Genomic DNA, 143,282 nt, shown 5'->3' with positions numbered 1-143,282 from the left:
AGTTTTCTGATCAACCAGATATAGATGGGAGATTGAATGTTTTCATATACCATGTGGATGGCGTGCAAAGTTGAAAAATGTTAAAAGATTGTGAGTATTTCAACTTCAACGTATAGATACTCACCACACATCTCTTAAAGATCAAATCATATCACATTGTAGATAAGTAGAGTATGTGCACTAGGACAACTATTGAAAACTATGTTTGTGATGGTGGATCAAATATATAAGTCAAATGAAATCATAGTCAATTTACAAAGAGATACAAAATTGATATATCTGATGCATAAGTGTGACAAGCCAAAAACTAGACACTAAAGGGTTATTTGGTTCCAGAGATTTAAAGATTCCTTTGATAATTTATATTTTATTATTTATATTACCTTATTTGATTTATCAGTAATAAAAAATTACGGTAATCTTCTATTGCTAATATTGATGTGACAGGTAATATATATGGTAATCTGATTATTATCTTCATCTTAAGTATTAAAATATTATCAAGATAATCTTGATTTTATTATAATTATATTATTATTTATTAATTTTTTGAGACAAAAATAAATTTATTTTTAATTAATATAACAATTAATATAAAAAATATTTAAAAAAATTATATTTAAAGACATTTAAGTAAAATAATTTATTAGTATTCTTTTATTACTTTTAACTAAATACAATAATTATTTATACCTATCAAATTTTATCAAATATAGTAATCACTTATATCTAATAATTTTATAAGTAATCTATCTTTAAAGTAATTTTTCTATTTTGATAATAAAATATTACCCAAATCAAACACCCTCTAAGTGCATTAAGAGAAGCATTTGATGAGTTATTCATGAACTCAAATATTGATTTATAAAAAACAAAAGCATTTCATGATTTATATTGATAGTGTATTCTTAAAGAGTGAATATATTCAAACATTGTCTGTCATTATAGTTAAATATGATAATACTTAAATTTATAATAAAAATATATGTATCTATTTTAGATACATAAATATATATTCATTTATATGTATCATCATATAATTAGTATTTTTAATTATAGATAAAATAATATTCAATCATATGACAGACATAAATAAGTGTATGTATAATTATATATTAAAAATAGATACATATGGAATTGCTCTTAAATTTATACATTGGCTTTTGACTTTAGAGGCAGGGTTCTATGGATATACCATTCACATAACTCAACAATAAAACAATCAATTCAGTATGTATATTAAATAAACCCTAAAATTGAAAAGCTTTAAGCCCATAATCATACCTGACATCTATATTATTAGTGCAAACATGAGTAAATCTTTACACCCTAAACAATGAAAGGATAAATATAAATTATTTACTAACTTTTTTCTCATTTTGTGTGTAAAAATCTCTTTAAATCGTCAAGATTTATAACAAGTTGAATGATATTTGCAATGCCGACAACGTATGCGCGATGCATGCGAGTTTTAAAAAATGTCAAAATTAGTTTATATATAAAAATAATTTTGTCTAACCTAATTTGCCGACTACAATTTCCTTTAAAAAGTTATTATTTAATTAATTATTATTTTCATATTCAATAAAATAATATGAACACTTTGATACGTGTTATTATGTGCTATTATATGATTGAGTGATTTTAAATTAAAGATAAAATAATATCTAATCAAAATAATAACATATATAAGTATGTAATTATTTATATACTCAAAATAAATAAACTTACATAAAAATAAATTCAATTTGAATTTCAGCCAAACGATTGAAGAAACCTCCAAAACTTATCCGGACTATATAACTGAATGGTGTATTATCCATCTGAAGATTCAATAGTGAGAAAGCAAACATGGAGACCGTTGTTGTATTTTGAATGGGTGGTGGCACGTCTTGATCAAAGTGGGTCGCCTTCAATTAAAAAAACACGCTTTAGCAGCCAGTACGGTAGGCTGGCCCGAACCCTCCAACGCATCATTTAACAGTTGGGCTACTTCCAATTAATGACGTAACCCACCTAATGAGTTAATGGCCCAAATACATTTTCCCACCCAAAGTTTCGTGAAATGCTATTGATATCCACTAATTTAAAAAAAACATAAATATTCATCATTCTATTAAAATATAAAAATATCATTTAACTAAAAACATTAAAATAAACTAAAAATTTATTGCATTTTCCCTCAAAGTTTATAATTTTAACAATTCTCTCTCTCCCCCCTTCCTAAAGTTTAAAAAGTGATTAATTCTCTCTTAATATTTTATTTTTTTCTTTTCTTTTTCCAACAACTATTCTTTGATTAACCTTTCATACCGATATGCCCTCCAATCTATTAGAAGAAGACAAATTATTGACCAACTGAAGGTTGATTGACAAAGTTTATACGACGCACAAATTTATGCATCACACATATCAATGTGTCAACGGATTTATGCGGATCGATCGATCTGTACATCAGTCGATCCACACAAACATATTTTCACAAAGGTTTAGTGAAAACTCAAACTCATATTTGCTCACTTTTAACAATCTAAATACATATAAAATGATAAATATTTAAAATTTTGAACATTAACAAATTTGAGTTTGATTTTTCACCAAACCTTGGGTGGGAATATGTCTTTTGGCCTAAATCAATTAATCTAATGCTTAATTACAGTTGTCCCATATTAGATGAATTGGTCTTTGAATTATCCTTAGTGTTGGTTTTGATGGCATGAATTAACCTCTGAATTAAAAAAAAACTCAGTAAAAGACTCTGGAAGCAGATAGTTTTAGTTAGGCAAGCAGCCTTAAAGTATAAAATGGTTGTTGAGATTACAATTTTCAATGCATTAATTAATTACCTAATTATTTGAAGAGTTCATACAGTTAATTGTCTTAGATCAGCTACGATTACAAATTTATTTTCAAAATTAAATGTCAAACCATAATAACTAAATGATTTCTAGTTCAGCTTTCACTTTTAATGCTTATTTTATAAATAATATAATTTCCCATATTTTACCCAATTATTTATGAGAAAAGTCCTTGGGTTGGTGAGAAAACAAAGATTACAAAAAGAAGTAAAAGTGGGCTTAAATGGCCTGGGCAAGTGAAGTGGCCAAATTGAAATTTTGTTTATTTTCTGTCTAACAATTTGTGACCAAACATATTAGTTGACTCTATCCTTAAATTGGACATTAATATATGAATGAAATAAACTTCAATGATTTTAGGAAAATTATTACAAATTATAAAAATCTATTTTATGTTTATGTTTTCTATCCAAATCGGATTTATGCTGAATCATTTTTTATCTAAACAGAACTCGAGTTAAAGGGTGTTTGAGCTTAACCCAGTCCGAATCCACCCCTACATGAAAACACCTACTTTTTTAAAGAAAAGTCAGCTTTAGAATAGCAAAAACACAAAAACATTCTTTCAATTGAATTGAATCTTGTATTAGGATAGAAGGGTTAAGAATATAAGACTTTTTTAGTTTTTTCATGCAAAATTTACCATAGATTATTCATAAATATAAGTAAAAGTTTACTAATAATATTAAAATATTCTTTAATATATTAATAAAAATTTAAAATACACCATATTTACGCTTTGTATGAGATAGGGGAGATTAGAGACGTTGGGTGTCATATTTCCTTTCTTTGGGATGTCACCTCAGGATTCTCTTAGGAATGTGCAAAATGCAACAAATGAAGATGCCAAGCATCACACGAATGGAGGATGTGTTACGTATTTGTAATATTTGACTTCCGGATTCTCTACCATGTCAGATCAGCCAATTTACAAATTTATTATCACTATTTTAGGGAGCCGTCCAGGCAGTGGCAGTCATGACTGGGGGTGAATGAATAAATAAGAGGACAAAAGACTTGTTCTCACCCACCGTCTATCCATCCTTCAATTTTTTAAAATCTAAATATTTATTTTTAAATTAAATTTTATTAAAATTTTTAATTAAAATTTTATTAAAATTTTTAATTAAAATTAAAGATAAAATTATTATTTAATAAAAATATATAAAAATTAAAATTTTATCATATTTTTTTAATTTAAAAATCTCCCTAAGGTTTTCTTTAATTCTCCCCGATGACTAATTTCTTCTCAATTAATAGCAAAAGATGACAAATCATCGCTAGAGAATAGAAAAGAAAACTCTAAAAAAGAAATTATCACTTTTAAAATTTAAATAGAAAAAAAATTGAGATTTTTAAATTAAAAAAAGATAAAATTTTATTTTTCCTAATAAATAAAAATTTTATCTTTGATACTAACTAAAATTTTTAATAAAACTTTATTTGTAAATAAGTATTTACATTTTTTAAAATTAAAAGAAAATTACTTTAAACAGGGGTAAGTCTTTGGCCTAAATAAGATTGCACACGGCTTCTTATTTCTTCTTTCAGAACTGTTGGTGTCGGTGGAGAAAAAGAGGAAAAAAGGTTAACAGAAGAGTTAATAAAAAATAAAATAATTATAATATATATTTAAAATTAGTTTAAGTAGTTTTTATAATTTTAATAAAAAATAAAAATAGATTAACAATTAATATTTATATTAAATAGTAAAATCAGTTTTATAATTTTATTAAAAACAATAAAATATTAATTTACAATAAAACCAACCAATTTATATTAACAAACACTATTTTGTCAAAATTTGAGTAGAGAATGATTTTGTCCTAATAAATTCGGTGTCTCATATACGGATATTATTAAGGTTGACTTAAAAATATTAAAAAAGTTAAAAATATATTATATTATATTATAATATACATCTAAAAATATCAAATTTTAAAGAAAATTTGGTGTCCAAAAATTAAGTGCCATTTTTAACGCATTATAAAACCTTTAAGAGGGTCAATTATATACACAAAAATACATCGAGGCAAAAACCCAAAAGAATAATATAAAAAAAAATACAAGATACAAAATATTAATCATAGCTTTTCATTTAAAAAAATCTCGAAAAAATATACTATATTATTCACGTCTCATATTAGTAAAGGTAAAAATGTTATATAAGAGTAAAAATACAAATATCAGACATATTATGATTACTCTTTATTAGTTACTAAAAATTGCGGTAGAAATAATTTTATTGAAACATACCTTAGGGGAAATTTTAAACCCTAAATCTAAGAATAATCTTAAATATGAAACATGTTTCTTCATAAAATATGAAATTTTCAAATAAGTATATACAGTACTTTCAAACTCATTGACAATAAGATGGTTATTTGCTGAGAACGAAATTTCCGTTCATCCTTTGTCTACTTGTTCACATTCTAAACAATCTTTATGTCACCAAATCTTATTTTGTTTTCAAAGTCAAATTTCTTTTATGGTTATAAAATTATAATAAAATAAAATTATAATTTTATATGTATTTATTTTAAATATTTATATTTATATTTATTGTTATATAATTAAAAATTATTTTATTTTTATTTAAAATTATTTAATTATATAATAATATATATAAATTTATATATTTAAAATAATTTTATTAAAATAAAATATGTACCTAATTAGAGTAGGAAAGTGCCGCCGCCAAGTTATAATTTGGTGTCAGAATTAAGTGATGTGATGACTATAAAGTCAGAAGCCAATTCAGAGCATTAGAGTTGGAGCCTTATTAACCCATGTAGATTTGGTTTTGACTCAAAATGATCTTCGCGCAAATACAATGTATTTAGTCATCAGTGGAAAAACAATGTTTACTCTTCAACATATAAATAAATATATAAATAATATATTATTTATATATTTAAAATATATATACATAATTTTATTATGGTTAGTAAAAAAATATTATTATATATATATATATATATATATATATATATATATATAAATTATATAAATATTTTTATACAATTTAATATGGTACAACCTTATTAGTGACTTAAAATAAGAGAAAAATTAAAGAGTAATGTTATAAATATAATTTTTGTATATAAATAATAACATGTGATCATGTGATTCGATAATTAAAAATTAAAGATAAAACAATCTTTACTCATATAATAATATATCGTTATTTATATATAAAATTATATATATAATTGTATTAAAAATTAAATAATTATATTACCTAATTGTAAATTATCATCTCAACTTATACAAAAAAATTTATATAATTTATTTGTATAAGTAGTTTTATTTTAGCGAAAAATCTTAAAGTTTCAAAATCTAAAAATTAAAGTATTTTAGTTAATTAATTTTATTTAATTACATTTTTATGGGTTGATCGATGTTCCCATCACACCGTTTTTTATCTTCTGTTCGCTCACTATTTTCTCTACACCAATTATTTATCTTTAAATACTATATTATTTTTACTCTAATTTTGTATTGGACGCAGCTAGGCCGAGCCCGACCCAAGCCCAGTTCAAAATCTAGTAAGCCCACCATGTACACAAAGTCTGGCCCAAGTAAGAAGCCAGTAAGAAATTTGCTGTCAAATAATGAAAAAAATAATTGGTTATTTTTTAAGAAAATTTGATTGGATGAATAGAAATAACAATCAAACACTTACGTAATACAACATTAATCAGATGTCTCACACACACTTACATATATATATATATAAATAATTGGCAAAATACAAGTTTAATAATTGAGAGCAAAAAAGCAACACAAAATTTCTATCTCTTCTGGAAATTTAATATCTTAATCCCCAGAGCAAAGATAAATGCAAAGAGCACAGTGAATAGAACAACAACAACTGCAACTGCGCCCAGAAAATCATGCTTGTAACCAAAATAATCATCCAAAAATTGCTTCACTGTTTGACCATTGTCAAGAATATCCTCTATTTGTCCGAATTGTGATGCCACCAACCCGTATATTGTCCAGGAAATCGGGCATCCCCAAAAGTACCATCGCCACCATATAGGAATTCTCTGTAATTGCCCAAATCAAAGGAAGTTAATTTATGATTGGATATGTAACATTTGAACGAAGGTGGGAATCTGGAACTTACAGGTCTTGGGACGATGAATCCAGAAAAGAGGTTCCACAACTCATAAAAGGAGAAGGCGACCACAGCAGCTATGTGGTGGTTTGGTGTCATGGCCACAGCCATCATGCCATAGAAGGTGAAGTACATTAAAGATACAAACATGAGGAAAAAATACCAGAAGAATTTGCCGGCATCCCAGTCGAATGCTATCATTGCATACACCAGAATGCCATAGACTACAGATTGAGCAAATATGTAAGGAATCTCAACTACAACCTGGATGAATACACAACAAAAATGTTAAATTCCAATGTGATATATATATATATATATATATATATATATATATATATATATAAATGTCAAGAATGCTACATGGGAAAAATATTTACTTGTGCAAAGGCAAATGCCATTGGTGAATACAGTCCAGCTGCTTTTTCTCTGTAAAACACTGTCCTTTCAACAGCCACTACCGGCTGCACGGCTGTGGCATTCTGGACACCAAGAAAAAGAACAGCCGCATATATGGAACCCATTGCATTGAAAAGATCTTGTCGTTTGTCCCTAAATGTCGAAACATGAGATTAATAGGCAGAAGAAACTATATTACTATGAATTATTAAGTTCGAATGTCATATAGTTATATTCCAGTTGTTACTTGTAACTCACGTTTTGGTGCCCAAGTCCCAGAACATTGTCCCAAATGTCACAGCTATGAAGAAGGTGAACAAAAATCTGACGGCTGTGTATGACGTATTCCGCCAGTATGACCACCGTTGTTTCCATAAGCATGCCATACATTGGGTTATGAAAGATCGGGAGTATTGAGTAGCGAAATATAAGTCCTTTGAACCTGGAACAGGCTTGCTTAAATCCCTGATGAGTGCTTTGTTTCTCCTGAGAAATAATGACTCCAATCATATATAGATTTAAGCTGACAATGATAGAAAAGCAGTAATAGTGGTGCCGATGAACTCACTGATACAGTTCTGAGTTTTTGAAAATTTCAGCAAAATCAACCCCCAAAGATATTTCTTGTGATTCACTGGTGACTTCCAACATCCAAGTTGCTGGATTGTAACCATCTTTAATCTTAGGAACTCCTTGAATTCCCTACAGAATAGGAATGCACTTGCCTTAGCAAGTTTTATGATGTAATTTGAACTTAAATATCCATTCTTTGTAATTTGTGAATGTCATTCGCCATATCATACCTCGAAATACTTTATAAGAAGACTAGAGTAGCGACCCAACGGCCCAGCATATATGGCTTGTCCCCCACGCTTCAGTAGAAATAGCTGCAGTGCAGTGTGTAAATTAGTATCATGCTTGCAGAAACAAAATCTGAACCTTCTATATTAAGACTTCTTACCTCATCAAAGGCTTCGAATATGTCAATGCTTGGCTGATGAATGGTGCACACCACCGTTCTTCCTGTGTCCACTGTGTTCCTAACTGTTCTCATAACAATGGCAGCAGCTCGTGCGTCTAGACCTGAAGTTGGTTCATCCATAAATATGATTGAAGGGTTTGCCACAAGCTCTACTGCAATGGTGAGCCTCTTGCGCTGCTCAGTTGACAAACCGTCTATACCAGGCAAACCAACTAGTCCTTGTCTCAATGTATTTAATTCCACAAGCTCCATGACTTCCTCAATGAACATCTACAACCCACAGGTAAATGTGCATCAATAACTAAGAGAAATGTGAAAATAAACCTTGGAACAAAGAGGATTTATTTACCAACCTTTCTAGTTTCATAGTCAACTTCCGGGGGTAATCGAAGCCAAGCTGAATAGATCAGTGATTCATGTACTGTTACAAAAGGAGAGTGGATATCATTTTGCTCACAGTATCCTGAAATACGAGCAAATGTCTCTTGCTTCTTCGGGTACCCAGAAATTGTGATTGTCCCCTCAATGTATCCACCAGTTTTCCTTCCAGCCAATACATCCATCAGAGTGGTTTTACCAGCGCCACTAACACCCATCAAAGCTGTAAGTACACCAGGCCTGAAAGCACCACTCAATCCATTCAGAAGCCGCAATTTGTCTTCAACAACCCCTTGCAGTTTCATTTCCTGCATAGTTTCATAAAGAACAAATAGGCATCATTCCAGGACTAAATAGCATAGTAACCATATACCCTCATAAGGGAAATTTGTAAAACTTAATCCCACCTTTGGCATGTCAACTGAGTACTTAATTTCATCGAAGGTGATTGAATGTGGTTCAAATGGAAGAATCATTCCTCTTTTCTTTTGATGGTTTGACTGTGAAGCTGTGCCTGCAATTGATGTATCAATTATAATTTATATATCATCAAAAGTGTTAGTAAGAAATTTGACACACAAAACACACACATTACCAATGAGTTTAATCACCTGATTGAGGTCTGTCACTAGAACTACTTGTATGGTTTCTGTTTTTATGTTCATTACTCTGAGACTCCTCTGGCAAAACAGCCTGGGGCTTACCGAATGCTGCACAGTTTTTGCACCAATTAGAACATGGTCTGTCTTCTCAGAAGGAATCAAAGTGACCATAGTCAAGATACTCACGGTTGAGAAAAGTGAGAGCCAAGGTGTAGCCAAAATTGAACAGCAGGGTAAAACCAACCATAGCTCCTACTCCAATCCAGTACCAATATGAATATGGGAAGAACCCTCGAGACTTCATAACTCCAACTCCCAGTGGTTCCATTGAAAAACTTGGCACAATCTTCAGTATACAAAAATTTCAGCAATCAGAAGATTATCAGATGACAAAACACAAATGCCAACAAGTTAGTTTTAACATTACCTTTTTCCAACCATGTCCAAGGAACTCATTAACAACGAGAGCATTCTGTGCATACATCAAAGGTGAACACCAATAAGCCCATATCCACCAGTCCTTAACATCCTCTGTGTTATCAAACAAGAGAAAGGAAATGTTCCATTAAGGTTTGAGAATGATTAAGCTTCTTTTAAGAATATATGTGTACTTACTTCGTGAAATGATGAAGCCACCCAATGCAAAAAGCAGCAGCAATACATATGAACCATATGTATTAGCGATGACCATTGTTCTGCCTGCTGCTGCAATCAGTCTGAACAATCCAGAAGCCATTTGGTTGACAATGAAAAGCAATAAGAATTGCTTTGCAAACCTGCAACAAGTACATCGCCTTTCAAGACAGTTGAATTTCTAGAACAAATGTGTAAAATATAACCTTTATTTTCTTACCTTCCAACATTAGACTCAAATCCTATTACATAATAGGTTAAGAATACCCAAACACCAGCCTCTACAAAAGCGACAGGTATCTTGAGGATCCATGATGGAAGAGCATACGCCCATGAAGGATAGAATCGCAGATCCCTTTGCTTGTAGAAAACAGGAAGCTTCACTATGGTCATAGAAATCTCCGACATTCCATTGAACATAATCATCATAGCCGTGAAGAAACAGGCACCAGTGTAGATCATTCCATCTGTATATGAATCTCTGTGCATCTTGGTTCGGAAGAACAGTGTCATAGCAACAAATGCCATTACCACAAGCTAGGTGCAGGGGAAAAAATCTGTGTTAATGATTGTCAATTGAATAAATGACTAAAATGGAAAATCAAATAGTAACACCCACTTGGCCAAGCTTGAAGTAGTAAACAAATGAGTTCCTCTTCATCAACAAATATTCTCTAGAGATGCAAGCTTTCAACAATTCCTTCTTGTTGACACCATATGTCTTGGTTGTCAAAGCTGCAGGGTGGCTTTTCGTCTTATCAAATGGTGTTCCAAGCTCATCACCAAGTTTTCGACCCACATGGAAAGATTGATATGCATCAGAAAATTCCTTCACTGTTATGAACCTGTATGGCTCTTCTTTGTTAAACCAATACTGCTGCTGATCTTTCCTTGATGTCACCTGAAACATTTTAAATATTAATGAAAAATTCAACATGACACTAAGCCCTTAAAGAGCCTCCGTTAGCACATACTTCTTGCAAGAAGTCAGCCACGCCTTTCCTTTCTGGACATTTGAACCCCGTGGATTCGAAAAACTCCAGAACATGTTCACGAGGACCCTGGTAGACAATTTGCCCTTCAGATAGAAGGATAATGTCATCGAAGAGATCATATGTCTCTGGTGCTGGCTGAAGGAGAGAGATCAGAGCGGTTCCATCCATGATGTGAATGGTTTGCCTTATACAATTCACAATTTGGAAAGTTGTTGAACTGTCCAAGCCAGTAGATATCTCATCCATGAACAGTGCATTCGCCGGCCCAACAAGCATTTCACCTGAAGTAATCCGCTTTAGAAAATGTTAATGTGCTTCTGTGTGTACAACTTAAATGAATTAAGGAAGTTTAGTAATTAACCAGTTGTAACTCTCTTCTTTTGTCCTCCCGAGATACCTCTAAACATTTCATCCCCTACCAAGGTATCAGCACAGACTTCCAGTCCTAAAATCTGTAAATTTAAGAGGGAAATAAATTATCATCTCTGATTGATAATGGTTCCATAGGTTAAATTGCTTTGATCATGATGTTAATTACCTTCAGAATATAATCAGTGACCACGCTGGCTTCTTCCCCAGCGGTTGCTGCTGCCTGTGACAGTAGAATTGACCGAGAAATATAAGAAACTCAATCGCCTTGAGTGCAACAAACTGAGCACAATATATATAGACTAATCCAGAGAATGATTTGATCATTATATTTCATCACTGTTTCATTGTAATGCAATACGATAAATGCTACACATCTGGCAAAAATATCAGCTTCTGTCACCTTCATGTAGACATCAATATCAGGGTCAGGCTTAATATTGGCTGCTTTTTCTCTTCTTGACAACTCGGACAACATCTCTTCATTTTCACAAAAAGGGCAATCAGTTAAGCTAAAATTAATTAAAAGCCACCAAAATTGGGAAGAAGACATCAATCCATCAACTAACCGTAACGGGTTCCCACCCCCTGGCATCTTGCAGAGAAGGCCAAGGTTTCCCTCACAGTCATTTCTCCTATATGCACATCATTTTGACCAATGTAAGCAGCAGTTCTCTGGGGTACAAACTCATGCATCTCGTGCCCATTATAAGTCACCCTACCAGAACTCTGAAGAAGATAATTCACCTCTCAAATTAAAAATATTAACCAAAATAATCAACATCTGCTAAAGAATGCAAGCTTTAATTACTATAATTATTCACCTGTAGACTGGAATCAAGCTTCCCAGCCAAAGCTAACAGTAGGGTTGTCTTTCCAGAGGCTGGAGGGCCCAAAAGCAATGTCATTCTGCAACAATTGAGAAATGAATAATCCCCATATATTCAAAATCTGCATTCGAGAAAGATAATTTAACTGTAATTTAGTTCTCAGAACTCACCTTCCTGGCCTGATGATCCCACTGACATCTTGAAGAATTTGCAAATGTTTCTTTCCATTTTTGAGAATTTTTGCAAAAGTCAAGAAACCCTTTAAACCAAATTCACAAACAGAAGTAACATGTTGGTTAAAACTTAAACCAGAAATTAAAAAACAACATAATTAAATTCAATATTAATAATACCTCAATTATGTTATGAAAGAAGTTAATGAATGAAGGCAAAGCTCTACTTCCCACATATGTTTGTCCCTCCACGTTCACATGCTCAAATCTTACCTCAATTTTCGGAAGCTCAATTCCAACTCTGATTACGAAAGTCATAACAACCAGAATTAATAGAGCTATTGACAGGACCGTCCCGAACTCCCTTATCCTATAACATCTGAGCACTCTTATGGTCCTCAAGAGACCAAGATGCATCCTATAAAATTTTTTAGAAACTTCTATAACAATACTTAGTTTTACAACAAAACAGTTTTGTAGGAGGAATTTCGGTTCTGAGTCCGGTAAGAATGCTCAGATGTTATAGAATAAGGGAGGTTGGGATGGATCGTAAAGGAAACTCACAAAGAAATGGAACTACGAAAGAAGAAGAAAATTTTACTTATCGATGCGGTTCTTGAGCTTCAAGAGGAACTGCTCATTATCAGTTTCAGCAATCTTCACCAACCGTTCAATCAACTGCTGCTTGTCATGAAATCCAAGACTGTGTATATCAATTTCACTAGGAACACCTCCTGCGGTTCTCAATATCCCTTTTCTCAGGCGATCAAAAGTTGGCAATTTCTCTAATGCAGCCCATTTTAAGGCCTCTTCATCGTCTTCTCCTCTTGAAGACCTCGAGAAAACGTCCATGGTGTTGCCGCCTCTCCAGAAGGAATTACTTCCTCCCGCACGTAAACTACTACCCGCTCCGTAAATATCTCCTCTATCCATTGCTGAAGCTCCAAACCCACCAAAATGTTCAACTTCAAGAAGAAAAGTTATCAAAGAACCGAAGAGGGGAGCTGTTTGAAAAATCTCCCAACCCACCAGGATGTTCAACTTCAAGAAGAAAAGTTATCGAACAACCGAAGAGGGGAGCTGCTTGAAAAACATTACAGTGCAAAAATCTTTATAGCGCATGCAACGTTTTTGTGACGATCTCTTTATAAAGTACCATTATTTATTGTTCATCGTTTAAAGTGAGATTTTAATTAATAAATTAAAGATGTAAATGAACAGTGGAGCGCAGTGATAATAATTACGAACCTCCATGGCCTGCATGGCTGGCTGACAAAAAGTTTTGTTTTTGTTAAAAATTTTAAATTTTACAAGTATTAAAAAAACTTAAAAACTCTCTTTGGCCCATAATATTCGACTTTTCTTTTGCTTCCCTAAGTTTGTGATTCAAGATTTAGATCATCGAATCCCCTTCCCTTGTAAAACATTTTATTATTAAACCTTTTACTTAAGTGGTATAATTGGTTATGCAATCACTCATTAAATTTGAAGTTTCACTTTTTTAATGTGATTGATTTAACATTAATATGACAGTTTAATTTAAATAATTTTTTTTTTTATTTTTTAGAAAAAATAAAAATCTCTCCCTTCGTTTAAACATATGGAAATATGTTTAGCACTTTGTAGATTTTATTCCAAGTTTATGTGGTTGTGAAAATGGAGATTTCGAGAGATGTGGTATGACATTCACCAAATTGTATTATATCTAATTTGAGTAAGAAGCTGATTTAATACAAAGATGGAATTAAAATAATGTTAAATGTAATCAAAAAATTAGGGACAAAAAGATTCTCCTATAATTACAGATGGTATCAGAGAAAAGATCTTGCTTTATATTTTCATTCCAGCAGGGGATATCAATTCTCATTCCCATTATAGGGATGACAGTGATTCTTTATCGTCTCTTCGTAAAGAAAAATCTTCTTCTCGTACCCCTAAATACAATATAAATATCTCAGATATTAAAATTAACTAAAATTAGAATGAACCCACTATTTTAAATGTCACAAATATCATATATTAACTATCTTGATATGCATAATAAAAATATTAATAAATTTAAAAAATATAAATAATCTAAAACTATAATGATATGTTAGTATTTTAAGTAAAAATATTAATATAAATAGACGGGAAAGAAGATGGGGATGGAGATAGGGACAAGGATAGGGGTTGAGCGGGGTGAGGAGGTGATACATGTATATTTATCCCCGATTACTGAGATATTTTTCATCTTTGTCTTCGTTTCTATCGAAGAATTCTTTTCTCATTACGATCGAAAATTCTAAATTCGAACCAAAATTGTCATCTCTAATAATAATCCCTTATCAATACTTTGGATCTCAAGTATTGTGATATTACCTGCAAATGAAAAGTAATTAAAATTAAAATCTCTTCTCCATTAGTTCTTGAACCCGAGAGTGTTGAATTCAAATAGGTAATTCTAGTCTCATTTAATTATTTAATTTGTTCATTATCCTTTATACGTAAATGAATTCTTTCCCCAGGTGCTCAAAGTTATACTTGCTAGAATAATTTTCCACGTTTAAAATGTATTACAGCAAGATACATTTGTCATTATTTCTAGAAAAATACCATATATATACATAGTAATATTGTATGTATATATTTTGAGTATTCAAAATAAATACACAGATGATATATCATTATATAATTGAGTATTATTTTATTTTTAATTTAATATTATCAAATTTTATAATAATATATCATTTATATATCTATTTTATGCATTTAAAATGTGTTATAGAGTATATTCAAATTCAGTGGCTTTTGTAATATTGAAATCGTTTGTGTCCCTCAATTGCAAAGTCGTAAAAGAAAAGGCTGCCACAACACAATTGGTGCAATAAATGCGTCCTTATCACTTACTAAAGCTGAGTAATTTAATTATCGTATATAACATAATAATATTTACATTGTCAATTAAATAATTAATAAACCTTTTTAATTTTTTCATTAATAATGTTAACATCTCTTCAATCCATTCTATTCATTTTTACAATAGACCTTGTTGATAATATCAAACTTTTTCTTATGAAATTATGGAAAACCTTAGATTAGTAGTTTTTGGTCAAAATGTGAGTTACTATTAAGAGATCTCACATGGGAGAAATTAAACCCTATAAATGTATTCACATTAACTCCTTTTTTTAACCTTAAAAATTAAAAAAACCGATAAAATATTAGAATTTTTACAAAAAAAATCTGATTCGAATCTTTACCACATTTTTCGAAATCTTAATTTACGTAATATAGTATTTATAGATTCGATCATTGTGCTATAGATTTTTTGTCCAACTAATATGAACAAATCTCTTATTACAAAGAAAAGAAGAAACTCTTTCTTTGAATTGAAATCTAGAAGAACTTTAAAAAAGAAAAAATACAGATGTATTCACATTAACCTTGTGAAACTCTTTCTTAAAATTTTTTTATTTTTTAAGAGATCTCACATGGGAGAAATTAAACCTTGCAGATGTATTCACACTAACTCTTTTTTTGGTCTTTAAGGGTTAATAAAACTGATGAAATATTATAATTTTTAGAGAAAAAATGTGGATTTGAAATTCTATTACGTTTGTGAAATATTAACTTACTTGATATAATGGTTATAAATTCAATCACTGTATTACAGATTTACTTATTTAATTAATATGAATGAATTTCTGATTACAAAAATTAAAAAAAAAAACTCTTTCTTTGAACTGAATACTGATATGAAAATTTTCATATTGAAGTGAAACTTATATAGGGTTTATATCATGATATTAGTAAATATAATGTCGTATTAATGGCATTCAACGTGATCTAACATACAGTTAATCTAGATTCTAGATGCATGCACAAAGTCAATCTCTTTGACTTCGACGTGATGTTCTAGAATGTCAAATCTGAGTGGTAATCCTGACAGTAAGTATATGCTTTGAAATGTCAATTTTTGCATCAGAAAGAGAGAAAAAGGAAACCTTGTGTGCTGGCAATTCTTTCATCAATGAAGAAAAAGAGCAACAGTTTGTGGATACAGTTGGAAAATAATGCAACCTTTTGATAACCACGTACAAACCCTAAATCACTTCTCCCACAACAAATTCTGCCCCTTATATGCTTTCAAGAACATACATGTATATTATTAGATTTGAGTTATGAAAGTTATTTAAGTATAAAATTTTTGATATCTCATATGTAAGGTATGAGATTTGGATTTTCTTAACATCCGAAAGAATGATTTTTGAAAAGTTTGAGTTTCTAATGTGACATTTATATGATATTGAACTCTTTAATCTCAATAATTAATTTTTAAGGTGTGATTTTCTCAAAATTCATATCATTGATATTAAAGTCACCATAATATTTTTCAGTTACAATCGTGTGATAAAAGCGGTGATATCCGTATTATATTATTTGCCTGTCCTATGTTTTATAGCGATGTATTTGTAAATATATCGTAATCAAGATATGCTTTCTTATTAACTGATGAGATAGGCCACGGCACATGATTATTGGCGAAGCAAATGGGGAAAAAACTAGGGCTACCAGACGTTGTTTTGAAGCTACAGAAAGTTGCACATGAATGAGGGATATACATAAAAAATAGACAAGAAGAAAATTAAGGTGAAGGTTCTCTATTTCTGGTTTTTCGGGCCGTGTCACTCCATTGATTATTAATAAAACCAAAAAGATAGACAGGAAGAAAATTAGGGCGAAGGTTCTCTATTTCTGGTTTTTCTGGCCGTATCACTCCATTGATTATTAATAAAACCTTCTAACTTTTTAGTAGATGCAGATTATACCTTATTAGTAATTCAATCAGTATAAATCTCGGTGTCATTTTTAAGAAGTAATTTAAGTGATAAAAAAATAAAATTTTAAATATAATTATAAATTGATTATGTCAATTCAACTTAAAAAAGACGATTTGATTTAAGTGAGATTTTTTTTTGTTATAAAAAAGAAAATTGGTGTTCAGCTTTAGTTTTTTTATTCATTCAAGACAATTCATTGGTTTGACTTGTGAGACCGAAACTTTTTTTTTTTCAAATACAACTCAATTATCTTTTTCGCTTTAGGGTTTGTCACGTTGTGTGCAAAATAGATGCTTACTATCTTTTTTCAAATACAACTCAATTATCTTTTTTCAAATCATAATTTATTTATTTAATCAATATTTTACAAATTTATTAAATATGTTGATGATTTGTCACATAACATAGAACGTAAAGTGAGTAACTTTATTATATATAAACATTTAAATATTCCTGGTCTTCATATTTATATGCTTATCACATATGCAAGCATCCAAACAAATTATTTATACGCTTATACAGACTCTAATGTCGGTCTTCATATCTTTTATAAGGCCAAATCACTATTTCCCACCTAAAGTTTGGTGCAAATTTAATTTTTTATCCGATAACTATAAAAAATCTAAATACTCACCCGTTTATTAAATTTTATTGTTACTATTAAGGATAAAACTATTATTTAACAAAAATATTTAAAAAAACTAAATATCTATCATATTTCTACCCTAGGCTTAAAAACTAATGAATTCTCCCTACTTAAAGTTTGAAAAACTTCATTTCCTTTAGGGTTTTTCCAGCACATTGTAGGTGGTCGGAGACGATAGCCTTCTTTGCCCCTCCTGGCTTCTCTCTAGGCTGCTTTTCATTTTCAACCATTATTGGTCGACAAAGACAAATCGTTTGTCTTCCAATGAAGACATGATTCGACATAAATGACATGTCATCATTGTCTCTCAGACAAAGATGAATAGTGTCTTCATATGAAGACAAAGACATGCCTGTATCGATTGCTTTCATGAGTCGGTGATGGCTAAGAATAGAACAGGAGGGAAAGAGAACGCAGTCGACGTTGCCATCAGACGTCGACAATGATGGTTGGAAAAACTCTAGGAGGAAAAGTTTATTTTTCAAACTTTGGGTGGGGGTATTTGTTAACTTTTTAAACCCAGGAAGGAAATACAATAAATTTTTAGTTTTTAAAATATTTTTATTAAATAACAATTTTACCTCTAACAGTAACAATGAAATTTAACAGATGGGTGGATATTTAAATTTTCAATAATTAAAGGGTGAGAAGTGAGTTTTCACCAAACCTTGGGTGGGCAGAGTCATTTGGCCCTTTTATAAAAGAAAAAAAAAAATTGAACTATTTTTTATTATGTGGTCAACACTAAAAGATTAAATAAAAAAATATTATTTTACGGTAATTGATGATGGTAAAGAAAATATAAATCCATCTAGAATGTCGTTAAAAAAAAAATTTGTGCAAAGTGTTGATTTTACAGTTTCATACATAATTGAAATGCTTTCCACTTTCACTCAACTTCTAGAAGTAGGGTTGGCTCCATCCTTTTCCTTTCATTAGGAAAGGAACTCATTTGTAAGCAAGAAATTCATTTATGTGCAAGAAATGGTTTCAACTATGGAAAACGTTTCTGCAAAACATTTTTTAACAGTCATTTCAGCTAGGCAATAGTGGACCAAATTATGTTGAGTTTTTAATATAAAGTTGTGGACTGTAAATTAAAATAAAAAAGGTATTACTTTTGAAGTTTTGATACATCCCAAAGATTAAAACGCAACTTGCTTTGATTCAGCCTTATCTTTTTTCTTCTGTCGTATTGATTATGTTTCAACCAGGGTCCTGCTTTGCAAGTAAGAGATTTCATGTGATTCGGAGATCAATATTTTTATATATTTTTGTGAGCTTTGAAGGGTCTCATGGCTACTAAAGGCTAGTTTATTTTGATTGATTATAATATTGTCAAATAATTTTAAAAATATTTTTAGAGTTCACTCTTATAATAATTAATATAGAAAAATGAGATATAATCGCATTTCATTTCTTCATGATATGATCGTATGAATGGCAGTCCCCAATTGATCCGATTCCCAAAAAAAAAAGTTACATAAACTAAAATTGCTGGACCCAACTTAGACTATTTCATTTCACGTGCTTTCACTATCGTATGAATATAAAACAATATTATATATACATATTATATATATTATTATATAATTAAATATTAATTTATTTTTAATTTAAATTATTCAATCATATGATAATATATTATCTACATACTTAAATTATATATAAAAAAAATATATATATAATTTTATTATTGTACAAACTATTATCCCATAGTTCTTCGAAGATGTGTGGTGATATTCCTTTTCGGATAAATCACATTACAAAGACTATTAATTATTATATGACACCAGTCAGTATAGATCAATCCAAATATAAGATTTTTTATATATAAATAGTGGGAAGAGCCATGACATGACATTTCAATTCTATCTTATACCTTTAGGATGACTATCATTTCTTACTATTTTGAAAAACAAAATTTATTTAGATTCATTGGATTAGAACTTTATTATATTCAATATATAAACATACATATAATTTTATCACTTGTTATATAAATTGAAGATCATATAAAGACTTACAAATGGTAATTTTGGTGTACATATTGTACCTTGGCCAAAATTTATTCAGAAATATTAATAATGTAACGATTGATATAAACTTTCAAATAACATATCAAATCACTTTGATAACGTAATTTTATTCACAACATCTACGATACCTGATTGCTTGCGGTGAATAGAACCCCAATTAGGTTTACTTATCAATCAATGGAGTTAAAAAAGGTATATGAATATAATTTTATTTGGTTGTAATGAGAATGAGAATGATGGAAAATATAATATGATTTTATTCAAGGTAGGATTTAGAATAAATTAAGATAGTTTATGTTATAGAATAGAAGGATCATCAGAATAATGGTACCGTACAAATGATCACCGTTGTTGTTTCTTTTAGGGGTTTAAAAAGGTATTAATCTAAATGGGTAAAAAATTTGTGAACTAGAAAATAGAAAGGTGATGGGTCAAAATGATCACATCTCTTGAAGAATTTTTCAAAGTTAATCATATAAAAATTTCTTACGTAATATTCTTCTTTTGACTAACCAACTTCATCATGATCACAAAAAAAAAAAAAAATCATAAATATATCACTATAGAAAAGCGAATTGCTTTAAAATCCCTATAGTGGAAGTGTGGTACAATCAAGCTTATACTCTCGGAGGACGTTGATGGAAAGCAACAGAATGTAGAGAATGGACAAAAGTTGAGGTTCATGAAAGGACTTAAGAAGTATAGACAAACTGTGGCTCAAAGAAAACCGGAAAACGACCTATGTGGCTCAATGATTTTGTTAGATAAAAAATATTTATTTCGTTAGGGATGAGAGTAAATATAATTTATGAGTTTTATCTCATTTTGTTTGAAATTATCATCTTTAGTTGTTACGGTGGGTTATCATGTTAGTAGAGTTATATATAACTTGTTTTCGTATTTTGTTTGACATGTAAGAAGAATACAGAATACTCTTGCTCTCTATATTCTCTCTTTTCTCTATGTTTCAATTCCTTTCTCTACTCCAATTTTCTTCTTAGTTTTTCTTTTTTAAGAGCTGGCACTCGCTCAAAGAGTGGATTCCTTTTGGTCATGCTGCATTCCTTGAAACCTCAAAATGATTGTATTAACGTGATATTCAACATACTAATCCTCTTATGTATAACAAAAATTAGAGTATGTTTGAGGATTAAATTATGGTAATATGATACATAAATAACATGTAAATTTAACTTAAAATTCAGATCGAAGAAGTTTGATAAAATTGAAAAAGAGCTGAAAACTCTAACTGTAAAAGTGTGTTTAGTTTAAGTAACATTTTATTACTATAAATGAAATATTATCAGCAATATTGATTACCTAGAAAATTACTTATATAAATTATTTCTATATTTGATAAATATTGATACGTATAAATAATTATTATCTTTAGTTAAATATAATAAAATAATACCAAAATTTATTTTTATTAAATGTTATTGGATATAATTATTTTAAAGTATTTTTCATATTATTTATTATATTAATTCAAAAGGTATTTTTTTCTTTAAAAAATAATAAATAATGATAGAATTATAATAAATTCAATCTGTAATCAGATTATTTTTTATATTTCTTGCTACATTATTATTGATAATAGAATATTATCGTATTACTAACAAACAAAACAAAATAATCTAAGTATTAAAAGATAGATTATGAAAATAATTTTTCATTTTCCTCCAACCAATCAGCCTCTAAGTGAGAAATAGACACAAGGGCCTCCCTTCACTTATCTAAATGTAAAAACCCCTCCATGTATAGATGAAATTATAATTATAAAAAAAAAAGTCTATTTTACACTTACAATTAAAGGGGCAATTTTCAAATCCTTTCTTTGCAATCAGATGCTTGAGGCTTATGAGAATCTTAAAATACAGATTACCTAAAGTGTTGATTTCTGATATTAAACAAAGGAAGACGAATAATTAATGACCTTAACTTAACTCTTCGTTTTTTAAGACCACCCAAAAAGTGTTCGAAATGTAAGAACTAGTCAACTGGGTATGTTTCTTTATTAACAAATTGTTAATTGAGAGCGATAAAGATGATGATTGTTTATATAAAATAGGCTTTTCATTTTCCTACTTTTTTGTTACAATTTTATCATTGAAAAATTTACTCTCGTTCATGAAATTTTAACTTATTTAATATAATAATTATGAATTTAATTATTGATTATGAATTTATCCGTTTAATCAACACAAATAGATCTTTGTTAAAAAAAAAATCACCTCCTCCCTAAATTTAATTTTTGACCCAATTTTAGTCATCATCCTATCTCTCACGGGTTAGACAAATGTATCAGTATTTTTATGTAATGAATATTTTATATAACTCATAATTTAATTTTCTAAGATCTTAACATATTCATTGTTCAAATTGGCTCCATTTAATCTTAACTCATTCATTTTCTAAGATTTATACAATAAACTTAGAGTAATACTATGTATATCTACTTTGAATATATAAATTGATATATACTTTTATATATCATCATGTGATTAAGTATCACTGTATCATTAATTTAAAATAATCTAATTGTATAATGACATATATAGAATATATATCTATTTGTGTATTTAAAATTAGTGCGTATAATTTTATTGATAAACGTATGACGTATTCATTTTCTAATTTGAAGTTCAATATATAGAGTTTAGCAGAGGATAATAATTTTTTCACTGCGTTTGCTCATATCAAAGCCGATAAATTTAAATTTTGCATGATACAACTAAGTTTATACCTTCAATCTTTGAGACAACAATCTCACACATGGAAAAGACAGCCAAATTTATACAAATACAAACATATTCTCAATTTGATGAATCTAATAATCAAATACTTTGCCAAATTCACTATCCAAGTCCTTCAAAATTTCTGAACACTTTTTGAAGGAGTCTTATTAATGGAAATGATGCCATTACAAGGAGCAAGTTTGTAGCTGAGAGCTTAAGAGGCCTAGAATGAAAGGGGACATGAATGGAACAGAATCCAAATTATGCTTGATGTAAAACAACTGACTAAAAATACAAGAGATTGAGATTAGAGTGTTAAAATCCGGAGAAGAGAGAATGCGCTGCTCTTATTGCTAGAAAAACTGCCAGTGATTATGCTTTGTCTCCTAATGGAAAACGACATAGGAACATACAAACAGATTCAAGCATCACAGCTAGTCCCATCTGCATCAACTAGTCCAAGGCAACCAACCATGTAGAGTTTGTCCACTGGAACACTTCCAAAGTCCCTCAGCAGAAAAGGTCTTGTTGCTTATCCATGCAGCATTATGTCGATTTTCCAAAGGCTGGACAGCTCGATACACTGCAGCAACCGTTGATGAGCAGGCATTCACCTTTCTGGACAAATTTTTTAATCTCTTCTGGAAATTTAATATCATAATCTCTTGAGCAATGATTAATGCATAGAGCACACTGAAGAGGATAATAAGGCAGAATATCTATCTCTTCTGGAAATTTAACATCTTAATTCCTAGAGCAAAGGCAAATGCAAAAAGCACAGTGAAGACGATAACACCAACAACAACAACTCCCAGAAAATCATGCTTATAACCAAAATAATCATCCAAAAATTGCTTCACTGTTTCACCGGTGTCAAGTTTATCCTCTATATCTCCAAACTGTGATGCAACCAAACCGTATAACGTCCAAGAAATTGGGCACCCCCAGAAGTACCACCTCCACCATACTGGAATTCTCTGTGATCACACAATTTCCAAAATAAAACTCAATTAATTGATCATTAGATATGCAATATTGTATGAGTTTAAGAATGTAACATTTGAATGAAGGCAGGAATTTGGCTTACAGTTCTTGGCACGATAAATCCGGAAAAGAGGCTCCATATTGAGTAAAGGGAGAAGGCGACCACAGCAGCGATGTGCTGGTTTGGTGTCATGGCGACAGCCATCATGCCATAGAAGGTGAAGTACATTAAACAAAGGAACATGTGGAAAAAATACCAAAAGAATTTGCCTGCATCCCAGTCAAATTGGATCATTGCATAGACTATAATGCCATAGACTACACACTGAGCAAATATATAAGGAATCTCAACCACAACCTGGATGAAGAGACAAAAAAAATTTTAAACTCCAATGTGAAATTGACAAAGAGTTCTATATGTAAATATCAAGGATGTAACATGGGAAAAATACTTACTTGTGCAAAGGCATAAGACATTGCCGAATACATTCCAGCTGCTTTTTCTCTGTAAAATACTGTCCTTTCAACAGACACTATTGGCTGCACAGCTGTGGCATTTTGTACACCAAGGAAGAGAACAGCCGCATAGATGGAACCCATTGCATTAAACAGATCTTGTCGTTTGCTCCTAGATATCATTTAAAATGTTTAGATTAAAAGGCAGAGGAAACCATATTTCTCAAAATTGTGTTTGAATGTAATGTGTTGATATTCTAGTGGCAACTTGTAACTCACGTTTTGGTGCCCATGTCCCAAAACATTGTCCCAAATGTCAAAGCTATGAAGAAAGTGAATAGAAATCGGACGGCAGTGTAAGATGTGTTCCGCCAGTATGACCAACGTTGTTTCCATAAGCAAGCCAAACATTGGGTGAAAAAAGATTGGGAGTATCGAGTAGGGAAATACAGGTCCTTTGAACCTGGAGCAGGCCTGCTTAAATCCCTAATGAGTGATTTGTTTCTCCTGAAACACAATGACAAAAAAATCAGCTATGAAATTAAGCCAATAACAGTAGAAAACAGTTATGTTTTGGGAGAATGGTGATGTATGGTGGTTTATTAACATGAACTTACTGATATAGTTCTGAGATTTTGAAAATTTCAGCAAAATCAACCCCCAAAGCTATTTCTTGTGATTCAGTGGTGACTTCTAGCATCCAAGCAGCTGGATTGTGACCATCTTTAATCTTAGGAACTCCTTGAATTCCCTACAGAATAGGAATGCACTTGCCTTAAGTTTCATAATGTATTCTGAAGTTAAATTTCATTCTCTGTAATTTGTTAATGTTCAAACCTCGAAATACTTTATAAGAAGACTAGAGTGGCGACCCAACGGCCCAGCATATATGGCTTGTCCTCCCCGCTTCAGTAGAAATAGCTGCAGTGCAGTGTTTAAATTAGTATCATGCTTGCAGAAACAAAATCTGAGCCTCCTATATTGAGATTTCTCACCTCATCAAAGGCTTCGAATATGTCAATGCTTGGCTGATGAATGGTGCACACCACCGTTCTTCCTGTGTCCACTGTGTTCCTGACTGTTCTCATAACAATGGCAGCAGCTCGTGCGTCTAGACCTGAAGTTGGTTCATCCATAAATATGATTGAAGGGTTTGCCACAAGCTCAACTGCTATGGTAAGCCTCTTGCGCTGCTCAGTTGACAGACCGTTGATACCAGGCAAACCAACTAGTCCTTGTCTCAATGTATTTAATTCCACAAGCTCCATGACTTCCTCAATGAACATCTGCAAACCACAGGTAAACGTAAATTTATACAATGTATACAACATTAACTGCTTCAATCAGACTCAGTTTGTTTGAACTTAACTAGAACAAAGAGAAAAAATGAAATGCACCTGAAACACTGAGGTTTTCCTTACCCACCTTTCTAGTTTCGGAGTCGACTTCAGGGGGCAATCGGAGCCAGGCTGAGTAGACCAAAGATTCATGAACTGTTACATAAGGAGAGTGGATATCATTTTGCTCACAGTATCCTGAAATACGAGCAAATGTCTCTTGCTTCTTTGGGTACCCAGAAATTGTGATTGTCCCCTCAATGTATCCGCCAGTTTTCCTACCAGCCAATACATCCATCAGAGTGGTTTTACCAGCACCACTAACACCCATCAAAGCTGTTAGAACACCAGGTCTGAAAGCACCACTCAAACCATTCAGAAGCAGTAATTTGTCTTCTACAAGCCCTTGAAATGTCATTTCCTGCATAGTTTCATTAAAATCAATAGCCATCTAGTCTGGACTAAATTGTATTGCAACCATATACCATCTCAACATTTGGATATATGGAAAATTTGAAAAACTAAAGATTACCTTCGGCATGTCAACCGAGTATGAGATTTCATCAAATGTTATGGAATGCGGTTGAAATGGAAGAACCATTCCTTTTTTCTTCTGATGATCTGACTGTTCAGTTGTCTCTGTGATTGATACATAATTATAATTAAAATCTAAGTAAGAAAAATGATTTATGTACTAAATAACAGCAACATTACAAATGAAATTAATCACCTGAGTGAGGGCTATGACTAAAGCTACTTGCATTGGTCGTTAACTGAATGGCTCCTCCACTTCTGTTATCATGTTCATTACTTTCAGATTCCACTGGCAAAACAGCCTGAGGCTTACCGAATGCTGTGCATATTTTGCCCAAATTAGAACACTGTCTCTATCTTTTCAAAAGGAATCAAAGTGAAAATAGCAAAGATACTCACGGTTGAGAAAAGTGAGAGCCAAAGTGTAGCCGAAATTGAACAGCAGCGTAAAACCAAGCAAAGCCCCTGCTCCTATCCAATACCAATATGAATATGGGAAGAACCCTCGAGACTTCATAACTGCAACTCCAAGTGGCTCCGTTGAATATGTTGGCACAATCTTCAGAATACAAAAAAATTTCAGGAATCATAAGATTATCAGATGACAAATGCTGAAACGCCCACAGGTCATTCTTGACATTACCTTTTTCCAGCCATGTCCAAGAAACTCATTCACGACCAGTGCGTTTTGCGCATACATCAAAGGCGAACACCAATAAGCCCATATCCACCAGTCCTTAACATCCTCTGTTTTATCAAACAAGAAAACAGAAAAAAGGGAAATTTTACATAAAGATTCGAGAAAGATTTGGCATCTTTCAAATATATATGTGTTCTTCTCTTACTTCGTGAAATAATGAAGCCACCCAATGCAACAAGCAACAGCAATGAATATGAACCGTATGTATTAGCAATGACCATGGTCCTGCCTGCTGCTGCAATGAGTCGGAACAATCCAGAAGCCATTTGGTTTAGAAATACAAGCAAGATGAATTGCTTTGCAAACCTGCAACAAGTAGAACACCTTAAAACAGTTGAATTTATAGAGCAAATGTGTAGGGCCCAATTTTTTCTTCCAAGCCAAATTTTTTAATTTCTTTATTTTGTTACCTTCCAACATTGGGTTCAAATCCTATTACATAATAGGTTATGAATGCCCAAACAGCCGCCTCTACAAATGCGACTGGTATCTTGAGAATCCATGTTGGAAGTGCATACGCCCATGAAGGATAGAATCGGAGATCTCTTTGCTTGTAAAAAACAGGAAGCTTTACTATAGTCATGGAAATCTCTGACATTCCATTAAACATAATCATCATAGCCGCGAAGAAAAGGGCACCAGTGTAAATTATTCCATCTACATCTGTATCTCTGTGCATCTTGGTTCGGAAGAACAATGTCATAGCAACACATGCCATTACCGAAAGCTAGTTGCAGGGAAAAAAATCAGTATTAATTTTTATCACATAAATGAAAGACTACAATAAAAAATCAAATAGTAATGCCCACTTGACCAAGCTTGAAGTAGTAAACAAATGAGTTCCTCTTCATCAGCAAAAATTCTCTAGAGAAGCAAGCTTTAAACAATTCCATCTTGTTGACACCATATGCTTTGGTAGTCAAAGCTGCAGGGTGGCTCTTCCTCTTATCAAATGGAGTTCCAAGGTCATCACCAAGTTTCCGACCCACATGGAATGATTGAAATGCATCAGAGAATTCCTTTACTGTTATAAACCTGTAAGGCTCATCTTTACTTGTCCAATACTGCTGCTGATCTTTCCTTGATGTCACCTGAAATCCTTTAATATTAATGAAGATCCAATATGACACTTTACATGTCCAGTTGTATATAAATAAAGGAAACAAACACTTAAAAAGACCCCCGTTAGCACATACTTCTTGTAAGAAGTCAGCTACGCCTTTCCTTTCTGGACATTTGAACCCTATGGATTCGAAAAACTCCAGAACATGTTCACGAGGACCCTGGTAGACAATTTGACCTTCAGATAGAACGATAATGTCATCGAAGAGATCATATGTCTCTGGTGCTGGCTGGAGGAGAGAGATCAAAGCTGTTCCATCAATGATGTGAATGATTTGCCTTATACAATTCACAATTTGGAAAGTTGTTGAACTGTCCAAACCAGTAGATATCTCATCCATGAACAGAGCATTAGCTGGTCCGACAAGCATTTCACCTACGATTAAAGAACCAAAAATTTTTATATGCTTTAATTGAAATGGACAGAAAATTGTTATGTGTGTATTCAATTTAAATGAATTAAGAAATTGTAGGGATCACCAGTTGTAACCCGTTTCTTTTGTCCTCCTGAGATGCCTCTAACCATTTCATCACCCACCAAGGTATCAGCACAGACTTCCAGTCCTAAAATCTGTAAATTTAAGAGGGAAAGCAATTATACTCTTGAAATTCACTTGTTCTTGAGTGATCATAATCCAAATTGTAATTACCTTTAGAATATAATCAGTAACCACACTAGCTTCTTCGCCAGGAGTTACTGCAGCCTGTGACATTAAAATTGACCAAGAAAAATATTTACTCAATCACCTTGAGTGCAACTAACTAAGCACAAAATATCAAGACTTATTCAGGTAATTAGTCTACATAGAAGGATTGAATTGATCCCCAATTTTAATGAACACCTGAATCAGGAATAACTTCGAACCAAAAACCCACATATATTATCTGAAACAAATTTCAGATTCTCTCACCTTCATGAAGACATCAATATCAGGGTCAGGCTTAATATTTGCTGCTTTTTCTCTTCTGGACAACTCGGACAACATATCTTTCATATTCACAGAAGCAGTAATCAGTTATGCTAAAACTAATTAAAAACCATCAAAGTTGGAAAGAAGAAATTAATCCATCAACTAACCGTAACGGGTTCCGACCCCCTGGAATCTTGCAGAGAAGGCCAAGGTTTCCCTCACAGTCATTTCTCCGATATGCACATCATGTTGACCAATATAAGCAGCAGTTCTCTGGGGGACAAACTCATCCATCTCGTGCCCATTATATGTCACTCTACCAGAACTCTTCAGGGGACAATTCACTTCTCAAATTAGAAATATTAACCATATAGTCAACATATGAAAAAAAATCTTTGATTACCATAAAAATTCACCTGTAGACTGGAATCAAGCTTCCCAGCCAAAGCTAACAGTAGGGTTGTCTTTCCGGAGGCTGGAGGGCCCAAAAGCAATGTCATTCTGCAACAAAGAAGTTTACAAAATGAGAAATGGGTTCGCAAATATTCCAAAATAGTATAATTCTGCTCTGTGTACTCACCTTCCTGGCCTAATAATTCCACTGACATCCTTAAGAATTTGCAAATGTTTCTTTCTGCTTTTAAGAATATTTGCTGAAGTCAAGAAATCCTTCAAACCAATTCACAAAGAAAGTGAAATTTCAGTGAAAACTTAACTAGAAAAAAGATAGATAAATAATTCTATAATATTAATGATTCATATAATATCTCTAGCCTTTTACCTCAATTACGTTGTAAAAGAAGTTAATGAATGAAGGCAAAGCTCTACTTCCCACATATGTTTCTCCCTCCACGTTCACATGCTCAAATCGAACCTCAATTTTCGGAAGCTCAATTCCAACTCTGAATAAAACAAAGAAAATCAATACTAAATTCTTTATAAAGAAAAATCACAAAGATTTAATGAACAAGGAGAAAATTCTTGCCTATCGATGCGGTCCTTAAGCTTCAGGAGGAACTTCTCGTTATCAGTTTCAGCAACTTTCACCAACCTTTCAATCAACTGCTGCTTTTCACGAAATCCAAGATTGTGAATATCGATTTCACTAGGACCAACTCCTGGAGTTGTCAGTATGCCTTTTCTCAAACGATCAAAAGTTGGCAATTTCTCTAGTGCAGCCCACTTTAAGGCCTCTTCATCATCTTCTCCCCTTGAAGACCTCGAAAACACGTCCAGGGTGTTGCCGTTTCTCCAGAACGAATTACTTCCTCCTCCACGTAAACTACTTCCCGCTCTGTAAATATCCCCCATGTCCATTGTTGAACCTCTCAGCCCTCAACAATTTTGAACCTCGTCTCTTCTTCTTCTCCTTCTTTTTAATCCAATAAGAAAATCAACCGAAGAACCGAAGTGGGTTGCTCTTTGCAAAACATCACAATGCAAAAATCTTATTGCATGCAAAGTTTTTGTGACGATCTCTTTATAAAGTAGCATCACCGTTCACAGTGTGAACTGAGATGTGAATAAACAACGGGCGCGGTAATATAAAGAACCGAATCTCTATGGCCTGATTGGCCAGCTGACTGTTTTTATTTCAAATTCTCTTCGCTCTCGGTAAAATCCAACCTATTTTCTAGGCATCTCATCAAAGTAGGGTCTTCCAGAAGATAATCACTTTCGTAAACACTATTTATATTTTTTCAGAACAAATTCTTAAAGTTACCAATAAATAACTACAGGGAGTAGAGCAAACCATCTTGAAAAAACCCTTTTATGTTCGATCCACACACACTCTCGTAAATATTTACTGTTAAAGGTAACAAAATTTTATTACTAATTTTAGGAGAGAAAACTATTTTTCACCCATACTACATTAAATTACCAAGTTTTCATGCTTGACGTTGAAATGACAGTTTTCCCACATGTTGTCAAACAATGTTAGTGAAATTACTTAAATTTTAGGATAAACAAATTAAAAAGACAAAAACACCCCTCATAACTTTCAATATATATTAAATATATTTTTATCCCTATTTTATAAAAAAAAAAATTATTTTATAACCTAAAACATTCGCCGACCACAATTGGAATTGCATTGGATTAGTGTAATCCCAATTGGAAGTGCAATATCAAAATGGTATGACTCTAGTCAAACTCACACATGAATAGTATGATTCAATCGAAATTGTATTAATATATTACAAATCAAATTGGAATCACACTTATATATTGCAATTTTGACGAAATCACACCATATTGGTGCAAATATGATGTGATTCTAATTTTAATTTCAATTATAATAGGCGAGATTTTAGATTTGAGATTGGTTGGAGTTAAGGTTAAAGTTTTAATTTTTTTCCAATTGAATATAAAAGTCTAAATAATAGAAGTTAGTGGAAGAAATAATTTGTTTGTAGTTAAGAGCTAAAGGTATGTTAATCCAATAATATTTATATATTTTACTAATTGATGTATATATCCTTTGATTATTAAAAATAATACGTGTCTGTTTTTTAACGGAATGTGAAAAAAATATTATTTTCCGATTTCAAAGATAAGAATTTATCATTTTGATATTGTTCGGACGGAAAATAGTTGTTCTCCCGTGATTTTAGTATTTTTGCAAATAAAACCAAAAGTTTACACTATTTATATCACATCTTTATCATATTTATAATGTCCCCACATAGATGCGGTGCATAAACTTACCTAAAATACAATTTTACTAAAGATTATCAAAAATAATAAATTATTATAAAGTTGTTAGAGTCATTTTCACGAATACAATATGATAAAGTAAGAATCCAAAACTACATTATTGTTTCATACTTTGTAGAAATCATAATGATAAATTAATATCCAAATCAAGTGTTTCTTAACAAAAGCATTGAATCCATTCCGATGGAGGCTTTTGTAAAGAAAAAGATGTCATTTGGTGCAATAATGCATCTTAATCACTTATTTAATTGAATAAAACGACATTTTAACCTCCATGTTTGGTTTAATCAAATCTAAAACAAATCATCCTTGTTTTTACCTAATTACTGCAGTAAAAATATATAAAGATAATTTTTCATTCTGTATATACTGATTTTTTCTTATTCTGTTGGACTAAGATGGTGACCTTATAAACTCAAATGTTATCAAGTAAATAGAACATGCTTTTTTCTTTTTTTCCCTGACAAGAACCCTTCTCGAAATAGATTGTTTATCAGAGTTGAATTAATCAGTATTAACAAATAAAATTTTGTGTTCAGTAATTGATCCTATAATTATTATTAAAAAAAAAAAACTTATTCATTGTATTAGAGATTTTACTACCTCTCTTTCTTGGACGAGAAACTAAAAAAAGATTAATGAAATATGTTAGATACACAAATAAATACATATTTCATATGTATTTATCATATGATTGAATTATTTTGAATTACAATAAAATTATACATACCCTACTTTGAATACAAAAATATGTATAAACTTATATGTGTTATTACATAATTAGATGATTTTAAATTAAAGACAAAATGATACTGAATTATGTGATAATGCATGGAAGTATATATACAATTATATATTTAAAGTTGATATATATAATATTACTGTTTGAATTAAAAATAAAGTAACACTTAATCATATGATAACATAAATAAATATATATTTATTTGTGTATCTAAATTGGATATAAATAGTACTACTCAGAATTTCAACATAATCTAGAATCGATGGATGCACCAATTGAACTCTTCCTTTGACGAGGACTTGAAAGGATTGATGAAAATGTCCACACTGGAAGCCCCGTTTTAAATGTTGAAATTTCCAAGTAGTCGTCGAGATCAGGTTCTAGAATGTCATGCTGAGATCCGAATGCAGACATTATTAGACTCAACAATTGAAGGGGAAGAGTCACAAAAAAAATATACGAAAACCATCAACAGTTAATGGATACAGACAGACCGGAGGACGGGGATGAGTCAAAAAAAGGAATTAAAAAACCATCAACAGTTGGAAAAGAATAGTCATTGGGAGCATAACTCATTTGTTTTGTGTGAAATAATTGGTTTTGATTAAAACATGGAAAACCTTGTTCAAAAACAATGTTAGCTCGTCCGCCATAAAATTGTGATTCATATTTTAAAACAAAAGCTATACTTTTGAAACTTGGATGAATCATAAATATTAAAATGCAACCCAATTTGATTCTGCCATATTTTCTTATAATGTTACATTAATTATGTTTTAAGTTTCAACAATGGTGGGTTCTTATGTAAGCTAGAGATTTCATGTGATTTGGATTCTGGGAAGAGCATGAAATTTGAGTTTAGAGGTCAAATATAATGGGATATTAAATTAAATGTCCTAACATATACAAAATTAAGCAAAAATGTCCCAATAACACAAAATGATTGGACTATCCCTATATATATTTACTTAAAAGCACGCGAGATTCAAAATGAAAGCATTGTTGCATTTCGTTTTGAATCTCGAGATACATGTGTTGTATTTTCTTTGTCACAAAGCATGATTTTTTTGGCAAGTTTTTCTAGGTTTTTGGCAACTGAAATGAGCATCGAGGTTAGTATATCATTCTTCATCAACTTTCAACCATTTTGATGTTGATAATTTATTGATTGGATGAAGATTTTTCACATTTTAGAGTTAGGGTTTTTGATATGAACAATGAATTTTTTGAGTCAATTCTTATGTGTTTTGAATTAATTTCTTCAGGGTTTTTATGTTAGAATAGACATAAATTTGTTTGATGTTGAAATGAGAGTCGGAAAATGCAATTTGGGTCAGAAAATTTGACCTTGTGTGTTGGTGAGGTTGTCTTGCGATGAATTTATCCACCTCGCATATTGTGAGTTGGATAAATCCATGACGAGGTTGTTGGGCAATTCACGATAAAGAGGAGAAAAGGATTTTTTAGATAGTATATACCCTTATGATAACTCATGATAGGAAGGAAATGTGATTTGTTAAATAGTGATTCCTTGTGATATTTCGCTATTGGGGGTGGGGGAGAATTGTTGTTTTTTTAAACAATATCATCTTGTGATAACTTGTGATAAGGGGCAAATTGTAATTTTTTATGTTTAGGCAGGCATATTGTAATTTTATAGGTTTAGGGGTGGCAAATTAAAATTTTTAGGGTTAGGGGGCATATTGAATTATGAGGTTTAGGGGGGCAAATGAAAATTATTATGGTTTAGAGGGTGCAAATTGAAATTTGTTAGGATTAAGGAGGCAAATAAAACCTTTTCTATCGTAGGGTTTTTCAAAGTGTAATTTTCAAATTTTCAATCTTTTTTTTTTCCAAATTATTGTGATACTTGATAAATTTTACATATTTAGGGAATATGTACATTTCATATTAAGGTTTTTCGACGTATAATTTTCAAATTTCTAGTCAATTTTTTTGAATTATTTCGATAATTAATAAATTTTACATATTTAGAGGATATGTACATTTCACACTAAAATTTTTTTATGTGCAGATTTCAAATTTCCAATCTTTTCTTTTGAATTATTGTGATATTATTATGAAAATTGTTGTGATAATAGTTTTTTTTTTATTGTTTGACAAAAAGACTAGAAAAAAAAAAGAAAACGTGAGAACCAAAAAGGGGAATTGAGATGGCCTGATGAGACTCTACACTTGTCGACAGAGATAACAATTCGAGTAAAATGAAAACCAATGGCCCTGATTGCGTCTATATTAACCAGGAGGTAGTGGAAAATTTTTGAGAAAACTTGTTTTGGATATTTTATATATTTTAGAGACATGAGATTCAACACAATTTTGGTTCACTCATTCATATTAAGAGATGTTATAAGACGTGACATGAGAAACCATTCTTCAATGTTAGAGACACCATTCTTTAAGAATAATAAACCTTTTCCAGGAGCACCTTTCAAGAATAGTTGGATTTGAAGTGAGCTTGTTCGGGCTCGAAATGAGTTTTGCTCGAACGAGCCCGAGTACCAACGTGAGTATGAATTTTAAGTAAAAAACGAATATGAGCCCGAATCCAAACACCAGTTAAGCGAGCTGAGCTCGGCTCGAGAGTCGCTCACTCAAATGAAAAAATATTTAACTTAGAACAAACAACACCATTTATTTCTTGAAAAACAAGCCTAAAACTGAGCTACCAACCCTAAAATGCGAGCCCAAAGTGAACCCGAGCCCGAACACTAAAATTATGAAACGAGCCGAATACGAACATGTGTTTAGCGAGCTCGATGAGCCTGAGCCCGAGCTTGGGTTCACTGAAAAAGAGTTAAAAACGAGTTGGGCCCTATTTGGGCTTGGCTCAACTCGTATCCAACCCTACTTTCAAGTATCTTAGGATTCAATATACAACATCCATTGTTTTTCACTTGGTGCATGCATGAATTGACTTACAATGCTTACAACATAGGTTATATCTGGCCTTGTACATGATAAATAAATTAACCTTCCAACCAACTGTTGATAGTGACCTTTGTCCGTCGGAACTTGATTTGGAAAATTTTCAAGTTTGCGATTCTATGGGCGTTACTGCAAGTTTACAAGCAAGCATTTCAATTTCAGTTAAAAGATCTAACACATATTTTCATTGTGAAAGAAATATCCCTCAATCTGATCTTGCTATTTCAATTCCTAAGAAATATTTAAGTTGTCCTAAATTCTTCATTTCGAACTCAGTAACTAAATATTCCTGTAACAACTTCATTTCCTCTAGATCATCTCTTGTCAAGACTATATCATCAACATACACAATTAAAGTTGTCACCTTCCCTTTGTGTTTTATGAACAAAGTATGATTTGAACTACTCTGCTTATAACCAGATGCTTTTATTGCAAAAGAGAACCTCCCAAAGCGGGCTCTAGGTGACTATTTAAGCCTATACAACGATTTCTTCAATTTACAAATTTTGTTTCTATTCAAAGAACTGCATTTCACATTCGATGGTAGCTCCATGTACACTTTCTCCTCTAACCCCCCATTGAGAAAAGTGTTCTTAACATCAACTTGTTGTAGAGGCAACTCTCAATTTGTTGTTACATATATAAGAATATGAATTATGTTAAGCTACTCTACCGATGCAAAAGTCTCTTGGTAATCCACCCAATACCTTTGTGTGTACCTTTTTACAACCAACCTCGCTTTATGTATATCAATGCTTCCATATGCTTTACAATGAACACCCATCTACATTTGATTGTTTTATTTCATTCAGGTAAAGAAACAAGTTCTCATGTAGAGTTCTTTTGCAAGGCCTCCATTTCTTCGTTCATTGCCTTAGTCCATTTTGGATCTGCCAAAGCATTTTGCACACCACTAGGAATAGACACATTAATTGGACAATTGATTAATCATTAGTGCATACGATTCAGACAATCTATGAGTAGAGACATAATTATTGATTGGATATTTAACATTGACTTTAGGGTCAGGTTTATATTGTTTCTTTGGGATACCCTTATTTGATCTTTGTGGATATCTTGGAGCTAAATTTTCAAGAAGAACGAGGGACTTATCAGACGTGGGATTCAAGATTACTTGAGGATCAACATTATTCAAGATTACCTAAGGATCAGCATTCTGAATTGATTCTTCAGTTGATGGTGTTAACATAGGCAACTCTATATTCATTGGTGACTTTGACTCAATTCTCAAAATGAACTAACTCCTCATGAATGCTATCAAAATTTTGTTGACCACTTCTCCCAAGCTTTTCATTCACTTCTTCTAGTTCAAAAAAACTCATCTCCTCTACTACCCTCTTGTAACATCTTCCTATGATACCCTTAGGCGAATCCCACATCGACAAAGCACGGGAGAGATGTTAAGTCTGTCTATGTATCCCACATTGGTTAGTGGTGGGAGAATTTGATTGGTTAAATAGCCTGTGAGCTCCTTAACTGTTAAGACGCGTTTTGGGTTGCAAAGCTCAAAAGCAAACCCATAATGGACTGTGTGTCCAAAGTGGACAATATCTTGACAGTGGGTCGGGTTATTGGACCAGGGATGTTACAAATGGTATCAGAGCAGCTCCACGTGTCCTCTTGAACGATGGTGGGGCAAACCTCAGCGAGGACGCTGAGTCCCGTAAGGGGGGGTGTATGTGATACCTTTAGGCGAATCCCACATCGACAAAGCACGGGAGAGATGTTGGGTCTGTCTATGTATCCCACATTGGTTAGTGGTGGGAGAATTTGATTGGTTAAATAGCCTGTGAGCTCCTTAACTGTTAAGACGTGTTTTGGGTTGCAAAGCCTAGAAGCAAACCCATGATGGACTGTGTGTCCAAAGTGGACAATATTTTGACAGTGGATTGGGTTATTGGACCAGGGATGTTACACTTCCCTTCACCAGAATTCTCCCTCTAAAGGGAAGGTGTTGAAACTTTCTCTAAATAATATAGTTCTGATTCACGAACAGAGACATCTAATGTCACATGTAATTTCTGGGTTTGAGGATCATAACACCTATATCCTTCCTAAAAATCTAAATAGCCAACAAAGACATATCGTTTTACACATGGATCAAGTTTAGTTCGCAGAACCTTGCAAATGTGAACATATATTGTACAATCGAAGACTCTAGGTTCAAGATTCAGGAGATGGGGAATTGAAAGTAAGGACTGCATTTTTTGTTGAGGGATTTGAAAATCTATCACTCGGGAGGGTGACCGATTGAATAGATATACAACAGATTTAACAGCTTCTCCCGATAGATACTAGGCATGTTCATGCCAAAGAGAGAGGCACGAACCACTTCCAGTATTTGTCTATTCCTCCTTTCTGCCAAGTCATTCTGTTGTTGTGTATAGGTGCAAGATGTCTGATGTCAAATCCCATGTAGGTTTAGAAACTTTCCAAGAGATGTAACTACAAACTCCATGGCATTATCATAATCGATAAATTTAAGATTATGCATGATGCAACAAAGTGTATACCTTCACTCCTTCAAACAACAATCTCATACATGGAAAACATTGCCAAATTTATACAAGTATTAACATATTCTCAATTCGATGAATCTAATCATTAAATACTTGGCCAAATTTATTATCGAAGTCCTTCAATTTTTCTGAAGGTGATTTTTTTCTTTTTTATCTCACCTAAAGCCATGAATTCCAAATCACTTTCATTCTGAAAACATATTATAATTTATGAACAAGAATTGCTGTATTCACAAAGGATATACATTTATTCCAATTCATTCATGTGATGGGCTTTGGTGTATTTCAAAATGCACAAGTATTTTGTCATAAATTCTTCATTTTAATGAGAGACTCTTAGAGTTAATTGAAATAATGCCATGGAACAGATCTAAATTATGCTTCAGTAATACAACTGACTAAAAAATACGAGTGATTGCAAATGCAAGATAACTGACTGAAAAAACAAGAGATTGAAATTAGAGTGTTAAAAATCCAGAGAAGAGAGAATGCACTACTCTTACTACTGGAAAAACTGCCACCGATTGTGCCTCGTCTCTTAAAGGAAATCGACATAGGAACCTACAAACAGATTCAAGTATCACAGCAAATCCCTTTTGCATCAACTAGTCCAAGGGAACCAACCATGTAGAGTTGTCCACTGGAAAACTTTCAGAGTCCCTAAGCAGAAAAGGTATTGTTGATTATCCATGCAGCATTATGCCGATTTTCCTAAGGTGGGACAGCCTGATACACTGCAGCAACCTTCGCTGAGCAGCCATTCACCTTTCTGGACAGATTTTTTTTAATCTCTTCTGGAAATTTAATATCACAATCCCTAGAGCAAAGATTAATGCAAAGAGCACCCTGGAGAGGATAACAAGACAAAATATCTATCTCTTCTGGAAGTTTAATATCTTAACTCCTAGAGCAAAGACAAATGCAAAAAGCACAGTGAAGACAATAACAACAACTGCAACAACTCCCAGAAAATCATGCTTATAACCAAAAAAATCATCCAAAAATTGCTTCACTGTTTCACCGGTGTCAAGTTTATCCTGTATATCTCCAAATTGTGATGCAACGAACCCGTATATCGTCCAAGAAATTGGGCACCCCCAGAAGTACCATCTCCACCATATTGGAATTCTCTGTGATTACACAATTTCAGAAATGAAACACAGTTAATTGATCATTAGATATGTAATATTGTATGCATTTAAGAATATTACATTTGAATGAAGGCAGGAATCTGGCTTACTGTTCTTGGGACTATAAATCCAGAAAAGAGGTTCCATATAGAGTAAAGGGAGTAGGCGAACACAGCACCGATGTGCTGGTTTGGCGTCATGGCTATAGCCATCATGCCATAGAAGGTGAAGTACATTAAACATATGAACACGTGGAAAAAATACCAAAAGAATTTGCCTGCATCCCAGTCAAATTGGATCATTGCATAGACTATAATGCCATAGGCTAAAGATTGAGCCAATAAATACGGAATCTCAACCACAACCTGGGATGAAGAGACAACAAAAATGTTAATTCCAATGTGAAATTGACAAAGATTATTATATATAAATAATCAAGGATGTAACATGGGAAAAATACTTGTGCAAAGGCATAAGACATTGCTGAATACATTCCAGCTGCTTTTTCTCTGTAAAATACTGTCCTTTCAACTGACACTATTGGCTGCACGGCTGTGGCATTTTGTACACCAAGGAAGAGAACAGCCGCATAGATGGAACCCATTGCATTAAACAGATCTTGTCGTTTGCTCCTAGATATCATTTAAAATGTTTAGATTAAGAGGCAGAGGAAACCATGTATCTCAGAATTGTGTTTGAATGTAATGTGTTGATATTCTAATGGTAACTTGTAACTCACGTTTTGGTGCCCATGTCCCAAAACATTGTCCCAAATGTCAAAGCTATGAAGAAGGTGAACAGAAATCTGACGGCAGTGTAAGATGTATTCCGCCAGTATGACCAACGTTGTTTCCATAAGCAAGCCAAACATTGGGTGACAAAAGATTGGGAGTATCGAGTAGGGAAATAGAGGTCCTTTGAATCTGGAGCAGGCCTGCTTAAATCCCTAATGAGTGATTTGTTTCTCCTGGAACACAATGACAAAAAAATCAGCTATGAATTTGAGCCAATAACAGTATAAAAACAGTATATGTTTTGGGAGAATGGTGATGTATAGTGGTTAATTATCATGAACTTACTGATATAGTTCTGAGTTCTTGAAAATTTCAGCAAAATCAACCCCCAAAGCTATTTCTTGTGATTCAGTGGTGACTTCTAGCATCCAAGTAGCTGGATTGTAACCATCTTTAATCTTAGGAACTCCTTGAATTCCCTACAGAATAGGAATGCACTTGCCTTAGCAAGTTTCATAATGTATTCTGAAGTTAAATTTCATTCTCCGTAATTTGTTAATGTTCAAACCTCGAAATACTTTATAAGAAGACTAGAGTGGCGACCCAATGGCCCAGCATATATGGCTTGTCCTCCCCGCTTCAGTAGAAATAGCTGCAGTGCAGTGTTTAAAATAGTATCATGCTTGCAGAAACAAAATCTGAGCCTCCAATATTGAGATTTCTCACCTCATCAAAGGCTTCGAATATGTCAATGCTTGGCTGATGAATGGTGCACACCACCGTTCTTCCTGTGTCCACTGTGTTCCTGACTGTTCTCATAACAATGGCAGCAGCTCGTGCGTCTAGACCTGAAGTTGGTTCATCCATAAATATGATTGAAGGGTTTGCCACAAGCTCAACTGCTATGGTAAGCCTCTTGCGCTGCTCAGTTGACAGACCGTTGATACCAGGCAAACCAACTAGTCCTTGTCTCAATGTATTTAATTCCACAAGCTCCATGACTTCCTCAATGAACATCTGCAAACCACAGGTAAATGTAAATTTATACAATATATGCAAGTTTTAGCCACTTCTATCGGACTTAATTTGTTTGAACTTAAGTGGAAGAATGAGAAAAAATGAAAATAAACCTGAAACATAGAGGTTCTCCTTACCCACCTTTCTAGTTTCAGAGTCAACTTCAGGGGGTAATCGGAGCCAGGCTGAGTAGACCAAAGATTCATATACTGTTACATAAGGAGAGTGGATATCATTTTGCTCACAGTATCCTGAAATACGAGCAAATGTCGCTTGCTTCTTTGGGTACCCAGAAATTGTGATGGTTCCCTCAATGTATCCGCCAGTTTTCCTACCAGCCAATACATCCATCAGTGTGGTTTTGCCAGCACCGCTGACACCCATCAAAGCTGTTAGAACACCAGGTCTGAAAGCACCACTCAAACCATTCAGAAGCAGCAATTTGTCTTCAACAACACCTTGAAGTTTCATTTCCTGCATGGTTTAACTAAAATAAATAGACATGAAGTCCGGACTAAATTTTATTGTAACCATACATCGTCATTACATATGGATACATGGAAAATTTGAATAACATAAGATTACTTTTGGCATGTCAACCGAGTATGAGATTTCATCGAATGTTATGGAATGCGGTTGAAATGGAAGAACCATTCCTTTTTTCTTTTGATGACTTGGCTGTACAGTTGTCGCTGTGATAAATATGTAAGTCCAAGTAAGAAATACGATTAGTAAACTTAAAGCAACATTACTAATGAACTTAATCACCTGAGTGAGAACAATGACTAGAACTACTTGCATGGTTCGATAACTGAATGGCTCCTCCACTTCTGTTTTCATGTTCATTACTTTTAGATTCCACAGGTAAAACAGCCTGAGGCTTACCAAGTGCTGTGAATATTTTGCACAAATTAGAACACAGTCTATCTTTTCAAAAGGAATGAAAAGTGAAAATAGCAAAGATACTCACGGTTGAGGTAAGTGAGCGCCAAAGTGTAGCCGAAATTGAACAGCAGTGTAAAACCAACCAAAGCCCCTGCACCTATCCAATACCAATATGAATATGGGAAGAACCCTCTAGACTTCATAACTGCAACTCCAATTGGTTCCGTTGAATATAATGGCAAAATCTTCAGTATACAAAAAAATTTAAGGAATTAGAAGATTATCGAATGACAAACACACAAATGCTTACAGGTCAATCTTGGCATTACCTTTTTCCAACCATGTCCAAGAAACTCATTCACAACCAGTGCGTTTTGCGTATACATCAAAGGTGAACACCAATATGCCCATATCCACCAGTCCTTGACATCCTCTGTGTTATCAAACAAGGAAAAAATAGGAAATTTCACATTAAGATTTGAGAAAGATTTGGCATCTTTCAAGTATATCGGTGTACTTTTCTTACTTCGTGAAGTAATAAAGCCACCCAATGTAACAAGCAACAGCAAGGCATATGAACCATATGTATTAGCAATGACCATGGTCCTGCCTGCTGCTGCAATGAGTCGGAACAATCCAGAAGCCATTTGGTTGAGAAATACAAGCAAGATGAATTGCTTTGCAAACCTACAACAAGAAGAACGCCTTTTAATTAACACCGTTGAATTTGTAGAGCCAATTTTTTCCTCCCAAGTGAAATTTTTTTATTTCTTTATTTTCTTACCTTCCAACATTAGGTTCAAATCCTATTACATAATATGTTATGAATACCCAAACAGCAGCCTCTACAAATGCGACTGGTATCTTGAGGATCCATGTTGGAAGTGCATACGCCCATGACGGATAGAATCGGAGATCTCTTTGCTTGTAAAAAACAGGAAGCTTTACTATAGTCATGGAAATCTCTGACATTCCATTAAACATAATCGACATAGCCACGAAGAATAGGGAACCTGTGTAAATTATTCCATCTACATCTGTATCTTTGTGCATCTTGGTTCGGAAGAACAATGTCATAGCAACACATGCCATTACCGAAAGCTAGTTGCAGGGAAAAAAATCAGTATCAATTATTATCAAATTAATGAAAGGCTATAATAAAAAATTAAATGGCAGTACCCACTTGGCCAAGCTTGAAGTAGTAAACAAATGAGTTCCTCTTCATCAACAAAAATTCTCTGGAGAAGCAAGCTTTGAACAATTCCTTCATGTTGACACCAAATGTTTTGGTAGTCAAAGCTGCAGGGTGGCTATTCCTCTTATCAAATGGAGTTGCAAGCTCATCACCAAGTTTCCGACCCGCAGGGAATGATTGAAATGCATCAGAGAATTCCTTTACTGTTATAAACCTGTAAGGCTCATCTTTACTTATCCAATACTGCTGCTGATCTTTCCTTGATGTCACCTGAAACATTTTAATATTAATGAAGATTCAATATGACATTTTACATGTCCAGTTGTATACAAATAAAAAAACTTAAAAAGACCTCCGTTAGCGCATACTTCTTGCAAGAAGTCAGCCACGCCTTTTCTTTCTGGACATTTGAACCCCATGGATTCAAAAAACTCCAGAACTTGTTCACGGGGACCCTGGTAGACAATTTGACCTTCAGATAGAAGGATAATGTCATCAAAGAGATCGTATGCCTCTGGTGCTGGCTGGAGGAGAGAGATCAGAGCGGTGCCATCCATGATGTGAATGGTTTGCCTTATACAATTCAGAATTTGGAAAGTTGTCGAGCTGTCCAAACCAGTAGATATCTCATCCATGAACAGAGCATTCGCTGGTCCAACAAGCATTTCACCTACAATTCAAGAACCAAAATTTTTATATGCTTTAATTGAAATGGACAGAAAATTGTTGTGTGTGTATTCAATTGAAATGAATTAAGAAATTTTAGTGATTACCTGTTGTAACCCGTTTCTTTTGTCCTCCTGAGATGCCTCTAACCATTTCATCACCCACCAAGGTATCAGCACAGACTTCCAGTCCTAAAATCTGTAAATTTAGGAGGGAGAGTAATTATACTAGTGAAATTCACTTGTTCTTGAGTGATCAAGATCCACTATGATAATTACCTTTAGAATATAATCAGTAACCACACTAGCTTCTTCACCAGCAGTTGCTGCCGCCTGTGACATTAAAATTGACCAAGAAAATTATAAACTCAATCACCTTGAGTGCAACTAAGTAAGCACAAAATATCAAGACTTATTCAGGTAATTAGTCTACATAGAAGGATTGAATTGATCCCCAATTTTCATCATCTGAATCAGGAATCACTTCCAACCAAAAACCCATATATATTATGTGAATCAAATTTCAGATTCTCTCACCTTCATGAAGACATCAATATCTGGGTCAGGCTTAATATTTGCAGCATTTTCTCTTCTAGATAACTCAGATAACATCTCTTCATAGTCACAGAAGTGGTAATCAGTTAAGCTAAAACTAATTAGAAACCATCAAAGTAGGAAAGAAGAATTAACCCATCAACTAACCATAACGGGTTCCGACCCCCTGGCATCTGGCAGAGAAGGCCAATGTTTCCCTCACAGTCATTTCTCCTATATGCACATCATGTTGACCAATATAAGCAGCAGTTCTCTGGGGGACAAACTCATGCATCTCATGGCCATTATATGTCACCTTCCCAGAACACTGCAAGAGAGCTTTCACCCCTCAAGTTAGAAATATTGACCAAAATGATCAACATCTGCTAAAAAAATGCAATATTTAATTACTATAATTAACCACCTGTAGACTGGAGTCAAGCTTCCCAGCCAAAGCTAACAATAGGGTTGTCTTTCCAGAGGCTGGAGGGCCCAAAAGCAATGTCATTCTGCAACAAAAAAGTTTACAAAATGAGAAATGAATTCCCGAATATTCCAAATCTGCATAATTCGGTTCTAAGTACTCACCTTCCTGGCCTAATAATTCCACTGACATCCTTAAGAATTTGCAAATGTTTCTTTCTGCTTTTAAGAAAATTTGCAGAAGTCAAGAAATCCTTCAAACCAAATTCATAAAAAAAAGTGAAATTTTAGTTAAAACTTAACTAGAAAAAAGATAGATAAATAATTCTGTAATATTAATGATTCATATGATATATCTCTAAGCTTTTACCTCAATTATGTTATGAAAGAAGTTAATGAATGAAGGCAAAGCTCTACTTCCCACGTATGTTTCTCCCTCCACATTCACATGCTCGAATCGAACCTCAATTTTCGGAAGCTCAATTCCAACTCTAAATGGAACAAACAAAATCAATACTTAATTCTTTATAAGGAAAAATCACAAAGAGGACAGCAAAGACTAGAACTTTCAGAGAGAAGGTCTGGGTTCGAGTTTTTGTCACATTTATGAAACTTTAACTTATCAAAAGCAGATTTAATGAATAAAGAGAAAATTCTTACCTATCTATGCGGTTCTTGAGCTTCAGGAGGAACTTCTCGTTATCAGTTTCAGCAACTTTCACCAGCCTTTCAATCAACTGATGCTTTTCATGAAATCCAAGATTGTGAATATCAATTTCACTAGGAAGACCTGCTGAAGTTGTCAGTATACCTTTTCTCAAACGATCAAAAGTGGGCAATTTCTCTAGTGCAGCCCACTTTAAGGCCTCTTCATCATCTTCTCCGCTTGAAGACCTCGAAAACACGTCCATGGTGTTGCCGTTTCTCCAGAACGAATTACTTCCTCCTCCACGTAAACTACTTCCTGCTCTGTAAATATCACCCATATCCATTCACAACAAGCTTGAACCTCTTCTCTTCTTCTTCTTCTCCTTGTTTTTTAATTCGATAAGAAATGCAACCGAAGAACCCAAGTGGGCAGCACTGTGCAAACGTTACAATGCAAAGATGTTATTGCATGCAAAGTTTTTGTGATGATCTCTTTTTAAAGTAGCATCACTGTTTACAATGTGTACCGAGGTGCGAATAAACATTGAACCGAACCTCTATGGCCTGAATGGCCAGCTGACAGTTTTTTCACCGGTGTTTAAAACTGGTTCATGGAACAGATGGGACAATTTTTCATATTGAATCGAATTTTTAATTTGGAAAAAAAATCATAAAATCATAAATAAAACTAGATCAATTTATAAATTAATTAATTTTGAATTTAACTGATAATAATAATCAATCAAACTAAATTTTTAATTAACTGATTTTAGAAACTAAATTTTAAAAATTAAATAATAAAACATAATTGTTTAATTTTAATAATTATATAAAATTAAATAAAAAATATTTTTTAATTATAAAAATCAAGAATAGTATTTCAAAAATTTTATTAATAATTTCTTACTTATAGCAAAAGAATATCGATGTTACATAATGGTTTGCCCAATAACTTTGCGGTGCAAAAGTCGTTCTACACCCACAAAATTAATTTCTAAATTAATTTTTTTTTTCTTTTTGCATGGTTTCTAACAATAGTAGGACATGTAAAATTAGTTTGCGAGCTTACTCTTCAATCTCGTGGCACGACTCACCCAATTCATGAGTCTGGTACAACTCACAATGGTAACGAGTCATACTCTCACGGATTGGGCTTAAAACAAAACTAGGTTGTGGGCTAGCTGGAGATGAAGAAATGCCTTCATTGATTGATGATGGTTGGAAATAAAACGAGACTGAGAGAGAAGCCAAGAGGGAGGGAGAATGTCACCATGGCAATCTCCCTCCATCAATATAGGTGGTTGAAAAACTTTAGAGGGAAATATTGATTTTTCAAACTTTAGGTGGAGAGAAATTTGTTAGATTTTTTAACTTAAAATGAAAATTATGAAATTTCATAAATTTTTAACTGTTTTAAATATTTTGATAAATGATAATTTTACTTTTTTACAATAACAACAAAATTTAACAAACGAGTGAGTATTCAAATTTTTAATAATTAGCAGATAAAAAATTAGATTTGCATCAGCCTTGGGTGTGACATAATGATTTGGCCTACTATAAATATATGAAGTTGCATGAAATTGATTCTAGATTTAAATGAGTGTGGAACTCTTTGAGTTTTATCAGAAAAATTGAATAATTAAATTCTCCACTTGTCTACTAAAGAAATATATTACGTAGAATATTATGTCATACATGAACACTTCAAAATCATATAAATACTTTTAAGTTTGAATTTAAACGAATTTCATTTTATAAATTATCTTTTAGTTCTCCTTTTTTTTTTAAATTTTTAAGTCACCTCGTATAATTCGTCATAACTCTTTATTTATAAAAGATTATGGCTCAAAATTTAAAGTGGGCTCGAATTTCCTCTAAAAATACTTATTACTTTGTACCAATAGACCGCGTGAATATGAAGAAATATAAAAAATGTTTCATATTTCTGAGTCAAAATATTCAGTCATTTTATGTTGAAATCAATAATTTTCATTATGAGTTCCGTTTTTCTTCTCTTTAATGTTTATATTACTTAATTTGTTAGTCTTACATGTGATAAGTAATTATAACATGTAAATTTAAGCAAGCATATGATTTACGATAAAATTATGTCTACCTATTTTAGATAGGCCAAATGACTATTTCCCACCCAAGGTATGCTAAATTCCTAAAGTTCCACCCTTTATCTATGGAAACATCAAATACCCACCCATGACCGGTTAAATTTAACGGAACCTTAACCCCTGAAAATTTAATCTCATTTTCCTCCCTAAAATTTTAAAAGCTAACATTTTTTCCCTAAGCTAAGTTTGAAAAGATCACATTTCCCCCCCTAGGGTTTAGTTTCCAAACCCCTTCACTTTCTCCGACGCCATCGCCAGCCGTCTCCCCCTCCCGACAGTTTCTTTTCCACTGACAGCCCCTCTCAACTTCACCTCAACCCATTCGGTGTCGAAAGACGTCGTTTGAGAAGAGAAATCGTCTTCCTAGAGGACGACGACTGGGAAGACGAAGAACTTCGTCCTCCACGGCTTCTTCAAAGCCGATTGGTGGTCTAAATGGGAAGAAAGAGATCGTCGGAAGGAGAGGATGCTTCGGGAGGGAGAGGTCGTCGGCAATGGAGCCAGAGATGTCACCGGAGATTTCAAAACGAAACCCTATGGTAAAACTGCCATTTTTTAAAACTTAGGTTGGGGGAAAATTTTAGTTTTTAAAGTTTAGGGGGCCAAATACATATTCTATTTTAGTTTATTTTTAATATTATAGAGAAAATGATAATTTTACCCTTATCACCGTTAATTTTAACCGACCATGGGTGGACATTTGGTATTTCCATAGATAAAGGGTGGAACTTTAAGAATCCGTATACCTTGGGTGGGAAATAGTTGTTTGGCCCTTTTAGATATATATATATATATTTATTTATTTATTTATATTTATATATTCCATCATATTATTTAGTATTTTTAAATTAATGATAATATAATATTCAATCATATAATAAAACATATGAATATATATATAATTATGTATTTTAAATAGGTACATATAATATTACTCAGATAAAACAATGTTATGTATAACACTTTTGATACACAATTTGAGTAATTATATAATTAATTATATCATTAATTTAAAATTATTTAATTATATAATAACAAATCATCCGTATATTTAAATTATGTATCAAATATATGTATAAATAATTTTATTATTAAAGATAAAATAATTTTTTATCATATAATAATATATTATTTACGTATTTAAATTATATACTAAAAATATTTATGTATAGTGTTACTTTACTATTGGTAGAGTTTCTTGAAGACAGAAGAAACTTCCATTTGCGTTTATCGAAGATATTGATGATAATTTATCTTCATATTTTCTCAAAAGTGTAATTTTGTTTCCTTTTTATAATTTTATCAGTTCAATTACTTTGTAGAAATTTTCTTTTTATGATGAAAGTTTCCAAGAGCAGAAAAATGAAGAAAATAATAACTTTAAAGGAAAAAATCTGCATTCTATAGTCGCTGATTTACATTTTTCACTTTTCTTAGAAGCAAATAACATTAATAAAGATGTCAAGATTAATAAAATTAATAAAATATTAAAAATTAAAAGTAATAGTTTAAATTTGAACATTTATTATATTTGTTAATCTTTTATTTTTTTGATATAATGATTATAAATTTAATTATTATATCTTGAATATATCTACCCAATAAATACAGATGCAATATTTAGTTACCCTAAATATAAAAAATTGGCACCAATAGACACTCCAATGGTACGGAGTTCTCTGAATTTTGTGATTTTCGTGGCAACCTCAGCTTCTTTAACAAGAGCCCAACTAAGGCTAGACTCGAATCAAGTCAGTTCGAACTACTCATCAGATTTTTTAATTAAAAATTTTAATACACAACGACATCGTTTTAATAACGAAAAATGAGTCAAATCGAATTTGAGCCGAATTCGAGCTTGTTTTTCATGAGCTCGAAATTAACTATATGTGAACTGAGCCAAACTCAAGCTCAAGCAAACTCAAATTTAATTCGACTCGAATCCAATCCTAAGCCCAACTGAAAAATGTGAGAAACAGGGTAACTTTACATTAACAATTACAATACATAAAATGATTAGTCATCATGATTTTATTCTAACCAATCCTTCCCCAACCCTCACCTTGAAATTAAAGCCAAACAATAAAACAACGAATTGATTTGAAATTTAAAAAAAAAGAAAAAAAGTGGACCAAAAGACTGGTTCCTACCCAACGTTTATTGTAACTCATTTCTTATATCCTTCAACTTTAAAAAATTTAAATGCCCACCAATAAATAAAATTATGTTAAAAAACTCAATTAATATTAAGAATAAAATTATTATTTAACAAAAATTTTATTATATTTTACCTCTCAGTTTAAAAATCTAATAATTTTCTTTTATTAAAAAATAACAATTTTCTCCTTAAAGTTTTGAAATCATCATTAACTCTCTCTCCTATCTTATCTTCTCTTACCAACTTATTTCCACCCATCAAAAACATTGATTTCCTCTGATGAAAACAAAATTGTCTTTATCAGAATATTTTTATTTCGGATGAAGATAATTTCATCTTCGTTTGAGGTCATCAAATAAGTTATCTTGTTTTATTATTATTTTTTTATAAGTGTTGTCTTGTTAAGTTTATCATACTCATTTCATAAGTTTCCTCTTGTAATTCCCCTCTATAAATTTAATTTCATTCATCTTTTTATATCATAAAATTTGCAACGAGTTCAAAATACGATAAGATGTCTTTATTTGTGAAAAATTATGGTTCAAAATTTGAAGTAGGAATTTTTCTTAAAAAAGTCAACTATCTTTTAGAAATGGATAGTATAGAAAATGTGATAGCACATTACAGGCTATTTTGATACGACAAATATAAAAAAATATTTTATATTTCTTCCTTAAGGAACTTTTCTTAAAAAAAGTCATTATCTTTTAGAAATAGATAATGTAGAAAAAATGATAGCACATTAGAGGCTATTTTGATTGGAGGAATACAAAAAAATATTTTATATTTCTTCCTTAAAAAGGTCCATATTCCTTCCTTTTTATCAATGTTTTTCTTTTAATTTATTTTATGTGGGTTTAATGATTACTAATGAATATTTTAATCTTCTAATCACCCATAAAAATTGGTTTCTTTAAAAAATTTTAGTAAAAAATTAATAATTATAATATTTTAATCTTCTACCACATGGGTTAGACTCATTAATTTTAATAAAAAATAATTTTTATATTATAACTATTAATTAATTAATTTTGTAATATTATGTAAACAGTAACAGATCAAATTAGGTTAGACCTGACATGCTATATTACCAAGTCGGATTCTTTCAAACCAGGCCGAAACAATTATATTTATAATGACCTATAGCACATAGTTTTGGGCTTTGTGAGTTAGGCCGAAATGAAGATGGGATCATTCTTGTTCTTACAAAATTGGCCAAAAAATATTTATTTCGGTTTATTTGGGTTCATTGAAGATATAAAAAAATAATATTTAGACAACAATTCCACCAATGAAAAAAAGCATTGGTGTATCCTTTACTCCGGTAGTTTTTTTTTTTTTTTAAGTTTTTGTAAAAAGATAAATATATATATGTAATAAATTAAAAACTTAAATATCAATTCAAAATTTACTCCGTTGCAACACATCCATGAATTTCTATTAGGGTTGAGCGGTAAAATCATTACTTCATCAGTAATATTAAAATAGTTAAAATTATATCTTATTTCTTTTTATTGATTTAAAAAAACTAATAATTTCTCCTAAAATTAAGCTATGAAAAATTTACTTTTCTCTCTAAGATATCAAATTTGAAATTCAACAACTCTCTTCAATAAACGACAAACAATAACAAAGACATCGTATGGACAATGTTTCGTTGTTCAAATTGGACGACGAAACATCATCCTTCGTTGGATGACACTTGTTATCCAAATTTGGATGATGGAGCGTTGTCCTACGAAAGACAATGCTCATCATCCTTCACTAGATGACGACAATGCTTTTGTTTGTTGTTCATTGGAGGAAGTGAAAAAAAGAGACTTTGAATATTATCAGTAGTTAATATTTATATTACTCATCATATAACTATTGAATATTATTATAAACCTAGGTAAAGGTGTCCATGGGTCAAGTTAAGCTAACTCTGCTATAGCAACAACTTTCGGGTCGAGCCTTAAATGGGTTGACCTATTAATTTTAATAAAAAAATAATTTTTTATATTATAATTATTAATTAATTTTTTAATTTTTTTAATATTATGTAAACAATAACGAACCGAATTGAACTAGGTTCAATATGTTACAGTGTGGTTCGGGCTCTTTTAGGCCAGATAACGGACCGAACTGAGCTAGGTTCAACATGTTACAGTGTGGTTCAGGCTCTTTTAGGCCGGGTAACGGACCGAACTGAGCTAGGTTCAATATGTTACAGTGTGGTTCGGGCTCTGTTAGGCCGGGCCAATCCAATTGACGCCTCTAAACCTATGTGCTGTTGAAATGTAATATTACAAAGTATTACATAATATAATTGCAATGAAAATATTAGAATATCACTCAAAATATTAAATATTATTCATAATTACTTGAAATCTGTATGATTAAATGCATATCCATAATGTTTTTCATTTCGGGGTTATTTCTATACCTTGAAGGTGAACGAACTTCTAATCATCTCTGCACCCACTGTGATGTTGTTGCAAATTTATGGTAAAGAAAACAAGATTTATAGAGAATTTTTCTCTTAATTTTAATATGAATAAAGACCTTTACTAAGATCTTAAAATATTCATTATTCAAATGATAGCCTCCCAATTTGGTTTTTTAAAAAGTTGATTTCACAATTCTTTGACATCTGAAACTCAATAGCATGCCTATTTTACTGCTGGAATTTTACAGGTTAACCATCAATCAACTGATAAGTGCAACAAGGAAAAGATCAACCCGCTATAATCTTCATATAACAAGAACTTTTAGCTCCAATTTAAAGAGTTTAGTGGGACCATTAAAAATGTCACAATGTTTTACACATCAAATCAGATAGATTAACATAATGAAGGATAAACAAAGTTTATACCTTCAGGCTTCAGTGCACAGAAGACAACAATCCCATACATGAAAAACCACCAAAATGAAGCCACTTTAATGTATGTTTACAACAACTCTATCCTGCACTAATGTTGAACAGAAAGGACCGCTATTCATCATCATCGTCATCATGTTCCTGCTCGTGTGAGGCATTCCTGTTGACGCCAGAGGCAAGCTCAGCCTCGACAGACTTGGAAGGTATCCTCTCATAAACTCTGGATCCAGAAGGGAGAAGCTTATATTGCCTGAAAGTAAGAATCTGGCTGAGCTTCTCATGATCCCACCTCTGCTGAATATAGACTATAACTGCAAGGAAAACTGCAGTTACAGGTATGGCGATATCCCCAAATTTGGAGTAAAAATCCAAACTAGGATTCACAAACTCATTTTTCTCAGCAAAGTAAGGGTTAGGAATAGGAGATCGTATGTAATCATATACATGAGGGAGAAGCCTGACCACTGTGATTCCGATGAAATATAGTTTCCTTAGTGGCTTACAATCAAGCCGCCACAAAAGATTACCAATAACTTGAGGGAGCAAGAAAAAATCTTGAACTAGACCCACATACTCCTCCAGCTCAGTTTCCCACTGTGGATGTGTGTGGGAACTACCTCTTGAATATCTAAACTTCTCAGATGTCTCACGATTTTTTACAGAATGAATAATAAGAATAAGTATATACCCAATCACATGTATTGTCAAGGTAGTAAGAAGCACTGGCTTGTCACTCGGAACACGGTGAGGTTCAAGAGGAGCCCGTGAAAGTAATCTGAAACGTGATCTCCACACCTTTTGAATGAGTCTGAGAGTTAGTAAAAATGATGCCATTACGAGGATCTTTACGATGTAATCCATCACAAGGAACCACTGACTCTTCTCAATGTTGTAAGACTCCATTTGATAAGAAGATTGAGAAGCCGGTCTATCAAAGAGAGCTTCTGCTCCTGTGATCAGAGGAAGACTATAGCCGAGAGCTTGAACACCAAGCATGACAAGGGACATGAGTGGAACAGAATCCAAATTATGCTTGATGTAAAACAACTGACTTAAAATGCAAGCAATTGCAAATGAGAGTGTCAAAATCCGGAGAATTCCCTCAACCCCCCTGTGAGAAAGAATGTCTTCCCTCTGCTTCCTGTATATTATAGGTAGAGTTTGTAGCTTAACTGTGCTAAAATGGAGGGGGTCATCATCATTCCTTTGGCTGGAAATGGAAATGGTAGCTGTTGGATTGACCAACCACCGAGATGTAGAAGGTGGGTATGACACCACCACTTCAATTAAACAATCTAAACCAGATTCAAGATCCATACTCTCAAATAGAATGTTCCAGGAGGCTCGGACATCCCTGCAACCAACAAGATACATCTTTCCAACATGTGGATCATAAAGGCCCTCCAAAAAGATCGCAGAGAAATTGCTATAAGATATTCCAATAATTGAGAGTTGAGCTGATACATTCAAAAGAAGCTGCTTTTCAGTATATTCTGCTTTAGCGTGGTAAGGAGTCTCTTCATCGTTGGTAAAATTACTTGAAGACCAGTAGCGCCCAAACAGGGGGCCAAGTGTGAGAATATCCATCTGGATTTCAATTCTCTGGAGACGTGTTTTGGGAAGTGGATCTGGAAATGCAGAAATGTGAAGAGTCAGATCTTCTGAAAGAAGAGAAAGACTAGATAAAAATGCCTCTGAGTCTTCCAATTTGGGGAAGCGAAGCAAGGATTTCTTGATGACTGTTCGAAAACTGAAAGGTTCGTTCTTTTCAAGGACAACAGCAGCTGCATCTATTTTTGAGTAACTGTACTGTGGAGTGACAGTTCTGAAATAACTCAACAACTCTGTCGGCTCAACAAGCTTTTCAAAAGATAAAGGAAAATATGATGTGCTGTTATTACTGCTGGAAAAACTGCCAACAATTATGCTTCGTTGCCTAATGGAAAATGACATAGGAATGTACAAACAGATTCGAGTATCACAGCTAGTCCCTTCTGCATCAACTAGTCCACGACAACCAAACATGCAGAGCTGCCCACTTGAAGACTTCCAAAGTCCCTCGGCAGCAATGGTCAAGTTGCTAACTCCATATCTCCATGCAGCATTATGCCTATTTTCCAATGGAGGGACAGCTCGAAATACTGCAGCAACCTTTGCTGAGCTGGCATTTCTCTTTCCATTTGTTTGTTGACACCTAAGATTCTGAATTAAAATTGTGACATCTTTAAAGCTTCCATCTGTTGCTTGAATTGCTTTGTCTGAACCAAATGGTCCCAGCTTACGACAAAAACTGTCTGTGCCATTGCATTTCCAGTTTGGCACAATGGTGAGAATTCCTGTGCTACCAAAAGCTCCTAAAACTTCACAAAACCCACCGCTCCCTTTATAGATATCAATGCCGCTCTTCAAGAAGCTATCTTGGAATGGATACGGGTTACATGCCTCTGAAACAATCTTCTCAGCACCAAACTCGTAGTGTGCTGACCTGCCAAAATGGGACAAAATGTGAATTTTGTCGAAGTACTTCTGATTTGACTTTGGGTTTAAACTGCTCATCTCTCCTCGTATTACCCTATTTGTAAGCGTGAAAGTCATAGGGGAATTAAGCACAAGCAAAATTTGATCATCTTGCAAAAGTGGTGGCTGGTAATAGTTCTGATCAGAGCCCTTCATCCATTCCCATGGATTATTTGAATCAGACTCCCTAGACGGTAACATTGCAGTTCCCAACAAACATAAAACCCTTTCACCACCATTTTTCTTCGTTTCAGTATATATCCCTTGAAATGACATCGAAATTTGAGTATGATTAGGCCATATCTGAAATTGAGGGCCTCCCCCATCATAAGGTTTATCAGAAAACGAATAATCTAGTGTTATACCAATAAGCATGTCCCCACTTACACTAACAAATTTCTTTGAACGATGCTTAAGATCAACATCTGTAACCCAGAAAGAAACCAGTTTCAAAGGGGTTCGTGACGAATTCTTTGGGATGTCTCTATCATCAAATGGCATGATTGGGGCATCACTCACCTCTTGCTCCCAATCACCACTCTCTACATTGAGATCATCTTTGATACTATAAAACCTGCTATCATCAAGCTTCAATTCACTAGCAGAGGATAGAACAAAACCACATTTCTTCTTCACTTCATCAATCCTATCATAGTTGTAGGTCAAACTTTCAGTTTTATACTCGGTGGCGACGGTGCTCACATCTTGGAAGTATTCACCACTGAACCCATAAACAAATGATCCATACACAACACAACCAAAAATAACCAACAATACACAATTCATAATTCCAAAATCTCTAACCTACCCACCACCTAAAAGCCACAAAACTCCAACACCCAAATACTCTTAGCACAATATAGAAAATCTAGGTTGCAGTTTTGACTCTCACCCACAAAACTTTACCGCGCAATTAAATCATCAAAATATCATAATGAAACTAAACCTTGCAGTTTGGCGGGTACAATACAAGTGAATACTAACCTGAAACTGGTTTGTACTTTGTATCTTGTTCCCAAGATTTCAGTTAAATTTTAATCCCGACAAGTTGAAAGTTTGGATCTTGCGAGATGAAGAGAGAGTTCCTTGAGTAGAGTTGACGAAAGTTTGGATCTTTAGTTGAGCGAGAGGGTTGAGTCAAGTTGAAGTCCCGATCAAATTTCAGTGATTTTGGTAAACTAGTCGTTAAATATTTTGACACTAATTTTTTATTGCTTTTCTTTAATACATTTTGATGTTTTATCAAGTGACGACCCATGGGCCAAGGCCCCCAAGTAAAATGGACTTTATCAGGCCCTCACAAGAAGGCCTGCTGACTAATACAATAGAATTCACAAAAATTTAAAATTTAAAAAATTATTCAACAAAATGCTCACAATGGTACTACTTGCAATGCTGAAGATTGTGTCAAGGGTCTTAAAGTTTGGTGGGTCAATACATACTACCAAAACTTGCATTTTTCAAGATCTTGATGCAGTATGACACATGACATGTTGGACCTTGCTAGGTCGAAGGATAGAGTGATGTGGTGCTATTGTGATGGTTAAGTTAAAAGGTGGTTTATTGGGCATGATAATGGTTCGGCAAATGAAGTTCATAAGGGAAATTGTAGTCTTCACGTTATTTTGATGGTTGGATCACATATTTCCAAATAGAATAATACATAAAAAGGTAAAATCTTATCGGATTGTGTTTGACATAGTGTAATTTCAATAATATAACTAGATTTAGTAAAATCTCATTTTGATATAATTTTATAGAATTTAAAACCAATATCGATAATTTTTTTTTTATATTTTGTTTTTCCAAAAGTTTGAAAATGTTAAATGATTATTACATTGTTTGACTTTTTTTTGCCCCAGAAGTTAAGGTTTTTACAAGAATATGTGATTTAAACATTTATGCCATGGGGACATAGTTTCCATAAACCTTGGGTGGGACAAGTATTCTACTCTAAAATATATATACTTAAAAGGAGAAATAATATTATCAGTTAGGGTACAAAGTTTTAAAACTTGACATGGAAGGATAAAAATTGCAAATCATTCAATTTAGGACATTTAACAATTTATCGCAAATTTTTTTTTTTAATAATTAGAAATATATATAAACAAAAGGCAATGAGCTCGTAAAAAAACAGTTTGAAAACAATCTAAGCTTATCCTTCCAACCAGGAAGGACAACATAACCAAACAGATCCGATAGGGCTAGAACTAAGCACAACAACCATAGGAAACACCTATGATTGTTGAAAATCTATCTAAGTTCTTTCAAAAATAGAGTTTAAGAGGAGCATACAAGCTATAGGAAACACTTAACTTTACAAGAGAAAGAGTAGGCCTTTCGTGGGGGACTAAATACCAAAAGTTACCCATTAGCTGGATAACCATTGCATTGTTTACATGGACCATTTCCTGAAAATCTGGACAGCGTGAACAATTTTCTGCAAGGAAACCTTGAGAGGGAGTTCCGGACTTCATCGCAGCAACTGGGCCAGAACCAACATGCTAGAGCTGAAACAATCCGAACACAGCAAACTCCAGGGATGTATTCCAAGAGCAAAGCAAGTGGAGCAGAAACTTGAAATCCTGGAAAAAACTCCAGCGACCTGGCAGTTTAACCTGGAGTTGTTTGCTCGAAAAATCTGCAGCAGAGAAGTGCAGAGAACAAACTGCATCCTGGAGCTGGCAGTGAACACGAAGGCACAGCATTCTGGAGTTGCTGAACAATAAATTCTCAGTATTAACCATGAATTTGTCCTGCATTAAAAAAAGTTTAACCAGTCAAACAATGTTGTGATGTGCTTCCAAATTCAACAACAATGTTAGATTAAAGTGAAGAAAAGAAACTTACACTTTAAGGGGTGCAAAAATGATGGATATTCTTTTCTATTTATGCCTGGTATAAATCTTCTGAAGATGAAGTCTGAAGCCTAGGTGAAAGAGAATCAAATTGCTTAGAATGAGAAATTTTTAATTTCAGATTAAAGGGAAAGCATAAAAGCATGATTTTGTATTACACTTCACCTTTCAGTTTGATTCTAAAAGAAAATCATGGCTTGCTAAACTTGCTCCACTACATCACCGGAAAAGGTGAAAAAACTGACCAGAAGATGGAAAACAAAGCATTAAACTTCCTTTCTCCACCTAATTCAAATTAAGGGTGCTAGTTTCCTGATGACAATTAAATTTTCCAAAGACTTATCTCAAAGAATGCATATAAATTAAAGCAGAGATCTCAAAGAATAATAAAAGGGAGAGCTTGCATGGAAAATTAAAGCAGAGATCTAAAAGAATAATAAAAGGGAGAGTTTACATGGAAAATTAAAAGCAGAGATCAAACAGGTTACTTTGTAACCATTTGAAGTGAATCTTCCCCTCCCCTGCAACATATAAAGTACAACATTTGAAATGAAGCATTAAAGAAGTATATAGAATATCAATTACCAATAACCTGTTTTCTTGTTTCATTGCATCCTTGGGATTACCAAATTAGCCTCAGTCTGAAAGCAGAACGGAAACTTCTTCAAAGGCCGTAAAAATTGAAACATGTGTATATGTATTCAACAACCGAGCCATTGAACTTCTATTTCGAAATTTGTAAGTAACTTTGTAGCAGAATTATTCATACCCAGCAAACTTTGAATAGTTGTAAGTAATTATAAATAAAGAAGTTGAAGTGATTAAATATTAAACTCGAAAATATAAAAAAGATACCAGCCAGTAACATAACAAATAATTTGACTTTAACGATATTTTTCTTAGATTATAATTAAAATATAATGAAAACAGAGTCTAATTACTTATTACCTGTGGCTTCCGGGGTGTTGGTTATTGTTCACTTTGCACAAGATGACAATTGATGAAAACAGAGCCTAATAACATGTTAAACATTGCAAGAAAATTTGTCAACAGTTTCCCAGACTGAGTCTTGAAGAGGGTAACAATGAAGTCTCAAGAAATCTCTCCAGTTGGCCACCTTTTCGGTCCTAACATTAAAACTAGTGGAGAGTCTAGTGGTTTTAGAAGGATCATCAGAGTAACTCTTCAACCTCTCACTCTCTGGCAGTTTGAAAAATTTTCTTGCAATGTTTAACATGTTATTGATCATTTCCCCTGAAATTCCGTGGTTCTTCACCTAGTGGGACAGGTGTATATATATACATAGATTAAGAATTAGTGAAGTTAAAAGATTATTGTAAATAATAAAGAATAAACCTGAAAGAAACCCTCGTGTTGGCATGCTAAAGCAATCTGTTCGATGATTTCAGAGTGGCAGGGGCCGTCAAGACCATCAAGGTCGATAAGAGGAACAGAAGAAGCATCTGATACTTGGACTTGTGTGAGATTTGGACGCTCATTGATGGGTCTGATATAATTAGAGGGAACATTTTGAACAGTGGATGCAAAGTCAGAGAGTAGGAGCTTGGTAGAAGTGGTAGGTGTGGCCATATGGATGATGAATTGAAGATGGTGGGTTAGAATAGGTAGTGTTGAATTTATAGGAATTAGGAAAACAAATTGCAGAATGAAAGAGGAGGGAGGACAAGGTAGCTGGAATTGCCGACTGAAAATTTGTGCTGGACGATAGATGTCAATGTCAGCTCCGACTGGGTGTGCCCTTAGAATTGACAAAATAATTGCTACTGTTGTATTCAAAAATCTTAATCTGGGAGTGGGAAACTGTGAATAGAGATTGCGTATGTACGCATATTCAACGAATTTAACAATTAAATAAAGCGTACATGATTGAACAGTTCATGCTCATTCTAGATGTAGAAATTAAATGATTGGTATAGTTTGAGCATTCGCCATCAACGCAGCATCTGCAAGTTACGTCACATGATAACGATGATGAAGAAGAATCAAGGAATAGTAGGTTAATTCTGATGCTTTCTTTCTGCAAAACTTGTTGTTGTGCAGTAATATAAAAAAAAAAATCCTTGGTATGGTATGGTATGTACGATTCTGTCAGTTCAAATGGACTAAGCTTTTGCGTACTATAAGTCACATGTTGATTTGTATGTACGTCGTTATTTTATATTCACCGTATTATTATATGAATAAGTGTTATTTTATCTTTAATTTTAAATTATCTAACTATATGATGACACATAATTATTTGTGTATATAACACTACTCTTTTATATTTATACTGAAATAACAACTCACAAGAATAAACAAAGTGATTGAAATTTCAATATTAATATATACTTCTCAAACTGAAATAAATGTTACAGTTCAACAGAATAAAAGAAGCTCATCAAAATCATCGAACAAGAATGTGAAATTTCTACTTCTTGCATACAAACAAGTGTCCACCATTGTTAATGAGAGAATTAGGTAAGTTTTAGCCCATGAACTATGGACATATCTCTGCCATTCAAAACACCTTTCAACATTTAAGCCTCGGAGTGTTCTAGTCGAAGAAACTTGGGGCAGTAGTCCTAATGGAGCATTCCTCCATTGATCAGTCACTCATCTATTTAGGCCAACCAAAGTTCAACAAATTAACTCCCATGAAAATTAAACTCTGCATTGTGGTAGACAGGAGCATAACCAGTCACTATCAATAAATGTTCAAAATCATAATTAGCAAACATAAACAACAGGATAATTACATGATGGCGTTAACAAAAGGCTTTCCAAAATCTTATTAGGCAACGAAATTAAACAGAAGATGGAAAGCAAGCCTCAATAGAATCTCATTGGAGAATATACATCACACAAAAGCTGCATAATTTATAAACTGTAAGAGACAAGAACTATCAGTATACAAATAAGTGTAACGTGTGGATTTTAAAAGTTTGCTTTTTGAATGATCTTTTTAAAAGCCATACCTGCCATTGATTGGGAAAGGCATCACGTGGCAGTATCCAATTCTATTTTTTCATCTCCTATCATTGTTGGGGAGAAACAATAACTAATGAACATAGAAACTGCAGATCTTCCCAAAGACCTCATCCCAGAAGAATAAAGTAAATTAGAAAGCCACAAAGCATTAAACTTCCTTTCTCCACCTAATTCAAATTAAGGGTGCTAGTTTGGGATGACAATTTAACTTTCCAAAGACTCTATTTTCTCAAGAAATACATATATATAATAACAGGGAGAGCTTACATGGAAAATCAAAGCAGAGATCAGAAAAGTTACATTGTAACCCTTCGCAGTGAATCCTGCCCCCCCACTGCCCTGTAAGAATAATCATTATTAATTACAACATTAGAAATGAACTATTAAAGAAGTATATAGAGTATCAATTACCAATAACCTGTTTCTTGTTTCATTGCATCATGGGGGTACCGAAAGAACCAAAATCTGAAACCAGAAACACACACACATCCGTCTTCAGAGGCAGTAAAAATAAAAACACACGCACATATATATTCAACAATTGATTGATTTTGTCCAAACTTTTATTGCCTCCAAACTCTTTGATGAGTTGATGTAGCTCCTAGCTGTATCCAAATTTAGCCCTTCATAGACCTGGAAACAATTGGAAAAATTAGGAATTTTATTGCTTTAGTAACACTATGGAAGGCTATAGTATCAAGCAAGAATTCTCTAGTACATTAAACATAAAAGTTTCTTGTGAAGTTGAAAAGCCTGGCAAAACTTTTCTGCATCAGCTGAACTTACCTATAAAACACAAGCAGCAGCAAAGTGAAAAATCGCAAAAGCAAAATTTGCTCAATTTACTAAAGGATCAGAGGGGTGTGGAAGCATGAAAAAGATAAACTTCCTGCAAAAATGAGGGACAAGAATCAATATGAAATCCATACAAACTCAATAATACCTAGTGCAGAATCAATAACCCTGAATTCAATCAATAGTACAAAAGCAATACAAAATCAATACAAAACAAACATTTAAGATTTCAATCAATAATTCAGAATAAATACTCCATGAATTTAATCAATAATAACAATTCAATACGACATCCCAAATCTGAGAACTATCCTAACACTGCATGGACAGAACAATTTGAACAGATTTCAGGCTGGAATATTTATCAAAATGACTAACCGTTGTCAGTACTCGTCAATCGTCGGCGGAAGTCATCACTGTTATCATCACGGTCGCGACAAATTTTGTCGTCAATAAATCGGCAGGAAGAGTCTAAGAACAGAAAAAGTTCTCTTTGGTGGAGTCGAACTTGAAGATGCGATCATGGGTGGAGGTGTGTTTGTGCATGGTCGGGGAAGGAAGAATCGAATGAAAGTTGAAGAACGGAAGAGAATAAACTTTCTGGCCGGTGTGTTGCAACGCAGTTAGGTAGGAAATTTTTTTTAAACTCAACCAGAATGTATAACCACAAACTGGCAAATAGCAGCCGGTCTAGTCGCGGCTGAGGTTTAGTCTTGGCCAGGGTTCATGAACCGATAGTTTCGGTTTAACACCATTAATTTATGGTTTTAAAAAAATAAAAACTCTAAACCAAACCCATAATAGGACGGTTTGTAACCAGTTTGAAATCGACAATTTCGGTTCATGATCTAGGTTTGAAACTGACATTAAACTATCAATTCTAATACATGACCCTGATTTATTTTTTAAATTAATAATTACAATAATTAAAAATTAAAAGAAAGACTTGGACTTAATTTTTCAATTAAGCTTCCTACGTATCTTCTTGAGGTCTAGAAGAATCAAAGTCTACGTAGTTCTTTTACCTTTGTGTATTCGATAGTTGACAATACCCCTTTACCTTATCATTCGCCTCCGCTATCTTGAGTATTATTTTCCGTCATCGAACTATTCGTAGTTTAATCAAGTGATTCTTCATTGAAGTCCACTTTTATATCTTGTTGGCGTAATTCGGCTCTTGTCCAATCGTTCACACATGTTTGGGTTTCAATAGATTCGGACGTCAAACTTGATCGTCTGTCATCCAATATATTACTCCATTGACTAAAAGCTTGTTCTACCGCAACAGTTGATACTGGTGCTGTCAGGACTTGTTTAGCAATAGCTGCTAATGGTGGAAAGATTGATGCATGTTGACTCTACCATTCTAGAACTGGAAAGTCTTTACCTATATTGCTATCACCAAACTCAAAAATAGTAGTTAAAAAAATATCAAGCGCCAAGGTGGAGTCTAATGTTCCTCTTGGTCTTTTGCCCTTTTGCGTCATAATACAATCATCATAACTCATATTTTGAGTTGATGATGGGACAATAGGTGGTAGAGAGGAAGAAGAACCACCTTGGTTACCATAAATTAATAAATATTCAACATAAATTTCTTTAATTAAATTCATAATGTTAGTTATAGTTAATGAAATATTAACTTCATCCTCACAATTTAATTGCAAACATTCATAATATAATGTCAAATAAACTATAACATCATCTAATTTAAACCCAGGATAAAAAAAACAAGCAATAAGAAAAATTTCTGGAATTGTTTTATAGTAAGTTACCCATTTTGTTTTCACTAAAACAATAATTTCTCCAAGAATAACATCTTGTTCGACTTCCTGTAAAATCTCAATAATATTAACAGCTTCATTTAAAAACAAATAAGAAGTGAGATAATAAACATCACTTAAAGTATAAGTTTCATTATTAAAATTTCTTAATACATTTAAAATTGTTTTACAAATATCCCAATGTTGGAGATATAATGTAACTTGCGACACATTTTGTGAAATAAATGAGCACAATAAATCGTTATAATCAAAAGACTCGTTGAATAATTCATATGTTGAATTCCAACGAGCCAACACATCTTTAAGAAATTTTTTTGGTCTTCCATTATGTTGTTTACAAAATTTACCCCATTCTTTCATAGTTTGGGGATGTGTCCATAAAAATGAAATTGTTATTTTTATTGAACTAATATAATTATTAAGACAATTTAAATCATCTTGTACACATAAATTTAATATATGACATACACATCTAATATGAAAAAATCTACCACCTAAATTGGGTTTACAAATTTTAATTAAATCAGTTATTGAGACCGTATTTGAACGTGCATAATCAAATGAAATTGAAAAAATTTTATAAACTAATTTATATTCTTCTAATATTCTTTTAATTATTCTATAAATATTATTGATTGTATGTCAGTTATCAAACACCCTAAATACTAAAATTCTTTTTTGTAATTGAAAATGATCATCTATTCAATGATAAGTTATACCCATATAAGAGTGAATTTGTCAATAGTCACTCCAAATATCACTACATATAGATACACGTTCATCAAAATTTATAAAAAATTGAATTAATTCTCTTTTTGTTTTTTATATAAACTAAATAATATTCTTTTTAATGTGTTTCTTGGAATAGTTTTATGTACAGGATTTAAAGTAGTTTTACAATAATTATTAAAACCTAAATTTTCATCAAAGCTAAATGTTAAATGTTCTATTGCTACCATTTTTGCAAACAATCAAAACTAAGTTCGATTTGAACACCCATTAACTCGAGTTTGGTTTAATTGAAAATTATTTAACTCAAACTTAGTTTAAATTTAGTTTGAATTTATTGTTTAAACCTATAATTTAGATGTATAGTTCAGATTTATAGTTTACTCATAATTTATTGATAAAATGATATCGTTTTATTTAATAATGGATAAAACGATATCATTTTAACAATTGTTCGAAATAGTTTGAATTGAATTATTAGCTAAGTTAAAACTAAATTTTGCCACTCACCTAGTTAGTAAGTCAAATTTTCTTTAACTCGAGTTTAATTTAGTTTAAAAAATAAGATGAAACTCTTGATTTAAAATCGAATTAACTTCAAACTAAACAAATTCAATCCAAATTGAACTAAAGTGACCTAGCTTTTGAGCCCAAGCTACCCCATAAGAATGATAACAATCAAGCTAAAAGAAATTGTGAGGAGAAAATCATGGCTTGCTAAACTTGCTCCACTACATCGCTAGAAAAGGCAAAAAAGCAATCCAGAAGATGGAAAACAAAGCATTAGCACTAAACTTCCTTTCTCCACCTAATTCAAAATTAAGGGTGCTAGTTTGGGATGACAATTAAACTTTCCAGACACACTATTTTCTCAAAAAATACACACACACACACACACATATATATATATAAATATAAAATAAAAGGGAGAGAATCAAAGCAGAGATCAAACAGGTTACTTTGTAACCATTTGAAGTGAATCTTCCCTTCCCCTCTAACATTAATCATTATCAAGTACAACATTTGAAATGAAGCATTAAAGAACTAAAAACAATATGAAATTACCAATAACCTGTTTTCTTGTTTCGTTAGATCCTTGGGAGTACCATATTAGCCTCAATCTGAAACCAGACTGGAAACTTCTTCAGGGCAGTAAAAATAGAAACACACATACCCAGAAAACTTAAGGAACTTATCCTTAATTGAAAAAAAATAATAATAAGTTGAAGTGATTAATTATTATACTTGAAATAATAAAAAAGACACCAGACAGTAACATAACTAATAATTTGACACAAACAATGTTTTTCTTAAGATTATAATTAAAATGCAATGAAAACAGAGTCTAATTACTTATTACCTGTGGTTCTGGGGTGATGGTCATTGCCCACTTCGTACAAACTGAAGATTGATGCTGATATAAGGGATGTGAGAGATCTTGGGCCAGTCCTCTCCTGTTTCCTTGTTGTATCGTTCACATAGAAAAGGACATCCACTAATAGACAATTCCTGGAGTGTTGTCCTCTGCAGAAGGCTGTCTGGCAGTGCCTTTAACTTGGGGCAATCCTTAAGTCTTAACTCCTTCAGTTTGGTTAAAGTCGGCCAAGCGGCAGGGAATGTGTTGCCTTTGTAGTAGTATATACTTAGAGTCTCTAAATTTGGTGGTGGTTGTGAGGTTTCAAGTATTAGTTCATCATCCTCATCTAGTCTCTCCACTTCTCCACGTTTATCAAACTTTAAATCCAACCACCGGAGTTTTTCCTTGTTCTTAAAAACTTCTGCCAGTTTCCCATTGCTGACATCTGTTACATTTCCCAATCCTCTTACTATAAGCCCCCCTTCAAGACGATTCAAATTTTTCAGTCCTTCAAAACTACATGCTTTGTTATCATGATCACCACCACCCCGTATGACAAATGAACTTAACCTTCGAAGACCTGTCAATTTCTCTACCCCTTTTGGCGTGTAAAGTAGTGTACCCCGAAAATCATTATATTCCAAACGCCTCAAATTTACTAATTTTCCAATCCCCTGAGGTAATGTTATGAGGGAATTCACGCTAACAGTGTGTAAATTAAATAATTCACACAAACTTTCAGGCAATTTTATTATTTTGAGAAAATTATAGCTAGACAATTCAAGATGTCTTAAATGTATCAATTTTCCTATCTCCTTTGGAATCTCTTCAATATCATCCAATATACCATCCAATCGTAATAATCGTAAACATATCAATTCATTAAATAATCTCACTAAAACATCACTATTCAAGCAGTTAGTGCCACAAGAAGAATATGTAAGTAAGAGACTACGTAGCCATTTTAATCTAAAAGTAGATTCAGGAAATGAAGCCCTATCTTTAATAAAATGTATTCTTAAATGACGAACTTTGTCCTTAGGAGAGTTCTTAAGTGGGTCTTCGTCGCCATACACTTCTATTGATAAGCACTCTTTATCACCCAAAAATTGTGCAAAGTCGTGTACTATATCATGCATGTACGAACCAGAAAATGATTTATGCTTTTGTAAGAGAGATCTTGCCACTAAATAGTCAAAATACTCTTCACCAATTATATCCTCATTCTCATCATCTTTTTCTTCTCTAAGATAACCCTGAGTCATCCATAAATCAATTAATATACCTTTATCGATAATATAGTCTTTTGGATATATGGAACAACATATAAAACACCGTTTTACCATTGGAGGTAAATCATTATAACTCAACATCAAAGGGGTTAAAAGACCTTTTTCAGTATCTTCAAACTTCCACATTTCACTATCTAACACATGTTGCCACTGCTCTTTAGATTTTTTAAACTGCAAGAGACTCCCAATAGTTTTTACAGCAAGAGGTAACCCCTTGCACTTTCTAACTATTTTCCTACCAATTTCTTCTAAATTTTTATACTCTTCAGGAAGTCTTTCAGAAAGTGCTAGCTTTTCAAAAAATAACCAATTCTCCTCATTAGACAATTCACCAACATTTATGATATCATTTGATTTCATTATACGTGCAACTGACTCTTTACGTGTGGTAATTAAAATTTTACTCTCATGAAGACCATTCTTTAGACAATTATAGAATGGTTCCCATTTCTTGTCATTTTCAGTCCACACATCATCCAAAATAAGCAAAAATTTTTTAGTCTTAACAGAGTCACGAATACAATGAAGAAGATATTCTAATTCTACTACATTAGAAGTATAATTCTCGAGAGATTGAATTATTGCTTTGGCAATCCTAATCTCATCGAAAGGCTCTGATACACACACCCAGATTCTTTTATCAAAATTGTTCTCCACCTCATTGTTATTGTAGGCAAATTGGGCAAGAGTTGTTTTTCCTATTCCCCCCATCCCTACAAGCGAGATGATATGGAGGTTTTTTTCACGATCCTCACACAATAACTTGTTTACTAAATCATTCTTCAAATTTTCTCTACCAATTATATCAGAGACATCAATAAAAGAAGTAGTTTGCATTTGTTGATTATCAAATCTCTCAATAGCCTTAATCACATTAAGATTATAATCATTTTTCTCTTTGGCTATAGGATCTAGCTTTTTATTTATATCAGTTATCCTAATTGCAATGTCGCGACGTAAAACAACTTCTTTGAAACCAAAACAACGAAATGGAAAGAAGCAACACACCTTCTTCTTCGGAGCAATAGCATTATGATCGTGACCTCCCTCAATTCGCAATTTCAAGATTGCAGTATTCCACTCATCCAGCACATCTTCCACGTCATAGCATACGTCTTTGAGACGATGTAACCATAGTCTCACAGCTGCAGTCTTCATTTGTTTTTGCTCTGCATCAAATAACACAGCTTGAATGGCTTCAAGGTTGTGCGTAAGCTTCTCTACTTCTTCGTCAACATCCCCAACAAGGCTCACTTGTTTTGTGATGTAGCCAGAAGCCTGCTCAGAAGGAACTGAACCCAGTTGCTTCAAGACAAAAGAAACAATTGCTTCAGCCATGGTATTGAATGATGAAAGGTAAAGTTATCGAATGTGTTTGTGTTTGTGAAAATGCTACCGGCCTTTGTTTCAAATGCTTATAATGCATGAAAGATGAGGAATATTTTAGCTTTTGGGCAAAGTGAAACCTCGCTTTCATGCTGGTTTAGGTATACATAAAGCTTATTCCTAGCTATTCCAATTGTCCTTCCTTTCGTTTACCAGAAGTTCCTTTAAAGCAAAATCATTTCTGCCTCTTTCACAATTTGTCTTGCTTTACTTCGTATTTCATAAAGCAAGATTCTGAAGAATGAGTGTAAAGCAAGTAACAGCAGAAAATTAAGAAAGGCCGATTCCTGAAAGCAAAAGTGAACAGGAGGTTTCGGATTGATTTCTATGTGTTGTTCAAATATAAATCCTAAACAAGATTCCGACATCAAATAACAAGAAAGGAATGAGGGTTAGGGTCTTATTTTCACAATTGACAGAATTGCTCAAATTTTCATTTTCATAATCAATTGAATTTTCTTATAAATTATGAATATTCTATGTTCTCCACCAAGATTCAGTGAAATAATAAAACTCTTTAAATTTGAAAAAAAAAAAATCTATTTTCTCACCCGAATGTTAAATCAATTTAAAAAATATGTTAACTGTTTTTATAAAATTATCAAAAAAATTTAAATTAAAATTACAATAAAATAAATTAAAAATTAACTATAGCTTCTAAATTCTGGAACCCCCAATAAAATGATTCTTTATGACAGATGAAACTGTTCAATGCCTTGGACTGATGCTTCTTTGTCCAATTCAATATTTAGGTAAAATAACATTCACAAATAATTTTGATAAATAAACAAGAAAATGATTTATTCAAACTTAATCGACGAAAATTTATCTAATTTTAGTTAGCTTTTTAGCACTCCTATTTTTTTGAGAGGGTTTTTATCATCTATCCCTTTTTTTTATTTATTAATTATCCCTTTTGTTGCCAACTTTTTAAGGCTCTGAAACCATATGTGAGACCATCTATAGTAGTTCATGCTACATTTCCTTAGCTATGATTTAGAACCTCGAGATCTGATACCCATGATGTGGACTTGTTGAAGAAAAAGGGTTTCAGAAAGGAAAAATAACAATACAGAGAAGAGTAATAAGAAAGAATTACAAAGAGAATTTAGGAAGAAGATTCAAGAATTTTTGGATAACATGCAATATGAATTTTTCATTTCATCATTATGTTTTTTACACCATAAGCCAACTCACCAAGCCAGCAAATCATTACAGTATCTCTCTCCTCATAGTTCTAATTGCATAGTCGTTATAACTTTTAAACTAAGTACTCCATTGATAAACCACATCATGTTGCTTATAATTTAAACAAACGGGCAACATTTCTCCGCTCTTCATCTTCAATTCTTTTAACTATATATTTCGTGTTCAATTTTGTTTGTGGCTACCAAAACATATTGCTACTATTGCAGCCTCTGCAAAATTCCATTCAATTCGCCTTCCTGACTCTTGCCTTTCAATAATAAGAGCCTTTGCTTGAACAAACACCTCCCTGCTCCTCTCCATCCCCAACATTCTAGTCCCACTGTTAGCCACCGACCACTCTTTAGCTCTTCGATGACTCTTTCATCACATACTCCTTTTTTACCCCTGCTCTATAATATGTTTAATCTTAGTTTAGAATGAACAATGATGTCTTTGATACGACATCAAATGTCTATTTACCCCTTTGTGGTGTGGTGACTTGAGGGTTGGTGGGCAAGCTTTGTTACGGAGCAAAATAAGTGTTTTTTCTTGAAATTATTTCATTTTTATTGCTACTCTTTAAAAGTTAGAAATATTAAGTTCCAAAACAGTTGCTATTTCGAAGATTTTTTAGTATGGGTTGACTGAGAAATTTCTCTTGAGCAGCAAATTGGCGTAAATTTAATAGAATTAAATTCTTACAAAGTGATGTTTGAACACGTCCTAACAACGTTATTAAAAGTTCGGGATCCTACCCTTGTTGATCCTTGCCCTTGATTTCAAGCTTGGAGCAAACTTAACATTTTGCCAAAAGCTCAAAATATTTAAATGAACTAGGCTTATACAGAACCAATGAAATTCAAGTGGCCTTGCATGAAGCTCGAGCGTGACAAAATTTGAGTTTGGCTTGAACCCTTCAGGACAGATTGACAGGCCCAGGGATAGGTTGGTGTGGTTTTGTAGTGATGGGCAATTTAGCAAGTGGGTTATTAGACATGATGATGTGTTGGGCAAATGAAGTTCATAAAGGAAACCATAAGACTTGGTGTTACTTTGATGTTTGAATAGACATTTCGGGTTAAAAAAACACATAGAAAGATGAAATTTTGTTGAATTGCATCTAACACAGGGAAAATTCGGCAATACAGTTAGATTTAACAACTTTGCACTTGGAAAAGTTAAAAAAAAAAGCTTAAAAATATATACTGAAGAATTAAGACATTAGTGTTTTTTTTTTTCGGTAATTAAAGTATATATTAACACAAAAACAATGGGTCATAAAAGATATAGGAACAACGTAGGCTTATCCTTCTCAAGAGATAGCAAAAACAAACTAAAGATTGGCAAATCAACAAAAATAAAGCTATACAGAAAGAGTTTAACTCCTCTAGAATGTCTATCAGAGTTCCTATTAAGATAGAGATCAAAAAGAGGGTTCAACAAGAGCTAACAGCCTCACAAATACCAAAAATATAACTTGTAAATGGTATGCCAGTCGAAATCTAGTACTAGACAAACTCTGAACTACACCCTGGTGAATAGCAAACGAAACAGGCATCAGTCTGATATCATGGCAATTGACATTGCTCAGGGCTTTTGGGAATGAAACCAGGCCGAGCAGATTATAGGTACTGGGAATGATCTTAGGCAGCAGCATGTTTGGAAGATAGCATCTTGAAGGCTTAAGCTTGTAGAGGGTGCCACCTGTGGCTGACAAGGATAAGTGAATCCAGTTGTGGCAGCAACTTAACATAACCAGGCCAGTATGTCACTTGAATGAGCGAGTCTGCAACTGCTGAGAACAATATTTATTCTGGGTGCAACTGAACAGAGATCCCAGCCAGAGCAACCCGTCACAGATTGCAGAAGGTTGCAGCAATGTCCTGTAGCTAAGCTTGAAATCCTGCCCAGAAAGTCACAGCTGGCGATGACAGAACCTGGAAATTGTAAGGGAGTGCAGAAACTGAAATTGTGGTAGTCTCCAGTGATGGGAGAAATCCTGCAGACCTTCCTGCGCAACAAGTCTTCTCCATCCTACAAAAATTGCAACCAGTTCTGAAGGGGAAAGGTTGAGCAGAGGCTGTCCAGTTGCAGAAATATGGTTCCCAGAAGAAATTCGCTGGACAAGCATGCAAGAAAAAATAAGGTAGAATCAGAAGGCCAGCAGCACGATGTTAGGAAGGGAACCTGTTGCAGAAGTTTCCCAGCTTCATCCTACAAAAATTGCAACCAATTGAGACATTAGTGTTGATTGGTATGTCTTTTTATTAAATTAGATTTATACTTAAATAATAGCTCAATTTACTCTTCTCGTCTGCAATGTATAAGAAAAGTGGCTGAAATTTCAATATAAAACTATTTCTCAAACAGAAACAAATGTTACAGTTCAATGAAATGAAAAAGCTAATCAAACAAGTGTGATAAAAATTTACTTTCGTGTACAAACAAGTGTCCAATCACGGGCTTGTATGGGACCATACACGACCGTGTATCACAATATGGAAATCGCACCCTAAGGTTTCTATGTTGTTCCAATCATGCATAAGGCCATTCAACACACATATAGGCCAATACAAGGAATTTTTAAGTCCCTTAAGCAGTTTATTTACTAAAAATCATGTCTTATAACTAATATACATATCACATTAATGACATTATTGAACTGTCAAGCCAAAACACATAATATTTATATATTCAAGAGACTAGGCATCCATATGGCTCATCATAATCGCACATGAAATCAAGTACATCATATGAGTCATCACATTCATGTCTAAACAACTCTAGATCATTGTATAACAGAGAAACTTCAAAGATTTCAAGATCAAATAAGGGAAGCCATTCCACTTATTTGGATTTCGGCAAAAACGCTTCTCTTACACGACTATGGTGATTCCGTTGATCGTTGGCGACTCCACAGGTGATGAAAACACACCTTTTCTCTCTCACACTCTCTGCTTTTTGCGGGTATAAAAGATAATGGAAGAAAGTTAGTGTTATCATGTTTTTTTAAATCTCCAAAACATAATACACGAGCATGTATAAGCTATACACAGTTGTGTGTCTAGTTACATAACTAAGACAACTTCCTATTTCGCTGCGATCACAATCTGATCCACTAATTTGACTTTTTGCTGGCCATACATGGTTGTATATGTCTCTATACACGGACGTGTACCCTTGAAAATCATTAATTACCAAATTTAAAACTAAGAAAAAGATTGAAAAACCCTTAGGCTTACCTGTGTGTGCTATAACTCCAATAATAACTCACAGAAGAAGAGAATGCTGAGTCAATAATGTGACAAATACTCATACTGAAAAAACTATCCCCAATAGTATCAAAATTGAAAGGGGAAGTTCAATATAAATTGGTTGTTGAAACAAAAACAAAGCAATCTGTTTCACTAACATATAAGAAAAATGGAGTGAAATGAGTTAATAAGAGGTATGTTTATATGTAAATCATTGGTCAATATAGATAAAGGATTAGGAATTCTTTTGACAAAAACTCAAACCTGGAAGATAATAACTCAGCTTTAATGGTGATGTAACACTAAGTCAAAGTCTTTTTTAATAAAATGGGACTGTGCCTGAAAAAAAATTAAAAATACTGAGCACTCTGTTTGTTGGTCACTCATATATTCTGTCTATATTCTACACATCAAAATACATGTTTTGATGTTTGTTTAACAGCAAGATGATATCAGGCAAGGAGATGGCTAGCTGTAGGAAGTAGTTTCCTTTTTCATTTGTCGAGAACAATTTCATGGACTCTTCAACTCTTTGAACTTCGAATATGTTAGCCTGACATTGATAGACCAGTGAAACATGTAATGTTAAAACTTCCCCTTATCCAAACTCATAAAATCAATACTTAAGAAGTGGTTACCTAGTGACAACATACAAAGATGGCTACAAGATGCATCATATACCTCCAAGTCAAGTTAGAATGCGGATACAGGGTTCATCACTGAAAGACACAGATTTTCACTTGACAGTTGAAATCCGCAATAAATATGAGATAATATTCCTAATTCCTTTTATTTTTATATGAGTAAACAATCACTTCCTATCAAATTGAAATAATATAATCTATGTAATTATCTTATTTTTGTATAAGTAGAATAGGAATAAATTCACTTGTATTAGGAATCCTTAGATATGGTAAATCTACTTGTAGCACTTCCTCTTTGTCTATGAATATAAAATACCAACAAGAGGAAAGGGCAGAAAAAAAGAGAAAACATCCAAAAGATACTTTGAAAACTCAAGAGATATTCTAGACACACAATATGTCTTCTATAATCATTACTGAAACTCTGACATAACACTTTTCCATAGATAAATAACAAAACCATGCTGGTTGACCCTCTCTTCTTCCGCAGCTCTGCTCTACTCATCTGCTTGATGCCAAAATCCCTCTTTTTGGATCAATTCTTCATTTTTCTGGTGTAAAGAATGTTTAGTGTTTTTTGGAAATTGTGAAAATGTAATCTCTTTGCATGGGATCATGCCTCTTTTTGGAAAGTTTTTTTTAAGCTCAGTTTGGTTTAGTATGAAACCTAAAATTGTCTGGTTTGGTTTGAAAAAATTTCAAACCATTTTTTTCAGTTTGGTTTGAAAAACTTTTTAAACAGCACCACACTGGACTTTTCATGCCCTTATTTGCAAGAGAAGGATAGCAAAAACAAGCTGAAAACTGGCAAATCTACTAAAATGAAGTCATACAGGAAGAGGTCAGCTCTTCTTAAATGCTGATGGGAATCAAATCACAAAAGTCTACGGTCGCTGGCCCAAAAGGAAGATTCCAGGAGTGCAGTCCAACGGGTGTGAATGTTAGCCCAACTGAGAGCAAAAGTAATGACCAAGTGTGTAGGGGTAGTTTGGACAGTTCACCAGAGCAGCTGAAATTAGTTGGAGTTCGCCTCCCAGAATTCAGAGACTAGAATCCTTAATGGTGGGGCCCATTTACAGTTAGTGGGGCTGTGCATATGGTCGGGAGTGCATGCAAAAGGAAGCAGAGAAGATTTTATTCAGTTATTACCATTTGTAGTTAGTGAGTGCTGGTGGAACCAATAGCAAAGAGGACTGTAATGTATTCATTTAGGTTTGCAACAAACTTGGTATCAGAGCCATCGGATGTGGGTTATGGTAACAACAAGAAGGGAAGGGAAAGTTGAGGAATTAGAGAAGCATTACAAGGACTTGGCCAAGAAGGTGGCGACTATGGTTGAAAATTGGTGCAACCTAAAGCGCTCTCAACCTCACGATTTGACAAATAGATGAGAATTTGTATGAGATATGACAGTTGTTGAGGGATATCAAAGGAAAAGAAATTGAAACAGTGCCGACACCCATTATTGGTCATTCACAAGCACCATTCCAACCAGAGACGTGCATTGTCATGGGAAAGAATTTTGACCTAGCCATCCCACAGCCACCACCTCTATTTTCACGTTATGGCCATGTTAATCACGGAAATCAACGAGACCACCACCATCGGAGGATGGAGCTTCCCATGTTTAACAGAGAAAACCCTTGGGGCTGGATAGCCAAGGCAGAGCGATGCTTTCAGATGAACGGGAACGTCTACCGATGGTGATCCTCTGTTTCAAAGTTGAGGCTTTGAGTTGGCTATAATTCCAGGAGTTATGGCAGTCGTTTAGACAATGAAGAGAGTTGGAGGAGTTGTTTCTCTGTCTCGGGTCGATATCAAAACCATATGCCTGATGAGCAAATCATCCTTCATTGGTAGACAAGGACGGTGGCAGAGTATCGAACACGTTTTGAACAACTAGTCGTTATGCTATTGGTGGTGCCCATTGAATGGTTGAGAGGCGCCTTCATGGCTAGCTTGAAGCATCGTATTCGGGCAAAGCTACGACTACTAGCACCAACGAACCTCCAAACTCTGGTGCAAATGGAGGCAAACATTGAACAGCGCAATTGGGCAATACATGGCATGGGGTTGGCTTTTGGGTACAGCTAAAGCAATCCATTTCCAGTCGAGTCAAGGAAATTTTCCATTAAACGCACCACCGGGTTACTTTATACACCCACAGAATACAAACCCAATACCATAACCTCTTCTCTTCCCCAAACCCACAGTTTAATTGGGCTGGTCCACCCCAACCCGTCTGCCATCAGCCGAGCAAACCTACCATCAGCCTGAGCCCACAATCAATACCTATTATATAACCCAATACCGGTCCAGCCCGTTTCTTTGCCTAACCATGTAAGCCTGGTCCAACCCGCTTACCCCACAGATCCCACAACCTAGACCCATATCCCTTATTCAAATCTCACCCAAGCCCAAATACCTAACCCAACCCAAACCTAATCAAATCACCTAAACTTGACCCAAACCCATATCACTTCTTCACCAAATATCACCCACTCTACTCTTTCACCAACCAATTTCAATCCTCCGATGAACTTTACGGCTAATTCGACGACGTCTATAGTGACCAGCCACCCAAAACCACTGACTCCCATTCCTAACCACTCAAACCTATTAGCTCATCCACCAACAACGAACTCCTCATTTGATTCAAACAGGTGACCACCCCCTCCCTCCATTCTGCGTCATCTGTCTCAACCAGAAATCCAAGCCAGAATCATGCAAGGTCTCTGCTTCAACTATGGCGACAAGTACAGTTCCACTAATCAGTGTCAATTCAGACATCTCCAACTCATGCTTTGTGAAAGTGACGAGGCAGAAATTGATGATCTAACTGAAGAAGCAGTAGAGGTACAACAACATAAAGGGAAGGCTATAAAGTTATCTAGACATTTAGTGGCGGGCATCAACTCCCCTAGAAAGATGAAAATGTTGGGAAAATTTTTTGGAAAATCTGTGGTGGTATTGGTCGACTGTGGCACCACTCACAGCTTCCTCTCTCAACAATTGGTTAGGATCTAGCTCTTCTAGTCCAACAGAAGGCTTTTACAGTCACTGTCGGCAACGGTCAGAGCATCAAAGGAGAAGAAATATGCAAGGTAGTACAATTGCATTTGGGTTCTATTCATTTTCTTCAGGATTTCTACGTGTTTCAGCTTGGTAATGTAGATGTAATTCTTGGGGTGGACTGACTATCAACACTAGGAATTGTCCACAGTAATTGACAATCTTTGACTATGTGGTTTGAATGGCATGGCCAGCAAGTGACTCTCCAAGGAGACCCTTCATTAATCGCCAAGGAGACTTCAGTTCATGGATCCTGCAAATCTTTAAAAAATTGTAGCCTTGCTTATTGGGTTAAATTGACATTCACTGTTTCTAAAGAGGACAAACTAGACCAGCCAAAAATTACTACTGTGTTGCAGCATTTCCAGCACCTTTTTGAAAAGCCTACAGGTCTCCCTCCACATCTAGCTCATGACCATGCTATATGGTTAATTGAGCAAGCCATTCCGCCATTCCACCAAGCATTCGACTGTATTGCTATCCCCATCATCAGAAAAATAAGGTAGAGAGGCAAGTGTGAGAAATGTTAAATGTTGGCATCATCCGCCCGAGCATTAGTCCATTCTCTAGCCCGATTCTACTTGTTCAGAATAAAGATCATGGCTAGCACTTTTGCATGGACTACAAGGCCTTTAATAAGCTCATTGTACCAAATAAGTTTCTTATCCCGATTATCGATGAATTATCTAGTGCCACTATTTTTAGTAGATTAGACTTGAAATTTGGATACCATCAGATTTGGATTATTGATAATGATATTGAAAAAAGGGCTTTTCAGACCCACAATGGACATTATGAATTTTTGGTAATGTCATTTGGACTGTCTAATGCGTCGGCCACTTTCTAGGCTTTGATGAATGAGGTCTTCTGAGACCATTTGCGTTGTTTTCTACTAGTATTTTTTTATGATATATTAATTTATAGTAGAGAGCTCTCAAATCACATTAGGCACTTAGATACGACCTTGACCTTGCTTTCAAAGCACCAGTTGGTATTGAATAGAAAAAAATGCTCCTTTGTCGTATCACAATTTTAATATTTATGCCACATTACTTTAGCTACGGGGGTTGCTACAAATCCTAAAAAAATTCAATGTATGGTTGACTGGCCACGCCCTAGAGGTATTAGTGAACTTCGTGAATTTTTGGGCCTCACGTGGTACTATCGTTGGTTCGTTCTCAATTATGGGCAAATAGTTGCTCCCTTTACTCACCTTTTGAAATTCCTTTTTTTGGTTGGAGGAAATCATACAAGCATTCGAGGCTCTTAAAAAAGCTATGACTTTGATCTTGGTGTTAGCAATGCCTAATTTTACTCAACCATTTGTTGTAAAGACAAACGCGTCTGCTACGGGTATTAGAGTAGTTCTCATGCAAGAGGGTCGTCTTATTTCATTTATGAGTTAAGCCTTATCACTCCAAGGTCAAGCAAAATCTATATATGAGCAGGAGTTAATGGCTATAGTTTTAGCCTTATAAAAATGACAGCATTTTCTATTAGGTAAACATTTCATAGTCCACACCGACCAAAAAAGTCTCAAACATTTAATGGAGCAGACAATTATAAGTGGTGACCAATAGCATTGGGTGATAAAATTGTTAGGTTTTGATTTTGAAATCTAGTATCGGTTGGGTGTAAAAAACAGAACTGTAGACACCTTTTTTAAATTACCTACTGACACCAATCTAGCAACTATTTCTACTAGTTCATGGGTTGAGGGTGATATTATGGCTGAGGAGATTCGTTCTGACCAACATTCTCGAGGCATCATTCAAGATTTACTTCAGGACCCAACAAGCCATGCCAATTTCTTATTGAAAAATAGGATCCATTTTTATAAAGGTTGATTTTTGTTCATTCCACCGTCTACTATCCTCCTTGTTGTTTTGTCTGAGTTTCATGCTTCCCCTTCTGATGGGCATTTAGGGTTTTTTTGCACATATAAATGGATTGCAACAGTATTCTCCTGGGTTAGCATGAAAAAAGTCTATTAAGGATTTTGTGGCCAATTGTGAGACTTATCAGAGGAATAAATATCAGGCTATGAGTCTAGCTGAGTTATTGTAGCCTTTACCAATACTTGATAAGGTCTGGGATAACATTTTAATGGATTTCATTGGAGGCCTACCATAGACAGGTCAGGGTGACACTATATTGCTCATAGTTAACAAGTTGACAAACTATGCTCATTTCTTGTTGCTTTTGCACCTTTATACTGCAAAAGATGTGGTTGAGGTATTTGAGAAAGAAATTGTTTGACTCCATAGGTACCCTCACTCTATTATATCAAATCGGGATCATCTATTCATGAGTTAATTTTGGGCTGAGTTGTTTCTTTCTAAGGGACCACCTTAAAGTTTAGTAATGTTTATCACCCCCAAACCGATGGCCAAACTAAGGTTCTTAATCATAGTCTTGAGACTTACCTCCGTTGTTTTTGTGTTCAGCAACCACGTAGTTGGACTAAATGGCTTCCTTGGGTGGAGTATTGGTACAATACTTCCTTTCATAATTCCATAAGCATGACACCTTGTAAAGCATTGTATGGTTGTGACCCTCCCATATAACTTCGATGGGTTTTGCAATATCTAAAATTGATGAGGTGGATACTTTGCTTCAGCAACGTGATGGTATTTTGACAGAGTTAAAAGATCACCTGAATCGCGTCTAAAAACGCATGAAAAGACAAGTAGATCTAAAAAGGAGAGAACTTCAATTTGTCATTGGTGATTAGTATTTCTTAAATTACAATCTTACCGTTTTAAAAAATTGGCCAAACGACCCAATAAGATATTGAGCCCCCAATTTTATGGGTCTTATCAAATTATAGAGAAGATCGGGTCAATCGCATATCACCTGCTATTACCAATAGGTACTAAAATTTACCCCGTCTTCCATGTCTCTTAGGTAAAGAAATTAATAGGTTCCGCAATTCAATCCCAACCATTACCTGAATGCCTCTTTGATGACTTGGAGCTTCAGCTGTAGCCCAAGGCCCTGTTGGGAACCCGATTCCCTAAGAATGGCCATTTGGAGGTTCTTTTGAAATGGCATCTCCTACCTCCTTGTGAAAATTCTTGGGAGGACTACGTAGAGGTTAATGAGCAGATTCCATCTTTTCACCTTGAGGACAAAGTGCAACTTCTTTCTCTTTGGGGAGGGGGGGTGGGTATTGATGGGAATCTAATCACAAAAGTCTACCATCACAGGCCCAAAGGGAAGATTCCAAGAGGCAGTCCAATGGGTGTGAATGTTAGCCTGACTTAGAGCAAAAGTAATGACCAAGTGTGTAGGGGTAGTTTGGACAGTTCACCAGAGCAGCTGAAATTAGTTGAAGTTTCCCTTCCAGAATTCAGAGACAAGAATCCTTAATGGTGGGGTCCATTTACGGTTAGAGGGGCTGTGCATATAATCAGGAGTGCATGCCGAAGGAAGCAGAGAAGATTTTATTCAGTTATTACCATTTGTAGTTAGTGAGAATTTAGGAGAGGGCTGGCTCTCGAAACCCAGCTGTGTTAATTGTTCTTTTACTGTTGCTCTTTATTATTGCTCATGGGCTCATGTTTTCCAGAATGACCTGTTGTTACAGTCTTGGATCATTGCTGTAGCTATTTTTCTCATTATGAACACGGAATGAAATGTCATTGCTGTTCTGTTTCCAATTTCATTACAATCTTGTTCAATCATAAACGATGCTTGGTACATTGAGAGTGAATCTGTATCAGTGACTTATACCTAATTCCTTGTTTGGTTGTGAGAAAATTGGGGCAGTTGATTGGGCTGTTAATTAGGAAGAAATTGGGATTGTTGAACCTGTTGGAAGGAGCTGTGCCTAGAACCTGCTGGAGGAGCTGCTGAGTGCTGCTGGAACCAATAGCAAGGAGGACTGTAATCTATTCATTCAGGTTTGCAACAAATGCCTATCAAAGTTCCTACAGAGATAGAGATAAAAAAGTGGGCCCAACAAGAGTAACAGCTACACAAAGACCAAAAACATAACATGTAAATGATATGCTAGTCCAAATCTAGTGCTATACAAACTCTGAACTACACCCTGGTGAATAGCACACAAAACAGGCATGAGTTTGATATCTCGGCAATTGACATTGCTTAGGGCTTTTGGGAATAAAGCCAGGCCAAGCAGATTATAGGTACTGGAAATGATCTGAGGCAACAGCCTGTTTGGAAGATAGCATCTTGAAGGCTTAAGCTTGTAAAGGGTGCCACCTGTGGCATACAGGGAGAAGTGAATCCAGTTGTAGCAGCAACTTAACATAGCCATGCCAGTATGTCTCTTGAATGAGGGAGTCTGCAGCTGCTGGGAACAAAATTTATTCTGGGTGCAATTGAACAGAGATCCCAGCCAGAGCAACATGTCACAGATTGCAGAAGGTTGCAGCAATGTCGTCTAGCAAAAGCTTGAAATCCTGCACAGAAAGTCGTGGCCGGGGATGGCAGAACCTGGAAAGTATGAGTGCAGAAACTGAAGTGTTGATTTTGTATATATCTTATTAACTTAGATTTATACTGAAATGATATCTCACAAGAATAATGTGACAGTTACTCTTCTCATCTGCAATGTATGAAAAAACTGACTGAAATTTCAATATAAAACTATTTCTGAAACAGAAACAAATGTTACAGTATGATGAAATAAAAAATGCTAATCAAACAAGTATGATAAAAATTTCCTTTCGTGTACAAACAAGTGTCCACCATTTTTAATGAGAGAAGCACAGTTTATCTAATTAGGGAAGTTTTGGCTTAGGGAGCACGGGCATACCTCATTTCTCTCAGCCATTCAAAACAGCGTTCAACATTTAAGCCTTGGAATGTTCTGGTCGAAGAAACTTGGGGCAGTAGTCCTAATCGAGCATTCCACGATTGATTAGACACTCACCTATATAGGCCAACCAAAGTTCAACAAACTCCAATGAAAATTGAACTCTGCATTGTGACAGACAGATGCATAATCGGTTACTATATATATATGTTCAAATTAATAATTAGGAAAATTAAAAAAACAGAATAATTACATAATGGCATTAACAAAGGCTTTCCGAAATCTTAATAGGTGAAAAAACTAACCAGAAGATGGAAAGCAAGCCTCAATAGAATCTCATTGGAGAATTTACTCCACACAAAAGCTGCATAATTTATAAACTGTAAGAGACAACAACTATCAGTATACAAATAAATGTAACATGTGTGGATTTTAAAAGTTTGATTTTTGAATGATCTTTTTAAAAGCCATACCTGCCGTTGATTGGGAAATGTAGCACGTAGCAGTATCCAATTCTATTTTTCCATCTCCCATCATTGTTAGGGAGAAAGAATAACTGCTGAACATAAAAACTGCAAATCTTCCCAAAGACCTCATCCCAGAAGAATAAAGTAAATTAGAAAGCCACAAAGCATTAAACTTCCTCTCTCCACCTAATTCAAAATTAAAGGTGCTAGTTTGGGATGACAACTGAATTTTCCCCAGACATGTAAAAAATACATATATATAATAAAAGGGAGAGCTTACATGGGACATCAAAGCAGAGATCAAACAGGTTACATTGTAATCATATAAAGTGAATCTTCCCCACCCCCGTAACATTAATCATTATCAAGCACAACATTTGAAATGAAGCATTAAATAACTATATAGAATGTCAATTACCAATAACCTGTTTTCTTGTTTCATTGCTTCCTTGAGAGTACAAAGTTTGCCTCAATCTGAAACCAAGAAGGAAATTTCTTCGGAGGCTGTAAAAATAGAAACACACATACATATATTCAACAATTGACCTAATAAAACTTCAATTTCGAAATTTGTTAGTAAACTTTGTAGCAGAATTATTCACAACCAGCAAACTGAAGATACTTGTATGTAAATTTCGAAAAAAAAAAGTTGAAATGATTAAATAATTGAAATAATAAAAAAGATACCAGACAGTAATATAACCAATAATTTGACTTAAACAATGTTTTTCTTAGATTTTAATTAGAATGTAATGAAAACAGAGCCTAATTACTTATTACCTGTGGCTTCTCAGGTGATGGTTATTGCTCATGTTGCACACGGTTACAATCAATCTCGATATAAGGGATGTGAGAGATCTTGGGCCAGTCCTCTCCTGTTTCCTTGTTGTATCGTTCAGTTAGAATAGGACTTTGACTAAAATCCAATCGCTTGAGTGTTGTCCTCTGCAGAAGGTTGTCTGGCAGTGCCTTTAACTTGGGGCACAGTACAATTCTCAAACTAGCAAGGCATGGCATGAATTCCTCCACCTTGCAATCCCACTCTTCCCATTCTCTGGTGTACCAAAATCTGAAATCTTTCAACTTGGGAAAGTGAACACACAATGAAGATGATGATGAGGTCTCACTTTCTATTCCCCAAAAATTGTCATCCACTTTTTTCACACTGGACATTGCCATTAAATCTAGTAATTCCAGGAGTGGCAAATTTCCCAAATGATGCAAATGCTTACAGTTGGAGCAAACGCGAAGCCTTAACACCTTCAGTTTGGTTAAAGTCGTCCAAGTGGAGGGAAATGTGTTGCCTCTGTAGTACCATATCGATAAATCCTCTAAATTTGGTGGCAGTTGCAAGGTTTTAAGTATTAGTTCATCATCATCACCTAATCTCTCCCCTTCTTCACTTTTATCAAATTCCAAATTCAACTGATGGAGTTTTTCCTCATTTTTAAGTACTTCTGTTAGTTTACCATCACTCACATCTGTTAAATTTCCCAACCCTCTTACTGTAAGGCTCCCTTCAAGACGATTCAAATTTTTCAGTCCTTCAAAACTACAGGCTTTGTTATCATGATCACCACCACCTCGTATGACGAATCCACTTAATCTTCGAAGGCCTGTTAATTTCTCAACCCCTTTCGGCATGTAAAGTAGTCCACAACGCAAAGTGTCAAATTCCAAACGCCTTAAATTGACTAATTTTTCAATCCCTTGGGGTAAAGTTTCGACCGAAGGACTCACAAACCTTAAAGTATGTAAATTATATAATTCGCACAAACTTTCAGGAAATTTTATTATTTTTCCAAAAGATTGGTCGCACAATTCAAGATGCCTTAAACGTATCAATTTTCCTATCTCTTTTGGAATTTCTTCAAAATTAAATTTAGCATCCAACTTTAATGCCCGTAAACATGTCAATTCAGTAAATAACCTTGCTAAAACATCACTGGTCAAGCAATTTGTGTCAACATTTCCACATGTAAGTAAGAGACTACGTAACCATTTTAATCTACAAGTAGATTCAAGAAATGAAGTTCCAATTCCATTAAGAGTTAACATTAGATGACGAACTTTGTCGTGAGAAGAGTTTGCAAGTGGGTCTTCAACACCATAGACTTCTACAGATAAACATTCATTGTTACCCAAAAATTGTGCAAAATCATGCACTATATCATGCATTTTATACTTATAAGATCCATTTGCTTGTAGAAGAGATCTCGTCACTAAATAGTCAGAATACTCTTCACCAATTATCTCTACATTCTGATCATCTTTTTCTAACCCAAGATAACCTTGAGCCATCCATAAGTCAATTAATGTTTTTTTAAACATATAATCGTAATCTTTTGGAAATATAGAGCAATATACAAAACACTGCTTCACCATTGGAGGTAAATCATTATAACTCAACATCAAAGGGGTTAAAAGACCCTTTTCAACATTTTCAACCTTCCACAGTTCACTACCTAAAACACGTTGCCATTGCTCTTTAGATTTTTTAAATTGCAACAACCTCCCAATAGTTATTGTAGCAAGAGGTAACCCCTTGCACTTCTTAACTATTTCCCTACCAATCTCTTCTAAATTTTCATACTCATCAGGAGGTCTTTCAGAAAGAGCTAGCTTTCTAAACAATGACCAATTCTCCTCGTCAGATAATTCACTGACATTGATAATATTAATTGAATTCGTTATACGTGCAACTGACTCTTTACGTGTGGTAACTAAAATTTTACTTCCACAAGAACCCTTTTTTAGACAATTATAGAATGGTTCCCATTTCTTGTAATCTTCGGTCCACATATCATCTAAAATAAGCATAAATTTTTTATTCTCAATAGAGTCACAAATACGTTGAAGAAGAGATTCTAGTTCTCCTACATTAGGAGTATGACCTTCAAGAGACTCAATGATTGCTTTGGCAATCCTAAACTCATCAAAAGGTTCTGATACACACACCCATATTCTTTTATCAAAATTGTTCTTCACGTCATTGTTATTGTAGGCAAATTGAGCCAAAGTTGTTTTTCCAATTCCCCCCATCCCTACAAGCGAGATAATATGGAGGTTTTGTTCACTACCCTCACACAATAACTTGCTTACTAAATTATTCTTCTCATTATCTCTGCCATATATATCAGACACATCAATAAAAGAAGTAGTTTGCATTTGCTGACTCTCAGGTTTCTCATTAGCCAAAATCACATTAAGATTATAATCACTTTTCTCTTTGGCTATAACATCTAGCTTTTTATTTATATCAGTTATCTTAACTGCAATGTTGCGACGTAAAACAACTTTTTTTAAACCAAACCAAGGAGATAGAAAGAAGCAACACACCTTCTTCTTAGGAACAAGAGCATTATGATCATGACCTGCCTCAATTCGCAATTTCAGGATTGCAGTATTCCACTCATCCAACACATCGTCCACCTCATAGCATACATCTTTCAGCCGATATAACCATACTCTTACAGCTTCTTCCTTCATTTGTTTTTGCTCTGCATCAACTAGGACAGCTTGAATGGCTCGAAGATTGTGGGTAAGCTTGTCTACTTCCTTTTCAACATCCCCAACAAGGCACACCAGTTTTATGATGAAGCCAGACGTCTTCCGAAAAAGAATTGAACCCAGTTGCTCTAAGGCAAAGGAAACAGTTGCTTCAGCCATGGTATTGATTGATGAAAGGTAAAGTTATCAAATGAGTTTGTGTTTGTGTTTGTGAAAATGCTACCGACCTTTGTTTCAAGTGTTTATAATAAATGGAAGATGAGGAATATTTTAGCTATATATTGGGCAAAGTGAAACCTTGCTTAGATGCTGGTTTAGGTTACATAAAGCTTTTTCCTGGCTATTCTATTTGTCCTTCCTTTGGTTTACCAGAAGTATCTTTAAAGCAAAATAATTGCGGCCCCTTTGACAATTTGACTTGCTTTACTTTGTATTATATAAAGCAAGATTCTGAAGAATGAGTGCAAAGCAAGCAATTGCAGAAAATTAAGAAAACCAGATTCCTGGAAGCAAAATAATAGCTGCCCGTTTTGCAATTTGATTGCTTCTTTTACTTTATTTTTTATAAAGGAAGGTCTTTGATAAAGCAAGATTATGAAGCATAAGTGCAAAGCAACTAATTGCAGAAAATTAAGAAAAGCAGATTCCCGAAAGCAAAATAATTGCTGCTCCTTTCACAATTGCTTTTACCATTTGATTGGTTGTTTTACTTTGTCTTTTATAAAGTAAGGTCTTTAATGAAGCAAGATTATGAAGAATTGAGTGTAAAGCAACTAAATGCAGAAAATTTTGAAGGGCAGATTCTTCCTAGACTCCTCTAGCAAGAATCCAGAAAATTTTTCCTACAGTACAGCCATGCAACTGAAGAAAAATGAAAGTCTGTTACCTAACCTACATCAATTTTGTCTAAGAATGATCATTTAGATTACAAAATTTTAATTTCATCTAACAAAGCATAACACTCAATTTTAGAAAAGATTTTAGTTTCATCCAAAAATGATCATTTTAAGGGTTGAAATATTAATTTCTCCCACAAAAGCTTGACATCCAATTTGTGAAACAAAAATATTTAGGGATTATTTTAATTTTCACTAGAAATGATTATTTTAAGAGGTGAAATTACAAAATATTAATTTCATCTGCCAAAGCTTAACACTCAATTTTAGGGGTCGAAATATTAATTTCGTCCTCAAAAGCTTGACATTCAATTTGAGGAACAAAAAATTTAGGGATGATTCTATTTTAATTTTGACTAGAAATGACTATTTTATGAAATGAAATTCGAAATTCACCCACCAAAGCTTACTACTCAATTTTAACAAATTCTATTATTTTTGAACAAAAAATTTTGTAACCATACACTTTTTTATTCAACTTTTTTTAACTATAGACTTTTTGAGGAATTCTAAATGTATGCATATTTTCTCTTATAACTTATGTATCACTACAAAAATAAAAGGCTTTAACGAGAAAAAAATAAAGGAGATAATAAACATTCGATCGTTACAAATATTATTTTTATGATTTTAATGATAAATTATTTATACTCTAATTAAAACTAAATAAACTTATACCTTTAATAATGAATTTTTTAAACTTCTCACTAAAAAACTTACAATTATATCATTATTAGACTAATATCCAATATGAACATTTATCACTAAATTACTTAAGCTAATTTCTTTTAATTAGTTTCTTTATGACTCTCCTAGAGGTGTACATAAATTGATCCAAACAAAAACTAGAGTGCCTGTTCAAAAATTGTAATTTGGTTTGGTTTGGGTCAAAGAATGGTTCAATTTAAAAAAATTTTTAAAATGGTTAATATTTTTGGATCCATTTTGGGTAAGTAGGAAACCAGACAAAATGGTAAATTATTTTTTAATTTTTTTTAAACAAAACGATGTTTTTTCGTTTTAACAAAACTCCAAAACTTCCTTTAATGTTGCCATTCCACCAATCTTTTCCAATCTAATTAAAATTTTAGACCCATAATCTAGTTTCGTTTTGATAGTTTTAGTTCAACAACAATTCTGTCAAATATGTAACATTAAAGTAAAATAAAAGAAAAAAATTAATTAAAATAAAGGAAGTAAAAAGGTCCGAGAGAAAGGTGTGCAAAAACTGACCCAAACTGTAAAAACGAATTGAACAATTCAAAAATTGCGATTGCTTCGGTTTAGGTTGAAAAAGGGTTTATGATTTATAATCCAATTTAGGCGGGAATGAAATAAAATCAAATTAAAAAATTACGTCAGTTTTTTATTTTATTTAAAAAAAAAGGAAAAATTGTACCGATTTCAAAATAAGGAGCCATTAGATAAAAAGACAGTATCGCAGAATGGAAGTTCACGTCCAAAAAAAATAAAAAGAAAAAAAATAAATTGAAGATAAACACTCATAGTTAGGTTTGGTTTTTATATGGGAACAATTTGGCTGTTGAAATCAAAATCAATGGCGTAATGTTATGAACATGTGGCCACACTCGACATCAAAACATGTGATCACAGAGGCTCCCGTTAGACATTCAACAGTCGGTAGATGGCCTGATGGATACCAAGCATCATTTGTGGTTGGCTCCTTCTCTCACATTACAAACAGGTAAGTCCCCCTTCTTCTTCTTCTTCTTCTTCTTCTTCATCCTCTATCTCTAGTAATTTCTGATAAGAAAATCCACACCGAGCCCTTTCAATTGCATAAAATTGAATTGATTTGCTATTTACTTAATTTTGTATGGAACCAAAAGTTGAATTATCAAATTCAGCTTTAACACAATATTTGAGTTAATAATTCAATAAGCAATGTTATGTGTACACAATTTGGGTATACAGATGATGTGTTATCATATAATTTAATATTACTTTATTTTTAATTTAAAATCTTTTAATTGTATGGTGATACATCATTTATATACCAAAAATATGTACGCATTGTTTTGCTGTAATTTAATTATTTTTTTACCTAATAATTTCTTAACATGATACTAAAGCTAATGATATTTAATTTATCTCGAGTTTGAATCTACATCTCAATTCACTCAATCACATCTCTCCGTTTCATTGTTCTAGTTCGGCATTTGTGAAGTTGTTTCTGAACACTTTTCATTCAAAATAAGAGTATATATATTGTGCTTCAAATCTTAATTCATATAGAATTTAATATCAGATCTATGAAATTGGCATTTTGGTTTTACAAGTTTCACTTGGACATGAATGCAGGTCCAACATTGTAATTTTATTTGTTATTAGGAAGTGATAATTAAAGAGAGTTCAATATCAAAATGTATCTATACTGGTTGAATTGTGAAATTTACCAAATTATTCTTTCAATTTAGAGGAAATAATTGTGTAGTCTATGATGATTTGATTTTGAGCCATGTAATTGTTTTGTAATGGAAATAGATTTTCATGAGGGCATGACCTTTGGTGCAAAGGAAGTTTTCATTTCATTGTATTAAGACCATTTTTGCCATTTATAACTTTTCCCTTCTTAAACTGCAGAAATCTCAAAGTTTTGAGTCTTCAAGGGAATTGGTGAAGCTTACGTATCTGCAAGAAATGTAAGAATATTTTATCCTATCTTAACAACACTTCTTGGAAAGGTGGTGGTGCTATATGTCTTTGGCATGAGATCTTTATATAATAGTAGGAGTTTTCCCACCTAAGGTTTGACCCAACAACATTTTTTCATAACTAGTCCCTTCTGCATCAACTAGTCCACGGCAATCAACCATGCAGAGCTGCCCACTTGAAGACTTCCAAAGTCCCTCAGCAGCAATGGTCAAGTTGCTAACTCCATATCTCCATGCAGCATTACGCCTATTTTCCAATGGAGGGACAGCTCGAAATACTGCAGCAACCTTTGCTGAGCTAGCATTTCCCTATCCATTTGTTTGTTGACACCTAAGATTCTGAATTAAAATTGTGACATCTTTAAAGCTTCAATCTGTTGCCTGAATTGCTTTGTCTGAACCAACCAAATGTTCCCAGCTTACGACAAAAACTTGTTGACTTTAATTCAGAATATAATTTAATATAAACACAAATAGAATATAGAATACTAACTTTTATAACTAAACTGAACACAGAATTAATAATTAGAGATATAGAAAAACTTGTTTGAATCATATCTCTAAAACCAAAGATCTTCAGAAACTACTTGAAACTTGGAAATTTGTTATGACAGGTCTTCCACTCTATAAACATCTCTATCACGGCTTTGAATGGGTAAACGTATCAAAATTAAGTTTTGGAGTAGAGCGTAACCTATTTATAAGAAATTATCTAGAGCCTCTTATTAAAGGTCTAATAATTGAAAGCTCACACTAAACTGTCGACCCAAATCAATAACTTTTAGGGTGCGTTTGGTTAAAGGATTTTAAGATTACCTTAGTAATCTATCTTTTATTCCCTTGTTTGGTTTGTTAGTAATAAAATATTACAGTAATCTTCTATTACCAATGCTGACGTGGCAGGTAATATAGGTGGTAATCTGATTACCACCTTCACCTTAAGTATTTAAAGATTACTGGGGTAATCTTGAGTTTATTATAAAAAAATTATTATTTATTAATTTTTTGAGATAAAAATAAATTTATTTTTAATTAATATGACAAATAATATAAAAAATATTTTAAAATAATTATATTTAAGGGCATTTAAGTAAAATATTTTACTAGTAATCTTTTATTACCTTTAACCAAACACAATAATTATTTATACCTATCAAATTTTATCAAACATAGTAATCATCTATACCCAGTAATCTTCTAAGTAATCTATCTTCAAGGTAATCTTTCTATTTTAGTAATCAAACATTACCCAAACCAAACGCCCCCTTAAATGTCTTTGACATGTTTTTATTGATCACTCAATCCATCTGTAAACTGACATTAAACAATCTAATTACCCAATTTTATAAAAGCAAAACTATAATTAATACTAGCCTACACTAGGAAATTTCTAACAAAACTGGCTGTGCCATTGCATTTCCAATTTGGCACGACGGTGGGAGCTCCTATGCTACCAAAAGCTCCTCCAGTAGTAATCTGCTCTAAAACTTCACAAAACCCACCACTCCCTTTATAGATATCAACGCCGCTCTTCAAGAAGGTATCTTGGTACGGATACGGGTTACATGCCTCTGAAACAATCTTCACTGCACCAAAGTCATAGTGTGGTGCTGAGAAGATTGGGACTCCCTAGACGAAGATTGTGCCAAATTGGGACAAAATGTGAATTTTGTCGAAGCACTTCTGATTTCACTTTGGGTTTAAACTGCTCATCTCCCCTCGTATTACCCTATTTGTAAGCGTGAAAGTCATAAGGGAATTAAGCACAAGCAAAATTTGATCATCTTGCAAAAGTGGTGGTTGGTAATAGTTCTGATCAGAGCCCTTCATCCATTCCCATGGATTATTTGAATCAGACTCCCTAGACGGTATCATTGCAGTTCCCAACAAACAAAAAACCCTTTCACCACCATTTTTCTTCGTTTCAGTATATTTCCCTGGAAACGGCATTGAAATTTGAGTATGATTAGGCCATACCTGAAATTGAGGGCCCCCCCATCATAAGGTTTCTCAGAAAATGAATAATCTAGTGTTGTACCAATAAGCAAGTCCCCGCTTACACCAACAAATTTCTTCGAACGATGCTTAAGATCAACGTCTGTAACCCAGAAAGAAACCAGTTTCAAAGGGGTTCGTGACGAATTCTTTGGGATGTCTCTATCATCAAATGGCATTATTGGGGCATCACTCACCTCCTGCTCCCAATCACCACTCTTGTCTTTGATACTATAAAACCTGCCATCATCAAGCTTCAATTCACTAGCAGAAGATAGAACAAAACCACATTTCTTCTTCACTTCATCAATCCTATCATAGTTGTAGGTCAAACTTTCAGTTTTATACTCGGCGACGGTGCTCACATCTTGGAAGCATCCACCACTGAACCCAAAAACAAATGATCCATACACAATACAAACAAAAATAACCAACAATACACAATTCATAATTCCAAAATCTCGATATTCAAAATTATTCTTTCAAAATCTCTCACTTACCCACTACCTAAAAGCCCCAAAACTCCAACACCCAAATACTCTTAACACAATGTAGAAAAAATCAAAGTTGCAGTTTTGACTCTCACCCACAACTTTACCGGAAATTTTCTCTTCAAAATATCATAATGAAACTAAAGCTGCAGTTTGGCGGGTACAATACAATTGAATACTAATCTGAAACTGGTTTGCTCTTGGTATCTTGTTCCAAAGATTTCAGTTAAATTTTAATGCCCACAAGTTGAAAGTTTGGATGTTGCGAGTTAAAGAGAGAGTGCATTGAGTGGAGTTGACGAAGTTTGGATCTTTAGTTGAGAGAGGGTCGAGTCAAGTTGAAGTCCTTATCAAACTTCACAGATTTCTTTTGGTAAACTAGTCGTTAAATATTTTGACATTAATTTTTTATTTCTTTTTTAAATATATTTTGATGTTTTATCACTTGACCCATGGATCAAGGCCCGCAAGTAAAACGGACCACATCAGGGCCTCACTAGTCACTACGAAGGAACCCATCCAATTTTAAAAATTATATTTCCCTAGGTGGGCCTACAAAAAACTCAGATGGGCATAACTTGCCATACGTGGGCTGTTATGGGTCTTAAGATTCGATAAGCTTTGACGCAACACGACACATAGTTTCGACACATAGTACACTGAGCCTTGATAAGCTCGATCGAGGATAACCTGACATGATGTTATAGTGATGGTCAAATTAGAGGGCGGGCTATTTGGTCATGTAATGATTCAGACAAAGGAAGTTAATAAGGGAAATTATAGTCTTAGTGTTATTCGAACAGTTGGATCAAACATTTCTTGGTTAAAATAACACATAGAAATGTGAAATCTTATTAGTCTATATTTGATCTAGTTCAATTTCGACAATTAATCTGGATTTAGCAAAAATTGTATTATGGTGGATGCAATCTCATTAAACCCAATTTGTATTTTCATTTTTTGTTTTATCAAAATTTTGAAAGTATTAAATGATTATTACTCCATTGTATAATTTATTTATTTATTCATTTTTTAATGATTTAAGTTTTTAATACGAATATGTAATTTAAGCATTCATACCGTGGGAAGATAGTTTGGGTGGGAAAAGTATTCGATTGAAAAAGGAGAAAAGTTACAATCATTCAATTTAGGACGTATAACGGTTTATTGTAATTTATTTTAACAAAAATTTGATAAACTGGTTGAAAATGATTTCGGATTTTGAAATTAAAATTTAATTATTAAAAAAAAGAGAAAAAAAACTATTTTTTTATGAAATAAAAAAAAATCAAATTTTAAAACTAAGTCTAAACGAAAATTTAAAAAAATTTTAAAAAAAATTTGAAGAATTCAGGCATTAGGGTTGACTTTCTTGCCTAATGTCATTGGCCTTGGTCTGCTTAAGGTAACTAGATTGAAGCTAATCCAAGCTAAAGTTTAGGCAATCAAATCTAGGAGTAAAATATGTGAAAGGTACAAAGCTAAAGACTGACTTAAAACAATCAAACAATAATTAAGAAATAACTGCAATTAAAATGAAAAACAACAATAGCAGCATTCCAGCAACAACAACATTTCAGCAGCAGCGGCAAGATATTCTTCATGCAGCCACATATCAGGTCCTCTAGCTTAATTCTAAGGCATAATTCCAGGATTTGCATTATTCTCAGTATTAACCATGAATTTGTCCTGCATGAAAAAAAGTTTAACCAGTCACACAACGTTGTGATGTACTTCCAAATTCAACATCCACAAAACAATGTTGGATTGAAATCAAGAAAACAAACTTACACTTAAATGGTGCAAAAATGATAGATATTCTTTTCTATTTTTGCATGATATGAATCTTTTGAAGATGAAATCTGAAGCCTAGGTGAAGGAGAATCAAATTACTTTTGTATTATACTTCGCCTTTCAGTTTGATTCTAAAAGAAAATCAAGGTCTGCTAAACTTGCTCCACTACATCACCGGAAAAGGCAAGAAAACAAACCAGAAGATGGAAAACAAAGCATTAAACTTCATTTCTCCACCTAATTCAAAATTAAGTGTGTTAGTTTGGGATGACAATTAAATTTTCCAAAGACTTATCTCAAAGAACACATACAAATTAAAGCAGAGATCTCAAAGAATAATAAAAGGGAGAGCTTACATGGAAAATTAAAGCAGAGATCAAACAGGTTACTTTGTCACCATTTGAAGTGAATCTTCCCCTCCCCTGCAACATATAAAGTACAACATTTGAAATGAAGCATTACAGAAGTATATAGAATATCAATTACCAATAACCTGTTTTCTTGTTTCATTGCATCCTTGGGATTACCAAATTAGCCTCAGTCTGAAAGCAGAATGGAAACTTCTTCAAAGGCCGTAAAAATTGAAACATGTGTATATGTATTCAACAATTGAGCACATTGAACTTCTATTTCGAAATTTGTGAGTAACTTTGTAGGAGAATTATTCATACCCAGCAAACTTTGAATACTCGTAAGTATTTATAAATAAATAAATAAAGAAGTTGAAGTGATTAAATATTAAACTTGAAAAAATAAGAAAGATACCAGCCAGTAACATAACAAATAATTTGACTTTAACGATGTTTTTCTTAGATTATAATTAAAATATAATGAAAACAGAGCCTAATTACTTATTACCTATGGCTTCCGGGGTGTTGGTTATTGTTCACTTTGCACAAGATGACAACTGATGAAAACAGAGCCTAATAACATGTTAAACATTGCAAGAAAATTTGTCAACAGTTTCCCAGATTGAGTCTGGGTAACAATGAAGTCTCAAGAAATCTCTCCAGTTGGCCACCTTTTCGGTCTTAACATTAAAACTAGTGGAGAGTCTAGTGGTTTTAGAAGAATCATCAGAGTAACTCTTCAACCTCTCACTCTCTGGCAGTTTGAAAAATTTTCTTGCAATGTTTAACATGTTATTGATCATTTCCCCTGAAATTCCGTGGTTCTTCACCTAGTGGGACAGGTGTATATATATACATAGATTAAGAATTAGTCAAGTTAAAAGATTATTGTAAATAATAAAGAATAAACCTGAAAGAAACCCTCGTGTTGGCATGCTAAACCAATCTGTTCGATGATTTCAGAGTGGCAGGGGCCGTCAAGACCATCAAGGTCGATAAGAGGAACAGAAGAAGCATCTGATACTTGGACTTGTGTGAGATTTGGACGCTCATTGATGGGTCTGATATAATTAGAGGGAACATTTTGAACAGTGGATGCAAAGTCAGAGGGTAGGAGCTTGGTAGAAGTGGTAGGTGTGGCCATATGGATGATGAATTGAAGATGGTGGGTTAGAATCAGATAGTGTTGAATTTATAGGAATTAGGAAAACAAATTGCAGAATGAAAGAGGAGGGAGGACAAGGTAGCAGGAATTGCCGACTGAAAATTGTGCTGGACGATAGATATCAATGTCAGCTCCAACTGAGTGTGCCCTTAGAATTGACAAAATAATTGCTACTGTTGTGTTCAAAAATCTCAATCTGGGAGTGGGAAACTGTGAATAGAGATTGCATATGTACGCATATTCAACGAATTTAACAATTAAATAAAGCGTACGTGATTGAACAGTTCATGCTTATTCTAGATGTAGAAATTAAATAATTGGTATAGTTTGAGCATTCGCCATCAAAGCAACATCTGCAAGTTACGTCACATGATAACGATGATGAAAAAGAATCAAGGAATAGTAGGTTAATTCTGACGCTTTCTTTCTGCAAAACTTGTGATTGTGCAGTAATATTAAAAAAAAAAAATCCTTGGTATGGTATGTATGATTCTGTCAGTTTAAATGGATTAAGTTTTTTCGTACTATAAGTCACATGTTGATTTATATGTGTTTCTATTTTATATTCAATAATACTATTTACACAAACAATAATATATTATTATGTAAATAAATATTATTTTATCTTTAATTTTTAACCATTTAATCATATGATGACACGTAATTGTTTGTGTATATAACACTACTCTTTTATATTTATACTGAAATAACAACTCACAAGAATAAACAAAGTGATTGACATTTCAATAGTAATATATACTTCTCAAACTGAAATAAATGTTACAGATCAACAGAATAAAAGAAGCTCATCAAAATCATCGAACAAGAATGTGAAATTTCTACTTTCTTGCATACAAACAAGTGTCCACCATTGTTAATGAGAGAATTAGGTAAGTTTTAGCCCATGAACTATGGACATATCTCTGCCATTCAAAACACCTATCAACATTGAAGCCTCGGAATGTTTTGGTAGAAGAAACTTGGGGCAGTAGTCCTAATGGAGCATCCCTCCATTGATCAGTCACTCATCTATTTAGGCCAACCAAAGTTCAACAAATTAACTCCCATGAAAATTAAACTCTGCATTGTGGTAGACAGGAGCATAACCAGTCACTATCAATAAATGTTCAAAATCATAATTAGCAAACATAAACAACAGGACAATTACATGACGGCGTTAACAAAAGGCTTTCCGAAATCTTATTAGGCAACGAAATTAAACAGAAGATGGAAAGCAAGCCTCAATAGAATCTCATTGGAGAAATATACATTACACAAAAGCTGCATAATTTATAAACTGTAAGAGACAAGAACTATCAGTATACAAATAAGTGTAACGTGTGGATTTTAAAAGTTTGCTTTTTGAATGATCTTTTTAAAAGCCATACCTGCCATTGATTGGGAAAGGCATCACGTGGCAGTATCCAATTCTATTTTTTCATCTCCTATCATTGTTGGGGAGAAACAATAACTAATGAACATAATTCCCAAAGACCTTATCCCAGAAGAATAAAGTAAATTAGAAAGCCACAAAACATTAAACTTCCTTTCTCCACCTAATTCAAATTAAGGGTGCTAGTTTGGGATGACAATTTAACTTTCCAAAGACTCTATTTTCTCAAGAAATACATATATATAATAACAGGGAGAGCTTACATGGAAAATCAAAGCAGAGATCAGAAAAGTTACATTGTAACCCTTTGCAGTGAATCCTGCCCCCCCACTGCCCTGTAAGAATAATCATTATTAATTACAACATTAGAAATGAACTATTAAAGAAGTATATAGAGTATCAATTACCAATAACCTGTTTCTTGTTTCATTGCATCATGGGGGTACCGAAAGAACCAAAATCTGAAACCAGAAACACACACACATCCGTCTTCAGAGGCAGTAAAAATAAAAACACACGCACATATATATTCAACAATTGATTGATTTTGTCCAAACTTTTATTGCCTCCAAACTCTTTGATGAGTTGATGTAGCTCCTAGCTGTATCCAAATTTAGCCCTTCATAGACCTGGAAACAATTGGAAAAATTAGGAGTAACACTATGGAAGGCTATAGTATCAAGCAAGAATTCTCTAGTACATTAGACATAAAAGTTTCTTGTGAAGTTGAAAAGCCTGGCAAAACTTTTCTGCATCAGCTGAACTTACCTATAAAACACAAGCAGCAGCAAAGTGAAAAATCGCAAAAGCAAAATTTGCTCAATTTACTAAAGGATCAGAGGGGTGTGGAAGCATGAAAAAGATAAACTTCCTGCAAAAATGAGGGACAAGAATCAATATGAAATCCATACAAACTCAATAATACCTAGTGCAGAATCAATAACCCTGAATTCAATCAATAGTACAAAAGCAATACAAAACAAACATTTAAGATTTCAATCAATAATTCAGAATAAATACCCCATGAATTTAATCAATAATAACAATTCAATACGACATCCCAAATCTGAGAACTATCCTAACACTGCATGGACAGAACAATTTGAACAGATTTCAGGCTGGAATATTTATCAAAATGACTAACCGTTGTCAGTACTCGTCAATCGTCGGCGGAAGTCATCACTGTTATCATCACGGTCGCGACAAATTTTGTCGTCAATAAATCGGCAGGAAGAGTCTAAGAACAGAAAAAGTTCTCTTTGGTGGAGTCGAACTTGAAGATGGGATCATGGGTGGAGGTGTGTTTGTGCATGGTCGGGGAAGGAAGAATCGAATGAAAGTTGAAGAACGGAAGAGAATAAACTTTCTGGTCGGTGTGTTACAGCGCAGTTAGCTAGGAAAAATTTTTTAAACTCAACCAGAATGTATAACCACAAACTGGCAAAGAGCAGCCGGTCTAGTCGCGGCTGAGGTTTAGTCTTGGTCAGGGTTCATGAACCAATGATTTCGGTTTAACACCATCAATTTATGGTTTAAAAAAATAAAAACTTTAAACCAAAATCATAATAGAATGGTTTATAACCAGTTTGAAATCGACAGTTTCGGTTCATGACCTAGGTTTGAAACTGACATTAAACTGTCAATTTTAATACATGACTCTGATTTATTTTTTAAATTAATAATTACAATAATTAAAAATAAAAAAAAAAGCTTGGACTTAATTTTTCAATTAAGCTTCCTACGTATCTTCTTGGGGTCTAGAAGAATCAAAACCTACGTAGTTCTCTTACCTTTGCGTATCCGATAGCTGACAATACCCCTTTACCTTATCATTCGCCTCCGCTATCTTGACTATTATTTCCAGTCATCGAACTATTCGTAGTTTAATCAAGTGATTCTTCATTGAAATCCACTTTTATATCTTGTTGACGTAATTCGGCTCTTGTCCAATCGTCCACACATGCTTGGGTTTCAATAGATTCGGACGTTAAACTTGATCGCTTGTCATCCAATATATTACTCCCTTGACTAAAAGCTTGTTCTACTGCAACAGTTGATACTAGTACTGTCAGGACTTGTTTAGCAATAGTTGCTAATGGTAGAAAGATTGATGCATGTTGACTCTACCATTCTAGAACTGGAAAGTCTTTATCTATATTGCTATCACCAAACTCAAAAATAGTAGTTAAAAAAATATCAAACTCCAAGGTGGATTCTAATGTTCCTCTTAGTCTTTTGCCCTTTTGCATCATAATACAATCATCATAACTCATATTTTGAATTGATGATGGGATAATAGGTGGTAAAGAGAAAGAAGAACCACTTTGGTTACTGTAAATTAATGAATATTCAACATAAATTTTTTTAATTAAATTCATAATGTTAGTTATAGTTAATGAAATATTAACCTCATCTTCACAATCTAATTGCAAACATTTATAATATCATCTAATTTAAACTCAGGATAAAAAAAACAAGCAACAAGAAAAATTTTTGGAATTGTTTTATAGTAAGTTAACCATTTTGTTTTTATTAAAACAATAGTTTCTCCAAGAATAACATCTTGTTCAGCTTCCTGTAAAGTCTCAATAATATTAATAGTTTCATTTAAAAACAAATGAGAAGTGAGATAATAAACATCACTTAAAGTATAAGTTTCATTATTAAAATTTCTTAATACATTTAAAATTGTTTTACAAAAATCTCAATGTTGGGGATATAATGTAACTTGTGACATATTTTGTGAAATAAATGAGCACAATAAATCGTTATAATCAAAAGACTCGTTGAATAATTCATATGTTGAATTCCAACTAGTCAACACATCTTTAAGAAATTATTTTGGTCTTCCATTATGTTGTTTACAAAATTTACCTCATTCTTTCATAATTTGGGGATGTGTCCATAAAAATGAAATTGTTATTTTTATCGGACTAATATAATTATTAAGACAATTTAAATCATCTTGTACACATAAATTTAATATATAACATACACATCTAATATAAAAAAATCTACCACCTAAATTGGGTTTACAAATTTTAATTAAATCAGTTATTGAGGTCGTATTTGAATGAGCATAATCAAATGAAATTGAAAAAATTTTATAAACTAATTTATATTCTTCTAATATTTCTTTAATTATTCTATAAATATTATTGATCGTATGTCGGTTATCAAACACCCTAAATACTAAAATTATTTTTTGTAATTAAAAATGATCATCTATCCAATGACAAGTTATACCCATATAAGAGTGAACTTGTCAATGATCACTCCAAATATCACTACACATAGATACACGTTCATTAAAATTTGTAAAAAATTGAATTAATTCTCTTTTTATTTTTTATATAAACTAAATAATATTTTTTTAATGTGTTTCTTGGAATAGTTTTATGTGCAGGATTTAAAGTAGTTTTACAGTTATTATTAAAACCTAAATTTTTATCAAAACTAAATGTTAAATGATCTATTGCTACCATTTTTACAAACAATCAAAACTAAGTTTGATTTGAACACCCATTAACTCGAGTTTGGTTAAATTGAAAATTATTTGACTCAAACTTAATTTAAATTTAGTTTGAATTTATTGTTTAAACCTATAATTTAGATGTATAGTTCAGATTTATAGTTTACTCATAATTTATTGATAAAATGATATCGTTTTATTTAATAATGGATAAAACGATATCATTTTAACAATTGTTCGAAATAGTTTGAATTGAATTATTAGCTAAGTTAAAACTAAATTTTGCCACTCACCTAGTTAGTAAGTCAAATTTTCTTTAACTCGAGTTTAATTTAGTTTAAAAAATAAGATGAAACTCTTGATTTAAAATCGAATTAACTTCAAACTAAACAAATTCAATCCAAATTGAACTAAAGTTACCTAGCTTTTGAGCCCAAGCTACCCCATAAGAATGATAACAATCAAGCTAAAAGAAATTGTGAGGAGAAAATCATGGCTTGCTAAACTTGCTCCACTACATCGCTAGAAAAGGCAAAAAAGCAATCCAGAAGATGGAAAACAAAGCATTAGCACTAAACTTCCTTTCTCCACCTAATTCAAAATTAAGGGTGCTAGTTTGGGACGACAATTAAACTTTCCAGACACACTATTTTCTCAAAAAATACACACACACACACACACATATATATATAAATATAAAATAAAAGGGAGAGAATCAAAGCAGAGATCAAACAGGTTACTTTGTAACCATTTGAAGTGAATCTTCCCTTCCCCTCTAACATTAATCATTATCAAGTACAACATTTGAAATGAAGCATTAAAGAACTAAAAACAATATGAAATTACCAATAACCTGTTTTCTTGTTTCGTTAGATCCTTGGGAGTACCATATTAGCCTCAATCTGAAACCAGACTGGAAACTTCTTCAGGGCAGTAAAAATAGAAACACACATACCCAGAAAACTTAAGGAACTTATCCTTAATTGAAAAAAAAAAATAATAAGTTGAAGTGATTAATTATTATACTTGAAATAATAAAAAAGACACCAGACAGTAACATAACTAATAATTTGACACAAACAATGTTTTTCTTAAGATTATAATTAAAATGCAATGAAAACAGAGTCTAATTACTTATTACCTGTGGTTCTGGGGTGATGGTCATTGCCCACTTCGTACAAACTGAAGATTGATGCTGATATAAGGGATGTGAGAGATCTTGGGCCAGTCCTCTCCTGTTTCCTTGTTGTATCGTTCACATAGAAAAGGACATCCACTAATAGACAATTCCTGGAGTGTTGTCCTCTGCAGAAGGCTGTCTGGCAGTGCCTTTAACTTGGGGCAATCCTTAAGTCTTAACTCCTTCAGTTTGGTTAAAGTCGTCCAAGCGGCAGGGAATGTGTTGCCTTTGTAGTAGTATATACTTAGAGTCTCTAAATTTGGTGGTGGTTGTGAGGTTTCAAGTATTAGTTCATCATCCTCATCTAGTCTCTCCACTTCTCCACGTTTATCAAACTTTAAATCCAACCACCGGAGTTTTTCCTTGTTCTTAAAAACTTCTGCCAGTTTCCCATTGCTGACATCTGTTACATTTCCCAATCCTCTTACTATAAGCCCCCCTTCAAGACGATTCAAATTTTTCAGTCCTTCAAAACTACATGCTTTGTTATCATGATCACCACCACCCCGTATGACAAATGAACCTAACCTTCGAAGACCTGTCAATTTCTCTACCCCTTTTGGCGTGTAAAGTAGTGTACCCCGAAAATCATTATATTCCAAACGCCTCAAATTTACTAATTTTCCAATCCCCTGAGGTAATGTTATGAGGGAATTCACGCTAACAGTGTGTAAATTAAATAATTCACACAAACTTTCAGGCAATTTTATTATTTAGAGAAAATTATAGCTAGACGATTCAAGATGTCTTAAATGTATCAATTTTCCTATCTCCTTTGGAATCTCTTCAATATCATCCAATATACCATCCAATCGTAATAATCGTAAACATATCAATTCATTAAATAATCTCACTAAAACATCACTATTCCAGCAGTTAGTGCCACAAGAAGAATATGTAAGTAAGAGACTACGTAGCCATTTTAATCTAAAAGTAGATTCAGGAAATGAAGCCCTATCTTTAATAAAATGTATTCTTAAATGACGAACTCTGTCCTTAGGAGAGTTCTTAAGTGGGTCTTCGTCGCCATACACTTCTATTGATAAGCACTCTTTATCACCCAAAAATTGTGCAAAGTCGTGTACTATATCATGCATGTACGAACCAGAAAATGATTTATGCTTTTGTAAGAGAGATCTTGCCACTAAATAGTCAAAATACTCTTCACCAATTATATCCTCATTCTCATCATCTTTTTCTTCTCTAAGATAACCCTGAGTCATCCATAAATCAATTAATATACCTTTATCGATAATATAGTCTTTTGGATATATGGAACAACATATAAAACACCGTTTTACCATTGGAGGTAAATCATTATAACTCAACATCAAAGGGGTTAAAAGACCTTTTTCAGTATCTTCAAACTTCCACATTTCACTATCTAACACATGTTGCCACTGCTCTTTAGATTTTTTAAACTGCAAGAGACTCCCAATAGTTTTTACAGCAAGAGGTAACCCCTTGCACTTCCTAACTATTTTCCTACCAATTTCTTCTAAATTTTTATACTCTTCAGGAAGTCTTTCAGAAAGTGCTAGCTTTTCAAAAAATAACCAATTCTCCTCATTAGACAATTCACCAACATTTATGATATCATTTGATTTCATTATACGTGCAACTGACTCTTTACGTGTGGTAATTAAAATTTTACTCTCATGAAGACCATTCTTTAGACAATTATAGAATGGTTCCCATTTCTTGTCATTTTCAGTCCACACATCATCCAAAATAAGCAAAAATTTTTTAGTCTTAACAGAGTCACGAATACAATGAAGAAGATATTCTAATTCTACTACATTAGAAGTATAATTCTCGAGAGATTGAATTATTGCTTTGGCAATCCTAATCTCATCGAAAGGCTCTGAGACACACACCCAGATTCTTTTATCAAAATTGTTCTCCACCTTATTGTTATTGTAGGCAAATTGGGCAAGAGTTGTTTTTCCTATTCCCCCCATCCCTACAAGCGAGATGATATGGAGGTTTTTTTCACGATCCTCACACAATAACTTGTTTACTAAATCATTCTTCAAATTTTCTCTACCAATTATATCAGAGACATCAATAAAAGAAGTAGTTTGCATTTGTTGATTATCAAATCTCTCAATAGCCTTAATCACATTAAGATTATAATCATTTTTCTCTTTGGCTATAGGATCTAGCTTTTTATTTATATCAGTTATCCTAATTGCAATGTCGCGACGTAAAACAACTTCTTTGAAACCAAAACAACGAAATGGAAAGAAGCAACACACCTTCTTCTTCGGAGCAATAGCATTATGATCGTGACCTCCCTCAATTCGCAATTTCAAGATTGCAGTATTCCACTCATCCAGCACATCTTCCACGTCATAGCATACGTCTTTGAGACGATGTAACCATAGTCTCACAGCTGCAGTCTTCATTTGTTTTTGCTCTGCATCAAATAACACAGCTTGAATGGCTTCAAGGTTGTGCGTAAGCTTCTCTACTTCTTCGTCAACATCCCCAACAAGGCTCACTTGTTTTGTGATGTAGCCAGAAGCCTGCTCAGAAGGAACTGAACCCAGTTGCTTCAAGACAAAAGAAACAATTGCTTCAGCCATGGTATTGAATGATGAAAGGTAAAGTTATCGAATGTGTTTGTGTTTGTGAAAATGCTACCGGCCTTTGTTTCAAATGCTTATAATGCATGAAAGATGAGGAATATTTTAGCTTTTGGGCAAAGTGAAACCTCGCTTTCATGCTGGTTTAGGTATACATAAAGCTTATTCCTAGCTATTCCAATTGTCCTTCCTTTCGTTTACCAGAAGTTCCTTTAAAGCAAAATCATTTCTGCCTCTTTCACAATTTGTCTTGCTTTACTTCGTATTTCATAAAGCAAGATTCTGAAGAATGAGTGTAAAGCAAGTAACAGCAGAAAATTAAGAAAGGCCGATTCCTGAAAGCAAAAGTGAACAGGAGGTTTCGGATTGATTTCTATGTGTTGTTCAAATATAAATCCTAAACAAGATTCCGACATCAAATAACAAGAAAGGAATGAGGGTTAGGGTCTTATTTTCACAATTGACAGAATTGCTCAAATTTTCATTTTCATAATCAATTGAATTTTCTTATAAATTATGAATATTCTATGTTCTCCACCAAGATTCAGTGAAATAATAAAACTCTTTAAATTTGAAAAAAAAAAAAAATCTATTTTCTCACCCGAATGTTAAATCAATTTAAAAAATATGTTAACTGTTTTTATAAAATTATCAAAAAAATTTAAATTAAAATTACAATAAAATAAATTAAAAATTAACTATAGCTTCTAAATTCTGGAACCCCCAATAAAATGATTCTTTATGACAGATGAAACTGTTCAATGCCTTGGACTGATGCTTCTTTGTCCAATTCAATATTTAGGTAAAATAACATTCACAAATAATTTTGATAAATAAACAAGAAAATGATTTATTCAAACTTAATCGACAAAAATTTATCTAATTTTAGTTAGCTTTTTAGCACTCCTATTTTTTTGAGAGGGTTTTTATCATCTATCCCTTTTTTTAATTTATTAATTATCCCTTTTGTTGCCAACTTTTTAAGGCTCTGAAACCATATGTGAGACCATCTATAGTAGTTCATGCTACATTTCCTTAGCTATGATTTAGAACCTCGAGATCTGATACCCATGATGTGGACTTGTTGAAGAAAAAGGGTTTCAGAAAGGAAAAATAACAATGCAGAGAAGAGTAATAAGAAAGAATTACAAGGAGAATTTAGGAAGAAGATTCAAGAATTTTTGGATAACATGCAATATGAATTTTTCATTTCAGCATTATGTTTTTTACACCATAAGCCAACTCACCAAGTCAGCAAATCATTACGGTATCTCTCTCCTCATGGTTCTAATTGCATAGTCGTGATAACTTTTAAACTAAGTACTCCATTGATAAACCGCATCATGTTGCTTATAATTTAAACAAACGGGCAACATTTCTCCGCTCTTCATCTTCAATTCTTTTAACTATATATTTCGTGTTCAATTTTGTTTGTGGCTACCAAAACATATTGCTACTATTGCAGCCTCTGCAAAATTCCATTCAATTCGCCTTCCTGACTCTTGCCTTTCAATAATAAGAGCCTTTGCTTGAACAAACACCTCCCTGCTCCTCTCCACCCCCAACATTCTAGCCCCACTGTTAGCCACCAACCACTCTTTAGCTCTTCGATGGCTCTTTCATCACATGCTCCCTTTTTACCCCTGCTCTATAATATGTTTAATCTTAGTTTAGAATGAACAGTGATGTCTTTGATACGACATCAAATGTCTATTTACCCCTTTGTGGTGTAGTGACCTGAGGGTTGGTGGGTAAGCTTTGTTACGGGGCAAAATAAGCGTTTTTTCTTGAAATTATTTCATTTTTATTGCTACTCTTTAAATGTTAGAAATATTAAGTTCCAAAACAGTTGCTATTTCGAAGATTTTTTAGTATGGGTTGACTCAGAAATTTCTCTTGAGCAGCAAATTTGCGTAAATTTAATAGAATTAAATTCTTACAAAGTGATGTTTGAATACGACCTAACAACGTTATTAAAAGTTGGGATCCTACCCTTGTTGATCCTTGCACTTGATTTCAAGCTTGGAGCAAACTTAACATTTTGCCAAAAGCTCAAAATATTTAAATGAACTTGGCTTATACAGAACCAATGAAATTCAAGTGGCCTTGCATGAAGCTCGAGCGTGACAAAATTTGAGTTTGGCTTGAACCTTTCAGGACCGATTGACAGGCCCAGGGATAGGTTGCTGTGGTTTTGTAGTGATAGGCAATTTAGCAAGTGGGTTATTAGACACATGATGATGTGTTGGGCAAATGAAGTTCATAAAGGAAACCATAAGACTTGGTGTTACTTTGATGTTTGAATAGACATTTCGGGTTAAAAACACATAGAAAGATGAAATTTTGTGAATTGCATCTAACACAGGGAAAATTCGGCAATACAGTTGGATTTAACAACTTTGCACTTGGAAAAGTTAAAAAAAAAAGCTTAAAAATATATACTGAAGAATTAAGACATTAGTGTTTTTTTTTTTTTTTTGGTAATTAAAGTATATATTAACACAAAAACAATGGGTCATAAAAGATATAGGAACAACCTAGGCTTATCCTTCTCAAGAGATAGCAAAAACAAACTAAAGATTGGCAAATCAACAAAAATAAAGCTATACAGAAAGAGTTTAACTCCTCTAGAATGTCTATCAGAGTTCCTATTAAGATAGAGATCAAAAAGAGGGTTCAACAAGAGCTAACAGCCTCACAAATACCAAAAATATAACTTGTAAATGGTATGCCAGTCCAAATCTAGTACTATACAAACTCTGAACTACACCCTGGTGAATAGCAAACGAAACAGGCATGAGTCTGATATCATGGCAATTGACATTGCTCGGGGCTTTTGGGAATGAAACCAGGCCGAGCAGATTATAGGCACTGGGAATGATCTTAGGCGGCAGCATGTTTGGAAGATAGCATCTTGAAGGCTTAAGCTTGTAGAGGGTGCCACCTGTGGCCTAACCACGTAAGCCTGGTCCAACCCGCTTACCCCACAGATCCCACAACCCAGACCCATATCCCTTATTCAACTCTCACCCAAGCCCAAATACCTAACCCAACCCAAACCCAATCAAATCACCTAAACTTGACCCAAACCCATATCACTTCTTCACCAAGTATCACCCACTCCACTCCTTCACCAACCAATTTCAATCCTCCGATGAACTCTATGGCTAATTCGACGACGTCTACAGTGACCAGCCACCCAAAACCACCGACTCCCATTCCCAACCACTCAAACCTATTAGCTCCTCCACCAACCACGAACTCCTCATTTGATTCAAACAGGTGACCACCCCCTCCCTCCATTCTGCGTCATCTGTCTCAACCAGAAATCCAAGCCAGAATCATGCAAGGTCTCTGCTTCAACTGTGGCGACAAGTACAGTTCCACTCATCAGTGTCAATTCAGACAACTCCGACTCATGCTTTGTGAAAGTGATGAAGCAGAAATTGATGATCCAACTGAAGCAGCAGTAGAGGTACAACAACATAAAGGGAAGGCTATAAAGTTATCTAGACATTTAGTGGCGGGCATCAACTCCAGTAGAACGATGAAGATGTTGGGAAAATTTTTTGGAAAATCTGTGGTGGTATTGGTCCACTGTGGCGCCACTCACAGCTTCCTCTCTCGGCAATTGGTTACGGATCTAGCTCTTCTAGTCCAACAGAAGGCATTTACAGTCACTGTCGACAATGATCAGAGCATCAAAGGAGAAGAAATATGCAAGGCAGTACAACTGCATTTGGGTTCTATTCATTTTCTTCAGGACTTCTACGTGTTTCAGCTTGGTAATGTAGATGTAATTCTTGGGGTGGACTGACTATCAGCACCAGGAATTGTCCACAGCGATTGGCAATCTTTGACTATGTGGTTTGAATGGCATGGCCAACAAGTGACTCTCCAGGGAGACCCTTCATTAATTACCAAGGAAACTTCAGTTCGTGGATCCTACAAATCTTTAAAAAATTGTAGCCTTGCTTGTTGGGTTGAATTGACATTCACTGTTTCTAAAGAGGACAAACTAGACCAGCCAAAAATTAGTACTGTTTTGCAGCATTTCCAGCACCTGTTTGAAAAGCCTACAGGTCTCCCTCCACATCGGGCTCATGACCATGCTATTCGGTTAATCAAGCGGGCTATTCCACCAAGCATTCGACTGTATCGCTATCCCCATCATCAGAAAAATAAGGTAGAGAGGCAAGTGCAAGAAATGTTAAATGTTGGCATCATCCGCCCAAGCATTAGTCCATTCTCTAGCTCGATTCTACTTGTTCAGAATAAAGATCGCGACTAGCGCTTTTGCATGGACTACAAGGCCCTTAATAAGCTTGTTGTACCAAATAAGTTTCTTATCCCAGTTATCGATGAATTATTTGGTGTCACTATTTTTAGTAAATTAGACTTGAAATTTAGATACCATCAAATTTGGATTATTGATAATGATATTGAAAAAAGGGCTTTTTAAACCCACAATAGACATTATAAATTTTTGGTAATGCCATTTGGACTGTCTAATGCGTCTGCCACTTTCTAGGCTTTGATGAATGAGGTCTTCTGAGACCACTTGTGTTGTTATATACTAGTATTTTTTGATGATATATTAATTTACAGTAGAGAGCTCTCAAACCACATTAGGCACTTAGATACGACCTTGACCTTGCTTTCAAAGCACCAGTTGGTATTGAACAGATAAAAATGCTCCTTTGCCGTATCACAATTTAAATATTTAAGCCACACTATTTCAGCTATGGGGGTTGCTGTCAATCCTAAAAAAATTCAATGTATGGTTGACTGGCCATGCCCTAGAGGTATTAGTGAACTTCGTGGATTTTTAGGCCTCACGTGGTACTATCGCTGGTTCGTTTGCAATTATGGGCAAATAGTTGCTCCCTTTACTCACCTTTTGAAAAAGAATTCCTTTGTTTGGTTGAAGGAAACCATACAAGCATTCGAGGCTCTTAAAAAGCTATGACTTCGATCCTGGTGTTAGCAATGCCTAATTTTATTCAACCATTTGTTGTAAAGACAAACACGTCTGTTACGAGTATTGGAGTAGTTCTCATGTAAGAGGGTTGTCTTATTTCATTTATGAGTTAAGCCTTATCACTCTAAGGTCAAGCAAAAGCTATTTATGAGCAAGAGTTAATGGCTATAATTTTAACCTTATAAAAATGACAGCATTATCTGTTAGGTAAACATTGCATAGTCCGCACCGACCAAAAAAGTCTCAAACATTTAATGGAGCAGACAATTATGAGTGATGACCAACAACATTAGGTGATAAAATTTTTAGGTTTTGATTTTGAAATCTAGTATCAGTTGGGTGTAAAAAATAGAATTGCAGACACCCTTTTCAGATTACCTACTGACACCAGTCTAGCAACTATTTCTACTAGTTCATGGGTTGAGGGTGATATTATGGTTGAGGAGGTTCGTTCTAACCGACATTATCGAAGCATCATTTAAGATTTATTTCAGGACCCAGCAAGCCATGCCAATTTCTTATTGAAAAATATGATCATTTTTTATAAAGGTTGATTGTTGCTCATTCCACGGTCTACTATCCTTCCTGTTGTTTTGTCTGAGTTTCTTGCTTCCCCTTTTAGTGGACATTCGGGGTTTTTTTGCACATATAAACGGATTGCAACGGTATTCTCCTGGGTTAACATGAAAAAAGCCTATTAAGGATTTTGTGGCCAACTGTGAGACTTATCAGAGGAATAAATATCAGGTTATGAGTCCTACTAAGTTACTGTAGCATTTACCAATACTTGATAAGGTTTGGGATAACATTTTCATAGATTTCATTGGAGGCCTACCATAGACAAGTCAGGGTGACACTATATTGCTCATAGTTAACAAGTTGACAAACTATGCTCATTTCTTGTTGCTTTCGCACCTATATACTGCAAAAGATGTGGTTAAGGTATTTGAGAAGGAAATTGTTTGACTCCATGGGTACCCTCACTCCATTATATCAAATCGGGATCATCTATTCATGAGTCAATTTTGGGCTAAGTTGTTTCTTTCTAAGGGACCACCTTAAAGTTTAGTAATGTTTATCACCCCCAAACCGATGGCCAAACTAAGGTTCTTAATCATAGTCTTGAGACGTACCTCCGTTGTTTCTGTGTTCAGCAACCACGTAGTTGGACTAAATGGCTTCCTTGAGTTGAGTATTGATACAATACTTCCTGTCTTAATTCCATATGCATGACACCTTTTAAAGCTTTGTATGGTTGTGACCCTCGCATATTATTTTGATGGGTTCTGCAATATCTAAAATTGATAAGGTGGATACTTTGCTTCAGCAACGTGATGGTATTTTGACAGAGTTAAAAGATAACCTGAATCACTTCTGAGAACGCATGAAAAGACAAGTAGATTTGAAAAGGAGAGAAGTCCAATTTGTCATTGGTGATAAGTATTTCTTAAATTACAATCTTACCGTTTTAAAAAATTGGCCAAACGACCCAATGAGATATTGAGCCCCTAATTTTATGGGCCTTATGAAATTATAGAGAAGATTGGGTCAGTCGCATATCACCTGCTATTATCACTAGGTATTAAAATTCATCCCGTCTTCCATGTCTCTTAGGTAAAGAAATTAATAGGTTCTGCAATTCAATCCCAACCATTACTTGAATGCCTCTTTGATGACTTGGAGCTTCAGTTGTAGCCAAAGGCCCTGTTGGGAACCCGATTCCCTAAGAATGGCCATTTGGAGGTTTTTTTGAATTTGCATCTTCTACCTCCTTGTGAAAATTCTTGAGAGGACTACATAGAGGTTAATGAGCAGTTTCCATCTTTTCACCTTGAGGACAAGGTGCAACTTCTTTTTCTTTGGGGAGGGGGGGTGGGTATTGATGGGAATCTAATCACAAAAGTCTACCATCACAGGCCCAAAGGGAAGATTCCAAGAGGCAGTCCAATGGGTGTGAATGTTAGCCCGGCTTAGAGCAAAAGTAATGACCAAGTGTGTAGGGGTAGTTTGGACAGTTCACCAGAGCAGCTGAAATTAGTTGAAGTTTCCCTTCCAGAATTCAGAGACAAGAATCCTTAATGGTGGGGCCCATTTACGGTTAGAGGGGCTGTGCATATAATCAGGAGTGCATGCCGAAGGAATCAGAGAAGATTTTATTCAGTTATTACCATTTGTAGTTAGTGAGAATTTAGGAGAGGGCTGGCTCTCGAAACCCAGATGTGTTAATTGTTCTTTTACTGTTGCTCTTTATTATTGCTCATGGGCTTATGTTTTCCAGAATGACCTGTTGTTACAGTCTTGGATCATTGCTGTAGCTATTTTTCTCATTATGAATATGGAATGAAATGTCATTGCTGTTCTGTTTCCAGCTTCATTACAATCTAGTTCAATCATAAACGATGCTTGGTACATTGAGAGTGAATCTGTATCAGTGACTTATACCTAATTCCTTGTTTGGTTGTGAGAAAATTGGGGCAGTTGATTGGGCTGTTAATTAGGAAGAAATTGGGATTGTTGAACCTGTTGGAAGGAGCTGTGCCTAGAACCTGCTGGAGGAGCTGCTGACTGCTGCTGGAACCAATAGCAAGAAGGACTGTAATCTATTCATTCAAGTTTGCAACAAATGCCTATCAAAGTTCCTACAGAGATAGAGATAAAAAAGTTGGCCCAACAAGAGCTAACAGCTACACAAAGACCAAAAACATAACATGTAAATGATATGCCAGTCCAAATCTAGTGCTATACAAACTCTGAACTACACCCTGGTGAATAGCACACAAAACAGGCATGAGTTTCATATCTTGGCAATTGACATTGCTTAGGGCTTTTGGGAGTAAAGCCAGGCCAAGCAGATTATAGGTACTGGAAATGATCTGAGGCAACAGCCTGTTTGGAAGATAGCATCTTGAAGGCTTAAGCTTGTAAAGGGTGCCACCGGTGGCATACAAGGAGAAGTGAATCCAGTTGTAGCAGCAACTTAACATAACCAGGCCAGTATGTCTCTTGAATGAGGGAGTCTGCAACTGCGGGGAACAAAATTTATTCTGGGCGCAATTGAACAGAGATCCCAGCCAGAGCAACATGTCATAGATTGCAGAAGGTTGCAGCAATGTCGTCTAGCAAAAGCTTGAAATCCTGCACAGAAAGTCGTGGCTGGGGATGTCAGAACCTGGAAAGTATGAGTGCAGAAACTGAAGTTGCGGTAGTCTCCAGTGCTGGGAGAAATCCTGCTGTCCTTCCTGCCCAACCAGGTCTGCCCCATCCTACAAAAATTGCAACCAGTTCTGAGGGGAAAGGTAGATCGGAGGCTGTCCAGTTGCAGAAATATGGTTCCCAGAAGAAATTCGCTGGACAAGCATGAAAGAAAAAATCAGGCAGAATCAGAAGGCCAGCAGCAGGATCTGAGGAAGGGACCCTGTTGCAGAAGTTTCCCAGCTCCATCCTACAAAAATTGCAACCAATTGAGACACTAGTGTTGATTTGTATATAGCTTATTAACTTAGATTTATACTGAAATAATATCTCACAAGAATAATGTGACAGTTACTCTTCTCATCTGCAATGTATGAAAAAACTGACTGAAATTTCAATATAAAACTATTTCTGAAACAGAAACAAATGTTACAGTATGATGAAATAAAAAATGCTAATCAAACAAGTATAATAAAAATTTACTTTCGTGTACAAACAAGTGTCCACCATTTTTAATGAGAGAAGCACAGTTTATCTAATTAGGGAAGTTTTGGCTTAGGGAGCACGGGCATACCTCATTTCTCTCAGCCATTCAAAACAGCTTTCAACATTTAAGCCTTGGAGTGTTCTCGTCGAAGAAACTTGGGGCAGTAGTCCTAATCGAGCATTCCACGATTGATTAGACACTCACCTATATAGGCCAACCAAAGTTCAACAAACTCCAATGAAAATTGAACTCTGCATTGTGACAGACAGATGCATAATCGGTTACTATATATATATGTTCAAATTAATAATTAGCAAAATTAAAAAAACAGAATAATTACACAATGGCATTAACAAAGGCTTTCCGAAATCTTAATAGGTGAAAAAACTAACCAGAAGATGGAAAGCAAGCCTCAATAGAATCTCATTGGAGAATTTACTCCACACAAAAGCTGCATAATTTATAAACTGTAAGAGACAACAACTATCAGTATACAAATAAATGTAACATGTGTGGATTTTAAAAGTTTGATTTTTGAATGATCTTTTTAAAAGCCATACCTGCCATTGATTGGGAAATGTAGCACGTAGCAGTATCCAATTCTATTCTTCCATCTCCCATCATTGTTAGGGAGAAAGAATAACTGATGAACATAAAAACTGCAAATCTTCCCAAAGACCTCATCCCAGAAGAATAAAGTAAATTAGAAAGCGACAAAGCATTAAACTTCCTCTCTCCACCTAATTCAAAATTAAAGGTGCTAGTTTGGGATGACAACTGAATTTTCCCCAGACATGTAAAAAATACATATATATAATAAAAGGGAGAGCTTACATGGGACATCAAAGCAGAGATCAAACAGGTTACATTGTAATCATATAAAGTGAATCTTCCCCACCCCCGTAACATTAATCATTATCAAGCACAACATTTGAAATGAAGCATTAAATAACTATATAGAATGTCAATTACCAATAACCTGTTTTCTTGTTTCATTGCTTCCTTGAGAGTACAAAGTTTGCCTCAATCTGAAACCAAGAAGGAAATTTCTTCGGAGGCTGTAAAAATAGAAACACACATACATATATTCAACAATTGACCTAATAAAACTTCAATTTCGAAATTTGTTAGTAAACTTTGTAGCAGAATTATTCACAACCAGCAAACTGAAGATACTTGTATGTAAATTTCGAAAAAAAAAAGTTGAAATGATTAAATAATTGAAATAATAAAAAAGATACCAGACAGTAATATAACCAATAATTTGACTTAAACAATGTTTTTCTTAGATTTTAATTAGAATGTAATGAAAACAGAGCCTAATTACTTATTACCTGTGGCTTCTCAGGTGATGGTTATTGCTCATGTTGCACACGGTTACAATCAATCTCGATATAAGGGATGTGAGAGATCTTGGGCCAGTCCTCTCCTGTTTCCTTGTTGTATCGTTCAGTTAGAATAGGACTTTGACTAAAATCCAATCGCTTGAGTGTTGTCCTCTGCAGAAGGTTGTCTGGCTGTGCCTTTAACTTGGGGCACAGTACAATTCTCAAACTAGCAAGGCATGGCATGAATTCCTCCACCTTGCAATCCCACTCTTCCCATTCTCTGGTGTACCAAAATCTGAAATCTTTCAACTTGGGAAAGTGAACACACAATGAAGATGATGATGAGGTCTCACTTTCTATTCCCCAAAAATTGTCATCCACTTTTTTCACACTGGACATTGCCATTAAATCTAGTAATTCCAGGAGTGGCAAATTTCCCAAATGATGCAAATGCTTACAGTTGGAGCAAACGCGAAGCCTTAACACCTTCAGTTTGGTTAAAGTCGTCCAAGTGGAGGGAAATGTGTTGCCTCTGTAGTACCATATCGATAAATCCTCTAAATTTGGTGGCAGTTGCAAGGTTTTAAGTATTAGTTCATCATCATCACCTAATCTCTCCCCTTCTTCACTTTTATCAAATTCCAAATTCAACTGATGGAGTTTTTCCTCATTTTTAAGTACTTCTGTTAGTTTACCATCACTCACATCTGTTAAATTTCCCAACCCTCTTACTGTAAGGCTCCCTTCAAGACGATTCAAATTTTTCAGTCCTTCAAAACTACAGGCTTTGTTATCATGATCACCACCACCTCGTATGACGAATCCACTTAATCTTCGAAGGCCTGTTAATTTCTCAACCCCTTTCGGCATGTAAAGTAGTCCACAACGCAAAGTGTCAAATTCCAAACGCCTTAAATTGACTAATTTTTCAATCCCTTGGGGTAAAGTTTCGACCGAAGGACTCACAAACCTTAAAGTATGTAAATTATATAATTCGCACAAACTTTCAGGAAATTTTATTATTTTTCCAAAAGATTGGTCGCACAATTCAAGATGCCTTAAACGTATCAATTTTCCTATCTCTTTTGGAATTTCTTCAAAATTAAATTTAGCATCCAACTTTAATGCCCGTAAACATGTCAATTCAGTAAATAACCTTGCTAAAACATCACTGGTCAAGCAATTTGTGTCAACATTTCCACATGTAAGTAAGAGACTACGTAACCATTTTAATCTACAAGTAGATTCAAGAAATGAAGTTCCAATTCCATTAAGAGTTAACATTAGATGACGAACTTTGTCGTGAGAAGAGTTTGCAAGTGGGTCTTCAACACCATAGACTTCTACAGATAAACATTCATTGTTACCCAAAAATTGTGCAAAATCATGCACTATATCATGCATTTTATACTTATAAGATCCATTTGCTTGTAGAAGAGATCTCGTCACTAAATAGTCAGAATACTCTTCACCAATTATCTCTACATTCTGATCATCTTTTTCTAACCCAAGATAACCTTGAGCCATCCATAAGTCAATTAATGTTTTTTTAAACATATAATCGTAATCTTTTGGAAATATAGAGCAATATACAAAACACTGCTTCACCATTGGAGGTAAATCATTATAACTCAACATCAAAGGGGTTAAAAGACCCTTTTCAACATTTTCAACCTTCCACAGTTCACTACCTAAAACACGTTGCCATTGCTCTTTAGATTTTTTAAATTGCAACAACCTCCCAATAGTTATTGTAGCAAGAGGTAACCCCTTGCACTTCTTAACTATTTCCCTACCAATCTCTTCTAAATTTTCATACTCATCAGGAGGTCTTTCAGAAAGAGCTAGCTTTCTAAACAATGACCAATTCTCCTCGTCAGATAATTCACTGACATTGATAATATTAATTGAATTCGTTATACGTGCAACTGACTCTTTACGTGTGGTAACTAAAATTTTACTTCCACAAGAACCCTTTTTTAGACAATTATAGAATGGTTCCCATTTCTTGTAATCTTCGGTCCACATATCATCTAAAATAAGCATAAATTTTTTATTCTCAATAGAGTCACAAATACGTTGAAGAAGAGATTCTAGTTCTCCTACATTAGGAGTATGACCTTCAAGAGACTCAATGATTGCTTTGGCAATCCTAAACTCATCAAAAGGTTCTGATACACACACCCATATTCTTTTATCAAAATTGTTCTTCACGTCATTGTTATTGTAGGCAAATTGAGCCAAAGTTGTTTTTCCAATTCCCCCCATCCCTACAAGCGAGATAATATGGAGGTTTTGTTCACTACCCTCACACAATAACTTGCTTACTAAATTATTCTTCTCATTATCTCTGCCATATATATCAGACACATCAATAAAAGAAGTAGTTTGCATTTGCTGACTCTCAGGTTTCTCATTAGCCAAAATCACATTAAGATTATAATCACTTTTCTCTTTGGCTATAACATCTAGCTTTTTATTTATATCAGTTATCTTAACTGCAATGTTGCGACGTAAAACAACTTTTTTTAAACCAAACCAAGGAGATAGAAAGAAGCAACACACCTTCTTCTTAGGAACAAGAGCATTATGATCATGACCTGCCTCAATTCGCAATTTCAGGATTGCAGTATTCCACTCATCCAACACATCGTCCACCTCATAGCATACATCTTTCAGCCGATATAACCATACTCTTACAGCTTCTTCCTTCATTTGTTTTTGCTCTGCATCAACTAGGACAGCTTGAATGGCTCGAAGATTGTGGGTAAGCTTGTCTACTTCCTTTTCAACATCCCCAACAAGGCACACCAGTTTTATGATGAAGCCAGACGTCTTCCGAAAAAGAATTGAACCCAGTTGCTCTAAGGCAAAGGAAACAGTTGCTTCAGCCATGGTATTGATTGATGAAAGGTAAAGTTATCAAATGAGTTTGTGTTTGTGTTTGTGAAAATGCTACCGACCTTTGTTTCAAGTGTTTATAATAAATGGAAGATGAGGAATATTTTAGCTATATATTGGGCAAAGTGAAACCTTGCTTAGATGCTGGTTTAGGTTACATAAAGCTTTTTCCTGGCTATTCTATTTGTCCTTCCTTTGGTTTACCAGAAGTATCTTTAAAGCAAAATAATTGCGGCCCCTTTGACAATTTGACTTGCTTTACTTTGTATTATATAAAGCAAGATTCTGAAGAATGAGTGCAAAGCAAGCAATTGCAGAAAATTAAGAAAACCAGATTCCTGGAAGCAAAATAATAGCTGCCCGTTTTGCAATTTGATTGCTTCTTTTACTTTATTTTTTATAAAGGAAGGTCTTTGATAAAGCAAGATTATGAAGCATAAGTGCAAAGCAACTAATTGCAGAAAATTAAGAAAAGCAGATTCCCGAAAGCAAAATAATTGCTGCTCCTTTCACAATTGCTTTTACCATTTGATTGGTTGTTTTACTTTGTCTTTTATAAAGTAAGGTCTTTAATGAAGCAAGATTATGAAGAATTGAGTGTAAAGCAACTAAATGCAGAAAATTTTGAAGGGCAGATTCTTCCTAGACTCCTCTAGCAAGAATCCAGAAAATTTTTCCTACAGTACAGCCATGCAACTGAAGAAAAATGAAAGTCTGTTACCTAACCTACATCAATTTTGTCTAAGAATGATCATTTAGATTACAAAATTTTAATTTCATCTAACAAAGCATAACACTCAATTTTAGAAAAGATTTTAGTTTCATCCAAAAATGATCATTTTAAGGGTTGAAATATTAATTTCTCCCACAAAAGCTTGACATCCAATTTGTGAAACAAAAATATTTAGGGATTATTTTAATTTTCACTAGAAATGATTATTTTAAGAGGTGAAATTACAAAATATTAATTTCATCTGCCAAAGCTTAACACTCAATTTTAGGGGTCGAAATATTAATTTCGTCCTCAAAAGCTTGACATTCAATTTGAGGAACAAAAAATTTAGGGATGATTCTATTTTAATTTTGACTAGAAATGACTATTTTATGAAATGAAATTCGAAATTCACCCACCAAAGCTTACTACTCAATTTTAACAAATTCTATTATTTTTGAACAAAAAATTTTGTAACCATACACTTTTTTATTCAACTTTTTTTAACTATAGACTTTTTGAGGAATTCTAAATGTATGCATATTTTCTCTTATAACTTATGTATCACTACAAAAATAAAAGGCTTTAACGAGAAAAAAATAAAGGAGATAATAAACATTCGATCGTTACAAATATTATTTTTATGATTTTAATGATAAATTATTTATACTCTAATTAAAACTAAATAAACTTATACCTTTAATAATGAATTTTTTAAACTTCTCACTAAAAAACTTACAATTATATCATTATTAGACTAATATCCAATATGAACATTTATCACTAAATTACTTAAGCTAATTTCTTTTAATTAGTTTCTTTATGACTCTCCTAGAGGTGTACATAAATTGATCCAAACAAAAACTAGAGTGCCTGTTCAAAAATTGTAATTTGGTTTGGTTTGGGTCAAAGAATGGTTCAATTTAAAAAAATTTTTAAAATGGTTAATATTTTTGGATCCATTTTGGGTAAGTAGGAAACCAGACAAAATGGTAAATTATTTTTTAATTTTTTTAAACAAAACGATGTTTTTTCGTTTTAACAAAACTCCAAAACTTCCTTTAATGTTGCCATTCCACCAATCTTTTCCAATCTAATTAAAATTTTAGACCCATAATCTAGTTTCGTTTTGATAGTTTTAGTTCAACAACAATTCTGTCAAATATGTAACATTAAAGTAAAATAAAAGAAAAAAATTAATTAAAATAAAGGAAGTAAAAAGGTCCGAGAGAAAGGTGTGCAAAAACTGACCCAAACTGTAAAAACGAATTGAACAATTCAAAAATTGCGATTGCTTCGGTTTAGGTTGAAAAAAGGGTTTATGATTTATAATCCAATTTAGGCGGGAATGAAATAAAATCAAATTAAAAAATTACGTCAGTTTTTTATTTTATTTAAAAAAAAAGGAAAAATTGTACCGATTTCAAAATAAGGAGCCATTAGATAAAAAGACAGTATCGCAGAATGGAAGTTCACGTCCAAAAAAAATAAAAAGAAAAAAAATAAATTGAAGATAAACACTCATAGTTAGGTTTGGTTTTTATATGGGAACAATTTGGCTGTTGAAATCAAAATCAATGGCGTAATGTTATGAACATGTGGCCACACTCGACATCAAAACATGTGATCACAGAGGCTCCCGTTAGACATTCAACAGTCGGTAGATGGCCTGATGGATACCAAGCATCATTTGTGGTTGGCTCCTTCTCTCACATTACAAACAGGTAAGTCCCCCTTCTTCTTCTTCTTCTTCTTCTTCTTCATCCTCTATCTCTAGTAATTTCTGATAAGAAAATCCACACCGAGCCCTTTCAATTGCATAAAATTGAATTGATTTGCTATTTACTTAATTTTGTATGGAACCAAAAGTTGAATTATCAAATTCAGCTTTAACACAATATTTGAGTTAATAATTCAATAAGCAATGTTATGTGTACACAATTTGGGTATACAGATGATGTGTTATCATATAATTTAATATTACTTTATTTTTAATTTAAAATCTTTTAATTGTATGGTGATACATCATTTATATACCAAAAATATGTACGCATTGTTTTGCTGTAATTTAATTATTTTTTTACCTAATAATTTCTTAACATGATACTAAAGCTAATGATATTTAATTTATCTCGAGTTTGAATCTACATCTCAATTCACTCAATCACATCTCTCCGTTTCATTGTTCTAGTTCGGCATTTGTGAAGTTGTTTCTGAACACTTTTCATTCAAAATAAGAGTATATATATTGTGCTTCAAATCTTAATTCATATAGAATTTAATATCAGATCTATGAAATTGGCATTTTGGTTTTACAAGTTTCACTTGGACATGAATGCAGGTCCAACATTGTAATTTTATTTGTTATTAGGAAGTGATAATTAAAGAGAGTTCAATATCAAAATGTATCTATACTGGTTGAATTGTGAAATTTACCAAATTATTCTTTCAATTTAGAGGAAATAATTGTGTAGTCTATGATGATTTGATTTTGAGCCATGTAATTGTTTTGTAATGGAAATAGATTTTCATGAGGGCATGACCTTTGGTGCAAAGGAAGTTTTCATTTCATTGTATTAAGACCATTTTTGCCATTTATAACTTTTCCCTTCTTAAACTGCAGAAATCTCAAAGTTTTGAGTCTTCAAGGGAATTGGTGAAGCTTACGTATCTGCAAGAAATGTAAGAATATTTTATCCTATCTTAACAACACTTCTTGGAAAGGTGGTGGTGCTATATGTCTTTGGCATGAGATCTTTATATAATAGTAGGAGTTTTCCCACCTAAGGTTTGACCCAACAACATTTTTTCATAACTAGTCCCTTCTGCATCAACTAGTCCACGGCAATCAACCATGCAGAGCTGCCCACTTGAAGACTTCCAAAGTCCCTCAGCAGCAATGGTCAAGTTGCTAACTCCATATCTCCATGCAGCATTACGCCTATTTTCCAATGGAGGGACAGCTCGAAATACTGCAGCAACCTTTGCTGAGCTAGCATTTCCCTATCCATTTGTTTGTTGACACCTAAGATTCTGAATTAAAATTGTGACATCTTTAAAGCTTCAATCTGTTGCCTGAATTGCTTTGTCTGAACCAACCAAATGTTCCCAGCTTACGACAAAAACTTGTTGACTTTAATTCAGAATATAATTTAATATAAACACAAATAGAATATAGAATACTAACTTTTATAACTAAACTGAACACAGAATTAATAATTAGAGATATAGAAAAACTTGTTTGAATCATATCTCTAAAACCAAAGATCTTCAGAAACTACTTGAAACTTGAAAATTTGTTATGACAGGTCTTCCACTCTATAAACATCTCTATCACGGCTTTGAATGGGTAAACGTATCAAAATTAAGTTTTGGAGTAGAGCGTAACCTATTTATAAGAAATTATCTAGACCCTCTTATTAAAGGTCCAATAATTGAAAGCTCACACTAAACTGTCGACCAAAACCAATAACTTTTAGGGTGCGTTTGGTTAAAGGATTTTAAGATTACCTTAGTAATCTATCTTTTATTCCCTTGTTTGGTTTGTTAGTAATAAAAGATTACAGTAATTTTCTATTACCAATGCTGACGTGGCAGGTAATATAGGTGGTAATCTGATTACCACATTCACCTTAAGTATTTAAAGATTACTGGGGTAATCTTGAGTTTATTATAAAAAAATTATTATTTATTAATTTTTTGAGATAAAAATAAATTTATTTTTAATTAATATGACAAATAATATAAAAAATATTTTAAAATAATTATATTTAAGGGCATTTAAGTAAAATATTTTACTAGTAATCTTTTATTACCTTTAACCAAACACAATAATTATTTATACCTATCAAATTTTATCAAACATAGTAATCATTTATACCCAGTAATCTTCTAAGTAATCTATCTTCAAGGTAATCTTTCTATTTTAGTAATCAAACATTACCCAAACCAAACGCCCCCTTAAGTGTCTTTGACATGTTTTTATTGATCACTCAATCCATCTGTAAACTGACATTAAACAATCTAATTACCCAATTTTATAAAAGCAAAACTATAATTAATACTAGCCTACATTAGGAAATTTCTAACAAAACTGGCTGTGCCATTGCATTTCCAATTTGGCACGACGGTGGGAGCTCCTATGCTACCAAAAGCTCCTCCAGTAGTAATCTGCTCTAAAACTTCACAAAACCCACCACTCCCTTTATAGATATCAACGCCGCTCTTCAAGAAGGTATCTTGGTACGGATACGGGTTACATGCCTCTGAAACAATCTTCACTGCACCAAACTCATAGTGTGGTGCTGAGAAGATTGGGACTCCCTAGACGAAGATTGTGCCAAATTGGGACAAAATGTGAATTTTGTCGAAGCACTTCTGATTTGACTTTGGGTTTAAACTGCTCATCTCCCCTCGTATTACCCTATTTGTAAGCGTGAAAGTCATAAGGGAATTAAGCACAAGCAAAATTTGATCATCTTGCAAAAGTGGTGGTTGGTAATAGTTCTGATCAGAGCCCTTCATCCATTCCCATGGATTATTTGAATCAGACTCCCTAGACGGTATCATTGCAGTTCCCAACAAACAAAAAACCCTTTCACCACCATTTTTCTTCGTTTCAGTATATTTCCCTTGAAACGGCATTGAAATTTGAGTATGATTAGGCCATACCTGAAATTGAGGGCCCCCCCATCATAAGGTTTCTCAGAAAATGAATAATCTAGTGTTGTACCAATAAGCAAGTCCCCGCTTACACCAACAAATTTCTTCGAACGATGCTTAAGATCAACGTCTGTAACCCAGAAAGAAACCAGTTTCAAAGGGGTTCGTGACGAATTCTTTGGGATGTCTCTATCATCAAATGGCATTATTGGGGCATCACTCACCTCCTGCTCCCAATCACCACTCTTGTCTTTGATACTATAAAACCTGCCATCATCAAGCTTCAATTCACTAGCAGAAGATAGAACAAAACCACATTTCTTCTTCACTTCATCAATCCTATCATAGTTGTAGGTCAAACTTTCAGTTTTATACTCGGCGACGGTGCTCACATCTTGGAAGCATCCACCACTGAACCCAAAAACAAATGATCCATACACAATACAAACAAAAATAACCAACAATACACAATTCATAATTCCAAAATCTCGATATTCAAAATTATTCTTTCAAAATCTCTCACTTACCCACTACCTAAAAGCCCCAAAACTCCAACACCCAAATACTCTTAACACAATGTAGAAAAAATCAAAGTTGCAGTTTTGACTCTCACCCACAACTTTACCGGAAATTTTCTCTTCAAAATATCATAATGAAACTAAAGCTGCAGTTTGGCGGGTACAATACAATTGAATACTAATCTGAAACTGGTTTGCTCTTGGTATCTTGTTCCAAAGATTTCAGTTAAATTTTAATGCCCACAAGTTGAAAGTTTGGATGTTGCGAGTTAAAGAGAGAGTGCATTGAGTGGAGTTGACGAAGTTTGGATCTTTAGTTGAGAGAGGGTCGAGTCAAGTTGAAGTCCTTATCAAACTTCACAGATTTCTTTTGGTAAACTAGTCGTTAAATATTTTGACATTAATTTTTTATTTCTTTTTTAAATATATTTTGATGTTTTATCACTTGACCCATGGATCAAGGCCCGCAAGTAAAACGGACCACATCAGGGCCTCACTAGTCACTACGAAGGAACCCATCCAATTTTAAAAATTATATTTCCCTAGGTGGGCCTACAAAAAACTCAGATGGGCATAACTTGCCATACGTGGGCTGTTATCGGTCTTAAGATTCGATAAGCCTTGACGCAACACGACACATAGTACACTGAGCCTTGATAAGCTCGATCGAGGATAACCTGACATGATGTTATAGTGATGGTCAAATTAGAGGGCGGGCTATTGGTCATGTAATGATTCAGACAAAGGAAGTTAGTAAGTGAAATGATAGTCTTAGTGTTATTCGAACAGTTGGATCAAACATTTCTTGGTTAAAATAACACATAGAAATGTGAAATCTTATTAGTCTATATTTGATCTAGTTCAATTTCGAGAATCAATCTGGATTTAGCAAAAATTGTATTATGGTGGATGCAATCTCATTAAACCCAACTTGTATTTTCATTTTTTGTTTTTTCAAAATTTTGAAAGTATTAAATGATTATTACTCCATTGTATAATTTATTTATTTATTCATTTTTTAATGACTTAAGTTTTTTATACGAATATGTAATTTAAGCATTCATACCGTGGGAAGATAGTTTGGGTGGGAAAAGTATTCGATTGAAAAAGGAGAAAAGTTACAATCATTCAATTTAGGACATATAACGGTTTATTGCAATTTATTTTAACAAAAATTTGATAAACTGGTTGAAAATGATTTCGGATTTTGAAATTAAAATTTAATTATTTAAAAAAAAAAGAGAAAAAAAACTTTTTTTTTAATGAAATAAAAAAAAATCAAATTTTAAAACTAAGTCTAAACGAAAATTTTAAAAAAAAAAAAAAATTTGAAGAATTCAGGCATTAGGGTTGACTTTCTTGCCTAATGTCATTGGCCTTGATCTGCTTAAGGTAACTAGATTGAAGCTAATCCAAGCTAAAGTTTAGGCAATCAAATCTAGGAGTAAAATATGTGAAAGGTACAAAGCTAAAGACTGACTTAAAACAATCAAACAATAATTAAGAAATAACTGCAATTAAAATGAAAAACAACAATAGCAGCATTCCAGCAACAACAACATTTCAGCAGCAGCGGCAAGATATTCTTCATACAGCCACATATCAGGTCCTCTAGCTTAATTCTAAGGCATAATTCCAGGATTTGCATCATTCTCAGTATTAACCATGAATTTGTCCTGCATGAAAAAAAGTTTAACCAGTCACACAACGTTGTGATGTACTTCCAAATTCAACATCCACAAAACAATGTTGGATTGAAATCAAGAAAACAAACTTACACTTAAATGGTGCAAAAATGATAGATATTCTTTTCTATTTTTGCATGACATGAATCTTTTGAAGATGAAATCTGAAGCCTAGGTGAAGGAGAATCAAATTACTTTTGTATTATACTTCGCCTTTCAGTTTGATTCTAAAAGAAAATCAAGGTCTGCTAAACTTGCTCCACTACATCACCGGAAAAGGCAAGAAAACAAACCAGAAGATGGAAAACAAAGCATTAAACTTCATTTCTCCACCTAATTCAAAATTAAGTGTGTTAGTTTGGGATGACAATTAAATTTTCCAAAGACTTATCTCAAAGAACACATACAAATTAAAGCAGAGATCTCAAAGAATAATAAAAGGGAGAGCTTACATGGAAAATTAAAGCAGAGATCAAACAGCTTACTTTGTAACCATTTGAAGTGAATCTTCCCCTCCCCTGCAACATATAAAGTACAACATTTGAAATGAAGCATTACAGAAGTATATAGAATATCAATTACCAATAACCTGTTTTCTTGTTTCATTGCATCCTTGGGATTACCAAATTAGCCTCAGTCTGAAAGCAGAATGGAAACTTCTTCAAAGGCTGTAAAAATTGAAACATGTGTATATGTATTCAACAATTGAGCACATTGAACTTCTATTTCGAAATTTGTGAGTAACTTTGTAGCAGAATTATTCATACCCAGCAAACTTTGAATACTCGTAAGTATTTATAAATAAATAAATAAAGAAGTTGAAGTGATTAAATATTAAACTTGAAAAAATAAAAAAGATACCAGCCAGTAACATAACAAATAATTTGACTTTAATGATGTTTTTCTTAGATTATAATTAAAATATAATGAAAACAGAACTTAATTACTTATTACCTATGGCTTCCGGGGTGTTGGTTATTGTTCACTTTGCACAAGATGACAACTGATGAAAACAGAGCCTAATAACATGTTAAACATTGCAAGAAAATTTGTCAACAGTTTCCCAGATTGAGTCTTGAAGAGGGTAACAATGAAGTCTCAAGAAATCTCTCCAGTTGGCCACCTTTTCGGTCTTAACATTAAAACTAGTGGAGAGTCTAGTGGTTTTAGAAGAATCATCAGAGTAACTCTTCAACCTCTCACTCTCTGGCAGTTTGAAAATTTTTCTTGCAATGTTTAACATGTTATTGATCATTTCCCCTGAAATTCCGTGGTTCTTCACCTAGTGGGACAGGTGTATATATATACATAGATTAAGAATTAGTCAAGTTAAAAGATTATTGTAAATAATAAAGAATAAACCTGAAAGAAACCCTCGTGTTGGCATGCTAAACCAATCTGTTCGATGATTTCAGAGTGGCAGGGGCCGTCAAGACCATCAAGGTCGATAAGAGGAACAGAAGAAGCATCTGATACTTGGACTTGTGTGAGATTTGGACGCTCATTGATGGGTCTGATATAATTAGAGGGAACATTTTGAACAGTGGATGCAAAGTCAGAGAGTAGGAGCTTGGTAGAAGTGGTAGGTGTGGCCATATGGATGATGAATTGAAGATGGTGGGTTAGAATCAGATAGTGTTGAATTTATAGGAATTAGGAAAACAAATTGCAGAATGAAAGAGGAGAGAGGACAAGGTAGCAGGAATTGCCGACTGAAAATTGTGCTGGACGATAGATATCAATGTCAGCTCCAACTGAGTGTGCCCTTAGAATTGACAAAATAATTGCTACTGTTGTGTTCAAAAATCTTAATCTGGGAGGGGAAACTGTGAATAGAGATTGCATATGTACGCATATTCAACGAATTTAACAATTAAATAAAGCGTACGTGATTGAACAGTTCATGCTTATTCTAGATGTAGAAATTAAATAATTGGTATAGTTTGAGCATTCGCCATCAAAGCAACATCTGCAAGTTACGTCACATGATAACGATGATGAAAAAGAATCAAGGAATAGTGGTTAATTCTGACGCTTTCTTTCTGCAAAACTTGTGGTTGTACAGTAATATTAAAAAAAAAAAAATGGTATGGTATGGTATGTATGATTCTGTCAGTTTAAATGGACTAAGTTTTTTCGTACTATAAGTCACATGTTGATTTATATGTATTTCTATTATTTTACTATTCAATGTATATATTATATGAATTAATGTTATTTTATTTTTAATTTTTAATCTTTAATTATATGATAACATGTAATTGTTTGTTTATATAATACTATTTTTTTATATTTATACTGAAATAACAACTCACAAGAATAAACAAAGTGATTGAAATTTCAATATTAATATATACTTCTCAAACTGAAATAAATGTTACAGTTCAACAGAATAAAAGAAGCTCATCAAAATCATCGAACAAGAATGTGAAATTTCTACTTTCTTGCATACAAACAAGTGTCCACCATTGTTAATGAGAGAATTAGGTAAGTTTTAGGGGACATATCCCTGCCATTCAAAACACCTTTCAACATTGAAGCCTCGGAATGTTTGGTCGAAGAAACTTGGGGCAGTAGTCCTGATGGAGCATTCCTCCATTGATCAGTCACTCATCTATTTAGGCCAACCAAAGTTCAACAAATTAACTCCCATGAAAATTAAACTCTGCATTGTGGTAGACAGGAGCATAACCAGTCACTATCAATAAATGTTCAAAATCATAATTAGCAAAGATAAACAACAGGATAATTACATGATGGCGTTAACAAAAGGCTTTCCGAAATCTTATTAGGCAACGAAATTAAACAGAAGATGGAAAGCAAGCCTCAATAGAATCTCATTGGAGAATATACATCACACAAAGGCTGCATAATTTATAAACTGTAAGAGACAAGAACTACCAGTATACAAATAAGTGTAACGTGTGGATTTTAAAAGTTTGCTTTTTGAATGATCTTTTTAAAAGCCATATGTGCCATTGATTGGGAAAGGCATCACGTGGCAGTATCCAATTCTATTTTTTCATCTCCTATCATTGTTGGGGAGAAACAATAACTAATGAACATAATTCCCAAAGACCTTATCCCAGAAGAATAAAGTAAATTAGAAAGCCACAAAGCATTAAACTTCCTTTCTCCACCTAATTCAAATTAAGGGTGCTAGTTTGGGATGACAATTTAACTTTCCAAAGACTCTGTTTTCTCAAGAAATACATATATATAATAACAGGGAGAGCTTACATGGAAAATCAAAGCAGAGATCAGAAAAGTTACATTGTAACCCTTCGCAGTGAATCCTGCCCCCCCACTGCCCTGTAAAAATAATCATTATTAATTACAACATTAGAAATGAACTATTAAAGAAGTATATAGAGTATCAATTACCAATAACCTGTTTCTTGTTTCATTGCATCATGGGGGTACCGAAAGAACCAAAATCTGAAACCAGAAACACACACACATCCGTCTTCAGAGGCAGTAAAAATAAAATCACACGCACATATATATTCAACAATTGATTGATTTTGTCCAAACTTTTATTGCCTCCAAACTCTTTGATGAGTTGATGTAGCTCCTAGCTGTATCCAAATTTAGCCCTTCATAGACCTGGAAACAATTGGAAAAATTAGGAATTTTATTGCTTTAGTAACACTATGGAAGGCTATAGTATCAAGCAAGAATTCTCTAGTACATTAGACATAAAAGTTTCTTGTGAAGTTGAAAAGCCTGGCAAAACTTTTCTGCATCAGCTGAACTTACCTATAAAACACAAGTAGCAGCAAAGTGAAAAATCGCAAAAGCAAAATTTGCTCAATTTACTAAAGGATCAGCAGGGGTGTGGAAGCATGAAAAAGATAAACTTCCTGCAAAAATGAGGGACAAGAATCAATATGAAATCCATACAAACTCAATAATACCTAGTGCAGAATCAATAACCCTGAATTCAATCAATAGCACAAAAGCAATACAAAATCAATACAAAACAAACATTTAAGATTTCAATCAATAATTCAGAATAAATACCCCATGAATTTAATCAATAATAACAATTCAATACGACATCCCAAATCTGAGAACTATCCTAACACTGCATGGACAGAACAATTTGAACAGATTTCAGGCTGGAATATTTATCAAAATGACTAACCGTTGTCAGTACTCGTCAATCGTCGGCGGAAGTCATCACTGTTATCATCACGGTCGCGACAAATTTTGTCGTCAATAAATCGGCAGGAAGAGTCTAAGAACAGAAAAAGTTCTCTTTGGTGGAGTCGAACTTGAAGATGGGATCATGGGTGGAGGTGTGTTTGTGCATGGTCGGGGAAGGAAGAATCGAATGAAAGTTGAAGAACGGAAGAGAATAAACTTTCTGGTCGGTGTGTTACAACGCAGTTAGGTAGGAAAAATTTTTTAAACTCAACCAGAATGTATAACCACAAACTGGCAAAGAGCAGCCGGTCTAGTCGCGGCTGAGGTTTAGTCTTGGCCGGGTTCATGAACCGATGGTTTCGGTTTAACACCATCAATTTATAGTTTAAAAAAATAAAAACTCTAAACCCTAAACCATAATAGGACGATTTGTAAACAGTTTGAAATTGATAATTTCGGTTCATGATCTAGGTTCGAAACTTACATTAAACTGTCAATTCTAATACATGCACTAATTTATTTTTTAAATTAATAATTACAATAATTAAAAATTAAAAGAAAGGCTTGGACTTAATTTTTCAATTAAGCTTCCTACGTATCTTCTTGGGGTTTAGAAGAATCAAAGCCTACGTAGTTCTCTTACCTTTGCGTATCCGATAGCTGACAGTACCCCTTTACCTTATCATTCGCCTCCGCTATCTTGACTATTATTTTCCATCATCGAACTATTCGTAGTTTAATCAAGTGATTCTTCATTGAAGTCCACTTTTATATCTTGTTGGCGTAATTCGGCTCTTGTCTAATCGTCCACACATGCTCGGGTTTCAATAGATTCGGACGTCAAACTTGATCGCCTATCATCCAATATATTGCTTCCTTGACTAAAAGTTTGTTCTACTGCAATAGTTGATACTGATGCTGCCAAGACTTGTTTAGCAATAACTGCTAATGGTGGAAAGATTGATGCATGTTGACTCTACCATTCTAGAACTGGAAAGTCTTTATCTATATTGCTATCACCAAACTCAAAAATAGTAGTTAAAAAAATATCAAGCTCCAAGATGGAGTCTAATGTTCCTCTTGGTCTTTTGCCCTTTTGCATCATAATACAATCATCATAACTCATATTTTGAGTTGATGATGGGACAATAGATGGTAAAGAGGAAGAAGAACCACCTTGGTTACCATAAATTAATGAATATTCAACATAAATTTCTTTAATTAAATTCATAATTTTAGTTATAGTTAATGAAATATTAACTTCATCCTCACAATCTAATTGCAAACATTCATAATATAATATCAAATACTCTATAACATCATCTAATTTAAACCCAAGATAAAAAAAACAAGCAACAAGAAAAATTTCTGGAATTGTTTTATAGTAAGTTAACCATTTTGTTTTTGTTAAAACAATAGTTTCTCCAAGAATAACATCTTGTTCGGCTTCCTGTAAAGTCTCAATAATATTAACAGCTTCATTTAAAAACAAATGAGAAGTGAAATTATAAACATCACTTAAAATATAAGTTTCATTATTAAAATTTCTTAATACATTTAAAATTGTTTTCCAAATATCCCAATGTTGGGGATATAATGTAACTTGTGACACATTTTGTGAAATAAATTAGCATAATAAATCGTTATAATCAAAAGACTCGTTGAATAATTCATATGTTGAATTCCAACGAGCCAACACATCTTTAAGAAATTTTTTTGGTCTTCCATTATGTGGTTTACAAAATTTACCCATTCTTTTATAGTTTGGGGATGTGTCCATAAAAATGAAATTGTTACTTTTTTTGGACTAATATAATTATTAAGACAATTTAAATCATCATGTACACATAAATTTAATATATGACATATACATCTAATATGAAAAAATCTACCACCTAAATTGGGTTTACAAATTTTAATTAAATCAGTTATTGAGGTCGTATTTGAATGTGCATAATCAAATGAAATTGAAAAAATTTTATAAACTAATTGATATTCTTCTAATATTTCTTTAATTATTCTATAAATATTATTGATCGTATGTCGGTTATTAAACACCCTAAATACTAAAATTATTTTTTGTAATTGAAAATGATCATCTATCAAATGACAAGCTATACCCATATAAGAGTGAACTTGTCAATGGTCACTCCAAATATCACTACATATAGATACACGTTCATTAAAATTTGTAAAAAATTGAATTAATTCTCTTTTTATTTTTTATATAAACTAAATAACGTTTTTTTAATGTATTTCTTGGAATAGTTTTATGTGCAGGATTTAAAGTAGTTTTACAGTAATTATTAAAACATAAATTTTTATCAAAACTAAATGTTAAATGATCTATTGCTACCATTTTTGTAAACAATCAAAACTAAGTTCGATTTGAACACCCATTAACTCGAGTTTGGTTAAATTGAAAATTATTTAACTCAAACTTAATTTAAATTTAGTTTGAATTTATTGTTTAAATCTATAATTTAGATGTATGGTTCAGATTTATAGTTTAATCATAATTTATTGATAAAATGACATTGTTTTATTTAATAATGAATAAAACGATATCATTTTAACAATTATACAAAATAGTTTGAATTGAATTATTAGTTAAGTTAAAACTAAATCTTGCCACTCACCTAGTTAGTAAGTCAAATTTTCTTTAACTCGAGTTTAATTCAGTTTAAAAAATAAGATGAAACTCTTTATTTAAAATCGAATTAACTTTAAACTAAACAAATTTAATCCAAATTGAACTAAAGTGACCTAACTTTTGAGCCCAAGCTACCCCATAAGAATGATAACAATCAAGCTAAAAGAAATTGTGAGGAGAAAATCATGGCTTGCTAAACTTGCTCCACTACATCGCTAGAAAAGGCAAAAAGGCAATCCAGAAGATGGAAAAGAAAGCATTAGCACTAAACTTCCTTTCTCCACCTAATTCAAAATGAAGGGTGCTAGTTTGGGATGACAATTAAACTTTCCAGACACACTATTTTCTAAAAAAATAAACACACACACATATATATAAATATAAAATAAAAGGGAGAGAATCAAAGCAGAGATCAAACAGGTTACTTTGTAACCATTTGAAGTGAATCTTCCCTTTCCCCTGTAACATTAATCATTATCAAGCACAACAATTGAAATGAAGCATTAAAGAACTAAAAACAATATGAAATTACCAATAACCTGTTTTCTTGTTTCATTAGATCCTTGGGAGTACCATATTAGCCTCAATCTGAAACCAGACTGGAAACTTATTCAGAGGCAGTAAAAATAGAAACACACATACCCAGAAAACTTAAGGAACTTATCCTTAATTGAAAAAAAATCATAATAAGTTGAAGTGATTAATTATTATACTTGAAATAATAAAAAAGACACCAGCCAGTAATATGACCAATAATTTGACTTAAACAATGCTTTTCTTAAGATTATAATTAAAATGTAATGAAAATAGAACCTAATTACTTATATTACCTGTGGCTTCTGGGGTGATGGTCATTGCTCACTTCGTACAAGCTGACGTTAGATGCTGATACAAGGGATGTGAGAGATCTTGGGCCAGTCCTCTCCTGTTTCCTTGTTGTATCGTTCACTTAGAAAAGGACATCCAATAATTTCCAATTCCTGGAGAGTTGTCCTCTGCAGAAGGCTGTCTGGAAGTGCGTTTAACTTGGGGCAATCCTTAAGTGTTAAATCCTTCAGTTTGGTTAAAGTCGTCCAAGCGGCAGGGAATGTGTTGCCTTTGTAGTAGTATATCCATAGACTCTCTAAATTTGGTGGTGGTTGTGAGGTTTCAAGTATTAGTTCATCATCCTCATCAAGTCTCTCCACTTCTCCACGTTTATCAAATTTTAAAGCCAACCGATAGAGTTTTTCCTTGTTCTTAAAAACTTCTGCCAGTTTCCCATTGCTGACATCTGTTACATTTCCCAATCCTCTTACCATAAGCCCCCCTTCAAGACGATTCAAATTTTTCAGTCCTTCAAAACTACATGCTTTATTATCATGATCACCACCACCCCGTATGACAAATGAACCTAAACTTCGAAGACCTGTCAATTTCTCAACCCCTTTTGGCGTGTAAAGTAGTGTACGAAAAACATCATTATATTCCAAACGCCTCAAATTTACTAATTTTCCAATCCCCTGAGGTAATGTTATGAGGCAATCCACGCTAACAGTGTGTAAATTAAATAATTCACACAAACTTTCAGGCAATTTTATTAATTTGTGAAACTCCATGTTAGACAATTTAAGATGTCTTAAATGTATCAATTTTCCTATCTCCTTTGGAATCTCATAAATATTATCCAATATACCATCCAATTGTAATAATCGTAAACATGTCAATTCATTAAATACTCTCACTAAAACATCATTATTCAAGCAATTACGGGGACCAAAACGATATGAAAGTATGAGACTACGTAGCCATTTTAATCTAAAAGTAGATTCAGGAAATGAAGCCCTATCTTTAATAAAATCTATTTTTAAATGACGAACTTTGTCCCTAGGAGAGTTTTTAAGTGAGTCTTCGTCGCCATAGACTTCTATTGATGAGCACTCTTTATCACCCAAAAATTGTGCAAAGTCGTGTACTATATCATGCATCATGTACGAATCAGAAAATGATTTGTGCTTTTGTAAGAGAGATCTTGTCACTAAATAGTCCAAATATTCTTCACCAGTTATATTCTCATTCTCATCATTTTTTTCTTTCCTAAGATAACCCTGAGCCATCCATAAATCAACTATTGTACGTTTATCGATATTATAATCTTTTGGATATATAGAGCAACATACAAAACACCGTTTTACCATTAGAGTTAAATCATTATAACTCAACATCAAAGGGGTTAAAAGACCTTTTTCAGTATCTTCAAACTTCCACATTTCACTATCTAACACATGTTGCCACTGCTCTTTAGATTTTTTAAACTGCAAGAGACTCCCAATAGTTTTTACAGCAAGAGGTAACCCCTTGCACTTCCTAACTATTTTCCTACCAATTTCTTCTAAATTTTTATACTCTTCAGGAAGTCTTTCAGAAAGTGCTAGCTTTTCAAACAATAACCAATTCTCCTCATTAGACAATTCACCAACATTTATGATATCATTTGATTTCATTATACGTGCAACTGACTCTTTACGTGTGGTAATTAAAATTTTACTCCCATGAAGACCATTCTTTAGACAATTATAGAATGGTTCCCATTTCTTGTTATTTTCAGTCCACACATCATCCAAAATAAGCAAAAATTTTTTAGTCTTAACAGAGTCACGAATACATTGAAGAAGATATTCTAATTCTGCTACATTAGGAGTATTATTTTTGAGAGATTGAATGATCGCTTTGGCAATCCTAATCTCATCGAAAGGTTCTGATACACACACCCAGATTTTTTTATCAAATTTGTTCTCCACCTCATTGTTATTATAAGCAAATTGGGCAAGAGTTGTTTTTCCTATTCCCCCCATCCCTACAAGCGAGATGATATGGAGGTTTTTTTCACTGCCCTCACACAATAACTTGCTTACTAAATCATTCTTCAAATTATCTCTACCAATTATATCAGAGACATCAATAAAAGAAGTACTTTGCATTGGTAGATTATCAAATCTCTCAATAGCCTTAATCACATTAAGATTATAATCATTTTTCTCTTTGGCTATAGCATCTAGCTTTTTATTTATATCAGTTATCCTAACTGCAATGTCGCGACGTAAAACAACTTCTTTGAAACCAAAACAAGGAGATGGAAAGAAGCAACACACCTTCTTCTTCGGAGCAATAGCATTATGATCATGACCCCCCTCAATTCGCAATTTCAAGATTGCAGTATTCCACTCATCCAGCACATCGTCCACGTCATAGCATACGTCTTTGAGACGATGTAACCACAGTCTCACAGCTGCATTCTTTATTTGTTTTTGCTCTGCATCAAATAGCACAGCTTGAATGGCTTCAAGGTTGTGCGTAAGTTTCTCTACTTCTTCGTCAACATCCCAAACAAGGCTCACTTGTTTTCCGATGCAGCCAGACGCCTGCTCAGAAAGAACTGAACCCAGTTGCTTCAAGACCAAAGAAACAATTGCTTCAGCCATGGTATTGAATGATGAAAGGTAAAGTTATCAAATGTGTTTGTGTTTGTGAAAATGCTACCGTCCTTTGTTTCAAATGTTTATAATGCATGAAAGATGAGGAATATTTTAGCTTTTGGGCAAAGTGAAACCTCGCTTTGATGCTGGTTTAGGTATACATAAAGCTTATTCCTAGCTATTCCAATTGTCCTTCCTTTCGTTTACCGGAAGTTCCTTTAAAGCAAAATCATTTCTGCCTCTTTCACAATTTGTCTTGCTTTACTTCGTATTTCATAAAGCAAGATTCTGAAGAATGAGTGTAAAGCAAGTAACAGCAGAAAATTAAGAAAGGCCGATTCCTGAAAGCAAAAGTGAACAGGAGGTTTCGGATTGATTTCTATGTGTTGTTCAAATATAAAATCCTAAACAAGATTCCGACATCAAATAATAAGAAAGGAAGGAGGGTTATGGTCTTATTTTCACAATTAACAGAATTGCCCAAATTTTCATTTTCATAATCAATTGAATTTTCTTATAAATTATGAATATTCTATACCAAATTACTATTTCCCATCCAGCTTTAACGAAATAATCAAATTTTTACTCCGTAAATTAGAAAAAAAAAAAACTATTTTCTCATCCCAATGTTAAATCAATTAAAAAAATGTGTTTTTTTTAAATAAAATTATTGAAAAGATATAAAAGTACTCAAACTAAATATCACATCACTTCTAAAATTTTATTAAACATAATTTTACATGTAATTTATATTAATTTTAATTAAAAATTATATTAAAAGTCCTCCATTTAAATTCTGTTTCACAATAGCTGTGTGATTTGTGGACCAATATATTCTCTAAGCAAAGCGCGAGCCATGGTTCTCTTTTCGACTCCTGGAAGGCCTTCAGTTATGTAATGACTAGATTTTTCTGGTTTCACCTGTTAATGGTAGAAGTTTTCGCCATCATTTTGGTTTCTCTATCAAACATCCTGGCATTTCGTTCATACATTCAAATTAGTATCATAATCATGCTGGTCAAATCACATATCAAAAACCTAATTTTTTATATTTTGTATTATGTATCGAATATTATATCATATTGTATGATACAATTTTTAAAAAATAAAATAATAAAATTTTTCTAATAGACATATTATCATTTTGAAAAATATTATAAACATCTTTGAAAATTTAAAATTTCTTTTCATATCGACAATATATATTGTATCGTACAATATATCTACTATATTATATTAATTTAATACGTTTTATAATATATATCGTTTCTTATCTGGATCATATTATATTATAGAATATATATCGTGGATGGTATAAATACTGATAATCATGACCATAACATTAATTGCAATGCAAAGTTAAAAGGAAATAAAATAAAAAAATACGGCAACGCACGGCAATTCAGCTCTCTCTTTTTGGCAGATGAAATCTTTCAATGCCTTGGGCTGATGCTTCTTTGCCCATCTCAATATTTACTATTTAGGTAAAATGACATTTGCAAGGAATTTTGGTAAATAAATGAGAAAAAAAAATTTTTTCCAAACTTAATCTATCAGAATTCACCTAATTTTAGTTAGCTTTTTGGCACTAGCATGCAGTCAGAGCTATATGCACGACATCGATTTTGAACCGTAGATCGCTTGATCAACATAAGTACCTTCACCAAGTTGAGATTCTTTATCTTAGTTGAATAATACAAACTATTGAATATGATATGTTTGAGGCCGGCCATGGAATTTATAGTTGAATTATAGCCTCTCATCTTCGGGATATTGTAGTTTTAATTTCCACAGCGTGATTACAAAAAAAAACAAAAGTAGGGGCCTCCCTCGAGTAGGTTGAGTGTGAAAATAGGATATTTATATAATAAAATATATATTTAAATCTTTTTTTGATAATATATTAAAATTAAATTTTAAATTTATTTGATTTATAATTTAATAATTATAACACTAATCATTAAATTTAAAATTTATTTTATTTAATATAATTTAATATAATAATTTAATTCGAATAAAGTTTGTCGGGCTTCTAGATTTCAGTGGATACATTTTGTCCAACCTCAAACATTTCTGTGGACATTAATCATCTATACAGGTACTAAATTGACAGTAAAATTTATAATGATTGGGACCATTTCTGTGTGTTGACACGGAAGACTTGATTGATCAATGACAGGTACAATCAAAAACAATCCAGAAGAAATTAATAAAGCAAAACTTGTAGATTTGGTTAAGCTCAAATTATCCTTTTAGAAGTTACACTTTCTGCATCACTATCTTCTCTTTGTGCAAATTTCAAGCTTCTATCTCAATGATCAGGGGTTCCGAAACTCTCCCAAAACTGCCTGTCATAGGTTTATCGTCATGGGAAGACCTGAGGCCTGGTACAGAAACTTGGGAATCAACTAAGAAGCAAGTATGCCAGGCTCTTGAAGAGTATGGCTGTTTTGTGATCGAAAGCAGTCAAGTTTCTTTGGATCTCCACAGTAAAATCTACAGTTCAGTTGTGGATTTGTTCGATTTGCCAAAAGAACTCAAACAGCAGAAACCTGCTCATCAGATCGACCATCCTCTCGGAAGATCAAGCTCGTTTTGCCCTGAACATGAGCGTGTAGACACTGAAAATTTAACCACTTTGGAAGGAGCTCAGAGTTTCACCAAACTCATGTGGCCCTCTGGAAATGACAGATTCTGGTACGTTTTGCCTTATCTACAGCCAAAATAAGATTCTATTTTGGGAGCTGCTTTTTTTTTTTCTTTTCTTTTTATTGATAGAAACAAGAATCATGTGCCAAATTTTGGAAGGCCGACTTTTTTCACACCGAAAAGAAATTCTAATTATATGATAGCCAAGTAAATCAATAGAACCTCTTTAAGTTATACTCTATAAAATAAATAATTGTTTTGTAATTAAGAGAAATGAAATGAGATTATTTTGTAATAATAATGGAAAAAAGATTTTTTTTTTAAATAAAGAATGATGAAATAAAAGAAATTTTATCTTAATAAGAACTGATAAACCATTGTGAATGTTTTGAAAATAGGGATTATGGGTTATTCTTTGACATGAAATGATTAAAAAAAGAGAAATCTTTTCTAAATAAGCATATATGCTAACAAAGGAATTATATAAAAGAATATAATTTTGTTATGACCATGGTAGTCGATTCCCATATTATATCAAGTATCGAAAATCTAATTTTTCTTAACGTATTATATCAATGATACAACTTTTAAAAAATAAAATAACAAAAAATTATCATTGACACGTCATTATTTTAAAAAATATCACAAATGTCTTTGAAAATTTAATATTTCTTATGTACATCTCTGTTACATATCATTTTCTCTAAAAAAATATATTTATTTATATCAATAAAATGTATCGTATCATACCATGATACATATCATGTATCGTATGATACTGATAATTATGGTTATAACATAAGATTTATTAAAAATTATCTCATTAATTTTGATGGAAATCTTGTAGTTAGATATGAAAGTCCATGCTGATTAAATTAACATTCTTATGTTTTGGCAGTGAAAGTGCCCATGAGATGGCAAAGATCATGAAGAAATTAGATCTAACGATTGTGAGAATGGTTTTCCAAAACTACGGGGTAGAAAAATACTATGACTACTACGTTGAATCAATGAACCATGTTATTGGGTGCACCAGGTACAAAGAATCCCAGATGAACAACAGCTACTTGGGTCTTCTCTCCCACACTGACAAGTCATTTTCAACCATACTTCATCAGAATGGTGTTAATGGCTTGGAGATTCAAACAAAAGATGGGCAGTGGATTCTCTATGATCCCCCCTCCCATTCATCCTTCATATACCTTTCTTCTGATGCCTTCAAGGTGGGGCTAATTATATAAACACTTGGTTATTGATTTAAAATCGATGGATTATACATGGTGGCTAAACTTTGTGATTTATTTTCCTGGATTGAATTAGGCATGGAGTAATGGTAGAGTGCGTTCATGTTGTCATCGAGTGGTTGTGGATGGAAACAAGACCAGGATTTCGTTGGCGTCGACTGCATTTCACAAAGGGCCAGCGCTGAGTGTTCCTGATGAGCTAGTTGATGCGGAACACCCTTTGCTATACAAGCCATTTAACCACCTTGAATATCGTAGAACGCATATTGAATTAGCCTTGAAAAGAATTGGCTACTCTATCGAAGCTCACTGTGGTGTCTAATAAACCCGATTCTTCGTACAATCTTGCGTATATATTTGCTATATACTATGTCTATTTACTAAATTAAACAAGTGATGCATGAGCAGGATTACTACAATCCTCCCCTTTTACTAAATAAGTGTCATATCCTTAAAGACAGTGCTTTGCCTTAATCAATATAGTGACTTATGTATGGAATATGTCATGAGTTGAATCGAGTATTATATCCAAGTCCAAATAATATATGCAAATTGACAATATTTAATAACTTCTACTCCTGTGTAGCAACTAGCAATGGCAGAATAGTTAGAGTCTCTTAAGAAAACTCATATTCGGAAAATTGTTGATTGAAAACCTAACAAGTCATTCATTGATTGTAAATGGGTTTTTTATTATTTCTTTTGTGGTTCATCGCTTATCTCTTATAATGGTAAAAAACAAAATGTTGTCTCTCGTTGTAGCATTAAGTCCCTCGTTGTAGCGTTAACTAAGTATTGAGTTCTTGCAAATACAACATATGAATTATTGTGGTTACGATAGCTCCTTTAATACATGGGTTTTTCCTATCGGTTTAGTACTCTAATTCATCTCAATAATCATAGTATTATCTAGATAGATTATCACAATGTTTTTCATAAACGCATGAAGCATATCTAGATGGAATACCTTCATATTCATCGTCTTTTGCTCAATCAAACCCTTCAGCATATTCTTGTTGCCACAGCATATAAGAAAGTAGACAATTTCTTGCACAAATGTCCAAACCCAAGGTGACTTCTCCGCTACCTCCTTGAGCTTGCAAGGGGTATTCTTGACTTTGGATATTAAAGATGATTGATTACGATAAGATTGTCTTTCCTTTTTGTAATAATCTAGTTCCTATAAAAGGTTGAATTATTATGGGGATTAGAAATGCAATTTCTTAATTTTCAACACTAAAAAATTATGGGGTGTTTCAATCCACACAAAGATGCAGACAAAGGATGGCCAGTGGATTCTCTCCATCAATCCCTCTGGACTTCATCATTCATTCATCCATCTTGCAGGCGATGCAGTCAAGTAATGATACAGGCAACAGGTTTGGATACAAGAATATTGCAAAATCAATTTTTCATTTTGGTTATTGGTTTGTTTATTTTTTTAAATTGGCTAACTAAACTAAATTGTTTTTAAAAACATTTAAACAAAAAATTAATAAAATACTGAACCAAATTTTAAAATAATTTGAAAAAAATAATAATAAAATATTTAAAATTTAGTTTTAAATTGGTTAACTAAAAAATTCCATTAGATTAACCAGTATTTTCAATTTCGTCCAAAATTGGTTAATATTTAAATCAATCGGTTTTTGTTTATGATTTTTTTTAACTAGCTTTAGTTTGAAATATGGTCAAATCCGTCATTAACCAATTTTGAACACTCCTAACTGGAGTGGAAAAATATTAATCCATTAAATTTTGAATTGAAAAATGTATTTCAGCCATAAAAATAAGAGTTATTTCCATTTTTCCACCCAGGGTTTGGCTTAAATACATAAATCACAATTATTCACCCAAAACTTAAATTTTTTAACAGAGAATTAATTGCAAAAGGGTATAATAGTCATTTCAATTTTCTAAAACTTCCAAAAAGAGTTGTTGTATGTTGTGATCGCTATCTGCTCTTGACACTTTAAAGGAAAAATAAATAAAGGATGAGAGAGGTAGGAGGAGGGGAGAGGAGGAAGTTGTGGGAGAGGGCAGGGGTGGCATAGCCTAAGACATGATCTCCTTTAGCTCTTGACCCACGCTTTGCTCCACAAGAACTACACATAACCCTTCAGTTTTAACCCTACTCGCCAACCGATCAGAAAACTGTGATGGAAACAACATTTTAACTCCTTATCAAATCCAAATCCATTAGGATTCCATTAATTACAAGTTAATTTTTTAATTTAAAATGGATAAAACTGTGAGTGGAAACAAGACAAGATTCTCTCTGGGATTGTTCATGTTTCACAAAGGAGTGTTACAACTTACAATTACCTGGAATATCGTATATCAGTCACAGAACAAGCTGCTAAGAGAATTCATTATCCCTTTGAAGTTCACTGCTTTCTTTGATCAGATGATCCTTTGATGTTATCTAATGATCAACTATCTGCTGTCCCTAGGTTTTAAATAAAGGTTGTTGAAGGGTGTTGAAAATGTTTGACAGATCATTATACCAGACACTGAAGACTACAGAGGCAGGGGAAATGCCACAGGTTTGATTTGTACTAACCTCTTATCTAAATTGGAAGCCATCAAATTCCCCGAAATATAGTGTTATCTTATCAAATTGATATATCTATCACATAGCCTTTTTTCAAAAGATAAGAAAGCTCTCGATGTCAAAACATATATTGAAAATGTTACATGAATTCTGAACTCATGGATCATAACTGCATAGCATAAGTTACATAATTCTACAAACCAACAGTGCATTTACATGGAAAGTGCAACAATAAATCATTGCTGATTAGCTAGGACCATTTAATCTTACCCAATTAAACAACTAAATCATCCTCATCATCAGCAGAAGATTTAGGCTTAAATTTGGCGAACCCAAATGGATAGTCAGAACACTCCAATCTTCTCAATTTAAGCAACAAAAACAGCAAAATCCCACACCCGAAACCCAATGCAGCACTGGACCCAGTCAAGGAAACAGCAGCACAAACCAACATCACAAACGACTCTTCCTTGCTACCCATATCTCTTGAAGCCATAGCCAATTCAATCCCTGCAAACAACAGAAGCACCCCAAGAATCCCAATAGGAAACTGACCCAAAATCCTCACAAATGAGTTCCCAAACACCAATCCAATCACCAACTTCCCAATCCCCAAAAACACCACAGACAAGCCACTCCTCGCACCAAACCGATACTGCCCAGCTAGCCCTCCGGCTCCATGACACACCGGCATGGCCCCAAACCAGCACCCCACCAAGTTCATAGCCCCAACGCTTACAGAAACCTTTGTTGCTGAAATTTCTTCACGTTCTGGAAACAAATCACTGGACAATTTGCATACAGCAATCACTGAGTTGAGCACTGACAATGGAATCTGAGGAATCGCCGCTCTTACAAACCCGATTTTCCAATCTTCCCATGTAATATTTAACAGCTTTATTTTCGATGGACCGAATCTTAGGTCCTTGAAAATCGATGGATCACGAATGAAACATAATATTAATCCGAATAAAAACACTATGAGAGCTGCAGGAATTGCAGATAAAAATCTTAACCTCTTATTCAATTTTCTATTTTGATTGCTTTGAGATTCATCTTCTTGAGAAAAGTCTTGATCTTTATAGTCACCTGAACCGGTGGCAAGCACTAAAAACAAAACGGCTGAAAGTGCGATGATAAGACCATCAAGGCCGAGCCAAGAACGAGAAGAGGTTGACTTGGAGGTGATGAAATCTTGATTGTAACGAATATATTTAATGGCGGAGAAGGCAAAAGCGAGACCTTGAGAGAGCTGAACGCCTCGAACAACGGGAAGAGGAATAAAACGGTAAAGGAACGACATGAGTCTGGTGGCGCCGAGGAAGAGGAGGATGGCGGCGGTGGAGATGCCGGCAGCGGCGATTTGGGAGGTGGTGAGGTGGGGTGACTCGGAGACGGCGACGGCGGCGATGGACTTCATGGGCTGGACGGGCATGGGGAGACCGAAGAGAAGGCCGGTGGAGATGTTGTAGAGAGAGGTGAAAATTAGAGTGGTTGAGAGGTCGAGGTGGGAAACTAATGTTAGAGTGAGGACAATGGGAATGAAGGTGCCGAGATCACCAACAGCACCGGAGAGCTCGGAGGAGAGGTTAGTTTTGTGTCGGGGCCCATGTTGGGTGATGAGAGGAGTGCTAGCCGGAGGTGAGTGCTCTTCCATGGAAGGATAGGGGTAGACTGATGGAAAAAATTTTCATATCAATTTTAATTATATATTTTTAATTTATATAATATTATCTCTTAGGCTACCCAGATAACTTAGTTTTTTATATGTATGTAACACTCCACCCATCTTTCTCCAATTCTGCCAGGAAAATGGAACTCAAATGAGATGGGAATGGTTTTAAATAAGAAAATAAATATATCTCTTAACTATTTTCCTTTTTAAACCTTTAAATATTAAATTATTTTTATTTTATAGATTTAAAAAAAATTTCATAAAAGAAGATGATAATTTTCTATCACACCGAAAAAAAATTCCTTTACCAGATCGTTTTACTTCTTGTCATCTCTAAATTAAATAAGATAAAGATGGTTCGTCTAAATCAATCAAATGACATCACTCTCACTAAAAGAATGTGTATTGAATGGTAGGGTTTCAATTATTTTGGATCACGGAACCCCAACCACAAAAGACAAAGTGATGTAAAATTGTTGAAAGTTAGGTGGCTCTTCACGTACATGGAAAGTTTATAGGATTAGGATGAATATGGGTGGCCTTTGCCTTTCTTTTTATTCAATATTGTTAGGCCTTGCAAGCTTACAATTCATTAACCCAAGCCATGATTGTTATAGAGCGATGCTAAAAAATATAGTTATTAATATTTTATAATACATGATATATATTTTATGATATATATTTTATGATATAATAAAAATAAAAAACTAAAATAAGTTTTTAATATATCAAATTAATATGATACAATAAATTACATATTTTTATAATATGATATATATTATCAATACAGACAACTCAGATTAAACTCTTAATCTACTTCATCATCTTTCTCCAAATAAAAGAAAGATTCTTCCATAAAAATGGAACTTGAATGAAATGGGAATGGTTTTAAAAGACAGCGATAAGTATATATCTTTGACTTATTTTCTATTTTAAACCGTTAATTATTGAGGTATTTTTACTTTATAGATAAAAGAGAGAAAGGGAAAGAAATTTTTCTTATAGGAGAAGTGATAATGTTTTATCATCCGGAAAAAGGTTTCCTTTGCAAGGCCTTTTCTGTCCAGTTGTCATCCCTAAACTAAATAATACGCCTAAATCAATCCAATGGCATCACTGTCACTAAAGAATATGCCTCGAGTGTTGAAAGTTAGGTCGCTCTTCACGTACATGGAAAGCTTGTTAGGATTAGGATGAAGATGGGTAGGATTTGCCTTTCTTTCTTATTCAGTGTTGTTAGGCCCCTGCAAGCTTACAATCCATTAACCCAAGCCAAGATCGTTTTGGACCCACGATTAAAAATTTACGTTATCAATCCCTTATAATATATTTTATATATCCTATTATACAATACGATAAATATAAAAAATAATATATATTTTAAAATATATTAAATTAATATAATATAATAAAATTATATATTCTTTGATATGATAATTATATTGTTACAAATTAATATACTTTTTGAGAAAAATAATAAATTTTAAAAATACTTATGATATTTTTTAAAATGATTGATATATCATTAAAATTTTTTATTATTCTATTTTTAAAATATGTATTATTAGATACAGAGAATTAGGATTTTGATACCATAATTCAATTACTATGATAAAAACATAACTCCTTAACATGGGTCACGGATAATGATCTAATCAGAAATTAAAGTGTAATTTCCAAATATAGAGCAATGTTTGATAGACCAGATTAATGGAGCATGGTTGGTCGTAAATAAACCCACCCAGCCAATCCTCCAGCACAAACACAGATTGATTTGGGAAGGCCCCATGGGATACGTTGTGCTTTAAAGTACTTTACACTAGCTTTTCCGTGTGAGTTCAAACAATAATGC

The 143,282-nt window shown here is 33.5% G+C and overlaps 12 protein-coding genes and 5 long non-coding RNA genes across 77 annotated transcripts; 1 reads left to right on the top strand and 16 right to left on the bottom strand.

Moving 5' to 3' along the window:
• Positions 1-6,521: 6,521 nt before the first annotated feature.
• Positions 6,522-13,458, bottom strand: LOC123207280 (pleiotropic drug resistance protein 1-like). The gene is made up of 24 exons (XM_044624635.1): positions 12,944-13,458; positions 12,523-12,643; positions 12,340-12,428; positions 12,164-12,248; positions 11,909-12,068; positions 11,743-11,819; positions 11,509-11,562; positions 11,332-11,422; positions 10,950-11,251; positions 10,595-10,876; positions 10,196-10,512; positions 9,958-10,118; positions 9,770-9,873; positions 9,529-9,688; positions 9,352-9,450; positions 9,148-9,254; positions 8,716-9,048; positions 8,342-8,632; positions 8,184-8,267; positions 7,949-8,082; positions 7,639-7,866; positions 7,362-7,533; positions 6,991-7,245; positions 6,522-6,910 (listed from the first exon to the last, which is right to left on the bottom strand). The coding sequence occupies exons 1-24, from the start codon at positions 13,273-13,275 to the stop codon at positions 6,653-6,655; spliced, it is 4,296 nt and encodes a 1,431-aa protein (XP_044480570.1). The 5' UTR covers positions 13,276-13,458; the 3' UTR covers positions 6,522-6,652.
• Positions 13,459-22,833: 9,375 nt separating this feature from the next.
• LOC123207281 (pleiotropic drug resistance protein 1-like) lies at positions 22,834-30,199 on the bottom strand. 2 transcript variants are annotated; one of them, XM_044624636.1, is made up of 24 exons: positions 29,618-30,199; positions 29,414-29,534; positions 29,213-29,301; positions 29,049-29,133; positions 28,800-28,959; positions 28,633-28,709; positions 28,372-28,425; positions 28,202-28,292; positions 27,796-28,097; positions 27,409-27,690; positions 27,010-27,326; positions 26,745-26,905; positions 26,543-26,646; positions 26,299-26,458; positions 26,096-26,218; positions 25,898-26,004; positions 25,454-25,786; positions 25,024-25,314; positions 24,866-24,949; positions 24,646-24,779; positions 24,308-24,535; positions 24,029-24,200; positions 23,676-23,930; positions 22,834-23,565 (listed from the first exon to the last, which is right to left on the bottom strand). In XM_044624636.1, exons 1-24 carry the CDS (start codon positions 29,947-29,949, stop codon positions 23,308-23,310), a joined length of 4,320 nt encoding a protein of 1,439 aa, XP_044480571.1. In that variant the 5' UTR covers positions 29,950-30,199; the 3' UTR covers positions 22,834-23,307. The 2 variants fall into 2 exon arrangements, with proteins under 2 accessions (XP_044480571.1, XP_044480572.1); XM_044624637.1 differs by having other exon boundaries at positions 27,409-28,097.
• Positions 30,200-38,010: 7,811 nt separating this feature from the next.
• On the bottom strand, positions 38,011-45,363 carry LOC123207279 (pleiotropic drug resistance protein 1-like). Of its 2 annotated transcripts, XM_044624633.1 has the most exons (24): positions 44,825-45,363; positions 44,535-44,655; positions 44,330-44,418; positions 44,166-44,250; positions 43,910-44,069; positions 43,745-43,821; positions 43,487-43,540; positions 43,316-43,406; positions 42,911-43,212; positions 42,531-42,812; positions 42,132-42,448; positions 41,874-42,034; positions 41,677-41,780; positions 41,433-41,592; positions 41,231-41,353; positions 41,048-41,154; positions 40,604-40,936; positions 40,172-40,462; positions 40,014-40,097; positions 39,791-39,924; positions 39,451-39,678; positions 39,172-39,343; positions 38,822-39,076; positions 38,011-38,711 (listed from the first exon to the last, which is right to left on the bottom strand). In XM_044624633.1, exons 1-24 carry the CDS (start codon positions 45,154-45,156, stop codon positions 38,454-38,456), a joined length of 4,320 nt encoding a protein of 1,439 aa, XP_044480568.1. In that variant the 5' UTR covers positions 45,157-45,363; the 3' UTR covers positions 38,011-38,453. The 2 variants fall into 2 exon arrangements, with proteins under 2 accessions (XP_044480568.1, XP_044480569.1); XM_044624634.1 differs by lacking the exon at positions 44,825-45,363 and having other exon boundaries at positions 44,330-44,383; positions 44,535-44,581.
• A 6,444-nt stretch (positions 45,364-51,807) lies between these two features.
• On the bottom strand, positions 51,808-55,660 carry LOC123207282. Its single transcript, XM_044624639.1, has one exon. The coding sequence runs from the start codon at positions 55,257-55,259 to the stop codon at positions 52,071-52,073; it is 3,189 nt and encodes a 1,062-aa protein (XP_044480574.1). The 5' UTR covers positions 55,260-55,660; the 3' UTR covers positions 51,808-52,070.
• A 1,115-nt stretch (positions 55,661-56,775) lies between these two features.
• On the bottom strand, positions 56,776-59,154 carry LOC123207284. Of its 3 annotated transcripts, none has more exons than XR_006500277.1 (4): positions 57,789-59,154; positions 57,500-57,574; positions 57,327-57,405; positions 56,776-57,232 (listed from the first exon to the last, which is right to left on the bottom strand). It is a non-coding gene; the product is annotated as an uncharacterized LOC123207284 (long non-coding RNA). The 3 variants fall into 3 exon arrangements; XR_006500276.1 differs by having other exon boundaries at positions 57,500-58,610; positions 58,691-59,154; XR_006500275.1 differs by having other exon boundaries at positions 57,500-59,154.
• A 504-nt stretch (positions 59,155-59,658) lies between these two features.
• On the bottom strand, positions 59,659-61,792 carry LOC123207273. 17 transcript variants are annotated; one of them, XR_006500273.1, is made up of 8 exons: positions 61,499-61,789; positions 61,112-61,214; positions 60,887-60,958; positions 60,744-60,790; positions 60,593-60,664; positions 60,313-60,431; positions 60,094-60,205; positions 59,659-60,005 (listed from the first exon to the last, which is right to left on the bottom strand). It is a non-coding gene; the product is annotated as an uncharacterized LOC123207273 (long non-coding RNA). The 17 variants fall into 17 exon arrangements; XR_006500268.1 differs by having other exon boundaries at positions 60,094-60,221; positions 61,499-61,788; XR_006500272.1 differs by having other exon boundaries at positions 60,094-60,419; positions 60,737-60,790; positions 61,499-61,791.
• A 3,221-nt stretch (positions 61,793-65,013) lies between these two features.
• LOC123207277 (putative disease resistance protein RGA3) lies at positions 65,014-67,620 on the bottom strand. The gene is made up of 3 exons (XM_044624630.1): positions 66,334-67,620; positions 66,022-66,246; positions 65,014-65,664 (listed from the first exon to the last, which is right to left on the bottom strand). The coding sequence occupies exons 1-3, from the start codon at positions 67,618-67,620 to the stop codon at positions 65,014-65,016; spliced, it is 2,163 nt and encodes a 720-aa protein (XP_044480565.1).
• A 12,071-nt stretch (positions 67,621-79,691) lies between these two features.
• Positions 79,692-96,788, bottom strand: LOC123207286 (putative disease resistance protein RGA4). 30 transcript variants are annotated; one of them, XR_006500289.1, is made up of 9 exons: positions 96,490-96,788; positions 96,114-96,216; positions 95,903-95,974; positions 95,760-95,806; positions 95,609-95,680; positions 95,341-95,447; positions 80,915-80,989; positions 80,610-80,773; positions 79,692-80,287 (listed from the first exon to the last, which is right to left on the bottom strand). XR_006500289.1 is itself a non-coding variant. In XM_044624642.1 (5 exons), exon 1 carries the CDS (start codon positions 84,743-84,745, stop codon positions 81,878-81,880), a length of 2,868 nt encoding a protein of 955 aa, XP_044480577.1. In that variant the 5' UTR covers positions 84,746-84,915; the 3' UTR covers positions 79,692-80,287; positions 80,610-80,773; positions 80,915-80,989; positions 81,083-81,580; positions 81,857-81,877. The 30 variants fall into 30 exon arrangements, 5 of the variants coding, with proteins under 5 accessions (XP_044480577.1, XP_044480579.1, XP_044480581.1 ...); XR_006500291.1 differs by lacking the exons at positions 79,692-80,287; positions 80,610-80,773; positions 80,915-80,989 and adding exons at positions 94,678-95,032; positions 95,121-95,249 and having other exon boundaries at positions 96,490-96,783; XR_006500292.1 differs by lacking the exons at positions 79,692-80,287; positions 80,610-80,773; positions 80,915-80,989 and adding exons at positions 94,678-95,032; positions 95,121-95,233 and having other exon boundaries at positions 96,490-96,783.
• Positions 96,789-99,978: 3,190 nt separating this feature from the next.
• LOC123207276 (putative disease resistance protein RGA3) lies at positions 99,979-102,585 on the bottom strand. The gene is made up of 3 exons (XM_044624628.1): positions 101,299-102,585; positions 100,987-101,211; positions 99,979-100,629 (listed from the first exon to the last, which is right to left on the bottom strand). Exons 1-3 carry the CDS (start codon positions 102,583-102,585, stop codon positions 99,979-99,981), a joined length of 2,163 nt encoding a protein of 720 aa, XP_044480563.1.
• A 7,553-nt stretch (positions 102,586-110,138) lies between these two features.
• On the bottom strand, positions 110,139-115,638 carry LOC123207267 (putative disease resistance protein RGA4). Of its 5 annotated transcripts, none has more exons than XM_044624620.1 (5): positions 112,580-115,638; positions 111,806-112,303; positions 111,638-111,712; positions 111,333-111,496; positions 110,139-111,008 (listed from the first exon to the last, which is right to left on the bottom strand). In XM_044624620.1, the coding sequence occupies exon 1, from the start codon at positions 115,466-115,468 to the stop codon at positions 112,601-112,603; it is 2,868 nt and encodes a 955-aa protein (XP_044480555.1). In that variant the 5' UTR covers positions 115,469-115,638; the 3' UTR covers positions 110,139-111,008; positions 111,333-111,496; positions 111,638-111,712; positions 111,806-112,303; positions 112,580-112,600. The 5 variants fall into 5 exon arrangements, with proteins under 5 accessions (XP_044480555.1, XP_044480558.1, XP_044480557.1 ...); XM_044624623.1 differs by having other exon boundaries at positions 111,333-111,449; XM_044624622.1 differs by having other exon boundaries at positions 111,638-111,696.
• Positions 115,639-122,750: 7,112 nt separating this feature from the next.
• On the bottom strand, positions 122,751-123,198 carry LOC123207272. Its single transcript, XR_006500257.1, has 2 exons — positions 123,145-123,198; positions 122,751-123,042 (listed from the first exon to the last, which is right to left on the bottom strand). It is a non-coding gene; the product is annotated as an uncharacterized LOC123207272 (long non-coding RNA).
• Position 123,199: 1 nt separating this feature from the next.
• LOC123207271 lies at positions 123,200-123,859 on the bottom strand. Its single transcript, XR_006500256.1, has 3 exons — positions 123,641-123,859; positions 123,504-123,569; positions 123,200-123,384 (listed from the first exon to the last, which is right to left on the bottom strand). It is a non-coding gene; the product is annotated as an uncharacterized LOC123207271 (long non-coding RNA).
• A 144-nt stretch (positions 123,860-124,003) lies between these two features.
• Positions 124,004-124,896, bottom strand: LOC123207268 (protein DMR6-LIKE OXYGENASE 2-like). The gene is made up of 2 exons (XM_044624625.1): positions 124,414-124,896; positions 124,004-124,333 (listed from the first exon to the last, which is right to left on the bottom strand). Exons 1-2 carry the CDS (start codon positions 124,645-124,647, stop codon positions 124,082-124,084), a joined length of 486 nt encoding a protein of 161 aa, XP_044480560.1. The 5' UTR covers positions 124,648-124,896; the 3' UTR covers positions 124,004-124,081.
• A 713-nt stretch (positions 124,897-125,609) lies between these two features.
• Positions 125,610-126,886, bottom strand: LOC123207270. 8 transcript variants are annotated; one of them, XR_006500255.1, is made up of 6 exons: positions 126,811-126,886; positions 126,586-126,657; positions 126,436-126,489; positions 126,292-126,363; positions 125,805-126,130; positions 125,610-125,716 (listed from the first exon to the last, which is right to left on the bottom strand). It is a non-coding gene; the product is annotated as an uncharacterized LOC123207270 (long non-coding RNA). The 8 variants fall into 8 exon arrangements; XR_006500252.1 differs by having other exon boundaries at positions 125,805-126,080; XR_006500251.1 differs by having other exon boundaries at positions 126,443-126,489.
• Positions 126,887-131,314: 4,428 nt separating this feature from the next.
• Positions 131,315-133,314, bottom strand: LOC123207285 (putative disease resistance protein RGA3). The gene is made up of 2 exons (XM_044624641.1): positions 131,713-133,314; positions 131,315-131,383 (listed from the first exon to the last, which is right to left on the bottom strand). Exons 1-2 carry the CDS (start codon positions 133,312-133,314, stop codon positions 131,315-131,317), a joined length of 1,671 nt encoding a protein of 556 aa, XP_044480576.1.
• Positions 133,315-135,492: 2,178 nt separating this feature from the next.
• LOC123207275 (deoxypodophyllotoxin synthase-like) lies at positions 135,493-137,702 on the top strand. Its single transcript, XM_044624627.1, has 3 exons — positions 135,493-136,005; positions 136,856-137,180; positions 137,278-137,702. Exons 1-3 carry the CDS (start codon positions 135,623-135,625, stop codon positions 137,521-137,523), a joined length of 954 nt encoding a protein of 317 aa, XP_044480562.1. The 5' UTR covers positions 135,493-135,622; the 3' UTR covers positions 137,524-137,702.
• Positions 137,703-139,856: 2,154 nt separating this feature from the next.
• On the bottom strand, positions 139,857-141,555 carry LOC123207283 (molybdate transporter 2-like). The gene has a single exon (XM_044624640.1). It carries the CDS (start codon positions 141,410-141,412, stop codon positions 140,030-140,032), a length of 1,383 nt encoding a protein of 460 aa, XP_044480575.1. The 5' UTR covers positions 141,413-141,555; the 3' UTR covers positions 139,857-140,029.
• Between the last annotated feature and the right edge of the window lie 1,727 nt (positions 141,556-143,282).

Source organism: Mangifera indica, unplaced genomic scaffold (assembly GCF_011075055.1).
Source record: "Mangifera indica cultivar Alphonso unplaced genomic scaffold, CATAS_Mindica_2.1 Un_0068, whole genome shotgun sequence".
In the NCBI taxonomy this organism is placed as follows: Eukaryota; Viridiplantae; Streptophyta; class Magnoliopsida; order Sapindales; family Anacardiaceae; genus Mangifera; species Mangifera indica.
The sequence above is the reverse complement of the archived record's forward strand: the minus strand, read 5'-3'. Positions and strand labels throughout refer to the sequence as shown.

Coding starts and splice junctions, on each gene's coding strand:
- LOC123207276 (XM_044624628.1), bottom strand. CDS start 102,585: ATGGCTGAAGCAATTGTTTCTTTTGTCTTGAAGCAACTGGGTTCAGTT. Junction 101,212..101,298: donor ATAATGATTTACCTCCAATG/GTAAAACGGTGT, acceptor TGGATGACTCAG/GGTTATCTTAGAGAAGAAAA. Junction 100,630..100,986: donor AGAACTCTCCTAAGGACAGA/GTTCGTCATTTA, acceptor ACATTACCTCAG/GGGATTGGAAAATTAGTAAA.
- LOC123207267 (XM_044624620.1), bottom strand. CDS start 115,468: ATGGCTGAAGCAACTGTTTCCTTTGCCTTAGAGCAACTGGGTTCAATT.
- LOC123207279 (XM_044624633.1), bottom strand. CDS start 45,156: ATGGATATGGGTGATATTTACAGAGCAGGAAGTAGTTTACGTGGAGGA. Junction 41,781..41,873: donor TGGCTTTATTACTTCACGAA/GTAAGAAAAGTA, acceptor TTGATAACACAG/AGGATGTCAAGGACTGGTGG. Junction 40,937..41,047: donor ACTCGGTTGACATGCCAAAA/GTAATCTTATGT, acceptor TAAACCATGCAG/GAAATGAAACTTCAAGGTGT.
- LOC123207275 (XM_044624627.1), top strand. CDS start 135,623: ATGATCAGGGGTTCCGAAACTCTCCCAAAACTGCCTGTCATAGGTTTA. Junction 136,006..136,855: donor TCTGGAAATGACAGATTCTG/GTACGTTTTGCC, acceptor ATGTTTTGGCAG/TGAAAGTGCCCATGAGATGG. Junction 137,181..137,277: donor TTTCTTCTGATGCCTTCAAG/GTGGGGCTAATT, acceptor GGATTGAATTAG/GCATGGAGTAATGGTAGAGT.
- LOC123207281 (XM_044624637.1), bottom strand. CDS start 29,949: ATGGACATGGGGGATATTTACAGAGCGGGAAGTAGTTTACGTGGAGGA. Junction 26,647..26,744: donor TGGCTTCATTATTTCACGAA/GTAAGAGAAGAA, acceptor TTGATAAAACAG/AGGATGTTAAGGACTGGTGG. Junction 24,780..24,865: donor TTCTTATAAAGTATTTCGAG/GTTTGAACATTA, acceptor CCTATTCTGTAG/GGAATTCAAGGAGTTCCTAA.
- LOC123207285 (XM_044624641.1), bottom strand. CDS start 133,314: ATGGCTGAAGCAATTGTTTCTTTGGTCTTGAAGCAACTGGGTTCAGTT. Junction 131,384..131,712: donor AAAACTCTCCTAGGGACAAA/GTTCGTCATTTA, acceptor ACACACTGTTAG/CGTGGATTGCCTCATAACAT.
- LOC123207282 (XM_044624639.1), bottom strand. CDS start 55,259: ATGAATTGTGTATTGTTGGTTATTTTTGGTTGTGTTGTGTATGGATCA.
- LOC123207277 (XM_044624630.1), bottom strand. CDS start 67,620: ATGGCTGAAGCAATTGTTTCTTTTGTCTTGAAGCAACTGGGTTCAGTT. Junction 66,247..66,333: donor ATAATGATTTACCTCCAATG/GTAAAACGGTGT, acceptor TGGATGACTCAG/GGTTATCTTAGAGAAGAAAA. Junction 65,665..66,021: donor AGAACTCTCCTAAGGACAAA/GTTCGTCATTTA, acceptor ACATTACCTCAG/GGGATTGGAAAATTAGTAAA.
- LOC123207268 (XM_044624625.1), bottom strand. CDS start 124,647: ATGGCCACACCTACCACTTCTACCAAGCTCCTACTCTCTGACTTTGCA. Junction 124,334..124,413: donor AACACGAGGGTTTCTTTCAG/GTTTATTCTTTA, acceptor CTGTCCCACTAG/GTGAAGAACCACGGAATTTC.
- LOC123207280 (XM_044624635.1), bottom strand. CDS start 13,275: ATGGATAGAGGAGATATTTACGGAGCGGGTAGTAGTTTACGTGCGGGA. Junction 12,429..12,522: donor TCTTTCATAACATAATTGAG/GTATTATTAATA, acceptor TTTGGTTTAAAG/GGTTTCTTGACTTTTGCAAA. Junction 7,246..7,361: donor TGGCATTTGCCTTTGCACAA/GTAAATATTTTT, acceptor GTATTCATCCAG/GTTGTAGTTGAGATTCCTTA.
- LOC123207283 (XM_044624640.1), bottom strand. CDS start 141,412: ATGGAAGAGCACTCACCTCCGGCTAGCACTCCTCTCATCACCCAACAT.
- LOC123207286 (XM_044624642.1), bottom strand. CDS start 84,745: ATGGCTGAAGCAACTGTTTCCTTTGCCTTAGAGCAACTGGGTTCAATT.